The following is a 144,179-nucleotide window of genomic DNA, read 5'->3' on the forward strand; positions in this document are numbered from 1 at the left end:
GGTTGTGTGCATGTATGTGGATTGTTAGCGGTTTACGTTTGTGCGGATTGTATGTATGTTTGTTTGTGGGCTGTTTGTATTATTTGTATGAGGGGATGGTTATTGTGTATTTCTGTGTATATCTAGCAGTGTGGGTGGCTTCCCTGGGTTCCAGTGGGGACCAGGCTGGCCAGGTATAGGTCAAGGACAGGAGCTGCAACAGCAGCTGCAAGCTGCTCTACTACAGTGTTGATTCCCATTCATGAGTGCTGGGAGGAAGTGATCTGAGATCACCTACTCTATGTGCTGCAATGCATAAATTGAGGATTGTCCTTCACCACCTTTTCGTATTAGCAGATATCTGAAGTTTCACTGGGACTCCTGATAGGACAGAGCCTGTTTGGCTCTAGCAGCCTTGAGTGCCGTGCAAAGACACCTTGAGTGCCGTGCATGGCACTAGTGCCGTAGGTTGCCTACCCCTGCTCTAGTCAATGCAATTGCCAAATAATAATGGTAAATGTTAGGAAGCTTTAAACCTCCTCTATGTCTGGGGTACAAGATTGCATTGTAGCAAACGCAGGGTTTTTATTTTGCCCAGACAAATTTAATGAAAATAGACTTGAGTGACTATCAAAGTTTTAGGGATCTATATAGGGAGGATATAACTGGTATGTGAGCGCTCCAATTAATTATGCAGATCTACATAGCAATCAAGATGAAAATATCAATAAACTTAAAAATGACCAATCTCGCCGAGATCACCACAATGACCACCATAAACCACAATTGAATGTACTGGGTGAGTCTTATCTGAATCAGAATACTCTACACATATATATATAAGAGTATAACAAAATATCATTTATTGTATAATAAACCAATCATAAAAAATGAAACAACATCTCAAAACGTCCAGTATCAGATGTAATCGTGATGAATAGTAAGGGGCCCCTTATTCATATTCTTGTCGACAAAGGACTGATGTAAAAAATCCGAGATGTGCACATTAGCATAAAAACTATATGTGAACTCAAAAAAGTTCAAGCAGTAGGCTCCAGTCCAGTCCGTGAAAAAATATATAAGTGGATAAACGGATAGTGCCCAGACGACCAAGCCGTCTTACGGAGAGGGAGCTCAAACACCAGCCAAACACCCTGGTCAAGACTAAGAGGGAAGCGATAGGGATGGCCCCAAAGGTGAAAAATCACATCCAGATATGGAAAACTATGGGGATATCACTTCAGCAACTTACCCTATCCGTCCGACCATCGGGTGAGAAACTGGGAGCACATAAACTCCAAACCGTGAGGGCTGCAGGAAAAAGGCCGTTCTCGCCAGGTCGCTTGCCGAAAATCAATGGCGGGTCGTAAAGGACGAATCGGCTGGGAAGTTCAAATCCGTCGGCGGTGTGGTGAGGTAGCAGACAGCACGTCTACGCGTTTCGTCCTAGCTGGAGGACTTTTTCAAGACCTGTCAGTCCATATTACATTTACATTTTGTTCTATATAGGGAGGACTTGCAGGAGATGAAGTATACGTAAAAGCAGATTCATTTTTAATTTTTGAACCATACTAAGTTCAAATGTGGTAAATTCCAACATGTCAAGTCTTGTTTAATGGAGGATATAAGTAAGGGGACCTAAGATCAAAAAAGGCAGGAAGAGATAAGAGATAGGTATTCCCACATGTTTAATGGATTTTGTGGCTCATGCAAACAGGATAGAGGTTTTTAAGGTCTATACTTTCCCTTGAGGATGTTAATATAAAGGATCTTGCTCTTATCTAAGATAACCTTAAATCAAGATAGAGAACTATAGGCATGAATTTTCTGCAACAGAGTGGGAAGAAATGTAGATGGGTCACTAATGCCTCGTTTCCACTGAGCAGATCGGTTCAGGTCAGTTCGGTACAGTACGCTATTTTGAGTGTTTCCATTATGAAAGTGGCCCATACAACCGAACCGTACCGCACCATTCATGGTCCTTCTTCAGATGTAGGGCAATAGAAAATGGTACAGTACGGTCACACTATACAATCCATTGATTGGCGGACAGGAAAATATCAATGCTCACGACAAATGACACGCTATGCATTTTTTCTAAACCCCGCATGGCCCCTGGCGGTCCCACATGCAGTGGAAACGCTCACCTGAATAGGCTGGACCATTCTAAACCTTCCAAGCTGTACTGTCCCGAACCGTTCCGCTCAGTGGAAACGAGGCATTAGTGAAAACAGTAAATCGTCAGCAAATGCCGAAACCTTATATTCAGTATTCATAATATCAATACCAGAGTTGGCACAAAATGCATTAAATAAGGGTTCCATACTGAGAACAAATACAAGAGGAGAGAGTGGACATTAGGGAGAGCAATGACCATTGACTATTATTCTGGCTGATTAAAGTTTGCCAGGACCTTATGGCAGCCACATTTATAGATAGTGGAACAAGAGAGAAAATAAATGCAATGATGAAGCCCTATGATTGAAGCAGAATCATGGCCACATAGAGCGTGAAAACAGTAACACACCAACGCACCCCAGAGTGGGTTTGTTGCCATTTTAGAGTTAATATCATTACCCTGCTTGAGAGTAAAAATTAAATGGTATTCAGAACTGAACAGGATGCAAAAAAATGCTGAGATCATATATATACCGTGAGAACCTGCCACTTCAAGTGCTAAGAATGTCTCCGAGCAAGTATAATGAGGATTAGACACTTTATACATCATTGTTAGTTCTGCCTTGTCTGGTTTTACAGAGAGTTCCATTTGGGATTGTTACAATAGTCAGTCCGATAAATGTCAGATGTGTGCTAGGAATGACCATTGCTCTTACTTTCATTACATATATCAATTATTCTTTTATCATGTGTAATTCTCTGCCGATCTGCACGGTGTAGCTGGAGGTCTCAAAACGATGACTTAATGCTTTAAATGTAAACAAATTAGCGGATGTTTTACCCATTCTTAAGTAGTGGGGAGAGTAATGGAAACCATGTTAAAGGATAGGATTGTTGAACATCTAAAATCGCATGGATTTCATGATCAGAGACAACATGGGTTTACTTCAGGGAGATCGTGCCAAACTTCCTAAGAGAGGAGCTGGAAAGGAAGACAGTGTGCTGCTGGGCCCCCCTCTGCAATGTACCACGGCTGGCTCCCTCAACCACACAATCTCCCCCCTCCCTGGCACGGTAAGAACCAGGAAGGGGGGAATACAAATATACACAAATACATAAAATAAAAAAATACTCCCCTCCCCCCTATTTTACACACACACTGCATCCTTACAAGCACACACTCTGCACTATACACACACTACATTCACTAAACACAATCTGCACTACACACACACACTTCATTCACTAAATACACTCTACACTCACTACAAACACACTACATTTACTAAACACACTCTGCCCTACACACACCCACACACACTACATTCACTAAACACACTCTGCACTACACACACACACACTACATTTACTAAACACACTCTGCACTACACACACACACACTACATTCACTAAACACACTTTGCACTACACACACAATTATCTCACTATACACACATTGCACTCACTACAAACATACTACATTTACTAAACATACTTTGCACTCACTACAAACACTGCATTCACTATACACACACTCTGCATTCACCACAATCACACTACAATCACACTACATTCACTATACACACTTTGCAAACACTGCATTCACTACAAACACACTATATGCACTATACACACTACATCCACTTCAAAAGCACACACTCGGCATTCACTGAACACATACTACATCCACTACAAAAACACACACTCTCCATTCACTGTACACACACTACATCCACTACACAAGCACACACTCTGCATTTACTATACGCACCTACATTCACTACACACCCACTCTGCATCTAATGCATGCATACAAATATTACATACATTACACAAAACGTACAATCTGCATCCACTATACACACTGCATCCATGACACACATTCTACATCCACTATACACACACACACACACACACAAACACTTCATCCTTGTAGGCGGACTCAGGGCTAGCCCTGGGGACCCAGATCTTGAGCTGTGTTAGGGGCCCTAAAATGTCTGATGGCAGCCCTGGTGTACAGGCTGGTACGGGAGATCTTCAATCTCCCCACCGGCCACAGAGCTCCCTCTATGGGTCAGCGCTCATGCAGCACCTGCCCTAAAAGGGCTGGGCAGGGAGACTGTGGCCCATGCCCGATGGCCAATCCAGGCCTGTAGGAGACTATACCTAAATGTTTGATATGATCAATGGCAGTTTCATGGACTGAAAGATTGTTTTCATTCCTTCAGTTAGAATTATTATTTCCCTCTGGCAACATATTCGTTATCATTGCACACAGTAAGCAGAGTATTAAAGGCTTAATTTGAGAGACACCAGGATATGGTACTGCTTTGCTTACTGTAAATAATGATAAGAATGGTGTATTATGTTATATATCAACGTATTCTTGCTACCCAGGCTGTCCTTTTTTCCCTTTAGTCTTACTAAGAATGTTTGTCACAAAACATTCTTCTGAGATAGATAAATAAACAGTAACATACACGTGTTTGTCTTTCTAAGTGTCAGCACTTTGATAGAATGCGCAGTTTTGTTGAAAGATTCCCCAAAACAGGGAGGTTATAGCATTCCAGTTAACATTTTATCAACTAACAGCACTTTCACTGTTTGAGCACAACGATCTTTATCCGCTGCCAAGTCTTCTTCAACCCACCTCTTCCATACATGAATGAAAAACCTCTTCCAGTGTGTTCCTCTTAAGGAGAGTGATGGATACAGCACCAAGATTGTTATCTATACACAGGTCTGTCCAAAAATGAAAAATATAAAGTGTAAACTGTGTTTTTAATGTGTAAGATCGCCTATTTACTCAATCCAAGGAGAGAAAGTTAATAAAAAAGAAAAAATCCATTTTTTTTTCACGGTAATGCACCCAAGTGTGTGAAATCCTCTTTTGTCCATGAGAATATCTCAAATGTTTAATTTGGATCATTTCCATTTCAGTTATGTTTGGATTACGATTTAGTAATACGGTTGGATTTAGTTCTTGTATATTGTACCAGACTTGTTGCCAAACCGGTTCCATGGGCTCATATGTTAGAATTTGATTGATGGACTCTCTGTAAAGTGTATGTGTACAGGAGTTATAATGAAGATTATTTTTGTATGGTCAGCATTTGATCATACAAAGACTGGGAAAGACCATTATTTCAGTTGAAACGTGTCTCAGATTACAAGCCTTGTTTGGACAATCATAGTAACTTTATATGTATAATTCTTGAATTTATATACTTTTTTCTTTACATTTGTTTGTGCTTTTATTTGTAAAGTTAATAAATATTTCTTTATCTACTACCTGTTGTTAAAGAAGGGATGGTACCCCCTCTATAGGCACTCAAGTGAATACACTCAGAGCCAGATTTCAGTGGCTCTGGATAAGGTGAGCAAAATATTTGCATTTAAAGTCTACTTATATGTATAGACCATACTACACCAGAAAGTTTCTCCTTGCTTTTATTCCATCTCCTGAGGATACCATTTTAGAATGCGAAACGTTACAGTGTCACCATACGACACTACTGCTGATGTGATTTGAGCCTGTCCCCTAGACGCTCTTATACATGTGAGTTGACACGTGTGTTATACATCTGATATAGACTTTTTATATAAATTTACACTATATGGTTACTCTTCTTTCCTCTTTTATGTGCCTATTCATCGTTTGAGTCAAATATATATTTTAGGCTAAGTGTATACCTTTCATTTTATTTTTGTAGCGCTCCACTCCAACAGCTAGTATAGATTTAAGTGTTTATCTAAAATCTGGCTGGTTTGTAGTTGAGCATGGAAATGTATAGTGGGTGAAAGAGATACTCACTAGAGTGTGTAGCAGCTTTTTAAGTTTTATTTTCATTAATTACATTTTAAGCGCACTAAACACAGTAACCACTCTGATCCTAAGCACTTGATCATTGCCTAATTAACTTGAGCATTGTGAAGAAGTGGTGTGCAAGAACCTCATTACTTGTCAAAATGCCCCCACATAGTTTGTGCATTGCCTCACATTATTTATTGTCTCTGTCTATGATTCTGTCAAACAAACAATGACTTGTAGTGGATACAGCACTCCACGTTCCCCTTTAAGTAACCTCAGGGCTACTGGACTAGATGGAACATATTTTATTGCATGTGTAACCTTTTTATATACTGTGCTAAAAACCATGAGGCCATCAGATATGGTGAAGTATGTATAACACTAATAGGGGTGCTGGAGTGCTACCGATTTACAGGGTTCGTTACCAAAGTGACCATTTGTTGAGAATTGAGTGAATGTTTATGTTTGAATGTTTATGTGAATGTTTAATTTGGGGCCGAACTAGAAGAATAGCCGACTTGGAGCGATTAGCCCAGAATTTAAAATTAACTTTGAATTCCTGACAAATCTCATTTTGTTGAATAACTCTGTAATGTTTCATTCTTTGTTCATATCATTATAATGGTTGTCTTGATCATCAATGTTTATAACGCACAAATGTTGCTATAGACGGTATAGAGTGTAATTAATTTCTCTTTGGTAATGCACATTTTTAGATGTAGGTTAATATTACTGGATTTAATATAACAAATACAACATCCCGCTTTATGTCACGGTGCACCCTGAGCCCTGCAGACAGCAAGGTGTGGCCACCCCTTTCAGAGACCTGGCTGGATTTGAATTCAGAGCTCCAGCAGTCCAGTCAGGTTCTCTACCATGCTGTCCACCAGGGGGCTTCAGTAGCGCTCTGCATTATTCTGCTTCCTGACTCCTTGCCTTGTTGGAGCAGTGCTGATCCTCCTGCAGCCCCTTACCAATTCGGGTCAGCTGCATCTAATTAGCAGGCTGTAAAAGCTAGCTCTGCCTGATACCTAGTATCTGGTCATTTTGCTGGTTTGGTTTTTCCTGCTGGATCTTTGATACTCTGCTGACTGATTTCCTGGACTCTGACCTCTGCCTGCCTTACGGACTACAATACTCCACTGCCAGCCCTAACTTCTGCTTCTCGTCTGACCCTGCCTTTGGATTACCCCTTAATCTGCACTGTGTTTTGGTTTTTGCCTTCTGCACCTGGGCTCCAACTCCTGGTAAACTGTTACACTCTATTAGGAGAGGTGTAGTCCACAACAACCGCTTTTACAGCCATATTGCTGGCAAAGCATCAAGCGAAATGAAGGCCACATCTGGAGTGCCGAAGGTTGCCTACCTCGGTCTAAAATTTGATATTGGCATGGAATCTCTGACAATTCTCACTGACCTTGGTAAAAACCCTGTCTGCAGCCTAAATCAAGACTGACAGCTCTCCAAGTCATCAGATCAGAATGTCCGGAATGAGACGGTCTCCAAGCCTAGGGTTATCGAATATTAACTGCCAATACCAGTTGGGACATACAATCTTGCAGAATTTTAAACATGATACACCTTGGGCCATCAAATACTCCGATCTTATTTTACGATAGATAGACATGTACAGACTACAACATACAAACAAGTAGAGAAAAAAAAAGCTCATAGACAGCTATACAGACCAGACTGTGAATAATTACAATAAAAGCTACAATAGCCCAAAATACTAAAGAGGGCAAATGAATGTCCCAAAAGTGTCAAAATATCTGCTTAGGTTCTGGTTTTATGGAAATAACTATAGTATGTTATGAACTTTTTTGCAGATCATTTAATGTGTGGTCAAGTGGATCATCATTAGAATGACACTTTTTGGACTTTCATTGGACATTTTCAGTAGTTTTTGCCATTATAGATTGTATTATTATTATTCATAGCTCTGGTGTATACAGTTGCAGAAGAGCCTTTGTCTGATTAGTTCTATGGTGTAGTCTATACATTTATTTATTATATTATATATTTATTTATATAGCACCAGCATATTCCGTAACGCTTTACAATATTATCAAAGGGGGAGATTTAAAAATAAATGAGACAATTACAAAAACAATAGGTTGAAGAGGGCTCTGCTCAAACGAGCTTACAGTCTGAAGTGGGCACTCTGCAAACCATTGAGCCATTTTATTTTTAGTATGGTTTATATAGATATATTTATTTTTTCGTGTGCGTGTGTTTTATTTTTTTTTGTTAACTAAGCAGATATTTTGAAAGTATGCAGTAGAACAGGAATGTTTAACCTGCATCCTAAATATATACCCTGTAATTACATTTCTAGAATTCTATAACATAATTGCAATAATGATTGCAACAGCGAGAAGCTCAAGGTTGGATATCCCTCTAAAATGGGGTTTTTCAAACATTTTTGGAACCCAAATGATGCACATCGCATTAGAATTGTGATCCATTCTTTGTTAGAAAGTTCTGTGATCCATTGTCCCACTGTAATGGAATGTTTAAGAAACAAGAATGTACCTAGTCAATTGACTAGGTATAATGTGTGTCACAGGGTTATTCAGGGGTCAAGGGGCGGCGCGCGTCACTAGCAGTAACGGCTGCTGCGATGCCCTTGTGAACTTCCATGCCGGGGCGCTTGTCTGCGAGGGCGCTCTGGAGCAGGAAAAAACACTATATATAAGGCACCCTGAAGTGATATTTGACGCCAGAAAAAAAAGTTAAACTATAGAGCTGTTTTTCCCCGCCCTCCCTCCCTAAAATTCAAATGTTGTGGTCTTTTAATGGGGTTGAGGTCACCTGCCTAATTTAAAAGGGGGGGGGGGGGAGGGGGTGGACTAGCTGAGTTTCATTAATTTGTTTAAGTTCTGGCTTATAGGGTGGAACTCTGGTGAGTTATGTGTTAAATCCCTGGGGGGTTAAAGACCTTATATTTGGTTACAAATTACGTGTTTTTAAAGTAAATAAGTTAAGTTTGTATAATTTGTAAACTAAATAAAAGACCACTGCCTTTTCAGCACACATCAGAGTCTGTGTTTTTATTATGATATTCCTGTGCCTTACTATGTTATGTATTACTTTGCTATTATTATGTGTCGGTTGGAATTAAACCCTGCTAAGCACAAGACTTTTACAGAACACCTTCATTTAGACTCTTCCCGGTGTCAATGGGTCCTGTGTCAAGACAGGATTGCCAAATAAGAATGGTTACTGTGTGCCGTTGTCTGGGGCATGAGGAACATGATGTGCCTGTTCCAAGTAGTGGCGATGTGAGGTTTGTGAGTAAGGAATGAGAGAGAAGGCAGGTTCTATCCACCACCGCTAGCCCAAACCAGAAGATTCCATAGAATGTGTTTCCCGCAAATTCACTGTGTGTGGCTACCAAGTTTTGTTGGCCACAATCACATTCAGTGCAGGAACAGCCCTTTCCAATCTTAATAAGAAAAAGAGGACAAGCTCATTTTAAATGTTAAGCTACGATGAAGATGCCACTGCTGTAAAAAAAAAAAGTCCAAACATAAAGCACTAGTGTTTTTATTAGGAAAATTTTCAATAATCACTAAGCTGTAAATGATGATGTGAATTTATAATTAAAAAAAATAATCTGTTACTGATTCAAAAACAAACAGAAAAAGTAATGCCCATTTAAATTGTGAAACATCCCAGCCACGTTTAATGACAACATTCACCCACTATGTATATGAATATTAAATGTAGAATAAAAATCACTATAATCACCAGTTCCATTTTAGTAACTAACCGTAGTCTTTGCAGGAAAATAAAGAATGAAGTGTTTAACCTCTTGCATACCAGGCTGAGCTACTATAACCTGCTTACAGTACATTCAAACAGTTTACCACAGGGATAGCCAACGTTTGAGAATCTTGGGGGGAAAAAAGTCTAAACCAGCCAGCGTTGCAGACTGCCAATGGGCTGGCTTAGAGTTAGGGGAGACAGAAATAACAATGCCAAAGGTTTGCTATATGCCTGTTAGACTGTTGTAGGCTACAATCCCCAGAATTCTTAGAGCCATTAAAGGTTAGTACTTATCTGATTAACCCTTGAAACATGAGTTGGTAACACACTGCCAAACACTGCTGTGGCACTGAGAGATCATAATAAGATAAAAAAAATTTAAAGCAGCTAAACCATTTTTTGAAGAACTTTCTGGTTTCTAAGAGGTTAAACTGTAAACAGGAAACATATCTGCAGTCATAGTTGAATATGTGCAAATAATTCAGATTCATTATGGCAAGAAGAGAAATCACACAAAACATATCCAAACATTGGCAAACAATTCTGCCCTCTTTTGGAGCAGCGACTTCTGATCAAAATTCAACAGTACGACATTATTAAAGTTTACACAGATTCTGAGGGCATCGTCCAGTTTCTCGGGGTATATCTAGTAAGAAGAAGGGTACCCCTTTCCCCTTTAACTCCTTCAGGAGCTCAGACATGTCAGTTATAAAAAGATTTTCTTAACCGTGGTACTGAATGGGGTAAAATGATTTCTTAGCAGTACTAGTAATTCTCAATCTTGGAAAAAAAAACAACTTTAAGATTTAACAGAATCTTCGGGATAATGAGAAGCACAAAAAACTCATACAAGTTAAACAATACTTTGAATAGAACCATATGTACAGCAAGAGATCAAAATATTGCACTTTCAATACGATTTTGGAAATGTTCTTTGTTCCAGCAATATTGAGGTTTTAATTTAAATAATAAATGACCCTCCGTCGATGTGCAGGTTATTATACAGCAAGTCATTGGAGGATCTAACCAGTGTTATGAGAGAGCTTAAAGATCAGTGCGGGGGGTAGAGTTTAACTTAGGGACCCTGGCAAAGTTATTCACTAAGTAAGGTATCAGGAAAAAATAAAAAGTCAGCTAGGTTTTGAGTATGGCTTCTTTATCCTAACGTTTGAAATTCACTTTGAACTCCCATTAATTGACACTTCGTGAATAACCTAGTGCAGGGATAGGCAACCTTCGGCTCTCCAGATGTTGTGGACTACATCCCCCATAATGCTCTTACACACATAATGCTGGCAAAGCATCATGGGAGGTGTAGTCCAAAACATCTGCAGAGCCGAAGGTTGCCTATCCCTGACCTAGTGAAAGCCATTTCTGAGTATTATTATGAATCATTCGATCAGGCAGACAAATGTATACATACATTTACCTAAGGCTAAGAGGAGCGGCTGTATACCTAAGGCTCATTTTGTTTTGTTCTTTTGAGACAGTGTTTGAGTGTTTGTGCGTGGATCATTTTAGGCAACTTGTAAAAAGTTAGGTCCTCAAAAAAACTAACAAAATAACCACGTGCCTCCAAAATAAAGGAAAAGTACAATGTATTAAAAAAAGAAAAAAAATTGGAGCAATCACTAAACAAAAATATTTTTAAAAATTTACCCCCCCAAAAGATATCAAACCATATTGACATAGTTGCAGACAGAGAATGAAATGTTTTACCACTAGTAACTAATTTGATTTCTTCAAAACATTCACTTCAAGGCCACGTGAGTGTGGTGCATCATATTTGTGCAAGTGAGCTCAATTTGTGTTACACAAATATGCAAAACGAAAAGAGCCATTTACCCATTCTTCAGTAGGTCTGCTGACAACACACAAACTGTGATAATAGTGTTATGCGGTACAGCAACACTTTAATTATTACAAATGCTCCATAAAGGCTGTACATCCGAACATATTTAACCATAAGTGACTCTTTCACCATATTCAAGCGTTGTGTGTTCAGAAAGTAAAGCCATTAAGGGCAGAGAATGTTAGATCTATTTGACACCTAAAAGGAAAAAAAATAAAAAGGAATTTAGAATTCTAAGTCATCATATTCATACTGGAAAAAAAAAGTTCCAGACCAGTTTTATTTTCGCCTAAAATTTGCCATTTCTTTGGCAATTCACAGAATTCCCATTTAGGTGCGCAGACACCAACAGGTTTAAAAGGTTCTCTGCTGTTGGACCCCAGGTCTTTTCTATGCTATCTTACACAGCATGCTGAGGATGTACCTAGACATTATTGGTCACAGCATTTATTGCAATATCTACATCTAAGGCAATCTTGAGGATTTATTGTGCTTTTTAAATAAGCCATCAGTAGGTTCCAGACCCCTAAACCAGAAAAGGGATTCTAGATCGGTGTCCACTGTCCAGTTACTTTGGTCTCTATAGTAGATCAGCTTTGCCTTCATAAAACTACTCAAAATCAAACTTGTTTTGTGAATTGATAAAATGCTTATGGGTAATGTGAAGTTTGAAGCAATATTCCGGTCATTTCATCCTGTATATAAAAACCTTTGCAGAACTCCTTATATACCATCGGCCACTCTGCACAGCCCGGCTTACAAAACATCAGGTTGTTCAGTCCTTCACCAACATCCTTCAAGTACAGACTAGGATATAATTATCGTCTTGGAGCAGTTAATAGGAGAAGCCATATTTCTTTGGCACAGAAAATGTGTGTTTGTCTAAACCTGATAGAGATTTTTGGAATCTCACAAATCGTATTCTGACAAATCTTGCCACACATGATATTAAGGCCTACACTGTTTACAAAAAAAAAAAAAAAAAAACCAAATTTACTAAAAAATCTACCTGGTTTCAAAACGTATATAGAAAAATAATAAAAAGAGGAAATATAAATCAGAACACATTAATAAGAATATCATTTCCTGATTGACCATTTTGTGTAAAAAAAAAAAAAAAAGATCATATTTTCATTAAAATGGAAAACAAGAGATGCTACTTCGTTAATGCCACCTCGGACGTGCTATCTAAAGAAAATCAACAAAGTGTTGTCAGCAAAGACCAAAAATATTTGTTTTTCCTTTGACCCTTTTCATCATTTCTAATTAATGCTTAAGATTTCAATGTCACAGGAAACGAAGTTACAGTGCAGCGTTAAACAGATTAGCCTATGTTAAAAATAATGATCTTTTAACACAAATAGTTAAATGCACAAGGTGCGCCATCAATCGCATTTTGAATCCAGCATTCTCTTTTTTTCCTCCGGTCAGCAGAAATCTACATTCGTCAAATAAGGCTTTTTACCGGATTCTGTCACGTCTCCATTCTCTCCCAAAAATGGAATTTCAGGAAACCAGCCCCACCTTTGATAAGGCATGGGGGACATTTAATGAATATTACATTTTAGTATAAGAAATTCAGTCTATTTTTATCATTATTCAGTGTTTTCCATTCCATTTTAAAATCCATTCATTAAAACAATGAATATCTATTTAGATTAGAGTTTTTAACCCAGGTCTATAGTAACAAATGTCAATGTGTATTTGCAAGTAGCAGCACAATTATACATTTATCAAGATACATTGTCTTGATATCGCCTAAGCTGTTCATATGTAGGAAGGGAGTTATTCGAAAGGTGGCTTTCAGAGTTTATAGAGTTACTCCGATGAGGAGATCTACTTGTTTGGCCTCCATGTTGGTTAGAAACCAGATGATGAAGCATGTCGGTGATGAGATTAAGTTTATGGTCCATCTGGGTCACCTGCAAAGAAAAACAAACATTCCATTAATTACACCTTTAAACCGAATGACCTTACTCCTACTGCAGTGGCAGAGAGGAAGGAAGCTGGGTGGCAGCTCGGTCTGGCGCCGTGAGACCAAATTTGGGTTTAAAACCATTGGATAAATGTTTAACCAGTTAAGGTAAGATGGCACCCAGACAATCCTGCTCTCATAGCAACTTCAAGTAATAGTAATGGGAGTGTTCCTTTAAATTGCCCCTTTGGTCATTCCTAGATATTTAAAAAGGAAACAAAAAGCACGGGATTACGCCTTTGGTTTTCTTTCCCCATAGTAGCGTTCTGCAAATTCAAGCTATACAACAGTGGAAAGCAACCTTCAGCACTCCAGAATTGGGGACTACATCTTCCCTGTTGCTTTGCCAGCATTATGGCTGAATGGGCATTATGGGAGATGCAGTCAACAACATCTAGCGTGCCAGAGGTTGCCTTTTCGCCTAATATGTCCTGATAAGGGTAGTGGATGCATGGAATAGCCTTCCAGCTGAAGTGGTAGAGGTTAACACAGTAAAGGAGTTTAAGCATGTGTGGGATAGGCATAAGGCTATCCTAACTATAAGATAAGGCCAGAGACTAATGAAAGTATTTAGAAAATTGGGCAGACTAGGTGGGCCGAATGGTTCTTATCTGCCGTCACATTCTATGTTTCTAGGTTTCTATGCTCAGTTTCTAAGTTATTGATGCTTAAATGTGGGAATATTAAACACGTTCTGTCTTGGCAACACATCAGAACTGGACATTCCTGCTGATTAATTTGAATGAAGGTCGAGGCCAGTCTGATATCAGCCAATAGTCAAGTTACACATGGAGGATACTTTAAAGGGACACTATTGTCCCCAGAACAGCTTAAAGTAGTGGTATTGGTTCCTATAGCCCATTTTACTATAAACACTGTTTTTTTCAGAGAAAATGCAGTGTTTACATTACAGTCTAGGGACACCTCTTATTGCCGTCAATCAGACGACCACTAGAGGTGCTTCTTGGGTCAGTGCTGCACAATGCTAATACTCACACACACTACATCCCTTACAACCAAACATAAATTGATGTTAACTGTAATTATGGCACTGCTAGTTTTTATTTTTCTTCAAATGTTGTAGTTAAAATGTATGGGTGCACCTTATATTCAATGTGTCTGATATTCTGAAACATACGATTGTTCCTTTGTAAGCTCTGCCCAGATCTGTTTAAAGCTTTTCATTAACACCGGACCTATAAAATAATTTTACTGCTAACAAAAAGTTTCACCTTATCTTCCACGCGGTTCAGCCGTGAGCCAATGGTGTTGTTTCCTCGATCTTTCACTTTATCTGGACAAAAACAGAGACACTTCGGTAACTAAAACAAGTTAGCAGAAAACCTTTACCATGCATAGGAAACCATAGCAATTATAGCTTTATCCTTCATTTACTGTCTGTCTTGTTCATTAAAGAGCAAGATATACTAGAATAGGTCCCAGTTAAGAGTGCTTTTTCAAGCAGAACTCACGAGGTTCAGCTCCCATACCTCTTTAATTTATCTCAATACGCGTATACATTTAGAATTCATTCTAGAGGTTTTTACAGAAATTACATCAAAGGGACAAAGACTCAAGACATTAAGTTGTTATAGTCTGCTCCAATGATGGCTCATGTTGGCACTGCAAAAGCTTTATAAGAACACTTCCCATAGTGCATAGCCAGCCCAGAGTGGGTAGAAATATGCAGTTTCACTTACCAGATAGTAATATATATATTTTTTTTTTTTTTTTTTTTTTTTTTATTATTATTAACTTTTTTTAGGTCTTTTCAAATGAGACTGGTGTACAGCTAAGAATAGTTATGTATGTGGGATTTCTGAAAATTCTATATTCAATATAGCATTCCACACCTCTTTATCATGCACTTGGCTGCCCCCATGTCTTAGTTACCGGTCAGTCATTGTTATGAACTCTGTCATTTGCACCTTGCAGTCAGCATAAAGACCATACAGAGAAGAGGTGAAATTAAACAATGTTTCTCTTCTCCTCTTCAATGTTTGTTTTGGCATTACCTTGTATGCACTGGATTATGGTGCAATTTGCTAAATTATTAGCGTGATTTAAAGGGACACTATAGTCACCAGAAGAAGTACAGCTTATTGCATTTGTTCTGGTGAGTAGAATCATTACCTTCAGCCTTTTTGCAGTAAACACTGTCTTTTCAGAGAAATTGCAGTGTTTACATTACAGCCTAGGGATACCTTCCCTGGTCACTCTTTAGATGGTTACTAGAGGTGCTTCCTGGGACAGTGATGCAGAGTAAGCAGCACTGTTATTCAGTATCTCCACCCTCTGCATGGAGACACTGAACTTTACTCATAAAGATACATTGGATCAATGTATCTCTACAAGAAGATGCTGATTGGCCAAGGCTGTGTTTGACTTGTGCTGCTCTGCCCCTAATCTGCCTCCTTGAGAAGCTCAGCTAATCCCATGGGAAAGCATTGTGATTGGCTCAGAACACCACACCTGATGTCAGCCAAGCAGGCAGATCACGGGCAAAGCCAGCAGCAGTAGATTGGAATAAAAGTAGGATTTTACTATATTTAGGGGGGGCAAGGAGGCTCATTGGGGCTAGATGTTGGTTTAAACACTACAGGGTCAGGAATACATGTTTGTGTTCCTGACCCTATAGTGTTCCTTTAAAAGAAAATTGAGCACTGCGTGAAAATGTGGTTAACACAATTTACAGGTTATTTTATACAATAATGTACATTTCAGAGAAGTCACAGTTACCTTTAATGGGAACACGTCTTTGGAAAGTATGATATATACTATTAAAAATGTATTTTAAAGCTATGTTCCTGGGACGAGGTGCTAAATAAGTACAAATTACCATGGAAACCAATATCTAATTTCAGCATTTAGAAATATTTTTAAAATGTCCCAACTCCCAAAGTTCTAGTGAGATGGTCTAATACTTTGGGATCTTCCACAAGCCAAAATTTACATTTTGTTTTTGTATATACCGTATATACTCGAGTATAAGCCGAGTTTTTCAGCCCATTTTTTGGGCTGAAAAACCCCAACTCGGCTTATACTCGAGTCAGAGTCTGTATTATGGCAATTTGCATTGCCATAATACAGACTGGGGGGAGAGGGGGGCTGCAGAGAGTTTACTTACCTCTCCTGCAGCTCCTGTCAGCTCTCTCCTCCTCCGCGCCGTCCGTTCAGCACCTCGGTCAGCTCCCAGTGTAAGTCTCGCGAGAGCCGCGGCTCTCGCGAGACTTACACTGTGAGCTGACAGAGGGAGCTGCACGGACGGCGCGGAGGAGGAGAGAGCTGACAGGAGCTGCAGGAAAGGTAAGTAAACTCTCTGCAGCCCCCCTCTCCCCCCCACTGAACTGCCACTGGACCACCAGGGAAGGAGCCCCCCTCCCTGCTATGTATCAAGCAGGGAGGGGGGACGAAAAAAAAAAAAGAAATAATAATAAAAAATTAATAATAACAAAAAAAAAAGAGGTATAAGGACAACTATGGGAGGGAGGGGGGTATAAGGACCACTATGGGAGGGAGGGGGGTATAAGGACCACTATGGGAGGGAGGGGGGGGGGGATAAGGACCACTATGGGAGGGAGGGGGGGGATAAGGACCACTATGGGAGGGAGGGGGGGGATAAGGACCACTATGGGAGGGAGGGGGTGGGATAAGGACCACTATGGGAGGGAGGGGGGTATAAGGACCACTATGGGAGGGAGGGGGGGGATAAGGACCACTATGGGAGGGAGGGGGGGGATAAGGACCACTATGGGAGGGAGGGGGGTATAAGGACCACTATGGGAGGGAGGGGGGATAAGGACCACTATGGGAGGGAGGGGGGGTATAAGGACCACTATGGGAGGGAGAGGGGGGGATAAGGACCACTATGGGAGGGGGGGGTGTATATGGACCACTATGGGAGGGATGGGGGGGGATATGGACCACTATGGGAGGGATGGGGGGGGATAAGGACCACTATGAGAGGGAGGGGGTGGGATAAGGACCACTAGGGGAGGGGAGGGTAAGGACCACTAGGGGAGGGGTGAGTCAGGACCACTGGGGGGGGGGGGGTGAAGGAACACGGGGGTGGGGAGGTAAGGACCACTGAGGGAGGAGGAGGGGAAGTCAGGACATATGGGGGGGGAGGGGGCGGCAAAATGTTTTTTGCCTACGGCGGCAAATATCCTTGCACCGGCCCTGCACACACTGCACTCATACACACACACACTGCATTCATGCACACACACACTGCACTCATACACACACGCTGCACTCATACACACACGCTGCACTCATACACACACGCTGCACTCATACACACACACATACGCACACACTGCATTCATTATACACACACTGTAAATAAATATTCAATTAATATATTTTTTTTAGGATCTAATTTTATTTAGAAATTTACCAGTAGCTGCTGCATTTCCCACCCTAGTCTTATACTCGAGTCAATAAGTTTTCCCAGTTTTTTTGGGATAAAATTAGGGGCCTCGGCTTATATTCGGGTCGGCTTATACTCGAGTATATACGGTATATGGTTTTATAACAGAACACATGAAGGAGTCAATCATCACTAGAAACCAATATGTTACCAATATGTTGCCGACTCGCTTTTTATTTTCCGTTATAAATGGTTTGATAGACATACAGGGGAAATGGCTTCAAAACTTACCTGATCCAGAGAGAAAGAGCGAGGGCTTCCCCAACGATTGGTCTAATCTGCAAAGACACAAAAAAAAAAAAGAAAGGGAAAACGTTAGACATGATTTATATTTCATAAACGTTTGCTGCATAAGATGAAGTATCAGAGCTTTTAAATGTATTCAAAGGAGACGGTTTCTTAAAGAATGTTATGGAGAAATCTGATGTTTTGAAAGCCATTAGCTATTACCCAAACAGACAAACAGACAAGGGTGGTGGGGGGCTGGCAAGTATAAATGAATGGCCTTTATGTGCACAAATCACAGATCTCAGTGAGGATGGTCTTAGTCACACAGAGAATACAATATATGGATTTGATAAATGAAGCTTTCTGAAGTTGTGGTGCCCTATCTGTGCAACTTCCATCAGTATGACCTGATCGGCATAGCTGAGTATTCTCGGAAACCTCTGTAATTGTGATTGCAGGACACCAATCCATGGAGAGTACAGGGCTAGTACAGGTCCTGGGGCCTCAATCCTCAGTACTGTGCCAAGGGGCATCCCAGTGCCACTCCGCTATTAGAAGTCACAATGATGTGTGAGGCTGCAGCCCACGTTCTCCCTGCAAGCCTTCCTATGATAGTGACTCAGGAGGACAAGTGCGCCCCTCCCTCCCCACAAGCTTTCCTAGACAAACCGATGTAAAAGGAATGCAGAAACAAGGTGTTGTGAAGACAAGCCACACATCAAGTTTCCAGTGTTCTCATCTCAACATTTTCATGTATGGAAAGAGAAACCTCATTCTTAACACTTGCACCTTGCTCGACTGACTCCAAATCACTAGACAATGCCTTGGAGTTGGTCAAAATGTTTGCTTTCTTGGAACCTCAATACATTTTAGAGTGCCTTTTACACCAACTATGGAGTGCTGGACTGTCTTATTGTACTTTTTTGTTTAAATCTCTTTGCAAACAAGTCAAAAGAAATACATTTTACATTTGACAAGCGACAATAAATGCAGTTAGCCATGCAGGAAAAACCAAAATGCAACCCTAGGAAACTGCCTGGAGTTAAACAATATCCCTGGAACCATGAATTTGGTTGGCCCTATTAAACATACCTATATAAAGAATAAAATGGGTGGGACCCAAACCAGAAACCTGGCAGGCGGGCATTCCCTCCAATGGCCATTGGAGCAACTAAATGACCTCCATTTGTCTAAATATACATAGGGATTAAGGAGAGAGCGCAGGTAACATTTTATTTTCTTTGTTTTTTACTACATATTGGGGCTGATGTGTGTTGTAGTCATTGCTGCTGGCCCATTAGTAATTGGAGAAAGCGCAGGACTTCTCTTTTTGTATTTGTATTTACTTTGTATCACACAGCCTGGTTACAATGCTGCCGCCCATCCCATGTGTTCCCTATTAAGGGTTAATAAGTATAGGGGTGTATATAAAAAAAAACCCTTTCTGTCTCATTAGAGATATCTTTGCCAGAAGCTCAAGGAAGCAGGCTGAAGGGTCAGTGTTAGGACCCGCTTAGGGGGGTCTGCCTTGACGTTGGCAGGCGGGCATTCCCTCCAATGGCCATTGGAGCAACTAAATGACCTCCATTTGTCTAAATATACATAGGGATTAAGGAGAGAGCGCAGGTAACATTTTATTTTCTTTGTTTTCCAAACCAGAAACCTGCCCAGAGCCCCATGGGATCTTAATAATTATCGCACATTTATTTATATACAGTCAGGAAAATATTTATATAATTTGTCTTTCGTCTGAAATAGCTTATTAGTCCTCGTATTTCTAAATAATTGTTTTTAAGTGCTCATTCTTATTCAAATAGTGTGTTGTGTTACACAGCTCTCACTGATTATATATATATATATATATATATATTTTAATTTATTGACTATACCTATCCCAGGAACTAAACCTGGCTAGATGTACATTCAGAATGTTAAGCCAAACAACCTTCTCTGCAGCTCCTTGATTCGGACCATAAGATTAAGGTGTCCTTGAGAATATTGTTCAATAACATCACGCACATCATATGGTTTTCTTGCTTGCTGTTGGCAAATAAAAGAAAGATCAGAGCTACGATTAGTGGGAAACCTATGACATTGAGCTTCCGAGGTAAGTGTGAGTGTGCACAAACAAACACATAATATAATATATACTAGTATTCAGTAATTTATAAAATGTTGCAAGAAAGGGTTCTAGTGCAGAACTTAAGCACTCAATACATTGAATAGAATGCTCAAATTGCTCCTGGCCAAATATGACACACAATGCTTTCAAAAGAAATTGTGTGGAAGCCAAAAGGTGGAGAGAGGCATTGGCAAAATATACATAATGATGGTGAGAATCATTTCACACCTACACATCTGGCAGACCTAAGCACGAACAGTCAGCTTGAATATAATAAGAACCTGATTGGTGGATGAGGAGCAGTGCTTATAGAAATGTTACAGAATACATGACATAGTGTAAATGGGTGGAAAGTATAGCACGTATTAGAGAATGGGTCTTCTCAAGATAACAAGATACAGGGATAAAAAAAGTGTTGTATGTGTGAACATCCAGAATAAACGGTCAATTTATTTGCGCTTTTCCCTAAAAATAAATAAAAATAAAAATATCAGCCAAGCTCACCTGGAATTTTTTCTTTGCGACAAAGTATTGCATTCGGCGAATTACTTTTATTGCTGCTCGGTGATGTTCTCGAAGTCTTTAAAAATACACACGAAATAAGATTTAAAACGGATTCGTGTTACAGTCATTGTATTATGTTACATCAGCCACTTTCCTCACAAAGCACAGTAGGTAGTTGCCTATAGCATTCGTTTTCAACCCATTCTAGAAAGCACACCAATGGTCAAGGCTTTGTCTGAATCCCCATTAAAGCAGAGCTGGTAAATACCTAAATCACGGGCTGTTTCCTTCCTTTAGAACCATGGGCCTAGAGCATTATTTTATGTTCTTTGAGAACATACATGGGCAAAAACTACATTGTAGCCTCATCCAGTTTTGAACATGTTCTAGATCAGGGCTGTCCAACCTGCGGCCCCCCAGATGTTGCTGAACTACAACTCCCATGATTCTTTCAATTAAACAGATAGCCAGGGAATCATAGGAGTTGTAGTTCAGCAACATCTGGGGGGCCGCAGGTTGGACAGCCCTGTTCTAGATCATCCCCAGATGCTATGGGACTGCGAATCCTGTGATACTTTACATCCATCCAGAATGTTTTAAGAATGACAAAGCATCATGGGAGCTGTAGTTTTAAAACATCAGGGGTTCTACCTTTTGGGCACCCCTGTTCTAGATCGTACTATTCCCAGCACCTGATCCTCTAAAAGGAATTTGAAAGACATTTTACAAACCTGAATTTTTATTAAAGAATTGGGTAAACAAATATGTATTTATACCTAGGGCTGTCTTGAAGAACGTAAAAATAAAATAAAAAACATTTCAGTTCTAGAATAACATTCTAGTGTATAATAATATCAATATGGAAACTATTTCTGAATGCATTCTTCAATTTCCGGTTTATGGAATCCAGAAGTAGTGATAGAGCTATACTTACTCGGAGATGTGAGTTATTGGCGTAAGCAACGTATCTCCTTCCATATCCAAGTCATCTGTAAAGCTACTTGTTCGGATAAATGGGCCAGAATTTAGATCTAAAAGCCCAAAGGGTTTTCTTACTGTAGGAATGAGCATGAAAGAAAACAAACACATTATATTCAAGTTAAACATAGAATCAATACATAGACAAAGAAATTGATACAACTCAATTCAAGTAATGTTTTAAAGGGACGGTCACTTCTTTGGAAATTACATCATTGATTAAAACATTGAATTTCACCTGCTAACTTATTACTTTCTTTCTTTCTGATGTCATGCTCCCGTTTTTTTTTTGTTTGTTTTTTTAAAGTGTTTGTGAAAAATGTAGCAAATAAAGCACAGTCAGATTCAGTCCAGGCATAGTATCTGTATGCTTTCTCTATGACCATTTTTGCTTAAAACAAAAAATAAAAAGGAGCCAACATGTAGGTGCACAGTTGCAGGATAAGGAGGTTTTAATTTTTTACTTTTCAATTCTATTTTTCATACTTTACAAAGCGGAAACATACATAATATTAAACATTATGGGAAGTGACAAAAAACACAACACACAAACAAACCCATAGATACAATTTTACATAATAATATTAAAGGGACACCCCATTAGTGTTTTATCTCCATCTCATTCAACTTTTGGAGTGGGTTGGCATCTGTCAAACACGACTTGTTGAATTCTGAGGTCCAGGGTCAAACACACATGTTTTTTTTTTTGGTTTGTTTAATACCTGAACCAACATGCATTGACTTAGCGTGAGAACTGCTCGACTACCTGGAATAATGGCAGGGTTTTCACTTTAATTAAAATTCCTTCGTTCAATCAGGAATTGTGAAGCAATGGAAAATAAACAATCAGCATTCTATACAGGTCTTTATTATAGGAAGAAAAATTATTGAAAGAAATTAGAAATTGTTTTCTTCTAATAGAATTACCTGTGTTCTCGTATGCATCCACGGAGTAGCTGTCATTTTTACGATCATCAGCAACATGATCATATGTTATATGTGGAACATTCAACATCTTGTCTGTAGATCCTTCCTCTCGTTCTACACGAAATTTCTTCTTTTTAACCTATAACCACACAAATTATTTCAAACTACATATGAGATACCCAAAAAAAAACAGTTTATTATATTTAAACATTAAAAATAACGTGGTTACAAAATGTTACAAAACAGAAATTACTTCTAAGAATTCTACGAGGAATACATTTTAATTTCACAGATTTTGAATATTTGTAGGTTTTCCAATATTTATTTTCAGTGAGGTTTATTCACTAAACATCAGATTGCAAAGAAATTGAAAACCAAATTGCAACATTTCAATAAAAACTGCAAATGGAAAAAGCTCAACTATAGTCACAAGCAGAGACTGGAATTGGTCGTAAGGCGTTAAATTGTAGACACGGATTTATTAATGTAAATATCACCTGCTCTACTTGTCATCCATCGGTACCGTAGTATGATACGCATCCTGCTCTACTTGTCATTCATCGGTACCGTAGTATAATACGCATCCTGCTCTACTTGTCATCCATCGGTACCGTAGTATGATACGCATCCTGCTCTACTTGTCATCCATCGGTACTGCAGTATGATACGCATCCTGCTCTACTTGTCATCCATCGGTACTGCAGTATGATACGCATCCTGCTCTAGTTATCATCCATCGGTACCGTAGTATGATACGCATCCTGCTCTACTTATCATCCATCGGTACCGTAGTATGATACGCATCCTGCTCTACTTATCATCCATCGGTACCGCAGTATGATCCGCATCCTGCTCTACTTGTCATCCATCGGTACCATAGTATGATACGCATCCTGCTCTACTGGTCATCCATCGGTACCATGGTATGATACACATCCTGCTCTACTTGTCATCCATCGGTACCATAGTATGATACGCATCCTGCTCTACTTATCCATCGGTACCATAGTATGATACGCATCCTGCTCTACTTATCATCCATCGGTACCATAGTATGATACGCATCCTGCTCTACTTATCATCCATCGGTACCATAGTATGATACGCATCCTGCTCTACTTATCATCCATCGGTACCATAGTATGATACGCATCCTGCTCTACTTGTCATCCATCGGAAGCACACGTGACATTGGCAGCTCAGAGCTGTGTTCCAGACTGTCAATGTCAATTTTGGGCAGATGTTAAGTCTGTCATCAATGTGCACTGCCTGCAGGGCGAGTCTTGTGTGTCCCCTCCTTCAACTTCCACCTCCTTATCCCCACCATATAATTTTACCCTTGCCGGAATAGAGCGTGCCATGTGAGCTGGTTAAATAGTCCAAACTAAGGCTTCTCTATGTAGCCTTTTATAGCACCACTCTTGACTGCCATGACACCAGGAAGGGGCACAGAGTTCCATAAAAAAAACATTAAAAAAAAAAAAAACAACAAATTATGAGGGTTGGAGTGATCCTTTAAAGAGGAGGACATTGAATATTTTTTGTTGGTGAGAAATAATAATCATAAACTACTGGTAGACCAAAAAAAAAAAAAAACATTTACCACTAGATGGCAACAGCCAACATATTCTAAAGAGTTCACAGGAAGAATATTTTGAGATTCATCAACTAAACAATTAATGGTGTTTTATGAGTAATCGTACAAGCTGAATTAAACAGAGGCAAAATAGTATGATATTAAATGGACTTCAATAAGGTAGAACATCTTGAAATATATTGTATATTCTTAATACAGTATTTTTGATTTTGTTAATATTTGAGCAACAAAATGTTGTAATAACAGTTTTTTTGGGTAATTAAAGTCTAAACAATTCCAGAAAAATTACAAAAACCTTGTTATCCTTCCATACCTTGACCAGAATTTTTGTTTTTACTTTCTGGAACTATGATGTTGCAGACCTGTCATCTCTGGTAGGTCTAATATCTAATAATAGGGATATCTTAAAAACAACTCTTTTCATTTTCCCTCGCATAATCATTTATTTTGGATATCTTTAATTCAGGTTTAAATTTTAACCCCTTAAGGACAGACGACGGATATATTCCGTCATGATTCCCTTTTATTCCATAAGTTGTGTCATTAAGGGGTTAAATAGTAAATGTTTACAAAAAGGGAAAAGTAAAAACAAAACACAGTTGGCGATACCTTGTGTGTTTTAATGAAACCAACATCGGCTCTGCAGCAATGGGATTATTAAATGTTATTTGTTTAACTAAAATTAACTTTATGAGCAGGTGTGAGTGAGCTATGCAACTTATACTTACCTTCACAAAACACAAGGAGGACAAAGTCACCATCTGGTAAATGTATATTTAATTTGTACATTGTACTAGCGAAGTCTACATTTACCTGTTACACAGGAGAAAAACTTGCAGCCGCTCCCTTCCCAAATAATATGTCAAGTATTCAACAAAACCCAACATTCTGCTGCCAATTAAGTTGGGTTATTCAACAAACACCAAATTCTAAACAAAACATTCCGATTTTACAACATTCTCCAACTTTGCCGTTTGCCTATTTTAGCCACTCTTCTGCAATTCAGTTTTTGATTCTCTACAATTTGGTGAGAAATTGTGGTATTTCCACATGGTTTGGATAAAGGGCTTGTTTATATGGTGCCACATGTGGACACCATGTGTGTTATCTTTGGACATCAAGGTCAAGTAAAGTATAAAAAAACAAAAAGAAAAAAAAAACACATTTTAGAATCAAATTAAATACATAAATCTGCCAGAAATTTGACTAGCACAAACAACAAACACTCCGAGCACCATAACTACAGTCTGCTAATGTGGTTATGGAAGCAGGTGCTCACTGGCGCACTCCCAATGTAATCAGTCAAACTGTTCTTAAAATGGGATGACAGCATACCTGGGGTCCACCAGGCATGGGTTACCTCTTCCTCTACAGCTCATAAGCAGGTTTTAGCTTAGTGGCCGAGTGTGCGACCTGCGCACCCCAGGTACGTTGTCAAACTGATCTTAAAACTATTTATACTTGCACCATAACAACTATATGGGCTTGGTGGAATGTTTATTTAATTTTCAAATTAGTTTCACCATGTCATGTTTCTTTCCAGGACTGGCACATTTTATATGAGCATTGTTAAAAATGTACATATGTATATACACACACAATAAACAACCAGGTATCAAGCAAGCTATAAGTACCATCACAGACTTCTTGGGTTTTGGACTGGGTGACATTATGTTGTGATGTCGAGATTGTTTCCGGATATATATTTTCCACGTTGCAGAATCTGGATTTTCAGCCGCATAGCACCTCCATGCTGTCTGAAACGAAATACACAAACATTACGTACACCAATAATAAGTACACTACCTCTGTGTCGTCACGTCACTGGGACTGGCACTGCAATGTAGTGGTGGAACACAAATCTAGATAACAGTGGTACGTAAGGGAATCTCAGACGACGTGTTCTCTAATCTTCCCCATTTTTCTCAGAAAAACTTACTGCCAAGCTCAGACATATCTCAAGAATTTGGCAGGGTGTGTCCTTGTGCAATTCTCTGGGGAAATTGGTATCAAATGTAATTTAATATGAGATGCATTTAAGTGTAATAAGTTGGAGGACACCCCAGAAGCTAAAAACGTGTTGACTATTCTACAAGAATTTAATTTATTTCAGTCACGTCATGCATTCACTCCGTCATTACTGATCTAGACTCTTCTTTTTGCAGTACTAACCATGTCAACTAAGGGGTTTCCGAACTACAATATCCATGACACTTAGTCAGGTTTACGAAGGATGGAAAAGAAAAGCGAGAGAAGCTGCTGTTGACTTCTTAAGGAAAATTGCATCTCAGAGGATACGATAGCATTACATGAATGTGTACTGGGCAAGAATAGCTCTCTAGAAAGCTGTCCTGTAGCAGGAAAGGACAAAGGACAAGAGGTCATCCCCCGAGACATCAAGAAAAGCAATTTTACCTACAGCAGAGGAGAGGGTTCTTTACTCTAGGAACAATAATGATTTGGACTTCCCTGCCTAAAGAGGTCATATAATTAAATGTCGTAGAGTATTAAAAAAATGTAATTGGTGATTTGAGAAATAAAAAACAAGAATAAAAAAAAAAACATAATATTTAAAGATACAATCAATATTCGTAAAAGCTGCTTGTTAATCAAATTAAATGTCTTATTACGGAGTCCAGATTTTTTTTTCCCTTTTGTGGCACAAATGGTTACTAGCACATTATATAGCTTGCAAAATCATTTTTTAATATATGAATACATTGAGGGAATCCCAAGCACGCCCAATGAGGGCTCGGCAAAACCAAAATGTTGAACTGTTGGCATGTTATAAAAAAAAAAAATGCACATTATAAGGTGTTGACTAATTTACCACAATCCAAAACAAATTTTTTTGGACAAGGGATTGTGGACAAAATATAATTGAGAGATTAAATAAAAGGATGTTCAGCATCGTTTCACGGAGTCAAACTCTGTGAAACTCCGGGGAACACTTCTAGTGGCTGGCTGCTAGACAACCACTGCAGTGTCTCTAATTCCCCTATAGGAATTCACCGAGGCAATGCATGCACATGTTCCCCCTCGCTATGATGTATGAGGAAGCGGAGACAGAGCCTAGACTGGTTAACCCCTTAAGGACCAAACTTCTGGAATAAAATGGAATCATGACATGTCATGTGTCCTTAAGGTGTTTTTAACCCTTTCATTCCAACGAAAGGGAGAGGGCAGTGGCAGAGGGACACTGAATACAGCTTTGTATTCCTAACACTATAGTGTTCCTTTGAGATGACTTGGGAAACCAGACATTTTTTGTTGGATTAGGTTTCTTAAATGTGGGACCGGTACTATTTGTGCCTGAAGAGGGTGCCTATAGGCACAGGGAATGGCAACAGGAACCCTCTCCTGCTGTAAGAGATCTTAGAAACTGGCAAAGCATCATGGGAGTTATGCAGCTAGTATGGCAGGAGAGTTGCCATTCAGTTCTGGATACAATTTTTAACACATAAAAAGGGAAAACCGCAGAAATCACCTTAACCTAGATTATCTTTAATTGCAAACAAGGGAACCCAGAGGTAGCCAGACCACCATCCTGTACGGAGATTGACAGAAAAATAAATGGCTACCATTATGTCCAAACTTTATGTTTGCTGAACTTTACAAAAAAGAGAAAATTGCTTTTACCTGAATGAGAGAGGCGGCAGCCGGAATCTGTCTATTGAAGTGTTTTTGTCTCTGCTTTTGCTGCACTTTTAGGGCAAAACCGGAGCCCAAGATTCCCTGTGAACGAAAATATCACGTAACAACCATCTGATGTGTACAAGTCATTATCCAACACATGACTGCTTACTCCAATTTACCTTCTAATTTATATTTCTGCATGATGTATAATGAACCCCCACCCCAGAGTGATTTGTACCCAGGGTCGTCTTAACAGCATTATAGGCAAAGCCGTGCACTGGGGACCTGCGTACACAACTACTCGCAGGAACAAAAATTTTAATTATTGATAAAACCAAGTTTATATTTATTGCTAACTCCAACAAAGTCAGTGCTTAAACACTAAAACACAAATGTTTGGACAGCTGACATGGACAGTTAAAAATATTAGAAGAAATATATTATAGGTTTCACAGCTTCAAATGTATATGTGTGGATTTTGTCTTGGTAATGTTTTCGTCACAGTCAGGATATGTATCTGCAACAGCAAGTTCCCATGTACAGATAATAGCTGATACGGAGGGTCTCAGTCACCTAAACGGTTTGGAGGTGCTTAATAAACTCCTGGAATAATATTCGGAAAACTTGGCAAACCCATCATGGGACTCTTATGCTCATGGTGCCCCCAGGCAACTGCCCATGCGTTAAGACGGCTCTAACCATCTTTGTTTAAATTATTACGTAAGTGAAAGCACATGAACAGCAGTAGAGAAAAAAAAGGCACAACAGATGGAGACTTGATGTAACTTCCTTATTTTTGCAGATGTGATCGTTTTCGTTTTAAATTATCTATAAAAACGGGTACTGTAACATGCTAGGATTTGGATTATGTTTACTCATGCTCTATAGCTAACAAACAGGTATTTGTGGGTGAAACATAAAATTAAACGTAGAAATTCATAATTCTTTACCCTGCAACCGAGCACCCCTATCTCAGCTCTGTATCCATCAGGGCTATGTCACGGTCCTTTAAACCTTGCAGTAAGTATGCACACAGAGAGGAGGAAAATATGAAACAATGTTCTTATTTCTCCTCCTCGGTTTGATCTGGTTTTGCCTGGTCTGAACTGGATTGTGATGCAATTTGCTAAATTCTTAATAGAAAGTCAAAAGAAAAAAACCCTTTCCAATGGTCTGTTCAATGATGCAATATCCAGCTATGTTCGTCATAAAAAATGTTATTAAGTCACTTCTTAATTAAGGCTGTGTGTTTACTGGGAGACAAATCTGACATTTAAGGTACACTGTTCAACATTAAAATTAACAACAGCTGTGGGTGTTTCTTTCTCCTTATTTAAAGGGCAGTATTTGCAATTATAATTTCGTGAGGGAGAAACTATAAAAACCAATTTGAAATAATCATTAAAAATTGAATCTTACCGCCGGCAAAGCAAAAAATGATATAGCAAAGACTGAAAAGCAAGAGGCAATGGTTTTCCCAATCCAGGTCTGCGGAACCTTGTCTCCATAACCAATCGTTGTAACAGTGACCTAAACAAAGGGAAAAAGGCAACGTTAAAGTAACAGAAATCTGTTGACTTGGCTTTGACATTTGTTCATAAATCCTTAGGAGACATCTACTTTGGTGATTTCCTTGCATCCTTCTCCTTTACTTAGCCTGTTCCATCATGGTTTGTCATAAACAGTCTTGTAATTTGTGCCATGCTTTTCATTTTAGTCGGTTACACTTCCACGCTTCTGTCCTAATACTCCATAATCCAGCCATAGTTCTCAAACTAGCAACTCACAAGCCACCTATGACTGAAGTCAAACATGACGGAACAGAGAAGATCCAGCATGCTACAGTCAAATATCTGAACTTCAGAAGCCTCCACAGAGATCTTGACTACACTGGGAGGTGTGTGTAGGATTGTGTTGCTGTAGCTTAGTGTATATGAAAGTACATATGTTTATGTGCATGGGAGTACAGGTGTGTAAGTACATGCCCACACTTGGCAGTACATAGCTTTGGCCCCCATGTCAGACAATGACTTATAGTAAGTTGACTTTGAAACCCCTGTTTCAGAGTATGGGATCCTGGGGCTTACCAAAATCCACAATGCTGGACAAGCCCATAGGATATGAAGGGTTTTACCAACACTTGTAGACTTTCAGTTCAACTTTAGCATGGAACTGAATGGGAGAAAGGGTTGTCCTCTCCAATGAAAATAGTTAAACTGAATCGGAGAAAGATATGCCATCCAGGGGAGGGCTGGCAGCCTTAGGCCTGGGGGGCAAATCCAGTCAAGTGGCCCATTGCACCAAGCGGAGAGTAAAAACACCTTTCCCATGTGATTGAAAGTGTGTGTGTGTGGGGGGGAGGGGGGGGGGGGGAAGCAGTCACCTAAACAGACAATCAATGACAGGCACACACACTTGCTGATTTGGCACACACTAAAAAACACACACTCACTGACAGGCACACAGACACACACAGAAAGACACATTGTTGCATGCATACTGACTCAGACAGACAGACATACTTGCACACAGACATACTGACACACACATAGAGATACATACTGGTACTCACACAGACACACACAGAAAGACACACTGTTACAGGCATACTGACTCAGACAGACAGACATACTGACACAAACACACACACACACACAGGCATACTGGCTGACACACACACAGACAGACATACTGGCACGCGCACACAGACAGACATACTGGCGCGCGCACACAGACAGACATACTGGCGCGCGCACACAGACAGACATACTGGCGCGCGCACACACACAGCCATACTGGCGCGCGCACACACACAGCCATACTGGCGCGCGCACACACACAGCCATACTGATGCGCGCACACACACAGCCATACTGATGCGCGCACACACACAGCCATACTGATGCGCGCACACACACAGCCATACTGATGCGCGCATACACACAGCCATACTCATACACACAGCCATACTCATACACACAGCCATACTCATACACACAGCCATACTCATACACACAGCCATACTCATACACACAGCCATACTCATACACACAGCCATACTCATACACACAGCCATACTCATACACACAGCCATACTCATACACACAGCCATACTCATACACACAGCCATACTCATACACACAGCCATACTCATACACACAGCCATACTCATACACACAGCCATACTCATACACACAGCCATACTCATACACACAGCCATACTCATACACACAGCCATACTCATACACACAGCCATACTCATACACACAGCCATACTCATACACACAGCCATACTCATACACACAGCCATACTCATACACACAGCCATACTCATACACACAGCCATACTCATACACACAGCCATACTCATACACACAACCATACTCATACACACACACACAAACTTTACACTTTTAAAACCAGTGGACAGGGGCTGAGTAAGGGGACAGGGCTGTAGTGGGGGACAGGGCTGTAGTGGGGGACAGGGCTGTAGTGGGGGACAGGGGGTGGTAGTGGAGGGTATAAGCTGTAATTGGGGGTTTAGGAAATGTACGGGGGGATAGGGGCTGAAGCAAGTTGATGGCTACAATTTGGGGAAAGGGGCTGTGGTGTGGGTAATATAGGTTGCAATTGGGGGAGAGGGGCTGTGGTGGGGGGCATGGGGCTGAGGAAGGGGGCAGGAGCTGAGAGGGGGGAAAGGAGCAGGGAAAGGGTGGGGCAGGGGCTGACCAAGGGGATAGGGGCTGAGGTAGGAGCTGACTAAGGGGACAGGTGTGGACAGGGGCTGAGGTGTGGACAGGGGCTGAGGTGTGGACAGGGGCTGAGGAGAGGGGACAGGGGCTGAGGAGAGGGGACAGGGGCTGAGGAAAGGGGACAGGGGCTGAGGAGGGGGGACAGGGGCTGAGGAGGGGGGACAGGGGCTGACTAAGGGGACAGGGGCTGACTAAGGGGACATGGGCTGACTAAGGGGACATGGGCTGAGGATGGGACAGGGGCTGAGGATGGGACAGGGGCTGAGGATGGGACAGGGGCTGACTAAGGGGACATGGGCTGAGGAGAGGACAGGGGCTGAGGATGGGACAGGGGCTGAGGATGGGACAGGGGCTGAGGATGGGACAGGGGCTGAGGATGGGACAGGGGCTGACTAAGGGGACAGGGGCTGACTAAGGGGACAGGGGCTGAGGAGGGGAATAAAAAAAACACTAAAGTGTATTTCCCCTCCCTGAGTCTTACCTTAGGCCAGGGAGGGGTGGACAGCAGCCAACAGTAGCAGCAACCAGTGAAGTCGTCCTCTCCTGATGATGTCAGGAGGAGGGGCCGTGACTTCCTCTGCTCTTCTCCCAGACTCCCCAGCGGTCCTGTGAGAAGAGCAGTGGAAGTCACGCCCCCTCCTCCTGACATCATCAGGAGAGGCCAGCCGACTCCACTGACTGCAGACTGAAGGAAGAGTGAGGGAAGTTGAAAAATCTGACTCCTCAGCCAGAAGCAAGGGATTCAGATTTTTCATTTTTTTGCTGGATGTGTGCAGCCCTGGGTTTAGGGCGGCCTGGGGGGCAATTGCCTCGCTGCCCCACTTCCCAGCCCGCCCCTGATGCCATCGTTATCCATGTTATCCTTGCTAACTTTGCTGTTGAACGAATAGACATTATGTTATGGTGAGATACAAAAATAACCCCTTTCAGGTGCACTGAGAGACGATAACACCTAGAGCAGAAACCCAGAGGATCCATGCAAGATATCCAAACTCCTGGGGTAAGCGGGTCTTTTAGAAAATACCCTATGATGTTGAAATAATTTGAAGGGATTTGGACCTGTGCAGCACATAGTTTATGGATGGAACAAGATAATTTCATTGGTCAATGTTTGCAGAACACTTGAAAGAAATTGACAAAAATGGAGTCCAACTTTAAGCCCGATTTCCTACCTTTTGAATGATATGGACAGTTTCAACAGGAGTGTATTTTTTTTCCAATACATATTACCCTATACTCAGAAAAGGAACACTAAGGTATCTAGATAACCGTGCCATCTGAACGGACATAAATTAGAATTCTGTAGAGACCGGATGTCAGGCACAGGCAAACAGACCTAGAATATAAATGATAGACAAACCTCAACAGAGAGCGCTTACTCCAGGGAAAAGGAAACTTTCTAAAGGCTGGCAAAGCATTTTGGGAGATGCAGTTCTAAATATAAAGAGCGACATTTTGACCACCTCCGAGTCAGGGAAAACCCCACACAGAATTACATCCTGTTAAGAATACTTACTACTCCCCACCAGAGAGCATCTGCGTAACTGCCAAATTGGTACTGCCCCGAATCATCTACGGCTTCTTTTTCAGCCAGGTAGACAAAGTATGAAGAGAAAATCAGACCCAGGAATCCAATATACAGTGTTGTAATAAGTTCCTGTAAGAGAAAACATAACATCATGAAGCCTATGTTTAAAAATTAGTCAAAGATTCAGCATATTTTAAGGAGAATTATTCTCATATGTCAGAATAAGACTAAATTGGTCTTTACGTGCCAATACATGAATGTCAAAAAGCAAAACAGAATTTATCCTCAACTAGCTTTCCAAGAAAGGTCTAAATTTAATATTTTTTGATAAGCTTGTTAAAGGGACTCTCCAGTGCCAGGAAAACATATCAGTATCGGTTAAAACCCCTACAGTGACTTACCTGAATCCAGCGCCCGCTGGGTCAGGCTCCCCCCATGCTCCTCCCCCACCGACATCAGCCGGCGGGGGACACCTAATGCGCATGCACGGCAATGGCCGCGCGCACATTAGACCTCCCCATAGGAAAGCATTATTCAATGCTTTCCTATGGGGATTCTGGCGACACTGGAGGTCCTCACACAGCGTGAGGACGTAGAGCGTAGTTTTAAATGCTTTTCGTGTAATAAGAACTAGGAAGTCCCTCTAGTGGCTGTCGGATAGCCACTAAAGGAGGACTTAACCCTGCAAGTGTAATTATTGCAGTTTATAAAAACTGCAATAATTACACTTGCAGGGTTAAGGGTGGTGGGAGTTGGCACCCAGACCACTCCAAATTTTAGAAGAAATTCAATATATCAAAATATTATAATATTTTTCATAATATTAAATAATGTAAAATCGGATCCAATGAATATTAAATTGAGGTCAAATTTAGGAAGTAAGCACCAAATGCATGTACAAGCCATTTATATTGAAATATAAAACAAATATTTTATTTGTAGGTCAGACTGGGACAAAAGATCTACCACATGACCAAAAAAAAAAAAAAAGTAATGTGCACTTTTAACGATCTCGTTTTAAAATTCCAATATTTGCCAATTATATAAACAGTCTATAGATCACTAAGAATCTTTAAAGTACAACTGGGAAAACGTGTATACAGATTTATTTTGCTGTTGCGTATTGCTGTAACTGTTACAGGTTTAAGAGCAATTATATCGTTATCCATTATAGCTAAAGATATATATACATAAATCAGAGCAAAGAAAAATAACTCAATAGATTTGCCAAATTAAAAGATACTTCACATCTTAATCAGCCTTGGGATCTCATGGTCAGTACAGAAAGTTGCAGATAAATACGCCAAATAAAATTACATTAACCTCTGCAGAGATTGCATGTTAATACCTACCACAGGAGGAGGGTCAGCATAGCACGATGTGTACTATCCACTGATCGTCAGAACGTAGTAAAAATGAATATTCTGAATGGACAAATGTCTCTGTGAGGTTTTAAATGAACCAACATGAATTCTATTTAAGCCAACATAAACCACTAGATTCTGGCTGACCGAACCTGCCTTTATAGGTTCTAACCACATCTCAAATTAAAATGTGATGAACCAGATGTGTATGCCATTGCAATGTGCCAAGGGTTATCCTTGATAGCTCCTTTGTCTTTGAAGTTGATTGATACAAACGCCCAATACCAATGGTAAAGATTCTGATCAACCATTAGCTGTGAATTACAAGAAGGGCTATCAAATCACCACACAACTTGATAACGCATTTTTCAAGCAGGTCATCTTTGACATAACTGGATGTTGGATTAAAGAAGAGCTGTTTAAGGAAGTTTGTGACATAAACATACTTGTCTGTGAATAAACACCACTGATCCCAGCAATCGCCATGTTCCACCTTGACGGTCAACATGCAACATCCGCAGTATCTGCAGAAAGCGTATCCCCCTGGGGAAGAACAAGAGAACATCAAAAATACAAAATGGATGTCATTAACAGTCCAGACATGTTATTAGTATAAAAAAAAAAAATCAATAGTCAGTATTACCACAACAAGAACTATGTGCATGAAAGGGTCCAAACCAAAGGCCTATCGCAGGTAGGGGACCTGCAGAAGAGGAGCCGTGTTGGGCCAGTTCGTTCGAGAGATCAGGACCATAGACAGGCATCCCAGACTGCACAGCCTCTTACCATTCCGGGCGGCCGGGGACTGCTGCAGTAAGTGCTCTGTCAGGACAGGATCTGCCACCTCCACACACAGAGCAGCTCCTCAAGGGAACGCCAGCAATGTGTGCTGTGGGGAAGGAGGGCAGGAAGCAGCATCCCAGCCAATCACAGCACACGATAAAGGCAATGCATGGAAGACACGTTAAATGGGGAGGAAGACTGGGAAAAGGGGATTAGTAAAGGAATAACGACTGGAGGAGACACACATACAGGTTGATAAAAAGGAGAGAGAGGGGCAAGTGAGGCCTGCTAAAGAAACAGAGAAAAGTGGGGGGCACGAGAGAGCGAGAGAGTGCGAGTCAAGTGGAGGCTGGTAAAAAGAGAGAACTGTGGGTTACTAAAGAGAGACATAAGTGGGGGTTACTAAAGAGAGAGAAGCGAGGGCTGATGGGGGTTGCTAAAGAGAAAGAATGGAGGGTTGCTAGAGAGAGGAAAGTGGGTGGGTGGATAATTGCAATATGAAGTGCCAGAAAAGAAAGAACTCCTACAGCAATGTCCATTAAATGGATACTCTAAGCACAGCATTTTGTATGGAGTATCTCTTTAAAAATCTCTCCCTGAATTCACACTTATTGTTTTACCTTACAAACACACCACGGCATCAAGAGACACATGCTACACACAAATATTGTATTATTATTATTATTATTATCGCCATTTATATAGCGCCAACAGATTCCGTAGCGCTTTACAATATTATGAGAGGGGGGGATGTAACAATAAATAGGACAATTACAAGAAAACTTACAGGAACAATAGGTTGAAGAGGACCCTGCTCAAATGAGCTTACAGTCTATAGGAGGTGGGGTATTAGAAACGTTAGGATAGGAAATATCAAGTATCAAGTATCCACACCAGATGACGCTTCTTACAAAACACACCTCTCCTTCACCCCTCATGTCCAATCAATCGTCAAATCCTGACGCTTCCATCTCAAAAACATAGCGCGCATCTGCCCCTATTTAACCCCGGATGCGGCTAAGGTGCTGGTCCAAGTTCTTGTTCTCTCTCACCTGGACTACTGCAATACTCTTCTAAGTGGTCTTACGTTTTCCCAGATTGCACCGCTGCAATCTATAATGAACGCAGCAGCAAGGCTCATTTTCCTGTCCGCCTGTTCCTGTCTCTCATGCCTCCCCGCTCTGTCAGTCCCTACATTGGCTTCCAGTTAGATATAGGGCTCAATTTAAAATGCTGGTGCTTGCTTACAAGCCCCTACATAATGCTGCTCCAACCTACCTATCCTCCCTAATACACAAGTATGTCCCGTCAAGGCCCCTACGCTCTGCCGAAGACCTACTTATATCCTCTGCCCATACTCCCACCTCTAGCACTTGCCTCCAAGATATTTCCAGGGCTGCACCTCTTCTGTGGAACTCCCTTCTCTTCTCCATTTGACTTTCACCCAGTCTCCACTCATTTAAAATATCATTGAAAACCGTTATTTTGGCCATACATTTAAAATTTGCTTTGAATTCTTCACAGGTCACAATTTAGTGGATTAACCAATGCACTCAAACATGCATTGGTAGACATGCCTTCACACTAAACGCACACACACACACACACACACACACACACACACACACACACACACTACTCAAACATGCGTTCATAGACATGCCTTCACTAAACACACACGAATACACACAAACTTTATTCACTGAACCGGGCAAATGATACATTTATTTTGAAGTTTAAAATTGCCAGTTAGGAAATATTCTCCATTTTTTAGGTTCATCTTTTGCTGCCTACAATTCCAATTTCTTGTAATTTCTCCACTATTTATTGCTAAACAACCATAGGATACATTCACTAAACAGCATGTTTAGCGACTTGAAGATAAAATCCCCATATCCAGTCTAAAATAGGCTGATGTGAATATAGCAGTGTTGTAAAATGTACCCAAACCACCTATACTGCCCTAAACTTTGCAATTCAACACAATTAATTTTTCAGTGAATAAAATCTCATGCAGTTGTGTGTGGTTGTGTGTGGATGTGCGTGTTTTGAATGTGACAGGGGCCCAGAACAATAATATGCCCAGGGGCTCAGTCTTCTGTCCGCCTATCCCTGTCTGCGTCAAAAAACAGGAATGACTTTATTTTTAGCATAACATTCGTCATTCAAATCTGTTTGCATTTTGTGTCGCTTTACAGTTACTCGTATGTACATGTACAGGGTCGGAGGCCTTATCTGGAGGAGACTTGGAATTTCAGAAAAGGAAAGAAACTACCGTATATGTTCAATAAAGACGTTTTACAAAGAGAGATGTGACTTCCCACAGCAAAACAATCCAGAGATTTTTTCATACAATTTTCTTTTTCAAAAATGCAGGAAAGTTTATCATTTTCAACGGCCACAGGAATTTTTATGGAACACAAAGGGAGGGGAACTTTATAATTAAGGACAGGGGTGTTAAAGTTTTAGAAATACAGGTTTGTGTTCAGAACGCTTTAGTGTTCCTTTAACTGGTGCATTTGTATATGTATTAAGAGACTGTGCGCATGTACATACATCTGATTAAAAAAAAAAAGTCTATTATAATTAATTCACAAAAGAAAATATTACCGTATTGCGGATGTGGCAAAAACCTGTCCATTAGATCCGACACAGAGTACGATCACGGAGGCAACAACTACAATTAAATCTGTAATAAGAGAAAATAAAGTGAGGTATTAAATTCAACATAGTCAGAATGTGCAACTCCCATAGAGCTCGAGGGGTGGGAGGGATTGGACAGACAACAATTTTCCCGAATAAGAAAAAATAATAATAATCTGTCTTATAGCTGGCACTTTGTGCACGAATGAAACAATAACGAGAGTTTTGCTTGTATCATTTAACAATAGGATTATTAAAGTGAACTGGACAGCCACATATCCATGACTGATTCACATTCAGGAAGGTATGGATATAATCTATACACTGTGCAGGCAACAACCTCCAGCAAGATCCACATACGTTGGAATCTTGGGAGACTTCGTCCACACACAGCAAGGCATTATGGACTGGATGGATTGGCTGCGCCCGCATCTCTGTACTGGTTTATTGACTGGAGGTAAATATTACAAAAAGTTTACACAGGTACTTCTGTGCTAGTTTAAGGAGAAAGGATACATTGAGATTTCTACTGCTTTCAAGTATTCTACAACATAGCTGTAACAATTACCCAACTTACTGATATTTATTTTAGAAACCTTTGCAGGAGCTAACTCAACCAGCTCTCAAAGTTTCATACAAAATATTAAGTCTGATTAATCACAGTTGTGAATTATTAAAAGAGCAGGTGAATCAGCACAAGCTACAGTTTTGTACATTGTACAGACATTACTATTACCTAATTCACCTGTATTCATTTTAGCAGCCTTGCAAGAATGCAAGTGTGACATTGTGGGATGCACAGGGTCCCTAATGATCTGATAGTACAAAGGCCTAAAATCAATCAATCAATCTTACCAATCACTGAAATTGGTTTCCGAGCGAAGCGTAGTCTTCCCCATACTCCAACGTATTTGCTGCGACATCCTGCAGACCACAATCGAACCACATATTCTGCTCCAAAGAAAACCACAAGAACAATTTCCTGTAGAGGATATAATAAACCAACATGTTATAACAAGTTATAACTCTCAAACAGATTAGGATATGCATATTATTTAGGTTGCCTATTTTAATAATGTGCATATAAAAAAAAAAAAAAGAAAACGTTAAAAAGTGGAAGAAAAAAAGAATGATTAACTTTAGCTAAAAAATAAATTGTGTTTAAATGTGCTGTGTGGTGTTTGTTTTATCCTATAATTTATAAAAATGTATCGAATCGCCAGGATCACAATTTGTTTGTTTTTTATAAATGTGTTCCATTTTAAAGTTATAATTATGAACATGCTGCGATTGCTTTACTTTCACTGGTTTTATGGTATTTTCTCCTTGGGTGCACAATCATAAAATTAATTGGCTTTCAATGGTTTGCAACTTGATTGATAACTGAATTAAGCGAGCAATCAAGTTTCACATGGTGGGTAGAAGAACAAGCTTAAATGAACGTATTAAAGTATTCTGGCTGGCCCAGGTTTGCCTTTCAGATAAAAAAGGACCACCTAATAAAAAAAAAAAAAAGGTTTACTATGTTCTAATCAAAAATGACCTTTGAAAGAACAAACAGCTCACTGATAATGGTGCAAGGTCTGCCATCTTTATTTCATTGCCCATAGTGGCTTTGTAACTGTAGCTATAAGCCCATAGTGGCTTTGTGACGGCAGCTATAAGTCCATAGTGGCTTTGTGACGGCAGCTATAAGTCCATAGTGGCTTTGTAACTGCAGCTATAAGTGCACAGTGGCTTGTAACTGCAGCTATCAGTCCATAGTGGCTTTGTGACGGCAGCTATAAGTCCATAGTGGCTTTGTGACGGCAGCTATAGGCCAATAGTGGCTTTGTAACTGCAGCTATAGGTCCATAGTGTCATGGTACCTGCCACTCACACCTCCTTCTCCAGCAATTTTGGCACTTTGGACGCCGGCCGCGATAGCCCCGCCCCATTTTATGACGCGGCGCAACTCCGCCGACGTCATGACCCGCGGGAAATCTCAAACCAGGACGTTCTGGGGGCATGGATATCAATTAAAGAGATAGGGTATAAAAGGTACTCACTTACTGTGAGTCATTGCCCTGTCGTGGTTTCAGCTTGCCTGTCCCTTCAGTGTGTTTATATTCTCCTAGTGTTCTACGGTTTTGACTTGGCTTGTTTCTTGACTTTGCTTACCTCTCCTTTCCTTATACTCTGCCCGGCTTACGCTTACCTGTCTTCTCGTTCCCTCGACCTCGGCTTGTCCCTGACCATTCCTTGTTTGCTTGACGTTAGTCCGGCCACTCTAAGGTCCGGTATACGTCTTTATAGTTTTAGTACACTGCGTGTTGGATCCCTGTCTTGATCCAGACATTACGACAGGGCCATGGATCCTGCAGGTACTAATTCCCAGGGCTCCTCCCAGGACTCTAGATTTGAAGCCATGGACCATAGAATGGACCAAATGGCTATGGCTTTACAGTCACTATTATCTCGGCCAAATCTGCAGCCTGAGGAGACTCGTACTTCTTTTATTGCTCCGGTTAACACAGGCCTAGAGGTAGCTACGGTAGGGGCTTCCTCCCGGGTTACTTCACAACTACGTTATGGAGGTTCACCAGAGACTTGTCGGGTTTTTTTGAACCAGATTAGCATTCATTTCGAATTACAACCACGGGCCTATCCTACTGACAGAGCTAAGGTTGGATTTATCATAACCTTACTGATAGATAGGGCACTCAGATGGGCTAATCCGTTATGGGAAAATGATAACCCACTAGTGTATAACTGTAATGCTTTCGTGGAAGCATTTAGGAGAACTTTCGATCCTCCAGGAAGAAGGGCTAACGTCGCTAAAGCGTTGCTACGTCTCAGGCAAGGAACCAATACTCTAGTGAATTACGCATTAGAATTCAGATCTTTGGCCTCTGAGGTAAAATGGAACGAACAAGCCTTTATGGATGTTTTTCTAAACGGCTTATCTGATGAAATTTTAGATGAGGTGGCCACTAGAGAACTTCGAGGATCTGATTTCGTTTATTTCTCATATAGACGAACGTATGAGACAAAGACAGAACACCAGAGAGAGAATCCGTAGACCATCCATTAGATTAGCTCCCTCATTCCAGAATTCCGATTCTATGGCGCTACCACTACCTGAGCCAATGCAGTTAGGGGTTACTCGCTTAACTGAATAGGAGAGACAATACAGGAGAAGGGAGGGTCTTTGTTTATATTGTGGACAGAAGGGTCATCTACGCCTTACATGCCCCACTAGGCCGGGAAACGCTCGCACCCAAGTACCTCCAGAGGACAGGCCTTGGGTGATGCGATCTCGTCCTCTAGAAATAAACAGAAAGACCATAGGCTTCTAGTCCCTATCTCGTTGATCTGGGAGAAGAGTTCAGTTAAAACTTTTGCCCTGATAGATTCTGGAGCAGCAGAAAGCTTCATGGATCTCACCTTTGCCAAGAGACAACTCCTACCTTTTCATTTAAGAGAGACACCCTTGGCCATAGATGGTAGACCACTATCAGAGCCTGTGATTTCTCATGAGACCATACCAATCAATGCTACGATTGGCGCATTACACGAAGAAATTATATCCTTACTGTTAATTTCTTCACCTTCATTCCCTGTAGTTTTGGGGTACCCATGGTTAAGAAAACACAATCCCGTCATTGACTGGGAACTAGGAGAGATAATGTCATGGGGTTTAGGTTGTAAGGGCAGATGCTTGCAACGGATCACTCCAGCTCCCAGAGCAGACATACCTACAAACTCTTCCCAGGTCTCTGATTTACAGATACCTCTCCAATACCAGGATCTTAAAACAGTCTTTGATAAGGGGAGAGCTGACACCTTACCTCCCCATAGGTCATTTGACTGCACTATTAACCCCTTAAGGACCAAACTTCTGGAATAAAAGGGAATCATGACATGTCACACATGTCATGTGTCCTTAAGGGGTTAAACTTCTACCTAGCACGATGCCTCCCAAAGGTACTCTGTATCCATTATCCACTAAGGAGAAGCTAGTACTATAGGCATATATCAAGGAAAATTTGGACAAGGGCTTTATCAGAAGGTCTACATCACCAGCAGGGGCTGGATTTTTCTTTGTCACTAAGAAAGACGGCACTCTGAGGCCATGCATAGACTACTGGGGTTTGAATAAAATAATGATTAAACATGCTTATCCTATTCCTCTGATTACCGAGTTATTCGATAGACTCAAGGGTTCCAAAGTCTTTACCAAGTTGGACTTACGAGGAGCGTATAACTTGGTTAGAATCCGGCAGGGTGATGAATGGAAAACTGCATTCAATACCCATTACGGTCACTATTTATACACAGTTATGCCATTCGGGCTATGTAATGCCCCAGCTGTCTTTCAGGAGCTAATCAATGAGGTGTTGAGAGAATTCCAAGAGGACTGTATAGTATACTTGGACGATATACTAATACATTCCAGAGACAAGGAGATTCACCACAGACAAGTTAGAAAAGTGTTTTACAACACGGGTTGTACTGCAAATTGGAGAAGTGTAGTTTTGATCAATCCCAGATAGATTTTCTGGGTTATGTCATTTCCGATGGTTTCAAGATGGACCCTGGTAAACTTCAGTCTATTTTAAACTGGCCTTTATGTCTTTTATATTGCCACCTTTCTGGAATATTGGAGTCATTCGCTTCCACATAGATCCTTAGACGGGGATTGTTCTGCCCATACGAATTACGGTAGAGTTCCTGGTTAGCTCTATCAAATGTGAGTGTATATTACTCTAATTCACTCTACAACTTCACCCATTTACCATATCATATTGCACTATTGTGTTTCTTCTCTGTTTTTATCTTTGAGGTTATATGTGAACCATTTGAAAAAATTCTTTGTGTACGTATATTATTTTACATATTACTATCTGGGGCTTTTTTGACTGAATTCTTTTTTCACAAGGTTGGGAATCCTTGTACTGGTTAGCGCTGCCTACAAATTATTTTATATTTAATATTGGAGTGAGCACCTATCACATTCTTTTCTACAGAAGTAGAATAAACAGTTAAGCAAAATGTTAATACAATGCCTTGATAATGTGTTCTGCTTATCGCAAAATAGTTATTACTATAATACAGTGTTTGCATTGCTCCCTAGGGACACCTCCAGTGGCAGTCACTCAGACTGCCACTAGAGGTGCTTTCTGGGTCAGTGATACACAACGTGCAGCACAGACATTCAGCATCGCCACGCTCTGCACGGAGGCATTACACTTTCCCCGTAGAGATGTATTGATTCAATGAGGAGATGTTGATTGGCCAGCATGGCATCCCTGCCCTGCCTGCTTGGCTAAGATGATCAGAATTGACAATCCTAGCCAATCAGATGCATTCCCATAGGAAAAATATAGAATTAGAATATAAAATAAAAATAAGAGATTTACTTCCCTTCCGCCAGTGCTAAGGTCCATCGCTTATCTCTCGTCCTTCCACAACATTACGGAGGAGGCATAGCGTCCTCCGTGATGGTCCAATCCAATGCTCCTTACAGAGAAGCTTTAGGTACCTAATGCGCACATGTGACAACCGCAGCACACACATTTAAGCTTTTCCCATAGGAAAGCTTCAAATCAATGCTTTCCTATAGGGCTTTAATATGAAGAGTAATAGGTTTCAATGCAGTTACACCCACATCGGACCTGCCTGCATTGAACATAGATGGTGTTAGACGTTCTCATGCTTTGCATGCCCAACATCAGATTGCAGAGTTTAACCCCACTAAATCCCAGGAATCACCATATCGTGGTGGTCTAAGAGACAGTCACACAGGTGGGATGACCCAAGAAAAAAAAAAAAAAACCTTTGCGGTTTCTATGAAACTGCAATGTTTCTCTTTACTTAAATGACTTAAATGACCGGGGCAAGGCAACCGGGGCAAGGCAACCAGACCACTTCAATATAGTGCGATATTGAACCAATGTCTCATTCAAACGTGTGTCTGATATACAAATGCGTAGAAGGAAGTTATTTTTTTGTGACAAATAGGGATGTCGCGAACATAAAATTTTCCGTTCGCGAACGGCGAACGCAAACTTCCGCAAATGTTCGCAAACGGGCGAACCGCCATAGACTTCAATGGGCAGGCGAATTTTAAAACCCACAGGGACTCTTTCTGGCCACAATAGTGATGGAAAAGTTGTTTCAAGGGGACTAACACCTGGACTGTGGCATGCCGGAGTGGGATACATGGCAAAACTCCCATGGAAAATGACATAGTTGATGCAGAGTCTGGTTTTAATCCATAAAGGGCATAAATCACCTAACATTCCTAAATTGTTTGGAATAACGTGCTTTAAAACATCAGGTATGATGTTGTATCAGTCAGGTAGTGTAAGGGTTACGCCCGCTTCACAGTGACAGACCAAACTCCCTGTTTAACGCACCGCAAACAATCGCAAACTCCCCATTTGCACAACCGCAAACTCCCCATTTGCACAAGGTTGAATACCGATCGATGGTTTGATATTCTGAGCCCTCTCTGATTTACTGTACACAACTATTCGATATTCCCACAAATTTTATATAGCATTTTATGTTTGTTTGAGATCACCTTAAAAATATTGGATATCGCTAAAAATCATGATCACTATATACTTTCTCTACAAACCTCTAAAACGAACCAAACTACTCATCCATCCGCTATACCACTTTATCCCACCTAGAACTAGTGCCCAGTTAAAATACTTGACTCTTACTTACCCACACTCAGTCATGCCACACACATTTCACCACTACTCTCACTGAATCCCTCTGACTACGCTAAATTCATCTTCTACATCAGAACACTACTCCTAAGATTGGGTTGTATCCATGTCTCGGGTCTTTCATTTAGAATAGGGGCAACTTCGGTGCATATTTAGAATAGGGGACACTCCAGTGCATATTATTAAAAGATTGGGCAGATGGAAATCCTCAGTCTACAACCGATATATTCCTCATCCCGAGAAAGAAATGAGGAAAGCTTTTAAAAGCTTTTAAAAGTTTGGCTTTTTAAATTTGATGCAATAAGTGTGTTTTTCTTTAATACCTTTTCACCCTCTTTGCATGAACCCGATTTACATATATTACTAATATGTTTCTGAACATATATATTATATTATTCACTCACTCACTCTCTGGGCCGGCCTAAGACATCATGCTGCCTAGGTCCCACGATAAATGACTATGGGGGATAATGTATAATAAACACAGGTTACTGGCTATGGGGGGGGGGGATAATGTATAATAAACAGGTTACTGGCTATGGGAGGGATAATGTAGAATAAACACAGGTTACTGGCTATGGGAGGATAATGTATAATAAACACAGGTTACTGGCTATGGGAGGATAATGTATAATAAGCACAGGTTACTGGCTATGGGAGGGATAATGTATAATAAACACAGGTTACTGGCTATGGGGAGGATAATGTATAATAAACACAGGTTACTGGCTATGGGAGGGATAATGTATAATAAACACAGGTTACTGGCTATGGGAGGATAATGTATAATAAACACAGGTTACTGGCTATGGGGAATAATGTATAATAAGCACAGGTTACTGGCTATGGGAGGGATAATGTATAATAAACAGGTTACTGGCTATGGAGGATAATGTATAATAAACACAGGTTACTGGCTATGGGAGGATAATGTATAATAAACACAGGTTACTGGCTATGGGGGATAATGTATAATAAACAGGTTACTGGCTATGGAGGATAATGTATAATAAACACAGGTTACTGGCTATGGGGGGATAATGTATAATAAACACAGGTTACTGGCTATAGGGGGGATAATGTATAATAAGCACAGGTTACTGGCTATGGGGGGGATAATGTATAATAAGCACAGGTTACTGGCTATGGGGGGGATAATGTATAATAAACAGAAAAAAAAATACAAGAAAAAAAAAATAAGAATGCAACTTCAGAATTAATCTAAATTGTATGCTGTCTAGGAGGGAGGGTCTGCTGCTGATTGGCTGGAATGTGTCTGCTGACTGTGAGGTACAGGGTCAAAGTTTACTCAATGATGATGAATAGGGGGCGGACCGAACATCGCACATGTTCGCGGTCCGTGGCGAATGCAAACATGCGATGTTTGCCAGGAACTATTCGCCAGCAAACCGTTCGGGACATCACTAGTGACAAATGCTATATCTTAGTGGTTGAATAATATGAAACCTATATAAAACAGAATTATAAAGCATTGCTTTGAAGGAACAGCTGTATCAACAGAATTATATTTTGCTCAGTATGTCGTGTATGATTACAACTGACCAGCTTTTTAAAACGTTGTCTTGAATTTTATATACTGTAAAGAAAGGAAAAAAATGCAGACTTTCAAACAATTTACACTACTCTGATCCAAGACATAACCATGTGTAGACATTTTAAATTTGTAACTAATCGCAATATGTATGTTATGTTTCATGGGGCGGGGGGGGGGGGGGGCAAGATAGACCGGACAGAGATACACGGTGTACTTTTTAGTAACATTGTTGCAAGTTGACAGGTTCCTCCAGTAAAACTTGCTTTTTCTCTCAAAGGTTCACTTAGAAGAACAAATCATTCCAGTGTTCAAAAGCAAAATGTGGGTTTCACCAACAGGTTATTCACTGGGAATCTTTTGAGAAATTTAACAAAATAGCAAAGAAAGAAAACTGAAGATGCAGCACCACCACATGAGTGTACAAATCAAGAAAGATTTGTGATAAAGAGGCAATTGAATACAATTGAACAAGCTGCTACCACACTGGTGTAAGCACTTCCCAACTTAAAGTGGCACTGTCATTGTCCGGGGACGTTGCAGAATTTGCAAACCACCTGCCCCTGCACACAGGCATTTGTTGAACGCAAATCTTGTTTTTAAAAACATTGGGAAGCCCAACACTCTACAGTTTCAATTCTTAAACTGGTAATTGTGAAGAATTGAAATGTTGGGTCATATTTTTGGAAGATGTATCCAGATTAAATTGCCAATTTATTATGTGTATAATGTATGTTTTTATGAAATATTGACAGAATTATGACTGCTTGTCTTGTTTCTAATGAGCTGTTAATACACCACTAGATACAATGATGGCTACACATGGATTAAATAAACACAAACTGCTGCTAAAATCATTTCAATTAATTAATATTTCCATAATACTTCAGACAATGGGAAGCTAAAAGTAAAAGCATTTTCAGAAGGAGGTCCACTTCGTGCAACAAACAACAACTCACTAGATGCCATCCAAACCAGGAAACAATATCTTCTCAATTATCTTTCAACAGCACGGCAGAGCGTTTTCTTATATGGGCACAGCAAGGTTTTACGGGAGTTGTAGTTCACTTGTCAGGTTTCTGCTATAGGATCCAGGCAGCTGAACTACAATTCCCAGAAACCTGAATTATGACATATACTGCTGCATATTTTGGAAATGTAATCAGGGAAGCAGGAAAGAAAGATGAAAAAAGAAAAAGAAAATAGAAAAGCCTACCCATCACAAAGTATGTGTAACCTAAAGCTTGTGTTGGATTTCACTAATCATCCCAAACTGGCTTTGAAGTGTTATGTAAATAGCATCAATATTAACAGTTCATGTGTTGGTAAGAGAGAATACCAATATCACTGGACTGCATGGGATATGAGGCATGACATGTTGTCAAAAGGCCAAACATCCCCGTTTATAGTCACTGAAATAGAGAAGCTTGAAAGATGTTCCTGACATTTATGAATATGCTAGTTTGTAAAGTTTACAACAGCCACGGTCACTGTATATAAAATACTAGGGTTTTTAGAATAGTTATTCTGTTATGAAGGCTGCTCCTATAATAATAGTTAACAAATATGCTGATCTTGCAAACAATTTTGCTACAATTTTGCTTTTTCATAAAAGCGTATCAATTAAACTGTTAATAGCTCCCAACTGATTCCTCTTCTGCAACTGTCACTAGTCTAATACTATCCTTACATTTTTGTGTCATTTTACCCCACTCCCTCTAGCATGTAAGCTCATTGAGCCGGGCCCTCAACCCCTCTGTTCCTGTGTGTCCAACTTGTCTGGTTACAACTACATGTCTGTTCGTCCACCCATTGTAAAGCGCTGCGGAATTTGACGGCGCTCTATAAATATCATAATAATAATAATAATAATACAAACGTATATACACACACACATCACCCATGATAGAAGCCAGTGGCAGATCTGGGGGTGAGCCTCAGTGTAACTGCTCCCCCCTGAGATATCAGAGGCATTTATGACTGAGCAGCAGCCAGAGCTGAGTGCATGACCAACCCCACCAAACCCCTGTAGGCTTGTTGAATATTTGAATCTGTATCTATCTCTATGTGATTTTATACTGTGTATCGGTATGTAGATCTCTTTATTTGGGTAAACATATGAATTTGGATAGGTTTAGATGCAGGTATTTTTTCACTGTATCCATCTTTGTAGGGGTGTATACATATCTGTGTTTGTGCCAGATTTTATCTTTAGAAAACTAAAACATGCATTTGCACAAACAGTATTATTCACCAAGGTGTGCAATCAAGCTGAATTCAAAGTGAATTTCAAATATAGGGTCAACGAACTTGAATTGAAAGAACAGCCAACTTACAGAAAGTCCAGCAGTGCCTCCCTCCTCTGGCTTTGTATTTTTGGAAATGGAATCAGTGAAGGAGTATCATTGGTAACCAGACAAGGGGAAATCAACCAAGGAGACACCCTTGGCTTATGGAACTATCCACAGTATCATTGTATGAGCACTAGCACCCGATTATCGGCTCCTATTCCCACAGTGGAATGAACTAGAACATTGTCCAATTACAGGACAACTGTGATACCAAGAAGTACATGCTGGAGGTACCAGTGAACTAGAGAAAACAGCCTAGTGCAAATTAACAAGCAGGTAGATCAGGGATCTGATTCTAAAGGAAACCCTGACCGTACATACAGCTGGACAAACTGCAGGATATCAAGCTGAAGTAGGCACTCTGGAAAAATTCAGAAGACAAGAAGGTCCAGAATTTGAGGTCTGTCTTTGAAAAACAACACAACTGAGCCAAACCATTAGACCTAGCTTGGGAGAAGGTCCTTTAACAGCAATCTTGTTCCTTAATGTCATGGCTGTTTGTGGATTGTGAAAAATCACTGTGAAGCAGGTCTGATAAAAGCAGTCCAAAAACAGAGCCACCAAAACTATGCTTAGACTGCTGGAAAAGTAAAGACTACAACCATGAGCCAAGTGTTGCAAGAGAATTGACGCCAGAGATCCCAATAACTCAGGAGTATTCCCCAGTATCTCCAGAATAAGAAAGTGCCAAGGGCCTGACAGATTGACATTGGGATCCAGAAAGTAAAGCAAAAGGTCAAAAGTAAACCAAAAGGTCAAAGCCCACACAGGTAGAAGGTTAGGGCAACAGATACAGCAACCAGACTCCACAGGTACAGAGCTCTCTCCGCCTTCAAAATGGGCAAACGAACCCTGATAAATACCCAATTGTAGAGTGGACAGGACTAGATGGCATGCATGTAAAAAAAATCCCTCCATGAGTAGGTTGGCTGTGGATCCTAGAGTAGAGGTCCAGAGGAGCAAGATCGAAATCTCAGCTTTTCAAATTTTGGTCGGTTTAGAAACTAAAGGTATTTCATGCTAGCATGGAATGTCCTGCTATAAACGGTTACTTCTACCTCCATGCCCACCGCTTTCAGAAATAGTTATGGAACATGGAATCTGTATGTGCAGTTTTTCAGCTTGAAACACTGTACCTACAGAAATATCTGCAACTTTGTGCCTGGGGCTAGTTCCAACCCAACACACGGGACTTCGACAGCCCAGAACAGAGACTAATGTTAATTCTTTGCAAAAAATTACATAGGTCGTCAGCATGCACTGCCTGCAAGGAGATTATTATTATTATTATTTTATTATTTATATAGCGCCAACAAATTCCGTAGCGCTGTACAATGGGTGGACTAACAGACACATAATTGAGATCACTGGACGTACTGGAACAGAGGGGGTTGAGGGCCCTGCTCAATGAGCTTACATGCTAGAGTGAGTGGGGTATAGTGACACAAACGGGTTAAAGTAGGGGAATTAAATAGTTTGTTAGAGAAGGGTTTATTGAGTGCTTGGTAGGTCATTTTTGACAGTTGCAGGAAAGGAGTCATGGGGTGGGGGATGAGAAGCCTGCTGACAGTTTAATTGATACGCTTTAACGAAGAAGTGAGTTTTCAAAGATTTTTTGAAGGAGTGGAGGCTGGGTGAAAGTCTGATTGAGGAGGGAAGTGAGTTCCACAGAATAGGTGCAGCCCTAGAGAAGTCTTGAAGGCGAGCGTCAGAGGTGGGGATCCGGGCAGAGGATAGGCGTAGGTCTTGGGATGAGCGCAGGGGTCTCGACGGGACATACTTGTGTATGAGGGAGGATAGGTATGTTGGAGCAGCATTATGTAGGGATTTGTAAGCAAGTGACAGAATTTTGAATTGGGCCCTATATCTAACTGGAAGCCAATGCAGGGACTGACAGAGCGTGGAGGCGTGGGAGGTGCGACCGGACAGGAAAATAAGCCTCGCAGCCGCGTTCATTACAGATTGCAGCGGTGCAAGCTGGGAACATGTAAGACCGGTCAGAAGGGGATTGCAGTAGTCGAGGCGAGAGAGAACAACAGCATGAACCAATATCTTAGCCGCGTCCGGCGTTAGATATGGGCGAATGCGCGCTATGTTCTTGAGTTGGAAGCGACAGGATTTAACTATCGATTGGACATGGGGAGTAAAAGAGAGGTCAGAATCGAAAAGAACCCCTAGGCAGCGAGCCTGCGAGGTAGAGGTGATAGTAGCGCCGTTGACTTGGATGGAGACAACAGGAGTAGCAGCACTTGAGGGAGGAAAAACTAGAAGTTCTGTTTTGGACAGGTTGAGTTTAAGGAAGTGAGCAGCCATCCAGTTGGAAATAGCAGAGAGGCAATCAGAAACAAGAGTCAAGGTGGGCGGAGAGAGATCAGGGGAGGACAGGTAGATTTGCGTGTCATCTGCATATAAATGATATGAGATGCCTATACTTTTTGATTCAGCGTCTTTAAATACGAGATGCTTAGTACAGAATCATCCCACCGTTGGCCTTTCAGGTGGTTAACTGCATGCTAAGACTATGCTATCCTTATAGCAGCAACATGCTTTTTATGGCTCTGAAAATAGGATATGAAACCTGGGCTAGATATTTCTCTTGTGACCAGAACTCATAAAACATAGATGTTAAGTTGCAAGAATAGTTTAAAGGGATAGTCTGCACAAGCACTTGACTTGAGTGGAAAGATAAGTGCGTACTTAGACATAGGAGAACACAGCATCATAAAATACGGTCTTTTTGTGGTCTCTGGTGACTTTGTTGGAGATGTTCCCAGCACTAGTGGCATTTGATTTATGGGAGAATAGTTTTGAAAGCAGAATGTATTGTTATGGTGTGATAACTCTGGTACACAGTAGCCTATGTTATTAATTTATCTTCAGGTTTCTCTCCAGAGATTACATTAAGGGAACCGACTGTAGTTTGTTTAAAACAAGATATATCATATTCAAAGATGGTGAGTAGTCCTTGACAGTGACTCATTTAGCTTTGTACAGAACAAAACATTTTTTATAGGGATGCTAAAACTTTTTTTATTGTATTACTATTAAGTTCTTAATAATGTTTTATTAAAAAAAGATGTAATCGTTTAGACAGATGTAATGTTAACCAGGATAACATTTTTAAATAAAGAAAAGAAAATTCCATAATTAAATGTGGTATGTCTGTGCAGTCGACCAGTCATTCCGTGCGCCTCCTCGGGTTGTAGTTACAATTCTAAGAACCAAACAGTTTTGCATACTGTGCAAAATAAAAGTTTTTTCAAAAATAAAAAAAATTGCATATATATTAAACAGAAAAAAAACTGAAATATCATATTGAGTATTCATTCCCTTAACTCAGTACTTGGTTGAATAACCTTTGGCAGCGATTACAGCCTCAAGTCTTTTTGTGTATGATGCGACAAGCTTTGCACATCTACATTTGGGTAGTTTCAGCATTCATCTCAAGCTCTGCCACTTTTGATGGGGACAGGAAGTGGGCAGTCATTTTCAGGTCTCGCCGATATGTTTAATTCGGTTTAAGCCTAAACCCATTCCCATTTGTCCCTAGGCCACTCTTGCTTTGTCTGGGCTGTGTGCTTGGGGTAATTGTCCTGTTGGAAGGAGAACCAGCGGCCCATTCTCAGGTGCAAAAACTCTGGACCAACTTATTATTAAGTGTATATCAGTGTTTTGCAGTGTCAGCTTTCAATAACCAGTCTATGCCACTAAAAACACCCACAAAGCATGATGCGGTTACCTCAATGCTTCACCATTTGGATGATATTGCTCAGAAGCAAGTTATGCTTGGAGCACTCCAGATTTGGCACTATGAATTTAGGTGAAATTGTTCAGTCTAAGTCCAGCGAATCTGGTTTCTTATAGTCTGAGAGTCCGTTAGGTATTTTTTTTTTTTGCAAATTCCAAGTGTGCTTTCATGTTTCATAAAGAGGAGAGGCTTCCATATGGCCAGGCTGACAAAGTCAAGATCGGTGGAGTGTTGCACTCCCACAAGCTTTTTCAATCTCTGCACATCATCTCTGGAGTTTACCCTTTCCAAGGTTTGGGTCTCTCCACAAACCTGTCACTGAGCTCTGCCGGAAGTTCCTTTGATCTCCCAGCTTGGTTTTCGTTCTGATATGCATTTACAGTTAAGAGACCTACTATGGTATGTGTCTTTCTAAATCATGGCGGGTCATTAAAGTCTGCCACGTGTGGACTCCAATCATAATGCATACTCCTGTTTAGGAAGCAGGGTCCCCCTGACAGCAGACATGCAAAGCACAGCCTTATCTCTGTGCTGATCAGCTTATACTGAACTGACTCAAAGAAAGGGGGAAGGGCTGTTTTTTGGGTTTTTTTTAAGATCAGATTTTAGAGAAATATAGAAACTTGCGAGCAATTCTGCTAGCACAATGTACAGATGAAATTTGATTTGGTATCATTTAAGCTTAATTTGCATTTGTCACGATAGGTACCATTAAACTTGCAGCATTCAGTTCTGCACCTACATATATCCTTAAATTGTGAAAAACCCTGACGTTGTGCTTAACAAACTGTTTTTAAACTGATATAGTTTTTCAATTACAATGATATTTGGTGCTCCAGTCCCACAAGCCCTGTTAAAAGCTTTGAAAAGCTTACGTGACACCAAGCACCAGATGAAGCTCCCAGTGCTGATCTCCACTCCTGACGTCTACTCTGCCCTCTTGAGGTCCAAGCACAGGCTTCTTATAGAGAAACCTTTGATTGGACAGATTCGCCAACTCAGAGCGCATGTGAGCACTCAAAGCCGGCAAGGGGAGGAATGCAAAATTAACAAATATAAAATATACACTGAACAATATGATAAACGCAACACTTTTGTTTTTGCTCCCATTTTTCATGAGCTGAACGCAAAGATCTAAGACTTTTTCTATGTACAAAAAAGGCCTATTTCTCTCAAATGTTCACAATTCTGTCTAAATCTGTGTTAGTGAGCATTTCTTTGCCGAGATAATCCATCTGAACCGGACCACGGGAAACCCGACTGGTTACCTCCACTAATTCCTTCGTTCAGCCGCTCAGGAACCACTCTAGAATATAAAGAGACCCATTTTCTCCCAGTAACTGGACGACACACAGTTCTGGAGGTACAACACTGACTATGCTTTATTGGTACAGGCTTAATTTGTACACAGACCTCCGCAGGGGGTCTCCATACTATCCAGTACAAATTCCTCAGTCCCATGCTGGAGGAGGATGGTTTACAGATAAACATCTCCCGCTCTGGGAGATAGCAACAGCACAACATTTATAGACAATAGGACACATTAAATATATGGGGAAACTTAGGGGGCTCTGCGCCCAAGGAAGGAAAAAGGGCACACATCCCTGGATAGCTCCTGGTCCCAGCTAGGATCCTTGCAAATAGCAGGGCTATTGGATGCACAGAGCTCGAGAAATCATCATATAAAGTCTGGGCTCAAGGCTCTGTGCATCCCCGCAATTAGTTCCACAGAGTTGCTTAATTTAGTCCGGTGAATTGAAACTTTGCGCCTAAACCAAGCAACAGCCAATCCAGAGGAAGGGCATGAATCGATTTGCATCAATTGGTGCTCAGGGTTTGGAGGCGTTCCGCCAGCCAATCGGGAGAAAGTGCACAAACCAATTTGAATGGTAGCCCTTCTCCTATTGACCGGCACAGACTTCCAGACGGCCAGCGGGGACTCTGTGGCTGTGAGGCAGACGCACAGTTCCAGGGATTCTCTGCTGGACTCGCGTCTCTCTCTCTCCAGTGGTTATCTCAACGCAGGTAGCACCGGAGAGATCGCTCTTTGGGAAGCCACTAACCCGGATAGTGAAAGGCGATTTTACGATGAGTTAGGGCAATCCGAACTGCCAGTACCCCACAAGTGTCCCCACTAACCTAACATTAGGGACCCATTCATGGAGTCCTAGTGCGAAAACCCTGCAAGGGAAGCGTCTTTCGGGATCCGAATGCTCCCCGTGGGTGTTGTTCGTCTATACAAAATGGCAGTCACCCAGGGGAGCACTGAATCACTTCCCTTGCAGTTTTGCACGTATGTTGCAGGTGTGAACGTTCTGATTGATTGGTGTGAACATTCTAATGGTGTACAAGGGTGGTTCTTGTTCAGGAGATGGCCCCCGAACGGTAAACAGGGCATATTACATGAAATACACAGGGAGACCAAAAAGGGGAAAACACACGAATAGACAGTGGGCAGATGGGGATATGGCACTCAGTGACAGCGTGTTGCATTTATAATTTTGTTCAGTGTATACAAAAAAAAAACCCTAGCTAGTAATGGAGGAAGTGCACAGTGGGAGGGAGCAAGCTCACAGACAACAGACTTAAAATATGAACAGAATTGACATTAGGCAGTCCAGAAAAAAATTCTGGTCTGCCCTAGTCACTTCTCCTGGTGGTGCAACTAGACACTGGCACACAGAGTGTCCATTTAAAGTGGATTGTAACAGAGCGCCTTTACCCAGAGTATTACCTCTGTCATAGCTCTCTCCCAGATCCCACAAGGCAGCAGTGTGTTATACCTCTTGCATACACAAACATCAGTCGAGACTTGTAGGGTAAAACAACTGGTTTTATTGAGGACAAGTACACAGATTTATACCCAGACCTGCCCAGGCGTCTGTGTCCGGGAGATCAATTAATTAGCCCTCGGTTAAACTAATCATCTCCTGGATACAGAGGTCACAACACAAAATACCCCTAAAACATACATTAAATCACAACATACCCCCACATGTTCTATATCCCTCAAAAGGTCTGATCAGAGTGCCCATTCTGTAAAAATAGCGATCGGATCTATGGGGTATTGTCTAGATTCCACTGTATTAAAGTTTTGACCAACCAGGTAACAGATCTTACCGGTAAGAGTTTCATTTGGTTGAGGTTATTCATCTGTGATTTACCGAGAGCTAGCAAGGGAGCTTCATGATGGATATAGGAAGCGATTGTCCATCATGAGAGGTAGCACCTTCCCTCCAAAGAGTGCCATACTTGGCCGTTGGGTATTGGGCACACACAAGGGGCAAAAGGGCCAGGGCCATATGCGGCATTAAGCCGACCCAGAGTTCCAGAGTGAACTCCCACTGATAGAGACTGGCATTCCGACTTCCTGTAAATGTTTCTGGGTAGTGGAATAGGGGCGCTGGTGACACCCACACACAAGGAAGTGGGGAAAGCAAAAGGAAGCTTTGTAGTAGCTTTACAGGGGATTAAGGGTTAAGAATGAAAGCAAAATTTATCAAGCTTTTCAGGACCTGATGCAGTGCTTCAGACCAGGGCCGGCCCCCTCAGTAATGCCTCTAGACATTGCAGACTCCTATTGTATTTTACCAAAAACCATGTATTGTAATTTTTATGATCAGATACTTGCCTTCTCCCCCTACTGACCTCTGGAAAGCAGCACTTACATTTGAGCAAAAATAGTTGCTGTAGAGTTCAGAAAACACATTTCATTTACAGTTCCTCTGCACAGATGTAGAGGGACAAAATTAATCTGACAGAAACATTAGCTTTTTGGCAAGGTGAACATTCAAAATTGGAGAAAGAGAAAGGTAAGTGTGGCTTTGTAGACAGTCTGCCATTTACAGGAAATAATTCTCAATTCAATTAATATAAGAGAAGTTCATTAATCTTTTGGAACGAAAAAAAAAAAATCTATTAGTGATGTTCAGAAGTAACTAAATCCATTTTGTAATGATTCTATTACCTCTGTTGCAGTATTGACATATAGAGCCTTGTAGCCTTGGTAGAATTTATAACAATGAATGGATTACAGTAAAACCTATCTGAAAGGAGGAAGGGAAAGTAAAAGCAAATATCGTGGGTAAATAACATTTTAATCCAGGCTAACCTTAATAAAATATCCGTACAAACAAGTCCAGATATGTGAATAAAACCCTGCAGTTTAAAACTTTGATTGAAATTCTGCGTTTCAGTGTCAGATTTACGTACCATCCAAAATAGCGTTTCTGTGGCCAAACCCGAATATTGCTGGATTGTTGAAAGGACACTGAATATGAGACATATCAGCACAATAAGGAACCTGCAAAAGATAAAATAAATGTCGTTTTATGGAACTGATGTCATAGCATTACAGCATGCAGACTTTCCCATAAACGGGAATTTAAAAAAATAGATATATTTCTAAAGTGGGATAATTAGTGTGAGCTCCACAGCAATAATACTCTCAGTAATGTGTCTGAGTGTATAACAGAAACCCACAGCAATAATACTCCCAGTAATGTGTCTAAATGTATAACAGAGCTCCACAACCATAATACCCCCAGTAATGTGTCTGAGTGTATAACAGAGCTCCACAGCAATAATAGTCCCAGTAATGTGTCTGAATGTATAACAGAGCTCCACAGCAATAATACTCCCAGTAATATGTCTGAATGTATAACAGAGCCCCACAGCAATAATACTCCCAGTAATGTGTCTTTAAACTACAATAAATGTGTATAGAAATTAGTCTGTATGAATAAGATACATTGTTTTATTCTAAATTATTTTTTAGTTCTATAAATTGTTATTACTAAGTTATCTGAAATTTCACATAGCCCCGACCCTGACCACACCCCCACTCACACCCCTAAAATTAAAGTCTCACTCTTTGGCCAGAAGCCTTTATTCTTAGCCATGCCCCCTCATGCCAGAAAGACTTTTGTGTGTATTCACCTTTAAAAGTCACAAGTGAGCTGCGTTTACCTCACAGCTGGGCAGACAAATCAGAAAACTTTAGGCATGTAGGGATATCCTTACTATAGGTCTATTAACAGAGCAGGAGGTAAGAAGAATTTACAAAAAAGGAAATATAAAAAACAGATATCTCTTAACAGGAAGTGTTTAGTAATGCTGTGTAAGTCACATGCAGGGAGGTGTGTCTGCATACAGGACATCACAATGATGGCGCCTTAACCCCTTAAGGACCAAACTTCTGGAATAAAATGGAATCATGACGTGTCACACACGTCATGTGTCCTTAAGGGGTTAAAAAATAAATTTCATCAGACATTGACAATTCACTGCATAAGTAAGTTTTCTTCAAAAGCCTAGAACATTGAACATGCTGCATTCTAGAATCCAAGCTGCCGCGAGAAGGTCCATGTTACACTATATTACTCGAGTAAAGTATCCTCATCGAACAAGTCAACCTCCTTTCAGTTACAGTGGAAAAGTCCATTCATGGTGCTAACTAACCGAGCTCATGGAAGGCTGTGCTTTTCTAAATATCTGAGGTGACCCTTTAGTTGTTTTCCAATGTGAATGAACACATCAGTGTTACTGAGTGATGAGACAATAAAACAGGGATGAGCCGAATACTGGACTGGTGGGGTTAGGAGGACCGTGTCTCGGAGCTGGTGTTGAAGCAACACCTCATCTATTTCTGTGAACATAATGGGCACTGCGCGTTATGAATGAGCATTGCATGCTTCAACACGGATCAAATCATTTGACAGCAATAAAGAACATCTTATCTGGTCGCGGTTTATCAAACTGTCCCTTCTGTGACTTTAAAAACAATATCAGATTTAGCAGGGAACATACTCACGAAACCTCCAATTGTTTATTGCACGCAAGATAAATACAACAACGAGAATTGTGCTCCGCTCATTGAATTCACCAAAGGATTGAAATCCCAGTAAATCACAGAGACAGACGATTGAGCGATTGGATTACTGAATACAAATAACCGCTAACTACATGTATGATTGCCCAAAGTGAGAAACGCGTCATGATCTTTATTTGTCCTTCCTCCGAGTTTAGAGTCCAATATATTCCACGAGACTCTATATCAAGTGGATCATAAAGCGGCATCTTTATAATTATTAATTTAAACACATACTATTAGAAATAGGGCCCTGTGAATACACAATTATTAGAAAGAGACAACTTCCTGGTGGGCAAAGCCACTGCCTCAATGCTACAATAAAGGAACATTTTATGGATTTATTTTTACATTTTTATGATGTTTTTTTCCCACAGTAAGGAACACTCTAATCATTAACATGAAACCCCTTCAATAACCACAGAGTATAATCTTTATTATCTTCATCATGTATTTTGCGGTATGAAATCTAGTCCATACAGCTTCACTCACCCTCGTTTATTCTCTAGTTTGGATTACCAGCATGTAGAGCAGGGTTCTCAAAACCCTAGCCCTTCAGATGTTGCTGAACCACAACTCTCATGATTCTCTGGCTATTTCATTCAAAGAATCATGGGAGTTGTAGTTCAGCAACATCTGGAGTGTCAGAGTTTGGAGAACTCTGCTGTAGAGGAACACGCCGCTTTACCAGAAGCCACAAGTCACTGATATATTAACCTTCATTCAAAAAGTCACTTAGCATTACATTAGCAGCCCACAGACTGATCGAGATATAAGACTTCAATAGCAGTTAAATAAAAATCTTTAAAAAAAAAAAAATTAATGGAGAAAAAAAATGAATATATATTTTTTTTAAATGTAGAGAACTTAACATTTTTTAAACTTGTCTGCAAAGCAATCTATACACAAACATGCTGTGTTATAATGTTCACATGCTAGCTCTGCATGTTGTATTAACCTCTTCACTACCAAATCACAAAGAAAAAACGATTAGAATAACAAAACTGAAGCATGGGTTTTGTTGGTTTTCAATATTAGCTTGAAAGCAGTTAAATAAAAAAATAAAAAAAAAACGACTACAACAGCCTTTCTGAAGACTTTCTGATCGAAAAAACTACAAATAGAAAAGTACAATTAACCCCTTCTGAATTATACTGCGGACTTCATAAAAGATGCTTGGAGCATTATAGTTAAGATAAGATTATACATAGTGTATATGATGTATATACTCGGTCAGCGTGACCGCTCCATTTATAAGATTATACATAGTGTATACGATGTATATACTCGGTGAGCATGACTGCTCCATTTATAAGATTATACATAGTGTATACGATGTATATACTCGGTGAGCGTGACCGATCCATTTATAAGATTATACATAGTGTATACGATGTATACACTCGGTCAGCGTGACTGCTCCATTTATAAGATTATACATAGTGTATACGATGTATATACTCGGTCAGCGTGACCGCTCCATTTATAAGATTATACATAGTGTATACGATATATATATACTCGGTCAGCGTGACTGCTCCATTTATAAGATTATACATAGTGTATACGATGTATATACTCGGTCAGCGTGACTGCTCCATTTATAAGATTATACATAGTGTATACGATGTATATACTCGGTCAGCGTGACCGCTCCATTTATAAGATTATACATAGTGTATACGATATATATACTCGGTTAGCGTGACTGCTCCATTTATAAGATTATACATAGTGTATACGATATATATATACTCGGTGAGCGTGACCGATCCATTTATAAGATTATACATAGTGTATACGATGTATATACTCGGTGAGCGTGACTGCTCCATTTACAAGATTATACATAGTGTATACGATATATATATACTCGGTGAGCGTGACCGATCCATTTATAAGATTATACATAGTGTATACGATGTATATACTCGGTGAGCGTGACTGCTCCATTTATAAGATTATACATAGTGTATACGATGTATATACTCTGTGAGCGTGACTGCTCCATTTATAAGATTATACATAGTGTATACGATGTATATACTCGGTCAGCGTGACCGCTCCATTTATAAGATTATACATAGTGTATACGATGTATATACTCGGTCAGCGTGACTGCTCCATTTATAAGATTATACATAGTGTATACGATGTATATACTCGGTCAGCGTGACCGCTCCATTTATAAGATTATACATAGTGTATACGATATATATACTCGGTTAGCGTGACTGCTCCATTTATAAGATTATACATAGTGTATACGATGTATATACTCGGTCAGCGTGACCGCTCCATTTATAAGATTATACATAGTGTATACGATGTATATACTCGGTGAGCGTGACCGATCCATTTATAAGATTATACATAGTGTATACGATGTATATACTCGGTGAGCGTGACTGCTCCATTTATAAGATTATACATAGTGTATACGATTTATATACTCGCTCAGCGTGACAGCTCCATTTATAAGATTATACATAGAGTATACAATGCATACACTCGCTCAGCGTAACCGCTCCATTTATAAGATTATACATAGTGTATACAATGCATACACTCGCTCAGCGTGTGTCAGGATCGGGACAGGGATCCAACACGCAGAGTACAAAGAGTGGAAAGGTACGTATACCGGGCCTTAGAATGGCCGGACTAACGTACCGAGAGTAATAGAGAATAGTCAGAGACAAGCCGAGGTCGAGGGAACGAGAAGACAGATAAGCGAGAGACAAGCCGGGTCAAGGGATAACAGAGAAGCAGGGTAGTACAACAAGCCGAGTCAAAACCAAATAGAGCAAACTAGAATACCAAAGCACTGAGTGACTAGACAAGCTAGAACCACGACAGGGCAATGAGCTGAAGAGAGAAGTAAGCTTAAATACCCTGGCTCCGGATGGTAAGCACGCCTCTGACAAGTACCGATTGGATATCGGACACTTGAGTGACAGGTCGCTCGTGATAGCGTCATGACGTCACGTATTGAGCGTCCTGCTAAAAAAGGACGTGGATTCCTCGCGGCCGGTGTTTAAGTGACTGGATGAACCGCGAGGAACGAAGGAAACAGCTCGCCTGGACGGGCAAACCACCAAGTCTCTACCTCCCTTAGAGGTAGAGGCCTCAGGTACCCTGACAGTACCCCCCCTCTCAGATACGCCCACCGGGCGGAAGGAACCGGGGCGAGATGGGAAGCGGAGGTGAAATGCTCTGCGAAGGCGAGAAGCATGAACGTCCTCCTGAGGTACCCAACTCCTCTCCTCAGGACCATATCCCCTCCAGTTGACCAGATATTGCAATTTTCCCCTTGAAATTCTGGAATCAATGATGGAGCTGACCTCGTACTCCTCCCGACCCTCCACCTGAACAGGACGAGGCGAGGAGACCTTAGAGGAGAATTTGTTGCAAATAAGGGGTTTCAACAAGGAGACATGAAAAGAATTAGGAATGCGTAAGGCAGGTGGCAGAGCAAGGCGATACGCAACCGGATTGATACGAGTGAGAACCCTGTAAGGACCTATGTAGCGAGGAGCAAATTTCATAGATGGAACTTTTAGGCGAATATTCTTAGTACTCAACCATACCCTATCCCCAGGAACAAAAACAGGAGCCGCTCTTCTATGCTTGTCAGCGTGTTTCTTGAACAACGAGGAACTATGTAACAGAATTTGCCGAGTCTGATCCCATAATTTCTTCAGGTTGGCGACATGATCATCAACCGACGGTATCCCCTGAGAAGAGGAAACCGAAGGAAAAATCGAAGGATGAAAGCCATAGTTCATGAAGAAAGGGCTAGAGCGAGTTGAATCACAAACAAGGTTATTGTGTGCGAACTCCGCCCAAGGAATCAGACCGACCCAATCGTCCTGGTGTTCGGAAACAAAGCAACGCAGATACTGTTCGATCTTTTGATTGGTACGTTCAGCAGCTCCGTTAGACTGAGGGTGATAGGCAGAGGAGAAGTTCAATTTGATACCCATTTGAGAACAAAAGGATCTCCAGAAACGTGAGACAAATTGAGAACCTCTATCAGAAACAATCTCCGAAGGAATCCCATGTAGGCGAAAAACCTCTCGCGCGAAAATCTCCGCCAATTCAGGAGAAGTCGGAAGTTTAGGTAATGGCACGAAATGAGCCATCTTAGTAAATCTATCCACCACCGTGAGAATAACAGTCTGTCTCTTGGAAGTGGGTAAATCAACGATAAAGTCTATGGACAAACAGGACCAAGGTTTCTCAGGAATGTCCAAGGGGTGTAACAGGCCACATGGAGATGCATGAGGTAGTTTAGTCTTGGCACAAGTCTCACAAGCTGCGACGAACTCCTCAATATCTTTTCGAAGTGAAGGCCACCAGAAATCCTTGGATATCAGAGAGTATGTCTTGCGAATACCAGGATGACCAGCTATTTTACTTTCGTGAAAACATTGTAAGAGCTCCAGTTGAAGTTCAGGAGGAACAAAGTTTCTTCCCTCAGGAGTGTTTCCGGGAGCTAGATGTTGTGACTTCAAGATCTGGTCAAGTAGCGGAGAATTAATTTTAAGACTGGTATTAGCAATAATATTGCATTTGGGTACAATGGAGGACAAAAGTGGTTCAACTGAAGCAGAAGGCTCAAATTGGCGAGATAGCGCATCGGCTTTAGAATTCTTTGAGCCAGGTCTGTAAGTCAGAACGTAATTGAAATGGGTAAGAAACAACGACCAACGAGCCTGCCTGGAGGACAAACGCTTGGCCTCTCCGATATAAGACAAATTTTTGTGGTCTGTTAGAATGGTAACAGGATGTAAAGTACCTTCCAATAAATGTCTCCACTCTTTCAAAGCCTTGATAACCGCTAGTAATTCTCTGTCACCAATGTCATATCTGCTCTCAGTACCGGACAATTTTTTAGAGAAAAATCCACATGGATGTAATGGTTTATCAACACCCAACCTTTGAGACAGGACAGCACCTAAACCAGTCTCTGATGCGTCTACCTCAAGTAGAAAAGGCAGGGAAGTGTCGGGGTGAACTAAAATTGGAGCGGAAGCGAAAAGCTCCTTGAGAGTTTTGAACGCAAGAAGAGCTTCAGTAGTCCAATTCTTAGTATCAGCCCCCTGTTTGGTCATATTAGTGATAGGTGCGATAATTGAAGAATAGCCCTTAATAAAGCGCCTATAATAATTAGAAAAACCAATAAATCTCTGTACGGCTTTAAGACCTTTGGGTAAAGGCCACTCTAGAATGGACTGGAGTTTATCCGGATCCATCTTAAATCCCTCCCCAGAGATCACATAGCCGAGAAAGGTTACCTGGGTTTGATCAAAGCTACATTTCTCCAACTTGCAGTACAAGCCATGCTGGAGAAGCTTGTGCAAAACCCTCCTGACTTGCTTGTGATGAGTCTCAATCTCACTAGAATGTATAAGTATATCATCTAGGTATACAATGACGCAATCTTGCTGAAATTCCCTAAGAACCTCATTTATCAGATCTTGGAATACAGCTGGTGCATTGCATAACCCAAAAGGCATAACCGTATATTCATAGTGGCCATAGCGAGTATTGAATGCCGTCATCCACTCATGTCCCTGCTGGATTCTCACCAAGTTATATGCCCCTCTGAGGTCTAACTTGGTGAAAATTGTAGAGCCCTTCAAACGATCGAAGAGTTCGGTGATCAAGGGAATCGGGTAGGCATTTTTAATGGTTATCTTATTTAGGCCTCGATAATCAATACAAGGTCTCAAAGAACCATCCTTCTTTTTAACAAAAAAAAATCCAGCCCCGGCAGGGGAGGAGGACCTCCTAATGAATCCCTTGTCTAAATTTTCGTGAATATACTCCTCTAGAACTGAGTTCTCTTTCGTAGATAATGGGTATACATGACCTCTGGGGGGCATGGTACCAGGGAGTAGGTTAATTTTGCAATCAAAGGACCTGTGTGGGGGTAAGGTCTCGGCTTTCTTTTTGTCAAATACTGCCTTTAAATCTAGATACTGAGACGGAATTTGTGTCTCTGTAGGATTGTCAGAGTTAGCCGATGTGTTGGTTAATCCGAGGGGTGAGACCTTCCGCAAGCATTTTTCTTGACAATTCTGTCCCCACGAAACTATCTCCCCTGACTCCCAATTAATAATAGGGTTATGTCTCCTCAACCAGGAGTACCCCAGGACTATGGGAATAGAAGGAGAAGAAATGAGCAGTAAGGATATGTCCTCTCTATGTAGGATGCCAACAGTTAAGTTAATCGGTATGGTCTCATGGAAAATAACAGGCTCAAGTAACGGTCTACCATCGATGGCCTCAACAGCCAGTGGTGTCTCTTTTAACTGGGATGGAATAGCATGCTTGGCAGCAAAACCCTGATCTATAAAGCTCTCAGCAGCTCCAGAATCGATTAGTGCCATAGTCTTAACTACTCCCTTTTCCCACTTTAAAGAAACGGGTAACAGAAGCCTGAGCTCTTTGTAGTTGTGAATAGAGGACAAAGTAGAAACACCCAAGGCCTGTCCTCTAGAGAAACTTAGGTGCGAGCGTTTCCCGAACGATTGGGACAATTTAGGCGTAAATGACCTCTGACTCCACAATACATACATAAACCCTCCCTTCTCCTGTACTGTCTCTCCCTCTCTGTGAGATGAGTACTGCCTATCTGCATAGGTTCAGGAATACGTAAGTCCTCGAACTCAGAATTTTGAAAGGTAGGCGCTAGTTTAAAGGAGGGTCTACGGGTCCTATCTCGAGTGTTCTGCCTCTCTCTTAAGCGTTCATCAATACGAGATATAAAAGAAATTAAATCCTCCAAATTCTCAGGGAGTTCTCTAGTAGCGACCTCGTCAAGGATTACATCTGATAACCCATTCAGAAACACATCTATATAAGCCTGTTCGTTCCATTTAACTTCTGCCGCCAAGGACCTGAACTCTAGTGCATAATCCACCAGTGTTCGATTGTCCTGTCTAAGGCGCAACATTAATCTAGCTGCATTGACCTTTCTACCAGGAGGGTCAAAAGTTCTTCTAAACGCAGCTACAAAGGCATTATAATTATAGACTAGTGGATTATCATTCTCCCATAAAGGATTGGCCCATCTCAGAGCTTTCTCAATGAGTAAAGTAATAACAAATCCAACCTTCGCTCTATCTGTAGGATAAGAGCGGGGTTGTAATTCGAAATGGATGCTAATCTGGTTCAGAAAGCCACGACACTTCTCCGGTGACCCGCCATAACGTACTGGTGGGGTAATACGGGAAGAAGCACCTACAGTGGCTACCTCTAGACCTGAGACTGCAGGAGAAATAGAAGGAGTACGTGTCTCCTCAGGTGGATTACTAGCACGAGACAAAAGTGCCTGTAGTGCCAAAGCCATCTGATCCATCCTATGCTCCATGGCGTCAAACCTGGAATCCGAAGAACCAAGCTGACTGTTTGTACCTGCAGGATCCATTGGCCCTGTCGTAATGTCAGGATCGGGACAGGGATCCAACACGCAGAGTACAAAGAGTGGAAAGGTACGTATACCGGGCCTTAGAATGGCCGGACTAACGTACCGAGAGTAATAGAGAATAGTCAGAGACAAGCCGAGGTCGAGGGAACGAGAAGACAGATAAGCGAGAGACAAGCCGGGTCAAGGGATAACAGAGAAGCAGGGTAGTACAACAAGCCGAGTCAAAACCAAATAGAGCAAACTAGAATACCAAAGCACTGAGTGACTAGACAAGCTAGAACCACGACAGGGCAATGAGCTGAAGAGAGAAGTAAGCTTAAATACCCTGGCTCCGGATGGTAAGCACGCCTCTGACAAGTACCGATTGGATATCGGACACTTGAGTGACAGGTCGCTCGTGATAGCGTCATGACGTCACGTATTGAGCGTCCTGCTAGAAAAGGACGTGGATTCCTCGCGGCCGGTGTTTAAGTGACTGGATGAACCGCGAGGAACGAAGGAAACAGCTCGCCTGGACGGGCAAACCACCAAGTCTCTACCTCCCTTAGAGGTAGAGGCCTCAGGTACCCTGACAGCGTGACCGCTCCATTTATAAGATTATACATAGTGTAGTGACCGCTCCATTTATAAGATTATACATAGTGTATATGATGTATATATTCGCTCAGCATGACTGCTCCATTTATAAACTCGCAGTTGAAACCCTTCCTGGAGTAGGCAACCTTAGGCACTCCAGATGTTTTGGACTATATCTCCCACAATGCTCTTACAGCCCTGATGCATCATGGGAGATGGAGTCCACAACAGCTGGAGTGTCCAATGTTGCCTATCTCTGCGGGCCAAGATTGAGTAGATTTGTCCATTTTAATTTGTCTCTCGTGAAATTCTCTCTAAACACATGGCCCACGTCCAAAGTTCTTTTAAAATTCTACTTATTCAAACGGTTTCAGAATATTTAAATGAAAACTTTTTGTCTTTCTGTAAATTGAAGCTACCTCGAATCCAAAAGCCGCTGGATGTCATACACAAAAAAATTATATCAACAATGTTACTATTCATCTCTTCACAAACAATTCAAAAAAGGCAATTACCAGACTCTAAACAAGGTTCTTTTTGTGAATAGTGTTTTTTCGTTCCGATCACCTGACAGATGTATGTCAGCAGTGACTGATCAAAAAACGTCGAAGGGACATTTAAACGATATCCAGGGGACATTGTTAAAAAGAACACAAAATCACCACTTAAAAGCACCCTTCCTAAATAGATTCGTGCTGACGGCTTTGACATGAATGTCACCCATTATTCTTCAAAAGGTGATTTTCCATCTGGGAAAAAAAACAAAACTCTACAGTAGGTTTCGCAAAGAAAATTAAACAAACTGCTTTTATATCAATAATAACATAAAACCAACATATAGAACCAGGTTCAAAGAAGAGTTTGTCTGTAGCTAAAAAGTAATTGTAGTTCTATACTTCGATAAAAACAGTATAGTATTTTTGGCTGTGCAGTTACACAGAGAATAAGGATTAGACATGCCCATGTGTTTTACAAGACAATGTCTATTCATTACGGACGTGTGATCCTATAGGTGTAGTAACTGCGCATTTTTGAAATGTATAAAGCAGGTTTCCTGGCCATACGCCGTACTCTTCCTATCGACATTGACATGCCTAGTAAATACACACACAATGTGGCCAAAATACAGGACAAGAAAGTGCTGGATAATTAAAAGGGACATTACAATACACACAAGAAAACAATGTCACCCACAAGAATGCAAATTACATTCAAAACACTGAAAATAAAGGATTAAATGATACATAGCAAGATTTTTAAAAAGGGTGTGTTTCAGAACTTCATTATATGGTTACTACATTTTTATGTTTTATGTTTAAAAATGTTCAATGCAGCAATACCAATACTAAAAATGTATTCTGGATTTGTTTTTGTTTTTTTAACAAATCACTTTTTAGTTTAAAGCGTTCGTCACGCATGTTTTTGCATTTATTATTATTATTTATTACATTTTAAGATTAGTCATCATTTTAGTTATTGTATCTACGGATGACTCCAGGCCTATTTTAGAACCTTATTTTAGTGATTAAGCTATTTTCTCTTCTGGTTGGGTGTCAACAAATCATCTTATTACATGCTTCGCCACAGTCAAACATTACACATCTTTTCAGTCTTCCTCTGACTTTTTATGTTTCCTATAAAACGGTATGTTTCATCGTTTGCTTTTGCAATTCCTGCTACTTCTCTAGGGAATCGTTCTGGTTTTTTTTTCTCTCTCACTAATGTGACAAAGGTAAAAGCATTTTGCATTTATAATAGGAAAGATTTAGTGGTTTGTTGGGGGTTTTTGTTGTTGTTTTTTCATATATTTTTTTCCTTCGGTACTTTTGCACAACCCGACTTGAAACTGAAAAAATTGCAAAGTCAAACATATTCCGTGTTCTGACTCTCTCAACACATTCTTATCCCAATTAAACTGTATATCAGTTGACCTTTGACAATTTCATTGATATGTGGAATCTACTGGACCAATGCTGGAAGGACTATGTAGGTCATTTAGATCAACAGGTACTGCTTCCAAGCTGTAACAAACAATGTTTTCAGACCAGCCAAGTTCAAACTTCATACCAACACCATAAACGCTCAGGTTGGCACAATTTTCACATTAAAAATGAAACCAATTAAATACTGTAATTCATCTTCCATACTTATTACAATATCATTTAAAAAAAAAAAACCTGTTAAAAACAGTTATTTTTGAATGGCTTACGGTGAAGGGTCTGTAGTGGTCTCTTCACATATCACAACCATTTGGAAAATTAATTTTAATAATAATAATATTAGAGGCCAGACGCCTCACGTACATGTTACATTTGAAATTAAGAAACAAAATTAAGAAACAAAAAAACAAAACCTATGATATTTGTATGTATTGTTTCTGCATGTGTAATGTTCATTTATTACCAAATCAAAATGGCGCCATTACTGAAATCTTCCTTCCAACATGCGGTAGCAGCCCTGCTCTAATTTTATGTACTGTTACTACGAAACATACATCCAGGGGCAACAGGTCAGCCAAGAAGTAGTAGGGCACACTAACTCATTAATCAATTAACTTACTAAAGGTCTAGGTTAAGCATCATTGCAATTAACTATGTTAATATTACGAGATATTCAACACCATCAGAAATCTACAGAATTGTAGCAAACACGTAGCACTTTTATGAACAGAGAGCCCGTGGGAGCACATAAACACAGACATTAAATATTTACCTAAAACTAGAATTTGAATTTATACATAGGTTGAAAAGTTCAGAACATAAATCCGTATTTTTAAAAAAAGAAAAAAAACGTTTAAATGGTATATTTTTAAAGCGGACTAGTCATTGGCAAATTTGTGGATGAAAATCAACTTTAATGTTATACTCCAAATAAATGCTTTATCTCAGAATGCAAAGTATCTAAATCCTGGAATGCGTGTAAACGAGTAAAAGTAGACCATAAACAGATTCATGGTTCCTTACATTCTTCAACATCACAACACAAGGCCCACCCCCACGATCACTTTCAAAACATTTTCTTTTTTATTCCGAAGAGAGTGTTCAGCTGTTCTTCAAATCTGTATGTACCTGGATGTTCAGTGAAGAAATAAATGGACGAAATGCACAAATGACTTTCCAGGCGACTCACACTAATACAGGAAAGACATGGTCAGTGTGGGTGCATGTGCCATGTTACTGTATTTTGTGTTTCACCCATCGTTTTTGGTAGAAGACCAAAGAATCCCCAATGACATCTCAGTCACTTAAAGTGTAACTACCAATTAAGGAGGTCGTGAAATGGACAGGTCCGTTGTGGGTCCAGTGGTCATGGGGTGTAGGGGAGGAGAGTTACACTTGCTTCCAGGTGTCACTCATGGCTGCTGCCATGTTAATGTAAGATGTAAGCACTCTTTTTTCAATACTATGTGCATTATATATTTGCAGAAATGCATAAAATCTGCACTATATTAACAGATTTTTTTTGTTTACAAAAGGTTTGATGCCCTTCAATATTATCGCAATATATACGTTGCATCAACCAACATCAAAATCATGATTGTGCAAAACAGCCAACACGATACTGCAAGGACATACAAGTCATGAGCAGAAAAGATAACTACCAATTCAATGCTCAAAACAAAATGTTAGCGAATTTTAACTCCTTTAGGATTATGGCAAATTTGAAGTTTACCCACAGTTTTAAACGTACGGGCACCTAAAATTATTCAGTATTGCAAAAACATTAAAACAAACAGAATTTTCTTTAGAATATGTGTGGGAACAAATTTTACGAACACAACTAGCAAATTATCAGTTTGTTACCTTCATCTACATTCTTTAGATAACTATACAATATTTTCAATTTATCTAACTTGGCGCAGGAAAACTGCATGCCACAAAATAGAGATAACATGTCAGGAATTAGAAAATGCTCACTCTTCAAGAACAGTTCAAATCCCTTGAGATTAAGAAGCCACTTGATCAAACATATTTAGAAGGTGTTTGTAACATCTATTAAATGGTCACTGGAAAGACGTGGCTAGTCTGATGAGTGTCCCAGGAGGAGAAATTGCACGTGGTCAATAAAGGAAATGAACTCAAAGTTAATTGGGCTAACGACGACCTCTTAAAAGTTTGAAAACACACATCAAAATAAAGGCAATAACTTCCAGAATTAGATCTTCTAGAGATTGGACACGTGGTGGTGATGGTTGTGGTTATTTCTTCTTTTTTTTTTTTTTTAAAAAGGTATTTGTGATGGAACACCATCACTGAGTACCATGCCCACATGTGCCCAGTCTCTTGCCTGCTTATTGTTTTCAGGTCAGGGCTATTTAACAATGTATTGTTTGTGGGGTCCCCTTGTTCGCAACTCACGTTTAGGTTGATTGGAAGATTGTGCTTGTCCCATTCTGGTTATGATAAAGATGAGGCTTGAGTATTAATCTGGGTCAGGCAAGGGCCAGGAACACAATAGGCTTTCCTATGGGGATTTTACCGACACTGGATGTCCTCATGCAGAGCGTGAGGACATCCAGTGTCATTTAAGGGACCAAAAGTCTGTTAGCAACCAGGAAGTATCTCTAGTGTCTTTCTGATTGATGGGTGGTGTCCACCAGGACATATTCAGATAAGTATAACTCAACTTGCCCTGCACCCCATGGCCACTAAACACCCATCGGAGATGGCACCACCGAGGGCCTTTGCAAATTATGCAAAGCTCAGATGGTGACAGAGCCTGTCCAAAGTCATCGAACAGAAAGCATAGCAGGATAATTTGACAAATTTCATTACTTTGGCCTTATAATTTTAAATTCACTTTAAATTTATTTAGCAAATAACCCTGCCTGACTTCCTCATAATTCATAGTTTGACGTAGAGCCATTAAAAAAAAAAAATGATTACTAGTGCATGGGATTTATTATACAATTTATCGGACACTGCAGAATTAAATAAATAAATCAGGACAAATATAAATGAAACTAATTAGCAAGTTTTCTACACACAAACCTAAAAATCTTTCTGATGGTGTTCACACGGGGGAGGTGGGTTCGGACGGGTTTTCATTACATTAAAGCTCTTATCTAATCTAACAGCTGCTCTACAGTTGAAAAAGACATAAGCCACAACTTTGACAACATGTATCTTCTGCATACATTAGGGTTACAACAATGGCTACATGGCCAAGAGGACATTCAGAATATCCACAAAGGCTTACAAATCTTCAACAATATGCACTGAAAAAACAAAAACAAAAAAATAAAATACACAGCTGTTTGCACGGTTATTGTAAATAATTTAATATTTAGATGGACTATTTAAAAACAAAAACCGCCAACACCAATGATTTTTAAAAAGAATATCTAATTAGTTTGTAGTGCCCTCGGGTGATACGTACACCAACTGTATGGCATTTTGGAAATAAAAGTGTAAATAAACATTATGTGTTATGACTATTTTAGTCAAGGATTGCGAACTTTAAATGCGGATATAAGTATATACACACACACATAAATATAATTATAATCCTAATTAAAGGAGAATGGTCATTTTGCAGGATTTCGGACATTAAGTTCACATTTCCTTATATTTAACAAATGTGTAGCTATGCAGTATGAAAAACAACATTTATAATCTGCTCCTCTTTTTCCTGAAAGCGGGCGCCACCAGCTCCCTGTCAGTCATTGTTATAAGCTCCGCCCTTTACACCTGGCAGTCAGTATAGAGAGAGCCACCTCCATCTTAGCTCCCTGTCAGTCATTGTTATAAGCTCCGCCCTTTACACCTGGCAGTCAGTATAGAGAGAGCCACCTCCATCTTAGCTCCCTGTCAGTCATTGTTATAAGCTCCGCCCTTTACACCTGGCAGTCAGTATAGAGAGAGCCACCTCCATCTTAGCTCCCTGTCAATCATTGTTATAAGCTCCGCCCTTTACACCTGGCAGTCAGTATAGAGAGAGCAACCTCCATCTTAGCTCCCTGTCAATCATTGTTATAAGCTCCGCCCATTACACCTGGCAGTCAGTATAGAGAGAGCCACCTCCATCTTAGCTCCCTGTCAATCATTGTTATAAGCTCCGCCCTTTACACCTGGCAGTCAGTATAGAGAGAGCCGCCTCCATCTTAGCTCCCTGTCAATCATTGTTATAAGCTCCGCCCTTTACACCTGGCAGTCAGTATAGAGAGAGCCGCCTCCATCTTAGCTCCCTGTCAATCATCGTTATAAGCTCCACCCATTACACCTGGCAGTCAGTATAGTGGTGGACAGTGTCATTGGACGCATACATGAGCAGTCTACAGATGTTAAAAATGTTAAGAAAGGTCAGCCATGGAAACCTGCCTGTGGTTTTTATAATGTAATCACCTTAATAGCACCAATTTACCGACAACCATCCATGGAAATTTACCGACAACCATCCAAGCTCATTAGTTCACCCCCCCACCCCCCACCTTGCTGTAGCATGGCCGAGCAGGCAGAATGCAGGTAGAGGAGCTTCTGTTCCTCTACCCGGCCTGACAGGAAGCAGGCATGTGCTCTCTGTGAGCACTTCCTGTCAGATCGGGTAGGAGAACAGAAGTTCCTCTACCTGCGGTCAGCCTGCTCGGCCACGCTACATTCTGTGACCGGCAGGAGGGTAGCACATCCCTGCTGCCAGTTACTGTGTAATTGCGCCGTGTGGCCCGTGGGTCGGTGCGCACTAGGTGGCCGTGCACCAGCCAAATACTGTGCCGGCCCACTGGGAAATTTCCCTGTATCCCGGTGGGCCAGTCTGGCTTTGCTGGGTAGCATGCTCCTGACATTTTAAATGCCTTTAATGGCGGATACTCTGACAGCCACTAGAGGCGCTTTCACCGAAATAGCCAAGTGAAATGAGATGGTCTCAGATTGATTGGAGACGGGGGGAGTTTTTCCTTATAGGAGCATAAGCCTCCTCATGCTTTTCTATGGCAAAGCAAAACTTTGGATTGGCCAAGATTATCAATCTTGATGATCTCAGCCAATGAGGGGAGTGTCAGCAAGACAGAGCAGCGCAGCAATCAGCATTATGGTTATGGCACTTGGATCAACTTACGAAGACGACAAGATACGGTACTTAGAGAATGCCATCACAAGCAATTTTATTTTTGGCAAACTCTTGGTTAAATCCTATGTCCTTGTACGACCTTGTATGAGTCATTGTGTGTCCTCATTTCTGAAGCACGAAAAAAACAACAACAAAAAAAAAAAACACATTATATATATATATATATAATAAATATATAATAAAAGCTTTTATTTTGCCTGGGGTTATTTTCTGTGTGTATTGTTTAATGATTGCTTAAAATAAAGTTCCATGTTTTTCCATCAACCTAGATGTTAAGTACTCAAGTGCACTTCATCAATGTTCTGTAATGCTCATAAAACAGATAGGCTTTGCTTTCTTCTGAAGGCCTGTGCCAAGCTGCACACAGGGATTCAATTGTTTTCATCTGGGGATGAGTTTAGTTGCTGAATGGAAGTATAGTGTGCAGTATTCACAATTTCTACTGCTCACGTGATAATGGAGGCAAATGCCAGACATTTTGGTAATGGCAAAATGTTGTACCGGAGTAACGCAGATTATATTTGTGTTCGGTGCTACATGGAATATGATATGACCTAAGATTGTATTCAGCAAACCTGAGATAGGAAAAAAGTCGGTTGAGGTGTGCCAAAACCGACGTATGCTGTAGGCCGGTAAATAAAGTGGGCCTACATTAGAAGAGTATGGTGAATAGAGGGAGTGGAGGGTGGGGTAGCAGCTCGGCAGACCAATCATGGTAAGGTAGGGAAGGGGGGAGTCCCGTTTAAAAGTCCATACGCCCCCCCCCCCCCCCACAACGTCAGGCCAAGCCTTCCAATATGCAAGTTTTTTTTTTATATGAAGTTCAAGGACAAATAGCATGAAACAAATTGATACTATACGATCCAGATCACAATGTAAAATTCAGAGGAAGAGAAAAGAAGATAGGGGGGGAGGGGGAGGAGGAATGCCACTACAAAGGAGAAAGTAAGAGGAATCTTTTAAAATGGCAATTTATAAATAATGTTCTGATACCACGCACAACTTTATGAACCTCTCAATAAAGTGAGCTATAATGGATGGAAGAAGGGAGGGATAATAAAACGACTTCTCTGGTGGGTCAAGGTCATTTTTTAGTTCATTATTTATCTGCGAATGATCTCCCGAACGTTCTCTCCCACTGACCCAGAAATCTGGTCACCGGACCTTAGACTTGGGTAAAGATGTGATATAACCGGCCTTAATTGCTTGTATTGTAAATGTGTAGCGAATGTTACATAGCAAACGTGTTTCCAGAAGGTATTCAGCATCAAAATCCTAAATTCTGAAATAAAAAAATCTGACAAACCAATGTACGGAAACTTTACTGTACACAGGTTTATATGTGGTATGCATGTTTTCTCCATTAGAAAATTACAAAACTAAAAAAAAAAAATAATTAGAGGCAACAAAACACTATTTGAAAAACAAGAACAATAACGTTTGAGAGACTGATGAAAAAGACATGGAAGGTGTTGAAAGTAAAGATACAGATGAGGCATGACATGGAATGTCCAGTGAAAATATTCTCTTAACTATTTTTATGCTGAACGTTCAAGCTAGCAGACGCATTAAAAGGAGCAGTTTGGCCATCACAACAAATTCATGGAAATTGAGTTATGGTGCCAGGGTGTCCCTGGTACTGGCTTACATTTAGGTAATCTCAGTCTTAAAAGTCTGTACTCCTATCCTGAATCTCCCTGCCGCCGTGTCCTTCCATTTTCTCAAAATCTTTAAACCGGAAGACTTTTGCTGAATCGAGCAGTGACACCCTCAGCCAAACAGTGACTGCATAAAACTGTCTTGACAAAATGTTTTTTTTACCTTTTTTTCCCAAGATGGTTTTATTAAAGCTTAGTCACAGATAGGCTCTCCGGCAATTACGTGAACCGTTGCCTGATTCAGCAAAAGCCGCCTAGTTTTAAACATTTTGAAAAGTTGGAAGCACAGAGAGGCCGGGAGATTCAGCACGGGAACATATACCGGTACTTTGGGGTTTAACCATTCAAGAACGGTTGGCCATGACACTTTTACATGTGGGAGTATTAGTAGGTCCGTTTCTTCTACCAACATATACATTTTAAAAACATTAATCCAAACAAAATGGGTCAGCAATTGAGTTCTAAAAAAAAACTGGACTGATTGATCCAGAAATAATCAATATTGGACAGTGGGTATAGCATTTATATTTTAATAAAAAAAATAAAAAGACTATATATATTTAGGTATACCATGACCATCACAATTACAAGTTATCCATCTACACCAAGACCCGTTAAATACAGTGAACATTTATTTACTTGGATAGACTAAAGAAATCTAGCGAGTTAAAATAGTGAAAAAGGTGACCTCTTTAGAAAAGGGATGCGCTTGTTAGACATTGTTTTAGGTCTGTCGGAGCAATAGCTTTTTGTAAGAAGAACATTTTAGATAAACGGAGAATATTAAAATAAAGCCCTTGTTTTTTACAAATTATTTTCCTCAACACCCAGTCCCCAGAGCGTATCACTCACTGTCTGTCCACCAGTCCCACCCCTTGGCTTCCAAAGTCCTCCAGTTGCTCATCATCTATGTATTAATCCCAGACAGTCGAACTCTGTAACCTGCTTGGCACACTATGCACTGTAATCAATGAGAGGCAGGAAGCTATTCTGGGTAGACCAGCTCTCTACAGTTTCTATCCTAAATGTCACACGTGTCCAGATGCAGAATGACTAACACATTCCCGACTCTACTTGGCACACAAGAAGAAAACACTGCGCTGTTCAACACCGATATAGTTTTGTATACTAGCAATATTTATTTATGATGCTGCACCATGTCCCATAGCCCCCAGTGCTATAGATAGCAATCTTTACTACCCGTAAGATGAACCGGTCACTTTTATGTCAACTATCTGGTGGCGTGACAACTCGCTTAGACAATTTTGACAGCAGTTTCTCACAAACAGACATGTGGAGAGGATATGCTTGCTAAGAAGTTGCCTCTGTGAGTTCCCGAGAAATAGGGTGACGTTTTATGTAAATTTGAATACAGCGTTGTAACTTCAACCTAGACACACACAGAAGGGGATCACCAAAAATAAATAAAGGACCTTGTTCCTGGTTCTTACAGGGGTACATTGAAAATCCCCCAGAATTTGTGTTATTCTTTTCATGTGATGCTATATTGGTAATATATATTTTTTCAAACAATAGACACCAGAGTCCATTTAACTCCTAATTTGATCTTGCAATGCCCAGAGTCTGATAGACCATTATAGGTCAAGATAAGTCCTTTTCGAGAAAGAAGAAAACACAGATTCCCAAAATAGAAAAATAATATAGGCCGGAAGGTAAAAAGATATTAAATAAAATGACAACCATAAGGCAACGTATGCATATAAGAGACTGAGTGAGGATTCAATTTATAGTGCTGATCTAAAGAGGGGGCATGGAATTACAAGATCTGATGAATTTTTGTAAATTAATTCCAAGTGGCAATAAGTTGTCCAACATGACTGACCTGTGACTAAATCATGCCTTCAAACTCTCTTTCTTTTGGTGGAACAGGCCCAATTAGGGCTGCTGTCCCTTCATCCCACTTTAGTTCCCTGGTGTCTCACATCTGGGGACACGAAGGAACTGTCCCCAGGCAGCACGAGCGCATTGTTAGACACACTCATGCTGTGAAAATGGCACTAAGACCATGCAGAGAACGCTTCAGCCGTGCTCCCTGCATGGTACTGAAAGCTGGGGGCTGGCCAGGCAGATTGTTAGCAGACGAGCCTGCCCCTTTTCTGAGGCAGATCTGCCCATTGTGGGCATTGCTAGTGATGTGGTTCATGTCACTGGAGACGCTCCCTTATGGGCCCCCCATGTTTTGCGTTCCTGAGGACCCAAGTTGGGAAGTATGCTAAATCTGAGGGTTTACCCCCGCCCTACTAAAATCAGCTACTTAAAGGGATGCTAGACCATTTCAGTTCATTGACGTTGTCTGGGTGCATGGTTCCAGTCCCCTTAACCCTGCAATTGTAATAATTGATAAACTGCAATAATTATCTTTGAGGGTTAACTCCCCCTCTAGTGGCTGTCCACCAGACAGCCACTAGAAGCACTTCCAGGTGATTAGACGACTTTTGGTGGACATACTGACACAGAGACGTTCTCATGCTCTGCATGAAGACATCCAGCATAATCTAAAACCCCATAGGAAAGCCCTGAGCAAAGCTTTCCTTTAAGGTAGTCCTAATCCGAGCACGGCATTCAGGGCTCGAGTCCTGCAGGAACGCGTGGGAACGGCGTTCCTGCACTTTTTTCACAGGAGGAACACCGTTCCCCCTGCAGGCACTCAGGGGGCAGCAAAAAATGCCGCCCCCAAATGCCCTGTGTTCCACCTGATTGTGCTCCCCCCCGGCGGGCGGCTCTCTCTCCCTGTCACACGCGGCGAGGGAGCTGTGTCCTCTCTGCTCCCTCTCGCCGCGCGCCGTTTTCTGATGCAGGGAGCCGGAATATGACGTCATATTCCGGCTCCCTGCATCAGCAGACAACCCACGCTGCGAGAGGGAGCAGAGAGGACACAGCTCCCTCGCCGCGTGTGACAGGGAGAGAGAGCCGCCCGCTTCACTGCAGCCCCACTGGACCCCAGGGACCCATCCATGCCAGCTTTCCTAAAAGGTAGGGAGGCTGGGTGGGTGGGCAATGTTAATTTGAATAATTTGTATATGTATGTCTGTTAGTCTATGTATGTGTGTGTATGTCTGTTAGTATATGTCTGTTAGTCTATGTATGTGTGTGTATGTCTGTTAGTGTATGTGTGTGTGTCTGTTAGTGTATGTGTATGTATGTCTGCTAGTGTGTGTGTATGTCTGTTAGTGTATGTGTGTGTATGTGTGTGTATGTGTGTGTATGTGTGTGTATGTGTGTGTATGTGTGTGTATGTGTGTGTATGTGTGTGTATGTGTGTGTATGTGTGTGTATGTGTGTGTATGTGTGTGTATGTGTGTGTATGTGTGTGTATGTGTGTGTATGTGTGTGTATGTGTGTGTATGTGTGTGTATGTGTGTCTGTTAGTCTATTTATGTGTGTATATCTGTTAGTTTGTCTGTTAGTGTGTGTGTCTGTTAGTGTATGTATGTGTGTGTGTGTATGTCTGTTAGTCTATGTATGTGTGTGTATGTTAGTTTATGTCTGTTAGTGTATGTGTGTGTCTTTGTGTCAGTGTGTGTGTGTGTATGAGTGTATTTACGTCTGTTAGCGTATGTACGTGTGTGAGTGTATGAGTGTATGTGCTTCTGTTAGTGTATGCATGTTTGCGTGTATGTGCTTCTGTTAGTGTATGCACGTGTGTGTGCGTATGAGTGTATGTGCTTCTGTTAGTGTATGCACATGTTTGCGTGTATGTGCTTCTGTTAGTGTATGTTTGTAAGTGTCTGTCAAATCAGTGAGAGTCTGTCATTTAGTGTGTGTGTGACTATTAGTGTGTGTCTGTCAGTGTGTTTGTGTGTGTCTGTCAATGAATGAGTGTGTGTCAGTGAATGTGTGTGTGTGTCAAATCAGTGACGTCTGTGTGTTTGTCACTGAGTGTGTGTGTTACTGTCAGTGTGTATCTGCCAGAGAGTGTGCTTAGAGGGACACTATAGGCACCCAGACAACTTCAGCTCATTGAAGTGGTCTGGGTGCAGTGTCCCAGTCCCCTTAAACCTGCAAGTGTAATTATTGCGGTTTCTCAGAAACTGCAATAATTACCTTGAGGGGTAACTCCACCTCTAGTGGCTGTCTATCAGACACTAGAGGGACTTTCGGGACTTTCCCCACCCTGTGCATGAGGACATCCAGCATCTGCTAAATACCCATAGGATTTTAACCCCATCAGTGTCGAGTGGGGGAGGGGAGGACATGAGGGAGGGGGGCACTATAGGGAATTATAGTGCCAGGAAAACAGCTTTGTTTTCCTGGCACTATAGTATTTCTTTAAAAGGAGCAGGAAAAGGTGGAGTCTAAAGAGGATGGGGTGGGTTCTTAATCAGGAAGCGGTGCGCCCTTGACAGGAAGGGGTGGTAAATTTAGATTAGGGGGTGCTCAGGTATAGTCATGCCTAGGGCAGCACAAAATTAAAATACGTGTGAGTGTCTGAGTATGTGTGTCTGTGAGTGTGTGAGTGCATGTGTGTGTCTGTGAGTGTATGTGTGTGCACGCGTTTATATATGCATACGAGTGGGTTTTGTTTTTTTGGGGGGGGGGAGTGGGGGGAGTTCCCACACTTTTTCCCCAGGACTTGACCCCTGACGGCATTCACAGCGCATGCACATTAGGTCACTGTCAGCAGCGGAGGAGGAACCTGACCAAGCACAGAGGGACATCGGCCACTGAATCAAGTTCACTTATTTTTTTTAAACCCTTCCAGCACCACGGGTGGTCATTGTAGGTCACTATAATGTTAGTAAAGCACTTTGAAAGCTTTGACTTCCTAGTACTATAGTTTCCTTTTGAGTCTCAGGTTTTGCATTCAGATTAAAATCACTAAAATGTGGTGTTTAATGAAGAACACTGAGCTCTGTGTATGTAATATGGCTGAAGAAATACTAACATGTGGAGAATGTATGGGATAAGCGATGGGTAGTAATTGTTTATTTCTGTGAAAGCTTATCAGGCTGTCTTGCAATATAAATTATCAGTTCAGAGGAGATGCAATAATCTTTGAGCTACTACCCAACATTTACAATACACAAAGAACATTTCAAGATATTTAAGAATGAGCAAGTAGCTCAGTGAGCATCGGGAGACAGATCCTCATCAGACGACTCTGAAAAGGGAACAGTCAGCCTCTAGTTATCGCACAATTATTGTGTATCAGCTGTGGAGTGGACATGGGGCTTTAAACCGTATCAGTACGGGAGTTTGAGGTGATAAGGATAGTGAATGCCTCTAGAATGCTAGACAACTGTAACAGCCAATCACAGATCCGTTTAATGACATTGTTTCCCATGCACGCAGTCCGACGTAAGCTGATAAGTACTTCTGTATTCTAGTTTGCCATTTGTCCAGCGCCGAGACTGTTGACAGGGAAGTCATTTGGGAAAGACACCAAAAGAAAAAACCCAAGGGCAATGTTTGCCAGAGACATTCCAACACTTTGACTTGCAATCGGTCTACATTGGAGCTTGAAACACTGACATATACAACTTGTTACACTGTATAAATTGTTAGTGCCAACAGGAGCCACGAAAGAGCTTCCAACTCAAATGGGTCTGAAACGTGTAAGCAAGTTACTGCATTCCAAGGTTCATTTGTGTATCGAAGGGAATGAAAAAAAAAAAAAAGTACTATTTGATGTAAGAAACGAGGGAAAGAGTCAAGTGTTTAAAAAGTATATCCTATGAAATTATCCAGTACACATTTAGCTTGAGTTCCCATACGAGAGGAATGAAAACAGGACAGAAACGTAATGCATGCGACTAGAAAAGGACAGGCATCCCTAAACCATATTCTGATCAGCGTTTATCTAGTACCAACATGTTCTGCAGTGCTTTAAAATTGTAGAAAGGGGATATTCCCTGCTCACAGGAGCTTATAATCTAAGATGATTTGAGTAGGTGGATATACATTGTTAGGTGCCTTGTCCTGGGACACTTATTGGGATTTGGAATTTTAAGGCAGTGACGTTACCACTGCTCTAATCGTTCATAGTGGTTATAGTGCTTAGTAAAGCACTTTGTTTCTCCAGCGCGCTTTGCTTGAACTATAAAATGTACATTGCTAGATGACAAAACAAGGACTGAAGTGGACCGTGACGTTAATTGTTTTGTTAGAATTGAAAATGTATGTTGCAAATTTAGCAACACATGAAAAAGTAACACCGGTTACCATATAGGTGGTATAACCGGGGATTCGACCCGAATGTTACCACTACTCTAACCAGCTAATATACATCGTGTATACCAAGATCACGTAAATGGTCAGTGAGCAAGCCCTGTATATGTGCAGAGCCAGGCAGGAGTGCTCTCACATGTGACATCCTGCACAAAGTCACGATGAGAAAATGACGAACTCATAGTACTTTAATTGGGATAGGGGTCTTCCAGATCTGTGTGCACCCATTGTACATCCCTGTGAAATATGTTGACTAATCAGAAAATAAAATATATATGGGGAAAGCAAGAGACTAATAAATAGGTTCCCTAGTCGGACATTTGCAATACAGTGCTTCAATGCTTAGAAATAAAGTTTGGAGGTAGAGAAATATTATACCGGAGGACACAAAGTGCTACATTTACAGGTTTATTCCTCGCTTCTCGCTCGGATCAAGAAAGGCTTAGGGCTTTCATCCAAATTTAAAAACGTATAACCTTGTTTTACACATTTACGCATTATCTTAAATACATCATATATTACCATTCTAACATTCTTGCATGGGATTCAAATCGGGGATATTGGATCCAAAAGCAAACATTTTATGGTTAAATCACTATTAAATGATGCATACGTGAATGTACAGCAACAATGAGGAAAAGGACTGGAATTGAAAATTCAGGATACTTGGCAGCTATGCAAGAATAGAACAGAATAAAACGCCTGTACTTGTGATTGCAGAGTTCTCTGCTGAATGACTGAGGAATTATTTTAGACCGTGGACTTCCTTAATCTAAAGCACATAACACAGAGGCTGTGTTTAGACACATCAGGAAGTGAAGAGAGCTAACAGAAAAGATACTTCCTCGGTCTTACTGAAACAGGAGAATGTTCCAGGATGCTACAGCCAATTTTAATTTGGTCAAACTAAGACCCTTAAAGGGACATTATAGACACCAGAGGGACTAGAGCTTAAATGGCTACGATATGCTAGAATACAAAGCTGTATTCCTTGCATTATACTTACCTACCCTCCCCCCAGCACTGTAAGAGTTAATAAACCATTACTGTTCTCGCCTGATTCCAGCACCGATATCCCTCGGTGGTAGATCTGCACTCTGCCTCTTCCGACCCAATGGGGGCGCTAGTGCTTTCCTATGGGGATTTTACCAACGCTGGATGTCCTTTGCACTGGCATTCAGCATCTCAACACCCCATATGGAGACGATCAACGTTTCCCATAAAGATGTATTGGCGCATGCACAATAGCCTCCCAACGCTTTATTGGAAAGCAGTGAAGTGACTGAGATTGTCAAGTGTGGCAAACCTAGCCACTTCTAGGATACTGAACTTTATATAGCCAAAAGGTTGTCTGTAATTACTGATATGCTGTATGTGTATAGGGCTGCCCATAGGATTCGTATGCTAGCAGCCGTAAGCCACTAGCATTCATGTAGTTCGTTTCACGAATAGTGGCTGTACGGGCTGTTCGTGAAACGAATGCGGCCCCCCTGTTAGACCACCCATTGAGGGACGTGTGGTGCTCGTTAACCGATTGCAACATTGTACTTAAAGGCTCTCCTGGGTGGCCGTCATTCGACTACAGACCACGCGGCGGTCGGCCATCTGGGATCCTTTGTCTCACCAGCGGTGTTTGGTCGTCGAGCGCCTGGAAGTGAAAACGGCTACTCACCGGCACGAACACCGCTGGACTTCCTGCTAAGGAACTTGCCATCCAAAGCAGACTTGGCCAATATGATCGGCAGATTAGAAGCAGCTCTGCAGTCTAAAATCGATGCAATGGGCGCAGACATACAGCAAGTAAGTCTTAAAGTTACAGACTTAGAGGAAGAAAAGGATGTAATGCAGGCCCAGATTGTAAATAATTCCTCCACATTAGACACACAGGCACTGACCCTGTCCTCTATGCAGAGGCAAATAGATGACTTAGACAATAGGAGCAGGAGAAATAACCTGAGAATAAGGAGCCTTCCTGAAATGCAAGGGGAAGATTTGATCTCTACATTGAGGGAATTGTTTAATCTTATTTTGGGGGACCCTGTATTAATGGACAGAAACCCTATATTAATGGACAGAGCCCACAGATCACTACTCCCTAGAGGAGCGGCAGCAGAAGCCTCACGGGATGTAATCTGCAGGCTCCATTATTTCTCAGTGAAGGACAATATCCTCAAAGCTCTCAGAGAAACATCTCAACCCCTTTTGTACCACGAAAATCACATACAGATTTTCCCAGATTTATCGTGGTTCACACAACAAGCAAGACGTGCACTAAAACCAATCACAGAGCTTTTGCGCAACCGCAACATGAAATATAGACGGGGGTACCCATTCGCACTGATCGTCCATCACAAGGGAGTGATGCATTCAATAGCTTCACATCTGGATGTAAAACCCTTCCTGCGAGCATTGGAATTGCCGAACACTAACATCACGGACTGGTATGCACCCTAACCAAACCAAGATTCTTCTATTCTACCCCAAAGACAAAGATGGACTACTCCAGCCAAGAAAAGAAGGGCTGACCAACAACTTTTCTCCCCTAGGGGCAGATCGTTGGTGAACCAAAGGGATGATACCCACTAGGCCATGGTTCTTGCTCCCTGGGCTACACCGTCTGCGACAACATGACAGATTTGTTGAGGGCAAGAGCCGGCACACATAATTGGAAATAGCCACCACGAACATACATAGTTGAAACAACCACTGTGAAGCAACATTGGACTTTAAGGATATAACTCCAAACAAGATTCTCAAGATTTTCAAATCATTGGAGACTCCAACCAGCACAACTAACAGACTTTTATGTCTGACGATTGAAGACATGGGACCTCCAAGCCACTCAAGTCTTATCCATGAACAAGGTCTGGTGAAAAAGATTTGGCACAACAAAGAGTACAACACCACCAAGGGTCAATATGGACTACGCCTCCTGGGCAACACATTTCTTATACCCAAGCCCAGGAAAACAGAGCTCGGGAAGGACTGGTTCAGTTACGCTGGGTGACAACCGATTATATTGCGCAAAAAAAATAATAAATAAATAAATAGTCCACTGTTGGCCTTTAAATTAATGTTAATAATATAGCTCACTTTTGACCCACGACACCACAGAGAGAAATACCAGTACTTATACACATGGTTGTCTAGCAGGAGACGGATAGCTTAGGAGATAGAAAAAAGTAACAGAATGTCTTATACTTATCCCCTGTGCTTCCATCCCTTTTTCCCATCACTCCCCCGTGGGAGTGGGCAACAAAATCAATAAAATATCTAGGAATACACCTGCCACACCAACTAAGACAACTTTATGACTTAAACTACACCCCGCTTTAGGAAGCCGTCTCTAAAGATTTGAAGGCCTGGATAGACCATGCTACTGTAACGAATATATACCCCAACTCACAGGATTCAACTAGACAAAAGACAACACAGAGGATAGATACGTCTACCGGACCTTAGAATGGCCGGACTCTACATATATGAGAGGAGACAGAGTCAGGAACGATCCGAGGTCAAGGGCACAGAGAGACAGCATAAACTAGGACTAGCCGGGGTCTGGTACACAGTAAACAGTAAGCCGGCAAACAGAACAGATAAGGATAAAGAGGTAACGTAGTCAGAAACAAAGCCAAGGTCAATACGAAGGAACACGACTGAACACAACAAGCGCTAAAAGGAACTGAAACAGAAACCACGACAGGGCAGGGAGTAAAGGGAGAGGTAAGTTTAAATAGCTACTAAACTAGTGTGATTGGCTCCTGTGTGATTGGCTCCTGTCATATCCACCCCCAAAAGGTAAGTGTATGGGGAGTGTGGCATGACAGGGGCCAATGGGAGCCTTTTGGCAATTTAGGCTCCCACTGTCTCTTTAAGAGCGCGCCCCAGACACGCGGCGTGCTCTTAGATTCAGGCGGTGACACGTGACCACTTCTCGCGGTCACTGCCCGCCTTCCTATTGAAGCGGACGGAAGAGCCGCGCGTGGCTCGTGCAGCAGCAGGACCGCGAGCGGCTCGAAGAGAGGACCGCGACCGGCCCCTGGATAAGGTAAGTAACGCTACAGCTACGGATGGTTTTGTAGAATAAGCATCATAAAAATGGTGATATTACCACGCATCCTATATACTTTACAAACAGTCCCAATTAAGTTGCCAGTTAGTTTCTTCTCCAACATCAACGGGACATTGACATCCTTTATCTGGTCACAATCCAAACCTAGATTACCACTAAAACTCTTAATTCAACCAAGGGAGAAAGGGGGAATAGGCATCCCAGACATAGAAAAATACTATAAAGCAGTTCACTTGTCTCGGATTTATGAGTGGACGAAGGAACAACCCTCCCAGCAGTGGGTGCTCATAGAGAGGGAACAATGCCTAGCGCCTCTTGATTCACTCCCGTGGCACAAACTGAACACCGCGCTTCTCAAACATAAACAACACCCGCTCATCTTAACTACACTGCAGCCATGGTCAAAGATAACTAATACCACAAATATAGCCCCATATCCATCGCCACGATACCATATTACACATAACCCACTACTGCCATCAGGTATCACAGGTAGAACTTACGAGCTACATCGGGGGGCCATAAACATTACACTCCAGGACATTACCAAGGATAATGCATTAATAACATTGCAAGATCTCACGCTCGGCCAACTTCCCATGAGTATGCAACAATTACATTATTCACAAATGAAACATTTCATGGGGAGCCAGAAGCTGCTGCCAGGGGGAAACAGGGAACTCAACCTTTGAACAGCTGTGTAAAACGCATCCTTTAAAACAGAAATTGTTATCTACAATGTACAAATTACTGTTACATTCAGACACAACTGACATTCCGGGATTCGCCTCCAAGTGGACTAGAGAAATGAATATAGACATTTCAGGAGAGCAATGGAAGCACATTTTTACCAGAACCCACAAAATGTCCATTGCAACTTCCAACCAGGAAAGTAACTAAACGCCTAACCCGCTGGCACTACATGCCCTCCAAACTAAGCAAAATGTTCCCAGGAACACAAAATATTTGCTGGAGATGCGGGCAGGGGGGAGGCAAATCCGACACACATCTGGTGGCAATGCCCTAAAATTAAAAAATGTTGGACTTGCATACACAAACTCACACAGATCATTATGCACAAACAGATACCCTTCACACCAGAACATTTAATATATATGATGCCTCTCCAAAATCTCAATAAAAAGGAAAACTACTGGACATCCCAATTGCTCATGGCAGCAAACCACCTTATTCCAGTATACTGGAAACAGGAAAAGATTCCTTCTATTAGGGAATGGACCAACCGGGTAGAAAGTATTAAACAGATGGAAAGTATAACATACGCCTTATCAAAAAACGACATAACTTTCACGCAAAAATGGAAACCTTGGTCAATATACCTAGGGGGGGCAGGGGGGAGCGGAATGAGAAGCAAGATTTGGGCAAAAGCCCCAATAACAGTACTAGACACTGTGGAATACTCAAATTGTCACAAGTACAACTCTTAAAGAGCACGGATATGTAACACCACTCACAGTTTGTATTTAGTAGTATAAAAAAACATTCTGGGAGAAACACATCCTATCCAATACTCATCATTAATTGTATAATGCTTGTCCAAAACTCAATACATGTCATCATCTGTATAATGATTATCAATATCTCTTGTCAATGTTATGTAACCTTATTTGTTGAAGCCACACGGTTAGGGTTTCAGATGTAATTATTGTATACATAATTATTGTTATGAAACTTGAAAATTAATAAAAATTAATATTAAAAAAAAATACAAAATTCACACTAAAATGAATTATAGTATTATTAACGTGAATTGGAAAACTTTGAAACATGTAAGAGATGAATATAATGATGGATAGAATCAAAAATCTTGTTAAACTAAAACAGATTTTGATTAATTTAGGAATTTTGATGTTCTAAAGACTAACAGACCTTTTTAGAAAAAGATGACCAACACTGGTTCATTTCACAAAATTGTCTGGTGAAACCCACGTCATTAAAATATTGTGACCAATCTTCTGATAGTACTTCAATACGTACCTTGCTGTGCCCGGCAATATCATCCATAAAAGCAATCTAATATTCTATATGACCACAACCAGCCTAATAGTCATGTTTCTAAACTAAATCAGAGATTCGTTGTTCAGGTTTTATTATATACCCTACTTGAACATAATAAATACAAAATGTCCTAAAAGCAGCTGAACCATAATGTTTCTCTTTTCAATTTAAAATGTATTGATTTTTCAAGAGAAATACAATGCAGAGGCAGTCGTATAATAATGAAAAAATAAAGCAATCAATAAGAGGATATATGCTGGAGAGCAATGGTTCACGGACCTGGAGCCACCAAAGACCATTCAAACATTATATTAAACTGAAAAGTTTTTAATTGTTTAAAGTAAAGTAGAGTTTATACAGTGATAAGCCAACTTTAAAAACTTGGTGTGGATGGAGTCACCTGCACATTAGATACATTTTTTGTCACTTTTACTTTTTAATAAAGTAAAATGTAGTAAAATTTTAGTAATAGTAAAATGTAGCATAATTAATGCAGCACAACCTCTGAGTCTCCTTTCTATGAGAAGCTCTCTATTGGCCTCGATGGGAGATGATCTATAGTGGGCAAAGCAGCAGTGAAGGGTCTTCTCAACGTTGGATTTGAGATTCAATCATTTATTTTTAGGTACTGTAATGTGGGGATCCAGACAACACCGCAACACTTGCACAGGAGGAGGCCACTTTCAGCACTCAACATGCTGTGGACTACATCTCCCTTAATGCTTGGCCATCAATATGGCTGCAAGTGCATTATGGGAGATGAAGCCCACAACATCTGAAGTGCCAACGGTTGGCTATCCTTTCTTTAGAGTTATAAATCAATGCATTCATTTATAATGCTACAGTGTGAATTGAATTGAAATTAGAAAAATCACTCAAGCTTCTAAATTGGAGTTATTTTTCACTCCAGAACATGACAGCGCAGCAGGGCAAATGATTTGTAGGTCAGAAGAAAATGATAAATCTGTGCGGGTGTAAAAATTAATCAGATACTGTAATGGCACCCCGAGTAGGAGAAGGGGTTAACGCCGCCAAGGTTGTTCTTTACACCGAATACAAAGTCAGCTACCGAACACTCCTAAGCGCCGAACAGGAACTATACGAAATATCCCCCCAAGCGCGAGACGAGGCTCTGTGTTGAGAGCCAAGCATGATCTGTTTAATGGTGGCCACATTTTAAGCATAGGGACCTTGTGGAAGACAGACATTTTTACAGTATCCAATCACATACAGTCACAATATGAAAACACTCCCACACAAACAGTGCAACTCCTCCTCTCTATCCTGGAGATAATTGGGTTAAGTGCCTGAAGTAACTCAATTACCTCCAGGGATATAGAATATTCCCATTTTACAACAGTAAAAACACGTAAAAATACATAATTCCTATTTCACCGAACGGAACCCCTACGTTCAACATATCCCCAGATAGCTTGGATTTGAGCGCTCAATATATCCGAATAGCGCTCAGATCCTATGTATACAGTCAAATCGCCATGGAGCTAAAGTGTGTTCACTGTGCGTTCGGCAGAAAGAATGAGCTCCATGGGTTTAGCTATCTGGGACAGTTTCGTTCGTGGATTGTCAATATACCGAACGTCACGGCGTTCGTATGAACTGGAACAACGAGATGGATGGTTTCTGATCTCAGCGGTGTTCATTGGAAACAGTGTTTCTGAAATTAGTTCCATGTGGTTGACGACCAACACCACTGGGCATTCGACTGTTTAAGATGGCCGCCGCCACGTGTTCGTTCATACGAACGATGACCACCCAGCCGACCGTTCAGGAGTTGGAAGTGGCTGCGGTTAACCACAATGTTAATAAGGTCAGAAAGGTTAACGAGCAGCATATTTCCCTGCTGGGTGGCCCGCCATTCGGTAGTTAGTTCGTCTTTTAGGGAATGCAACCAGGAAACACACAAACAACCGGGGATTGGCGAACAAACAGACAAAATAGTCTCAAATAATAGTCCAGAGGCAGGGAGGTCTGCCACAGATACTATTAGAACTAAACCACTACCAATTAGGCTTGCTTCCTGCATAAAAACATGTATTACAAATGTGAGGTTGCCATTATACCTTGCATAACAGTCCCCTTTACTTTGTTGATGTGTGACTCATACGTTGGAGTTTCTGCTTAGACTTAAATCAGTTAAAATGCGTATATAATACCTTTATTGCAGGGCAATCTCAATGAGGTAGTTTTGAGAGATGTAGTAGCTCGGTGAAGTCTTAACTTAGGGTCACTATAGACACCCAAACCACTTCATCTCATTGATCTGGTCTGGGTGCGGTGTCCCTGTTCTCTTTTTGAGAAACTGCAATGATTACATTAAAGAAACACTATAGAGTTAGGAATACAAATATGCATATTGAATGCTATAGAGTCACCGTTTCGGTTAATTAACTATTTATTTGCTTACCTTAATCCAGCGCTGGTGACCTCTCCTCCATCGATGTCAGCTTCCGAGTGGAGCCAAATGGGCGGCCAGAAGCGCGCGTGCGCATTCAAACCCGACAATTACGCAATGCTTTCCTATGGGAATCTTATTTGACGCTGGACGCCGTGAGGACGTATAAGATAATCAGATAATTGTGATTTACTCTGTGTAAATCGCGGAAGCGGCCTCTAGTAGCCGTCAGGGAGACAGCCACTAGAGGCTGGATTAACCCTGCATTTACTCAATTACTCTACTGAAACTATGTTTTCAGTTTTCAGCTGCAGGGTTAAAACTAGGGGGACCTGGCACCCAGACCACTACATTGAGCTGAAGTGGTCCTTTAAAAGGTCTACCAGACAGCCACTAGAGGTGCTTCCTGATGATTCACAAATTTTGACTCTGTGAAATGACGCTGGACATCCTCACGCTTTGAATGAGTACATCCAGCGTTTTCAAAACCTACATAGGAAAGCATTGAAGCAATGCTTCCTTATGGTGAAGACCTAATGAGCTTGTGGAGCTCGCCGTACATGCACATTAGATCCGCCCAATCGGCGGATGTTGGCAGAGGCAAAACGCGATCCATTGCGGAGAGAAATTGGCGCTGGAATGCAGTGTAAAAAGGGTTTTGCTACTGGGGGTTCCATAAGGGAAGGGGTGGCAGAAAGCACTATATAGTGTTTGAAACACAGTTTTGTGTTTCTAACAGTTTTCCTTTAGAATGTTACATAATTTTCAAACTGTTTAAAGGAACACTCTAAATACCACGACCACTACAGCATGACATGGGATCAACAAGCTAGCACTCCCTGCCTCCACTATGAATGATGGAGAGCTGGACACTCTTAGCCAATGAGCTAGCCCTGCATTGCAGACCTTAACTCGAGAGAGCTAGCAGAAGCTCATACTTAGAACCTTCCAACTCACCATTGTCAGTAGTGGTGAGAGAGAGTCGAACCCTGAAGTAAGAAGACACGCCATTTTAAAACTGTTTGTTTCCTCACAATGGATGGTGATAGCGCACTCCTAGGACCATAACCACTACAGTGATCTGTTGTGGTTATGGTGCTTTGAGTGTTCCTTTGATCTTAAGAACTAATCCTGAACAACTCTCCTCCAGAATTACTCGTCAGAACATATGTACTTTTCAAACTTCTACCACCATGTGGAAAAGATGTCTGACGTGCTTTCTGGCAGGAAAAGGGTTAAATCAAATCTCCTTGACACTTTTTCTAGGTTACAAGGACTAGTTTAATTACAGGCTTTATTTACATTTGTGATGACCTTGATAAGAACCTGCATATCTGGCCACAGCTCAGAAACCGTGCTGGGAAACGCTACACAAAATGTTAACAGAGAGAATACGCCGTCCCTTTTTATAAAGCCATTATCTACGTAGAGTAATGGATTCTTCTAAAGCTGAACAACAAGTGGCAACATAGCAGGACAGCATCACAAAACGTTCACAATTAATAATGAAATCTCATATAATCAAACCGCATCACACAATGACGTAGGAGATGTATTCTAATCTAGAGTTTTAGAGGGACACTCCAAGCACCACAACCACTACACTTTGTTTTAGTAGTCAACGTGCTTGGAAGCTGTTCCTGCAGATTAAGCTTTAATTTCCATTTAATTGTCTTTATTTTCTTTAAAATTTGCAATGTTTACCCACTGACAATCCACCCCAACCTTGTATTTTTTGTTTGTTTTTTTTCGCTCTGCACAAGCTCTTCCTATTTTGCATCATTATTCCACTCACATAAGATTTAGTTTAAAAATGAATAAAGGTACAGAGTCGTGAGGTTAAAACCAGGAGAATTCCAGAAGCTCTAAATCTGTTAAATACTAAATGCAGCTACAACAACAGCAGTTTTCAACCTCTTATAGAAAAAAAAAAAGACACAAAAAACTGAATGGCAAAAGGTGAAGCTTAAACCGAAATATTTTAAAGGTTAATCCAACGTCCATGGCCACGTCTGCTTTTAGCTAAAGGGGAGGCTTTAGTGTCCCTTCCCTCGTTCTTGTGCTTCCTTTTCACGATTAGCCTCCCCCTCTTCTCCTTTAAATATTTAAAGCCCTCCCTTTGTCCATCCCACACTTCTTGCCTCTATTCCCCTGCTCAGAGAACATGCACGTGCTTGGAGAATGGTCCAATCAAATGCTTCTCTATGAGTGACACTGCGTGATGATAGGCGGAGAACCTTGCCCGGCACGGAATTCAAGGCAAGTTTTAGTTATTTAAAAGTTTTTATTGTAAAAAGGGAGTAGATAAGGGTAATCATTCCCAATAGGCATTATAAAAAATAAAAAAAAATGTAAAAAACAAAAAACATAACTAGATATTGAAAAAGGATTATAGTAACCCTTTAACCCTTCCACATAAACCAGATTCTACTGTAAGACACACACACACTTGGTTCAGGTGGAAAGTATTTAAAAAAAATTGGAGGAGTTTTTAAACCTCCTTTAATTCCTGCACACTGTACTTAACATAAAATCAAACGAGAAGCAAACTCTCTCATAGCGTAGAATTAGGTTTAAATCCAGGGGGGAACCCACATATACCACATTCACATGTTCTGATTCTGATCAATTCTCTGATAACGCAGACCGTTAACAAGACCGTGTTAAAGAAGTTTGATCTTCCAAATAAAACGGTAAATGGAATATGGCAGCACCATGGATCAATAACCTCCGATAGCCCAGCAGTCTGAGCCGCTCACTTTACTGAATAATTAGACACGTCAAGGTGCTAGGGGACCTTTCAATGCCACAGAAGCTCACAGTGTTAATCTGGAACCAACAAAAAAGGGTCTGTGTCAATCTGGCAACACCAAAGACGCTTGTTTAGGCTTTATATAGCCAAAACTGTGCTACACCCCATGTGTTCTGACGCAGTGCTCACATCATACAGGAACGAGGAAGCCTGATATTCCCTGGATAAAGTTGCAAGGTAAAAAGTTTGGCTTGGGATTCCAGAGGAATTTATCAAACAGATTAAAAATGAGAATGACACAAAGTTTCCTTGAACAATAAACAGTTTAACAAACTGTAATAGTTATGGTGACTCAAGTGTCCCTTTAAATTGGAAAAACGTGTTGATACGGTCAGCTTCTTGCTGGCACAGAATTATGGGAGCATTGGTCCGACAACCAAGACTGTGCATGTCGGAGCTAAATTTAAACAAATATAACAAATTGTGTTTTCATATTCTATAAAGTGCCACTAGGTCATGGCAGCTTCACAGAATCAACTCAACAAAAGTAAACTGGAGGTTAAAATGTCAAATATAGCAAATCATGTAATGTCCGCTAGAGTTCCTCGTTAAATACATAACAGAACCGATTGAAACGTAAATGTCACAGAGCCCGCATTGTGTAATTGCGTCTGCATTGCGTTCGTAACCAGTCTGCATACGAGACGTTTTAAACTTCCAGAATGGAAGACAAAAACCCAAATAAAAATAAAATCAATTTGTTTAAATTAACCGAGCACTAAAAATACGTCTGTTACGGTGAGCATCAAAGGCAGCATGGGAAAGTAATGTTGCAATCTGCATCAGATAAGCATCAAATCAGAGAATTCACTGACAACAAATATGGCCTGTGCTTTGCTGCAGAATTAGCAAAGGAAATCCTGCAATTATTACAGAGGTGTTGATGATCACCGCTTGCCGTGCCTTCACAACAAGCAGGAAAAGTTTATATAAACAACCGCTTTCATGTTTTGAAGGACTTCAAGGGATGCTCAAAACACTGTAATCACTACAATTCATTGTAGTGGCTCTGGTAGCAGGAATCAACCCCCCTGTTTGCAACCCCCAAAGTTGGACAGATACTGCGGAAGTACAACTTCTTCAATAGAAGTGTTGCATAAAAGGGGTCAGGCTTTGGGCTCCAGGAAGCCCACACTTTTTGATGAACCATTTCAAAATGGTTAATCGGGGCAGCAGAAGCTCCTAAAGACTCCTTGCACCACAACCATACAATAATCTGTTCTTTTCAGTTGAGATGTATCCATAAGATGCTCCTATGGTTTTCATGAACTTATTAACATTTTATGGCATCCCCCATATAATTCTTTGCATGGGCATCATTGAAGATGATCTTTAGTTCCATACCAGTTCCCTTTGTATTACCCAGTCTTTCCCCGAAAAGAAGACAGGTCTTATATTAGTTTTTCTATGTTCCCTGAACATAGACCAGTTCTCTAGGGCATGGAATCTCGCAAATCTTTGTGGAAAATTCCATGAACATAGATTAGCAAGCAAGCGACTAGGGCCTATTTTCGGAGTAAGGCTTATATTACGAGCATCCCCCGAACATAAGCTAGGTCTTATTTTTGGGGAAACATGGTATTCTTAAATAATAACCAGATCTATTTTCTTATACAGACCATACAACCAGTGCAGATGACCTGCTATATAAGGAAGACCATTTGACTTCCACCATCCTTGCTTATGTCTAGCATAGTCAAGAGCATCCCTTCTTCATCAAAGACTAAAGTCTGGGGAATCAAGGAATTGCCAAGTTAAGACTCGTGGACTGCAAGATAATTCAGGTTTTAATAAAACAAAACAAAAAAAACAAATTTATAAAAAGATCACTTAATTTATCTGGACACCAGGCATATCACCCATCAACGTTTCAAATTATGTAGCAAATATATGAATTGTAATAAAAAATGAATTAATAAAAAGGGTTATATTTGGGAAAACACAAAACTTATTCATTTATTCTTTTGATTTTGTCATGTTTGTGGAAGGAGTGAATTTTTCTGTATGAAACGATGACCAGTGTGTTACTATAATAAGGAAGAAGGAAAAAAAAATCTATTGTATACACCCTGGAAGTAGGGAGAGTAGGATGTGTGAGAGACTTTTAAAAACATCAAGGAGTGAATTCCGTAAAGGATGAAAAGATTTTCCGGATAAGGTTCCAAAACAAATTTTGTGACGCTATAAAATGTCGGGGTTGTAGCCTAGGAGGAAGCGTGATATAAAGTGCGTCTTCTCTTTTATACTTGCACTGAATAGTACAGAGAAATTGAAGAAGCAGAACTGAAAAAAAATAAAAAAGGGAATCAAAACCTAAAAATAGACGTGAAGATGAAAGGCTAGATAGAAGAAGTTGCCTCATCTATTATGTAGCAATTAGCTTCCATAAAGAAAGGAACAGCGATTTTCCTAAAATAACGCTACAGGAGACAGTTTTTGCAGCAAGTTAAAGAGATGGAAAAAATAAATAAATAAATTGGGATTTACTAAAAGGTTGTCCGGAAATAGAATATAAAAAGAGAAGATGTTTTTACCAACTCAGCTTTGTAAATCTAAATGTAGAAATGTGAGTTTGCATTTACCAGCATTCTTCGTTAGAATAACTAAATTCCAATTTCCAGGTGCATGCTTTGTTCTGATAATTTGATAAGGAGGGACGAATTAATTCAAGTTTCTTCAAAAGGGGAAAGAACCTAACAAACTGTACAGATGTAGATTGTCTGATTTGCCATCACTTCCAAATGTTTAAATAGAATTTCAGCAACACAAAGAGAACCGAGGCATGTGCGGTCATTCCTAAATACTTCTACGAAAAGCACTGGATCGGCGTGAGAAGTGACTGTCGCAGTGAGAACACAACTGCACTGAAGGTTTGGTGACCAGGTTTAGTATATTTTCTATACAGCGAGAATTCAATCTCGCATATTCCTCATGTCTTTCTGGAAGATATGCAACTTAAGCCAATTTTGTCAGTTGTAGCCAAGATTACGATCTCGTTATATTTACAACACACAGAACACAATTCTTGTTTAATTTATCCACAATACAGCTCTGTTTGGTTTTCTCTAGCAGAAAACATTGTAACAGATCAACCTTAGCCTATCGGGAATGACTAATGAAGTATAAATAGTAGAGACTAGAGGGTGTAGCCACAATATACATCTATAGTTTATGGCCAAAAAGTTCAGCTGTTTCAGCCTCACCCGTTGCCAACAGGGGCATAAACTCCCCATAGACAGACATTGGCCGTATATTGGGCTCTCCATAGAGCTCAGCCATAGGATGTCACTGTGACAAATCCATCTGTATAGACTTATATTGCTGGTTCGTCTGTTTGCCTTGATTTCGTTGGATTTCCTGTCCGTATGCCCCTGTTCGTGTGTTTCCCCCAATACCGATTGAAACTACCGAACGGCCACCCAGGAGAGGAGTGTGCTGCTCGTTAACTTATTGACCTCAATTAGAACGTTGCGGTTAACCGCAGACATCTCTTCATTCCATTCATACGGGTGGTCGTCGTTCGTATGCCGACCACGAGGCGGCGGCCATTTTGGGACACGAGGAGAATCAGCGGGGTTCAGTGCAAATCCTATGGAACTAAAAACGGATACTTTATCTGCCGAACATCGCTGGAAGCTGCCGCCCGCCTTCTATTTCGTTGAGGCGTACGAACACCGGTCAGTTCGGGAGTTTCTATCCTTCGTATGGACTTTACCCAGGTAGCCGTCCCATGGAGTCATTCGTATACCGAAGGACTTATGAAAGACTTTGACTCCATGGCGATTGAACTATGTACATCGGATCTGAGCGCTATTCGGTAGGAATATGCACTCAGATCCACGCTATCTGGGGATACGTTACACGAACCATATGCAAATCGGTATTTCTGATTTTATGTATTTTATTGTATTTTTCTTATTATGTTTTAAAATGGTGGTTGTCTCTATCCTGGGAGATAATTAGGTTTCTTCCCAATTATCTCCAGGATAGAGAAGGAAGATTTATGGGGAGGGCTTATATTGAAGCCACTGCGATTGGCTACTGTCCAATATGTTTTACAGTCTTCCACAAGGTCCCCTAGGGGAGTGTCCACCTTGTGGAGACCCGCATAAATACCGGGCAGGTAGCCCCCATTAAAACACATTCCTGTTTGACCTTCAAGACGGAGCTTGGTCTCGTTTGTGGAGGGATTATTGGGACAGTACTTTTCGTATTTCTAGCTGTGGAAGGATTTCGGATGGATTGCTGATCGGGAGTTGCCGTGTTCGTATGCTCCGTTCGGGAGTTTGACTATCGGCTGGATTAAAACTGCATTTCTGGAGAAAGGGAATTATCTACTAAGCGGCGGCTTCATTCCCCTGGCGGTGAGTGTCGTAACAGCCACCTTTGAAATAAGTATATTTGTTTAATATCTGTCATACTAGGTCTTTCCTGGTCAACTGTAAATTTGATTATTGTGAAGGGAAAGTATCTAGGAGTAAAAGACTGTTTTACTTCTACTGGCTTTGCTGGGTACACCAGGAAAAGAGAGTGTTAAGGAGTCCCTTCAATGCCCTCCACATGATGGATCTACATGTGTGACACTGCTGGAGAAACACCAGGCTAGCATGCACTTGCATGGAATTTCTCTGTAGAAGGTGGAGCACGCATGAGCACATCTAAAAGGCATCATGATGACTTCGTTGTCCACAACATGGAAAATGTACAAAGGTAAAGAAACAAGGAAATGGGACAATTAGTAAGGTGGACTTAGAGTTACAGTTTTTACTCTTCCCTCTTTTTTTGTGAGGGGTGTGGGACCAGTATAGGAAGGGTTACTCTATCCAAAAGCGGCGTATTCTTGAAACACTTTGATTGGAGTAACTTTATTACACGTTGTTGTAGTGTGTCTGCACAGCCAATTAGCACCAAATGTACAGATTAGAAAATACTAAAAATGAGAACCCTGAGGCAGATGGTGTAAAGTACTTATTTCAAATAAAAGGGAGAAGGCAATAAAGAATTTTAAGGACTAACAGTATCTTTGCACAAAAAAAATAAAAAAAAATCATTGTCATTTGAGAACTAGACAAGGAGATAAACGATCCATCTTCGTGAAATCATTCAATGACAATGATCCTCTTAGCAGACAGTGCTGCTATCGCATTGCTTAATCATTGCGCAGCATAGCAGGAGACTGGACAGGAAGTTTATGGAGCAGCATTAAGATGTATTATCGCACATATACACACACACACCTCATATATACGTCATTAGCACATCAGCACTTTCGCTTATCAAAACTTAGGATTCCTTTATTCCATCTCAAAAACAGCATGTCAATTTTCATTTTCAATTAGAAACTTTCTTCATAAACACTTACACACACAGTGAGGGCAAAAAGTTTTTGATCCCCTGCTGATTGTGAATGTTTGCCCACTGACAAAGAAATGATCAGTCTATAATTTTAACAGTGAGAGACAGAATAACAAAAAACAAAAAACAAAAAAATCCATAAAAACTCATTTAAAAAAAGTTATAAATTGATTTGAATGTCAATGAGTGAAATAAGTATTTGACCCCTTCGACTTCGTACTTGGGGGCAAAACCCTTGTTGGCAATCACAGAGGCCAGACGTTTCTTGTAGTTGGCAACCGGGCACATGGCAGCACTTTACATACACACACATTTGCATGTTCTGCACCTTCCATATTGTATTTGCGAGACGTCTTTTAGCTCAGCAGATTCTTTGCAGCTTACAGTGTTTGTCTACTTCTATACTCTGAGTGTGTATTGTTGATCTTATCCCATTTACAGAACTTTAAAGGATCTAGATGAAGCTGTAACTGTGCGCCTAGCTTTTGTACTGTAGAAAGTCAACAGTTTAACTACAAATCCTAGTTATGACATCATATACAACAAGATGGGGAGTAGGGAGGGTGGGGGGTAAAAATGGAAACACTGCAGGATAAGCCGAAAGTGCAGATGGGGTGAAAAACACACACACACACACACTATTATTATTATTATATATTTGTATAATTTAAAGGGACTCTCAAAAGTACCAAAAACACAAATCAACTTTTGTATAGACCATGCCCATGCAGTCTCCCTTCTCAATTCACTGCCATTGAAGAGTTAAATCACTTTGGTTTATTTATATTAAGGTTTTAATATTCTGCTCTGTTAACTGCCTGCAGCAGTCTCCCTTATGTGATTAATTTTCAATTAATAGAGCATTAGAAATTAACAAATACAAAAAAACAAAAACAAAACTTCTTTAGTAAACACACTGTGCTGTAAGAGCTGAAAAATTAAAGCTTTGTCGTGCTGACTGTGTGGATCCCAGGAAGGAGGGGTGTGGCTACGGCTGCATTAACTGAAACTAAATTTAACTCCTAAATGACAGAATTAAGCAGTGAGATTGCACCAAAACGGCTTCATTAAGCTAAAGTGGATTGGTCAATAGTAGCCTGATTTACAAAATGCACCTATCTATGGAGGCCTGAATTGCTCTTTAACGTGGCCCGTGGTCTCAGAGGACAGTCTCAATTACATAAGAGGGTACCGGATACAACACCAGTATGAAAGTAGCTCCTACCGGTGTGTCTGCAGGATGTACTAAGAACATTTAAAAGGACAAGGTGTCACAGCACAGTTAACTAAATTAAGGAGTTGATGTACTTTACTGTCAGCAGTTGTGAAATGTTCAAGCCTTTAGTTGTGGTTTTGTCTAGGTAGGGGCACACCTTTAACGCATCACTGAGCAATGTGCCAAGGCTTACCTTGAAATCCATACGTATCCGAGATCCTCAAAGACTACAGTTTTTGCAGGTAATTATACTTGGTATTTGCATTACATTGGGAGTAATTGAATCACCATTACCCTATTGTCTTGCTTACACATGAGAAGGTGTAAACGGTAACTTTGTTTTGTTTGTGAGCTGCATTTTTCGCAATACTCAACCAGCCAGTAGCCATTGTTTGAGGCATACACTTCCATGAGGCCCAGCCAGCCTATTTAATAAGCCTCTAAATATCACACATATAGAGATAAATCCATTCCTTCTTTATTCCACTCACACCATCCACGTCCTTTCATTGTTTCTACATTCAAAATCCCCATCCATTCCCAACTTAATTAGCCATCACATCTTCCCCATCCACTCCTTCGCTTTCCTATCCCACCACCTACATTAATTACACATCCACAGTTTAACTGGTGGTCTAGTGGTGTGAAGAGTGAGTTAAGGCACCTGGGCAATCGCCTTAAAGAGTTACTCCAACCACCAAGACCCCACCTGCTTTTAGAAAGGCTGCAGATAACTGCAATTGTGTGTTGGGGGGGGCTAGTTACACCTGCTCTCCCTCCACAAACTCTGTTAGGTATTATCAAATGTCAATTCTGTGAATTTTACTTCTGTTGTCAGCACGGACAGTGTAATGGAAGTTTCCTCCTGGTATTTATTTATTTATTTTTGCCACTTGCCCTCTCTCCTTCTCTCTCTTCCCACACATTCTCCCTCTAATGATGTTAAAGGGGCCGCCAATTACAGTGGAGAGCAGAGTCTGTGGGAGACTTTTAAACAGGGTTAATTTTTGTTATTTTGTGGGTGGGGGAGAGGGGGTTCTAAGTTTCCCAAAAAGAGGTTTTGACCAGTTGACAAAGTAAGGCCATCGTGGCAGCCAACAGCCTGTCCCTCCTCCTGACACTGGGCTAGTGTAAGAGTGGACTTCCACATTAGCCAATCCATATTTGGACAGCTATTATAGCAGGTTACTACAACCGTCTCAGCCTGATAGGCTGATGAAAAATGTTATGGATATGTAACTATATGATGAATAGACTCCAAAAAGATGGTAGAATATCCTTCCAAAGTTAGATCTTGAGGTAGGGTATGACAACCATAACCATTGTATCACTAGTAAAGATAATAACCACCAAAGGTTAAAAATAAAAATATAAGATGCTTACTGAAATAAATCAATAATGAATACAGGACTCCGTGGAAATGGGAATATTTCATTATTCATTATTGATTTATTTCAATAAGCATCTTATATTTGATGAAAATTTTAGCAAGGCAAGAGTTGACGAATGTTTGATTTGTGTTTATTTTTACATAAACAAAAACAAAGTGGGAACGGTAACTGAATATGTGTAATGATTGTTTATAGTTGCAGTTATCATTCTGTATTCGTGATATGTGAAAACAAAAATTTTATGAAAAATTGACACTCCTTTATCCTACAGCTAGCTCCTCAATTTTAGCTCCCCATCAATCATTGTTACCAAGAACTGTCCAGGCAGAGAGAGAAAAGAAGAAACTAAACAAGGTGTCTATTTCTCCTCTTCATCTGTAATGTCTGTCCAGTATTTGCTTTGTCTGAACTTTATTATGTCATCATTTGTATTTTAATCAGTTTAAAACAAAGCATCCCATAAAAAGGTTAATATGTTGAAGGTGATTCCAAAGTTTTAAGTTATGGAGTATTTGTCGAAGTGACCGTTCGTCTTTAACCTCTACATTTATTTATTTTTTGAAGTGCGGATTTCAGCTTGAACATTCAGACTAGGGATGAGTTTGTAACATTTCATTCATAGCAACATTTCAAAGTACAGTTATTCACTTAAAAAGACTAGAGTGGTCCACACCGGAGTCTCGATGTGGGAGAAGAGATAAACAGTAAAGGAAATAATGCAAGTAAAAAAAAAAAAAAACACACTTTAAAACCTCTAAGCCTACTGGAGGACTAGAGGAGTGATATCCTTGGTGGAGATCATACCACCTACGCCTACATATATTGAGCAATATCCCATTTGCTCTCCACTTGTGTACCTCCTCCATCTTTTATCATTTTATTTTGTATCATCCAGAGAGCACTTTTTTTTTTTTATATATATTACCAACTATTCGAATACCGGCCCACTGCCATTGGAAAGGAGATATACCCTACTACCTCTGGAGACCCGCTTTTGAGGACATCCAAGGACCATCTACATATCCATAGACTGGGATTATACCGTCCAGGCGCACATATCTGGAGCTGAGTATAAGCTCCAGAAATTTGTAATCACTTAAGTGATTAAGTGATCACTTAGTGATTTACTATCACTTAAGATCCTAACATACTACACTATAGGCATGTCTTTTTCCTTCCCTCCTCCATATTGCTCTGAGCGTGGGAATTCCATCAGAGGCGCGGCTTTCTGATCCTACTACTAGCAGCATCAGAAAGCACCCCTGCAATCAAACATTACATACAAACACACAATAACTATATACAAGCACCCCTCTAACCCCTTAAGAACCAAACTTCTGGAATAAAAGGGAATCATGACATGTCACACATGTCATGTGTCCTTAAGGGGTTAAACACCAACACTGTTTAAAAAAAATTTGCCAGAAATCTGCAATTCCATTGTCATAAAAAAATGCACAGATTAGTAAATAAATCCGGCCTTTAAAATATTAAACAAGTTATTGAATCCATTAAGAACCTGCTTGCTGTTACTATAACATCCTGATTATGAATGGGTTAAATGGACACTATAAGCACTGCATCTCATTCCCGGATTAACCCTGAGGTGTAACCCTGTTCTGCAGGAACGGCAATATTTACGTTGCAGGGTTAAAATGCTTCTAGTAGCTTTCATATTGACAGCCACTAGACATGCCTCAGTCGGTCGCAGAGAGACCAGCTGATTGTTCCAGCGCAGCATTTTGCAATGCATGTGTGCTAGCGTCCAATACTTTCCTATGGACAAGCATTGGATTTACGAAAGATCAACAATCTTGATGACCTCAGCCATGGAGGTGGGATGGCAGGACGGCGAGAGCTGAAATTAAGTAAATCTCATCTTTCGAGCCTTCACATGACAAGGAGGACATTACTATATCTAAAAACTACAGTTTTTACATTTTTGGAGTCTTCACAAGTAAAATGTTATTAAGAGAGACACCCCTTTAAAGCCTTTACTTGGTGGTTCAACTTTGTTTTAGCTTCTAGTGGAAGCATGCATGAACAACTCTCCTGGGTCTAGGAGGACTGTCCCAAATAAAGACCGCATCCCACTATAGCGGTGTCAGTCCCATTGATGTCGCCAGAAAAGTCCCCAATCAGTATAGCGAGAGCACAGCAATACAGTGAGCTACTGCACCGAGAAGGTGGGAGAACCCACAGAAAAAAACCCAAATCAATGTGTGATAAGACTATTGCTCCCGAGTAAAGCAATACCCAGGTACAACGATTTTTGGTCACAGTGACATTTCTTGAGATGTCCATAATTTCACTTTATAAACTGTGAATTTTGATAAGGACGTTACAAATTCTGGAAAATCTTTCAGTCCACCAATTACCAGATTCATACATTTTTTACATGTATTTATTTTGACACTTCAAATGTTAGGCGCAGTTTGTGGGATATTTTGTGCACGAACAAACTGTACAATGCAACTGCGGAGATCATCTGCATAATTTACTAAGCTCCTATCTTGTTTGGGAAGGAAATGCAGCCCGATGTTTGACATCACCATAACAAAAGCATATCTTTCAGAAAAGAACACACCCCTAGGGTACTTCACATCGGCTCAGCAGTCTCTACTTTAAATAACAAATCACCACAATAAATAATAGAACATGGGTTTATTTCCAGTTACCTGCCACTTCCTATTTCTGTACCTTATCCCACAAACACATACCCAACGTCCTTACATTTACCTTGTTACATTGTAATGTCCCCAACTACTGATTTTTGTTAGAATTCCGTTGTCTGATACAAGGTAATACCTAATAAGATTCCATGTATCAGACAAAGGGCACTTACTGTGTTAGGGGGTGTGGTATTTAAGACTATTTTATGTTTTTTAACTTTATATTCTATATTTAACATTAGAAATGTTATTTACAACAAGCCTAAAGTATTGTAAACAATTTCATATAAAGTAACAAAAATTTATATATTTACATAGATAAAACTGTACTGAAATTTTAGTTTAGTTACTAATAACAATTTATTCAATTAAGATGTCATTTTGAAAAAGAACAATGTATCTTATTTCCACAGACTGAGTTCTAAACACATTTATTGCAGTTTAACCCCTTAAGGACACGTCATGATTCCCTTTTATTCCAGAAGTTTGGTCCTTAAGGGGTCCATTACTGGGAGTATTATTGCTGTGGAGCTCTGTTATACAATGAGACACATTACTGGGAGTATTATTGCTGTGGAGCTCTGTTATACAATGAGACACATTACTGGGAGTATTATTGCTGTGGAGCTCTGTTATACACTCAGATACATTACTGGGAGTGTTATTGCTGTGGAGCTCTGTGATACACTCAGGCACATTACTGGGAGTATTATTGCTGTGGGGCTCTGTTATACACTCACACACATTACTGGGAGTATTATTACTGTCGAGCTCTGTTATACACTCAGACACATTATTGGGAGTATTGTTGCTGTGGAGCTCTGTTATACACTCAGACACATTACTGGGAGTATTATTGCTGTGGGCTCTGTTATACGCTCAGACACATTACTGGGAGTATTATTGCTGTGGAGCTCTGTTATACACTCAGACACATTACTGGGAGTATTATTGCTGTGGGGCTCTGTTATACACTCACACACATTACTGGGAGTGTTATTACTGTGGAGCTCTGTTATACACCCAGACACATTACTGGGAGTATTATTGCTGTGGAGCTCTGTTATACACTCACACACATTACTGGGAGTGTTATTACTGTGGAGCTCTGTTATACACCCAGACACATTACTGGGAGTATTATTGCTGTGGAGCTCTGTTATACACTCAGACACACCAACAATATGGATCTCTTGGCAAAGAGCTATAATAGGGACACTTGGGAGGTATGAAGCAGTATACAGAGGGATTAGGGAGCCATGCTAGGAGACACTGAGGGGGCATAGAGTAGAGTGCATTCTCACCTGATCGCAATTATTTTTTTTTCCTTTTTAAATCATTTCCCCCCACAGGAACTTCAATGAAAAGTGTTTACATGATCGCTGCATTAGTTAAAATACAGACCGGAATTCAAGCGGAACATTTGAAGCCCAAGACGAATGCTGTCGGACTGCAGATTCTCACATGTGATATGCTCTTGGAAACGTTTGGCAGGGGGTTGCATACTAATAATAGCAGTTAGATACAATAATAATAATTAAGGGACTCTATAGGTATCTCTATGATATGGTGTGGGTGCCATGCCACTGTGTTTTTAACCCTTTGGCAATAATGTTAATGTTTTCATTGCAGGACTAACATGCCACTAGTGGCTATCATACAGGCTGCCACTGAAGCCACTTCCACAGCTATAACCGAGTTAGAAATTCTGTTGCAGCTCCCAGAGAGCATTTGAATGGTGCAGCGCAATGTTTTACCGCACATGTGCACCAGCCTACGGGAGGAGTCGCGGAGAAGCAACACAAAAATCAGCGCACCACTGGATGGAAGGGATTTAAATATTCCCTTTTAAACCTTTGCAAGGGGGGTGGACACCTACATGGGGTATAGCGTTCGCAAGTGTTCATGACTTTTATGGCTCTATACAAGTCATTCTTTACTCAATGGCAAGCAGGGCCTCTGCTCCAGACAAATGATCCATTCTTTTAGCATGCAACACTACAGTGCTATGATCATAGGGGATACATGGGAGAGATGTGCCTTTCCCCATACCTCCCAAGTGTCCTTATTTAGGAGGAGCAGTCTCTATTTGGGCCAAAATTCCTCTGTTCTCTTTTCTATCCTAATGTTCCTCTTTTCTAGGGGCTCCACGTCGTTGGGGTGTCTGAGTGTATAACAGAGCCCCACAGCAATCATACTCCCAGTAATGTGTCTTTAAACTATAAACACAATAACGTGTTTAGAATTCAGTCTGTGTAAATAAGATACATTGCTTTTTTTTTTAAATTACATTTTAGTTCTATCAATTGTTATTAGAAAAAGTCACCTAATATTAAAAAAAAAAAAAAAAAGCCCCTGGCCCCTGACCACAATGCCAGTCACACCCCTAACGTTAAAGTGTCCCTCTTTATCCATTTAAAATCCCTACATACAGATCTTATTTACTGCTCCTGTGTTAACATGAGACATAATTGTGTGACTGAGTTACTTTAGATTAAGGACGGTCTATCTAATATAAAATAACAGGGAGCATCAATGTCCAGTATTAATCAGTTCTCCTATCAAAGCACACACATTGACACAGAAAGTGTTAATTTCACATATTGGACCAGAGTGATGGCTACCTATACCTTAAACAAGGTCAAAAAGCAGCCATCCTCTCTGTACAGGCGTACGTAAAGCATTCCTCCAACACTCTGTGCATTGTTTCAAAGACCTAGTAGGCGCTTCTGACGTCACAGGCTCAGAGAATGAACCCAGTCATTAAGAATACCAAGAATTGAATGAAGCAGGCACCTAGCATGCCAACAGGAGAGTCACCTTGTGAGGCACAATGCGAGAATCCTGATGTCTTTATTTTTCACACTAACCCTGCAAATAATCCTGAAAGTAATTATCGCTGTATTTATAGGAAGGATAGACAGACAGACAGACCGACCGACCAAGAAACATGACCAGTTAGGTTTCACCATTTCCATAACATTATCATGGAATGCATTTGTCCAAACTTGCTGCAGAACCTTTATAATATCTTGCCATCACAGGTTTGTCTGTTCATTCGACATATTAAAATAATAATAATATATCTCTCTCTAAAGGTTAGAAATATAGTGATCATTCGACAATGGTAAAAAGATACATGGGATTAAATCACTAAAGTGAGAATTCTAAGTGAATTTCAAATTTAAGGTCAAAATAACCAAAACATAAAAATTTGCCAACCCAGCTGTGATTCTTTGGTCTTAAATTTCAAATTCACTTTGAATTCTCAGTTTAGGGGATAACCTGAAAATGTCGACTTCTACAGCTGTTTGTATGCAACATGTGCTGGAAACATTTTGAACAGATTTTAGGAAACACTTTGTAGTGACGTCAAAAACATGAAAGCCGACACGTACTTGTGTTAGAACATAACATTGTGTATATAGAAAACTACCTTGTTTACACTTCACATGAGGCTCGTTACCCATATTTATGTAGAAATAATAAGCCAGTCAAGCAATATGATCCGATACAAAGACATTAAAGATTAGTACAGCCCTGCAGGACCTCAAAACGTGCATAGAAGTAACATTTAAAGTGACACTATAGACATCCAGACCATTTCATCTCATTGAAGTGGTGTGGGTGCAATGTCACTGTCCCCTTATCCCTGCAATATTACCTATTGCAGTTTCTGAAAAACTGTAATCAATACATGGCAGGGTTAAGACTGCCTCTAGGTGAGGTCAATTAGACAGCCACTAGAGGCACTTCCTGCTTGCCAGGTCACCTAACTGATGCTGTATATCCTCACATTCTGCATGAGGACACCCAGCGTCAGTAAAATACCCATAGGAAAGCATTGCAGCAATGCATTCCTATTGAGAGGGCCTCGTGCACGTAGCGCTCAGTGCACATACGCATTATGCCCCAGCATCAGGCGACGGAGGAAGCGGGCGCCAACCTAGCACCATGGAAGAATGGCACCGGAATTGGGCGATACAGTAAGGGTTTATTAACCCTTACAGTGCGGGGGGGGGGGGGGAGGCCAAAGATAACTATATTGCAAGGAATACAACTTCCTGCATTCATAGCAAAATAGTATCCCTTTAAAGAACATGTTATGGTCAGCTTATTTTACAATCCCTAGGGGGAGGTTTGTAGAGTGCCAACCTTCCAAAATGGCTTAGAACGAACACACACTATAGATTTTATTTTTAAACATACCAAACCATGCGTAAACAGTCAATTCTGGAGTGAAAGTGGTGCTTAAAATGGGACAATCACCATGGCAACTAAATGCCACAGAAATTTGTCATATAAATGTCGGCATTATACAGACTTCAACCGTATACCCCACCAAATTAAATAGTACAGTTTACAACAGGCTTCATAGACTGACACAGCAGACTGCAACCACTGGCATTACACCAATCAGAAATTTTACTCCAGAGAACATTTAAAGGGACACTATAGTAATCAGAAACACTACAGCTTAATGCAGTGCCTCAAAGAAAATGCAGTGTTTACATTGCTGGCTAGTTACTAGTCTAGTGGCGGTCACTCAGACGGCCACTAGAGGGGCTTCCTGTGGTAGTGCACAGCACTGGCATTCAGAGTCTCCACGCTCTGCAATAGAGACAGTGAACGTTCCCTATAGAGATGCATTAATTCGTTAAATCTCTATGATGAGATGCTGATTGGCACAGCATGGCATTTTGCTGTGCATGCGCAAAAGCCTTCTAATGCTTTCCTACAGAAAAGCATTAGGTGGACTAAGATCAACAAAACTGAGGTGGAACCAGGTAAGTTAGCCGTGGCAAGGCCAGCTCTGCATGGAAGAAAAAGGGGAGTAAAGTCCCCTTTAATATCCGGAGAGATGGGTGCCAGGGACCCATCAGCGAGGTTTGTGTTCCTGACACAATAGTGGTCCTTTAAAGATCAACATGCAGTTTAAAGCAACCGTTAGACAAAACTAAAACAAACTAAAAAGTTCTGCCCTCTTTGGTGTATACATTAAAACATTTCTGTTCCCACTTTAGATTACCATGGTGTATAAACAGCACTTACTGTCAGCATTTCAACAAGTGCTCTACAAAACACAGAACAGAAAAATAAATAAATGTCTACTTACACTGTAAAGTGATAGACAAAGCACTTCCATCCCGTAGGTCTCTCTAAAAAGTTATAAACTCTGCCTTGTATGTTTGATCTTGAAAGTAAGGGTCGTCTGACACTATAAATGGACATTCGTGGATCCAGATTCACGGCCGGCCGGAGAGTTTCAGTCTTAATAAGAACGTCCCGTTTAAGTTCGAATGTGGTGGCATTTCGTTCCTGAGGCCGTTGTCCATTGCTGTTCAATGTCTGTGGCAAATTCACAGGCTCGTAATGTGTGTTCGTTGTATTTTCATTCATTTCCAGAGGTATCTCCTTATCGTGAAGGTCCTTTTTTGAGGAGAAAAGACCAATTGTCCAGTTCGGTGGTTTTAATTTTGGAGAACTTGACATTTGGTACAGAAAAGAAGAAGAATTCTCTCCTTGCTCAGCAACCTTTAAAAAAAATACTTCTAAAACACATACATGTAGATATTTATGGTGTCCTTGGTTCTTCTCTTGTCAGCTTCTTAATTCTAGTTAGGGAACAATTTGAAAAAAAAAAATCTGGTTAGTAACAAACACGAGTTCTAACCCAGCCCCCATTAACTCCCTTTCGATGACTCTATGAAGAGGGAGTGTTTTACTGCACAAGGTTAACCACACAATCTCTTTCTTATACCTCCTGAAATACAGCACTTCCATGAGAACTGCAAGGTTGTTGAACTAAGAGGTGGGGTTACTTCTCAAATCTCCTGATTGAGAATAGAATCTTTCTCCAGTCACTTTCACTGTGTGTGTGTGTGTGTGTGTGTGTGTCTGTGTCTGTGTGTCTGTCTGTGTGTGTTTGATTTTTTTTCTCTTACTTTCTCAAAAGGCATCTGCCTGCAATGACAGCAATTTCCTGAAAGGAAAAGAAAAGTCTCCAAGTAAACTGCAGCATTTCTAAACATAATGAAGTTATTTGGAAGACGTCTAACCATTTAATTACCAGTAATAGTTTGCAAATGTATTTTTGCCCTTTGCTCTGTGCATTGCATAAAAGGAGCACATTTATTTACATACCACAAGAAGAGTCCTGCACACTCACCCCTCGGGGCAGTTTACATCCCATTAGCCAATAAAAGCCTTGCGTTGCCCAGGGGTATGAAACTCACAGAGAAGTCTGTGTTAAGTCACTCTAATCCTTTTTCTGTCCTCAGTTCTACCAATTCCTGATAGGGAGGAGATGTTAAAGCGACACTGCAGACACCCAGAGATTCCAAATGAACCCAAGAGGTTATCAGGCAAAATTAAAGATTTTTATTATTTTTTTGCACCAAAAACCACATTCGTAAATAAATGAACAAGTATGCAGATCGAGGACTCCTATAACGATGAAATCTGGTCACCCACCATCCTTCACTTACAATCCTATTAAAGGACTGTACACATTGAAATTCTCTTTTTCATCCCATTTCTCCCTGTGATATTAGCTTTTAGTTCCTTGTCCTTTTTACATTCAATTAACGTTCCAATACATTAAACTGAGTGGCAGCAGGTTTTGTTAAAAATATACTTTTTTTTTTCTGTTTTTCTTACCTTTCACCCAACGAACACCTACTTTCAGTAATGTAAAGTATGTGGTCACTCTTAATAAAATGTAACGACCTATGTAACAAATTTTCCCTTCGAGGCTGGAAAACTGGTTCCAGAACACTGATATGGAACCTATTGAAACACACGATGGTTCTAACAAGCCTCAAATAAGAAAGCCTGGCTCCCACTGGGCCCTAGGAACTTTAAAAGCCATCAGAAAGGGATGGGTAATGGGGCCAAGCAGGTTCATTTAGTTAATCCTGCTTTGCATTAAGACATGTTTGAATTACTAGCAGCCAAATTGCAAAACTACCTCATGGTAACTACCACACTGTGCCGCCCCCTCTCCAATGCCCAGACGGAATGGGGGGCACTCCCAGAGCATGCATTTCTAATCAGAGACCAGTATACAATACACAGATTAAGGAACAGCAATGGTTGGTTAAAGTAATCTTGTAACTTTTAAAACTATCTTGGCAAGTTGTTAAGTTAAGCACCCCACCAATGCACTCTAGGTGCCCCTGTGGAGGTACCATCATGTGCCATCTCTTTGCACAACAACTCTAACTTTACCATTTATGTGTTACTTAACTGCCTTACTTCCTCACAACAGGACAACATGCTCTCTCCTCTCTGATCCAGTTACCCAGTTCTAATAAATCTAAACACCATTTAGAATTAGACTTGCTAAAAGCAGTAACTGGCGGAGGCTTCTCAGACAGTCATGGCTATAAAGGAAGAATAATGTCTTGCACATTTATAATAGTCATGACTTGTTTGTAAATAAGGGTCTCTTAAACGAGTGGGTCGCTGCACTGCACGTGCTGGGGGTCCGTGTTCAATAAAAAGGGGGGATTCTGGCATGTATGGTCAGCTGTACAGGCTTAACACGACGGGAAATGGGAATGCAATGAAACAATGGATTTAAATTTTGATATATATATAGATATATATATAGATATATATATAGATATATATATAGATATATATATATATATATATAGTGAAATCCTGTAATTTCTTTAGGGGAAGTTAAAATTCTTACCACCTCCTAATATCGCATTATTCACTAAAGCGTGAATTGTTCGGAATTCAAAGTGAATCCAGATTTAATGCAAAACTAATCAAACTGGTAGCACAGCGGACTTGGAGAATTTGTCCAGCTCTGCTGTTTTGGTCTGAAATTCTAAATTCACTTGGAATTCCCAACATTTCTCCATTTAGAATAGAAGCCTGTAAACGTTGGAGACTCGGACTCCGAAGATGGTCAGCGATCCTACTGTGTGCCCAAAACTACTCACCCCTCAGAGACAGCCAATCAGGATCCAGAGTTGGACATACAACAGAGGTCAGTACTCAGAGACTCTAATTAGCCCAAGCTCTAGCGGCTTTGAGTGTCCCTTTAAAACAACTTATGTGAAATTATCCTGTGATATTTAGGAATATTATTAGCAGAAACTTTAAATGTCACCCAGATCAATAATAACAGCTTTTAACCAGAATTCAGCATGCTAGGAGTCACCACACAGAGCAGCCTGAAAAGGTAAAAGCTGCATGTTTCTGATATAGATAATTGTATTTTGCCACCTTGTGGTTAGAAGTATAACTGCATGTGTGCTGCAGAGCAAAAAAATTACTGGTTCTCTAAATAAGTGAATTAAAAAAAAACGGAGTCATATATGCAGACATCGGCAGTTTTGACAGGGTTGCGAATGTGCTGAACTGAGGTGTGTCCCAATCTGCTGATCATGAATGCTTGCCGTAAGAAGAATTTAGATGGACTTTGACGTCAAAATGAGAGGGAACAGAGATTGTTTTACATATTGATCCATTTATAAGCAAATTATGTGTGTGTGTGTGTGTGTGTGTCTGAGTGTATGTGCGTGTGTGTGTCTCTGAGTGTATGTATTATTATTAGGACAGACCAGCACAGAGCACTGCCCTGATTGAGGACAATTCCCTCTTGTACCCTCGATGCCGGACACCAGAGAACAAACCCAGGACCACAGTCAGGACCCCAAATCTGGGATGGTCCACTAAACCCAGGACAGTTGGGAGATAAGAATCCTCTGGCTTGGACATTTGTGGTTTCACCTTATTTAGTATTAAATCATTCAATGGCTCTTAAGTGCCAGGATGAAAAGGGAAAATGCAAATGGAGTACTTTAAACAATGGTTCAACTCCAAATGGCCACAAAGAAACCAAAAGACAATGGCTGATCCATCGAATGGTTTTGCTTTGTACTGAGATTGCAGGACTGCTATGAACAGAATGTTTCAGCCGTGTTGGGGGCTTGGCATATGGAAACCACACAATGGGGGGGGGGGATTTACAAAGTGTCACTTAATAATCGGAGCCTTTTCTGGGAGGAATTTATTTCTGTAGTTCGCTTACTTTGATCTCGGCACAGAAAGCAAAGTAAAATATATACAATATTTCTGCACGGTATTCTTATGTAGTGGGACAAAAAGTGCAAAAATGCTTCCGAGTTTACAAATAAGAAAGGCGACACTTGTTTTCAGGCTACTTTTAAAACGATTTAATAAGTTGAACCATATTTCCAAACTCCATCCATACCCAGGTTTAAGAATGCACTATACACCCTACATTCTCAAAGTACTTGGAAAGATTCCCCCAACCCTCCCCTGTCCCCCCCAAACATAAAGAAATTATATTTTAAATAAATCAAACTAAAACGAATTTTCCAACTCTCCTATTCCGGTCTAAATGCTGCAGGCTAGGCGTCAACAAGTCATGCTTTACAGATCGCTTAGAATCCAGTAGCATAGATAAAAGCAAGTCTGATCTTTCATGTGCCACTTAGGAGACCCATCAATGTGCAGGAAGTTGATGAATTCCAACAAGGAGTTCGACAAAACATACACACGCATGATTAAACATGGGACCATGGATTCCTGGGAACGGACCAGTGAACCTTCTAACAATTATTTACATGTAACTGTATGGACCCACCTCAGACAATAACCCTGATGGATATGATTATTATTGATGGGTTTTTACTAAATACTGGTCAATTCATTCAGGCATTTATTTTTTAAATCCAATATCAAGGTGGATTGCATCACCCGCCAACCTTTACCATGTAGAATATGAAGACTCATTAAGTATCTGCAAGACATTCCCATTAGAAATTCTGCTGGGAAGTTAAAAGAATAACGTACACAATAGTCTTTGGATCTGGTTACAGTGACCACTAATTTGAGTGAGGGGAACCTGATCTGATCACTGGTAACACCCAATATACAAACTCCTCTATTCTCATTTTAGTATACAATGAAGAATTAATACCAGGCATTTGTTTAATGGTTAACACTGCCAGTGAGTTCTACCCCTTGAAGGTGACTGGACAGAGCAGTAGAAACCACAGATACATTTCGAGGAACAAACTAGAAAACAATCCTTCATTCGGCAAAACTGGATTTGACGTATCAAATTACCTGTTTCCCACACAGTCTATAGGGCTAATCTGAATAGAAAACACTGAGGAGTGTGGGTAAATGCTAATTAGTGTCTAGTATCATTAGTTGGTGGCAGGCAATCCTAGTAAGAAAAAATAAAATAAAAAATGAAAAATTACCAGACAAAAAAGGACCTTTCGAGTCATAATCTCCTACAGGTTATTGTATGGGCTTAGTGAAGTCTATCCAATTTTATGTAACTTTTTTTTGTATAAATTTGGACAAAAATTGACGACATCCCATACTCACCAACTAAACCTTGAACGTCATACGATGAAGTTTCACTCTTCTCATTATGTGTCCAAAATATCTGTACAGGTGAGTGGGATTGGACCATGGTGAATCACTTAACTCTCAGCAGAACCAAATAGACGCGCGCACGTTTGTTTAGAGGAGCAGAAAGAGTTAAATGCGATTTGGGATGGTTGAACAATGCAAATATTTTGGACACATAGTAAAGAATCACGAGATGTGTGAGGTGGGCCTCTGAGTGCCAAGAAATTCAGCTTTTTTTTGTTTTGTTTTATTTAATTTGGTTGGTTGTTTGGTTTTAAGGGTCCAACTCCTACAAGATGGATCGGTTAAGCGGGAGTGGTCACACCCATAGTGCTCTATTGGCTTTGGTGTGTGGACTGGAGTGCTCCTTTATGTCTGAATGTATTGGATCACTAAAGCAAGAATTGTTGAAAGTTCTAAGTAAATGTCAAATTCAAATGTAAAATAACTGAACTGAATAAAATGTCCAGCTCAGCAACGTTGGCCAAAAAAATAAAAAGCCAAGCACCACAGCTCTTCATAGTGCTTGTAGAACTCCCTTTTCATTTTTAAATGTCAAAACATTTGAGAACGGTTTGACTTATCACCGGAGCTTTGCTGGGTTCACTTTCTGCCTCCACTATTGAGGACAAGGAGCTGTAAGCTTTGAAGCAGGAACTGTAAGTGAAGGGCTTAACGTGGACCTTCCAGCCCTCCACCTTCAGTAGTAGTGGCAGAGAGTGGCACATTTGGATCCCCTGATAACAAGGTCATCTGTTCTAAAACAATTTGACATTTTACAATGGAAGGGGGGGGGTGCACCATGATCACTACCAGAAGCAGTAGTAGTTACGAAGATTGGAACATCTTTTAAATTCACTTTGAATTCCAGGCTCTTCTCACTTTAGTGAATAAACCGATTTGACAGAATTTGTGTTGTATTGAAGTTAATCACAGTGTTTCACAGGAAAGTATCCTGTTTGACCTATGATCTATTGAAAAAGCATAAAAGAAAATGTAAACATTGTGCGGTCAAAAAAATATATATATATTAGCAAGTATACAGATAATGACAAATGTATTTTTAAAAGAATAGCCCATTTCTACATAATCAATTGTCAGCATAGACCCTTGTGCTAGAGGTGTAAAGTCTACACCAAGCATGTCAAACTCAAAGGCTAACACGGGCCAAATAAACAAAGTTTAAAGTTTATGTGAGACACAAAAAAACCCCATAAAAAGTTGCCTGACACTGGACGTCCTTACGATTGTAAGGCCTCAAAGTAAACAAAAGAGCAATTTGATTGTAAGAAGACGTGCATTTGCCTATAACCAATGTTTCAGGCAAACTATTTTGACATACTAAGAATAGTTTGGTAATGAGACTAAGAATAGTTTGGTAATGAGACTAAGAATAGTTTGGTAATGATACTGAAATGGTGAATGAATGCTGTTGCACAGCTGTAAAAAACAAATGACGTGTTCTTGTTGATTTTGAAGTCCTATGAGTGTGTTCTTCACTTTGACTGAGATCATCAAACTTGATGATCTCAGCCAATCCAATGCTTTCCCATAGGAAAGCATTGGGAGGCTATTGTGCATGTGTGGAAAAACGCTACGCTGCCAATCAGCATCTCCATGGGGAGCGTTCAGCGCCTCCATGAAGACCCAATTTAGTACACGGCCCCCTCCCCCATTCTAATACACTGTCCCCCAAATCCAATACACTGCCCCCTTCCACACTGGCATGTCACCCCATTATTACACTGCCCTCTCATCTAATAAATTGCACCCCCAAATAGACAGCCTCCCACGGCCCCACCCCCAACTCTAACAACGCCCCCCCCCTCCCAATCTAATACAATGCACCCCCCACCATGCTAATACGCTGCCCCCTCCCTTCCTCAACTTAATACACTGCCCCCCTGTTCAATTTAACACACTACGCAGAAAGCCCCTTTTCTCTTACCTTAAGATGAGCTGCCAGTCCTCTAGTTCCAGCCTGCTCTTCTCAAGCAGGCCAGACGCTCCTCTGGCACTGCGAGCAGGAGGGAAGGGGGAGCGACTGGCCTGCTGTGCAGACAGAAAGCCACTCTGCACATTGTAGCGCCACCACACAGCCACCGGATAGAACTCCACACGCTGTATGCCCATATCCGGCGGCTGTTGTGGACTAATGCTTAGCACTCTACTCTTGTGCCTGCCGGAACACGTGATCGTCCGTGGCAGGGCAGAAAGGAAACAGACCGTTAAGATCTTTCAGGTCTTGCGGCTGGTTGCAGCCATAGCACAAAGTAGCCCCAGGGAAGGCAGGCCCACAGGCCATATGCGGCCTGTGGGCCACAAGTTTGACATGCTTGGTCTACACCCAGGATTGAGTGACAGGTCAAAGCAGAAGGTTGTTTTGTCCTCAGTGTTCGCCCCAGTAAGTGTGTCTTACTGGAGGCATACAGAAACAGAGTGATGGAGTCATTCCATTCTCACGCTCTGCGTTGGCAGTAAAACCAGCTTGTCTGAATCATGGGAGTGGACCGCCTCACTTGGGGAAATGTCCCAGAGTCATTAAAACATCTGTACAGAGGGGCAGCTATAAGGTGAATTCAGACCAGAGGGTTATTACTAAAAGGGGGATTGCTACGCTGGACAGGAGGTAAGTATACAACAGCTCTGAAAAAGGAACACACCTTAGATTTCTGTTAAATGCTGCAGTTAGAGATTGGAGCCGTTATAGCTCAATGTTTTGTAAGATATTTCAGAAAATAGTTTGCACGTTTACAAATGACTTTTCTAAAGTCTTAAAGCGAACCTGCCACCACTTACCTCAGCCTCCACTCCCCCGCTGCGATCTCATTACGGAGGTGGAGGATACAATCTGGTGATACCCTCCCCCGCTGCGATCTCATTACGGAGGTGGATGATACAATCTGGTGATACCCTCCCCCGCTGCGATCTCATTACGGAGGTGGATGATACAATCTGGTGATACCCTCCCCCGCTGCGATCTCATTACGGAGGTGGAGGATACAATCTGGTGATACCCTCCCCCGCTGCGATCTCATTACGGAGGTGGAGGATACAATCTGGTGATACCCTCCTCCGCTGCGATCTCATTACGGAGGTGGATGATACAATCTGGTGATACCCACCCCCGCTGCGATCTCATTACGGAGGTGGAGGATACAATCTGGTGATACCCTCCCCCACTCCCCCACTGCGATCTCATTACGGAGGTGGAGGATACAATCTGGTGATACCCTCCCCCGCTGCGATCTCATTACGGAGGTGGATGATACAATCTGGTGATACCCTCCCCCGCTGCGATCTCATTACGGAGGTGGATGATACAATCTGGTGATACCCTCCCCCGCTGCGATCTCATTACGGAGGTGGAGGATACAATCTGGTGATACCCTCCCCCGCTGCGATCTCATTACGGAGGTGGAGGATACAATCTGGTGATACCCTCCCCCGCTGCGATCTCATTACGGAGGTGGATGATACAATCTGGTGATACCCTCCCCCGCTGCGATCTCATTACGGAGGTGGATGATACAATCTGGTGATACCCTCCCCCGCTGCGATCTCATTACGGAGGTGGAGGATACAATCTGGTGATACCCTCCCCCGCTGCGATCTCATTACGGAGGTGGAGGATACAATCTGGTGATACCCTCCCCCGCTGCGATCTCATTACGGAGGTGGAGGATACAATCTGGTGATACCCTCCCCCGCTGCGATCTCATTACGGAGGTGGATGATACAATCTGGTGATACCCTCCCCCACTGCGATCTCATTACGGAGGTGGATGATACAATCTGGTGATACCCTCCTCCACTCCCCCACTGATCTCATTACGGAGGTGGAGGATACAATCTGGTGATACCCTCCCCCACTGTGATCTCATTACGGAGGTGGATGATACAATCTGGTGATACCCTCCCCCACTGCGATCTCATTACGGAGGTGGATGATACAATCTGGTGATACCCTCCCCCACTGTGATCTCATTACGGAGGTGGATGATACAATCTGGTGATACCCTCCCCCACTGTGATCTCATTACGGAGGTGGATGATACAATCTGGTGATACCCTCCCCCACTGTGATCTCATTACGGAGGTGGATGATACAATCTGGTGATACCCTCCCCCACTGTGATCTCATTACGGAGGTGGATGATACAATCTGGTGATACCCTCCCCCACTCCCCCGCTGCGATCTCATTACGGAGGTGGATGATACAATCTGGTGATACCCTCCTCCACTCCCCCGCTGCGATCTCATTACGGAGGTGGAGGATACACTTCGGTCCTCCCTCACTCCTCTGCTTGATAACACTTCCCCGAGCGGGGCAAACCTCCTCCATGAGGACGACAAACAAGTGTGTAAAACCTCACTCTGTTCCTATACTCCTTATCCCGCGCAAGCAGCACGGACTAGGGAGTTACCATAGCAACAACAGTGCATGTTCTGTGGTTACTACAGGTGGAGAGGTCTCTTCTGCTCTTGGTTATAAATCAGCTCCTCAGGATAGAGTTAATACCAAAGAATTGATTGACAGGTGGGAGAAAAACTCATTTTAAATTGGCTTTTCTAACAATCTATACAAAACTGCTAGGACAATGTATAGATTACATGTTATGCTCTTCAAAAATAGCAGAAGTAGTTTTGGGGATTGCTTTAGGGCGTCCATCTGCTCATCAGGGTCTCTAGGACAGAGTGGGCATCCACACCTGGTTACCTGAACAGACATATCAGATTATATGGATCTCCACTGCTAGCTGAGAGACTACACTTCTATAGTTAAGACTCTGATGCAGATAAATTATACCCCTTGCTGGCAGGCTCTCCAAAAACAAACCTCTTCCAAAAAGGATCACCAATCTAAAAGGCATAACCCCCGAACAATAAACTTCAGCACAGAGTCCCTCAATAGACACAGCAGGCCTAATATGGGAGGGTTAAATAACCTAATTAAAAACTAGTTAACGATGCAAGTGCATTCCTGCCTGGAGCACAGATCTCATCGCTTGGGCATTTAATCACCAAACATGTAAAAACAACTAACTTGCAAAATGTGTCCACAAACAGAATTGTAAAAAGTTACATGTTTTTTCTACACGACTTTTTTTTAACTGGATTTTGTTTCCCATTTCCTCGGATACATTGCTCCTCACAGACAAAAAATAAAAATAAATAAAAAGTTAAATAGTCCATAGCTTTCCATCAATTCCTCAAAAAAGTATATGTATAGACACACATGCACCGTCCAAAATAATTTCCATAAGAGAAGAGCTATTAATCTGGTTCAACTTTTGTCGTCTAGCAAATCCCCAACGCATTCCGTTAAACAATGATGAATCCCCGGAATCTCTTACACAGTAGCAGGCTCATCTATTCTATAGACCAGAATACAATAGTGTCAGTTTAATAAAAGTACAGAATGTGCCACAAGCCAATTGAGTTAAGAAAAAAGTTACCAAAAAGTGACAGCCAGCAGAATCCTTCTAGTGGTGTCCATGGTGATTGCTCCTAAATTAGATCCTTGTCCCATAAATGTTTCTCTCTATAGATAGCTCAATACGTTTCTCCCAGATATAAAGTTACTATACCACTGTGAAAAACCAATGTCCATTTAAATGATCATTGTTAAAACGTTGACTCTTTGGAAAGGTTCTGCGGTGTAGAGAACCCTAGCTCCGATCTCTGTTGTGCGGACAGTGGCTTAGAATTGCAGTGAAGAAAAAAAATAAAATAAAAAAATCCCTGCAACATTAAAGCTTACACTTCAAAGATGGAATATTTACTTCCTTCTTTGCGGTGTGAGACTTCATCTTGTACGTTCCGTGTGAGCATCCACCACATACAACTAGGATGGAAGCCTCGTTCCTCCCCTGTACACAGCCTGGTCAACAAAACTGTGACCCGGGCTATTTACTAAAGTAACACTCTAAACACCATTTTGCACTTTAGTGGTTATGGTGCCAGGCAAAATGTAAGTAGCCAAACTGTTTTATTTCTTATCTGGGTACCCCGGGAGCTGCTTATCACTTCCCTTCAGCAGTCAGGAGAGCTGGAAGGTCCTGCTTAGGAGTTTGTGTTGTCTCTCCTGACCTAGGCCCTACGATGGAAAGCTACCTCATTGGCTTATATTGTAAGGGGCCAGGTCACTCCTGGCACCATAACTACTACAGCATGTTTTATTGAGTGATTCTACACAATGAGTGTTTGGGGGAATGAGTACCTGCGGGACAGATGTTTATTAGGCAAGATCAGACCCCAAAGACCAAAATGAGAGGCATCTTCCTGGTCAGGTCAAATCTCTCCACTGTTTGTTTCTACTTGTGTAAGTGCAGCGAGGGCCGATCCTCAACTAAACCTACGTTCACCTATAAGAGATGTCCCTCACTTAGAGACAACCTTGTGAAAACTGTTTCTTACACAGATGTTGTAGCCCCGGTAAAGAAAGGAAACTTCCCCTGTTTCAAATGTGTTTCGTGCCATTTGATGGTCAAAGGTGTTGTTTTTACCACCCACACAGTGGAAGAATAATATCAGATCAAACTATTTCTTACGTGGAAAGTCGAACTTTGTGGTATACATTTTGAATTACCTTGTGGTTTGTTGTATGTGGGTCAGACAGCTCAAAAAGTAAAAGATAGGTTTTCTTAACAGAAGTTCATCATTCTGCCTGCCCACTTCTAAAAAGAATGTCCTTTAGGAGGGGGGGGGGGACAGAAACAAAAACAAAAAAACAAAAACGAGAAAGAACTACCACATGACGCATATAGGATCAGAGAACTGGATACGCTGCACCCCCAAAGGTCTCAATCACAGATATGAATATTAATCCGAGTAGCCTTGTAATCCACTAATGGTTTTTAATATATTTTTAGGTCTATTAAGATCTGTACTAGAATTCTGTCTTGTTATTAATGTTCTGTGTCTTATTTTTATTTTCACAGGTCTCTCTGGTGAATTACTGGTGGTGTTTTCTCAATACACTCTAATTTAATCCACTTAAGGGACAGTTTAGGCACCATAACAACCGTTTTCAGATGGGCATCCGATTGCTGAATTTCACTTTCAGGAAACGCGAAGTGCCATCGGACAAGGGCGCCACTGATTAGGACTGTTCTCAGCTAGACAGCGGCGCACCTTCACGGCGACACTCCACGCTTTCTGAAAGTAAAAATTAATTTAGATGAAGTTGTTTTGGTGCCTAGAGTGGTCCTTTAACCAAAATAGTTTTTATATGGATTTAATCTTGATTTGGACACATATGATAATGTTACACTGTTACATATTTTTCACGTTTTATTCATGTGTAAAAATATCTTTAATTTCTATTATTGCTGTGTGAGTGTGATATTAACACTTTAGAGTATATATATATATATATATATATATATATATATATATATATATATATATATATATATTGTGTTCTGCACTTTATATATTTCCTCCTTACTAATATTTTGACACTCTAGCATGTGTAGTTATGCACAAACAATTGTGGCATCTTGGTCAGCCAGAGTTTTTGTTCCGATTTATTGTTATGTCATGTATTTTATTTATTTGTTTTATTTCTGCGCTCTGGTGAGGTCTCCATTCTACGTTCGGAGCTTTGCACATGCGATGAAGTATGTGTTGGTGCTTTGTGCCTTACGTGTGCGTTCCACTGTACGTCATGAACTGACTTGGTGGCGGTGCTTCTCTGGCTCCCACCAGGGGATGGAGCCTCGTGCTTGCACGGTCTGTACGTTTGATGAGCATGCTTTCCTTGTATAAATTTTTTTGCATTCCACCTTGATAGCATCGATCTTTTGTGTTCCACCTATCACTGAGAAACCCACACTGACAGTCATACACACTCACTGATTAGACACACACCGCCTCACAAATTAACTTTATTTATTGTGGTTTTATTTTATTTTGGAGAGCTGGTGTTGGTTCTCTCCTAGGGATCAAGTGGGGATCTTCTCCCATGGCTTCCTCGTGCGCGGTTGAGTGATGCCGGGACCCGGAATATGAAGTCAATCCGCCATCACTCAACAGCGCAGTGAGAAACTAGAAGAACGAGAACATCAGCTCTCCCTCACCACCGCCTGCCTCCTTTCTACCCAACCGGTATATTTCGGCAGAGTAGGAACCTGCCGTCCAGGTAAGCTGGGATCTACTCTGCCACAGTGAATAAGCGCCCACCACAGGGGAACTTAGGGTGGCCAGCAGGTCACCTCCTGAGCCCCTCTGTGACAGACTGAACACAGGGGCCTGAGCGCACTGGTGACCGTGTAGTTCTGCCATTGGCTCGCTCCTTTTGGCACCGCCCCCTTCAGCCTCATCTCCCAGTCACTGTGCACCTGTCCAGGATCGGCCCAGAGTGCAGCAGCTTATAAAAACGCTCACGCCAAGCCTGCTCTTTCTTTTAGACTAATTTTTTTGCATGACTGTTTTAATGCATTATCCATAGAATACATTAAAATATAGGGGTCAGTTCTCGCCAATAGTGTCTCACACCATACAGAGAGGTTTAATTTAACTCATTGCTGCCCTCCTCGGTGGAGATTTTATACGTTTTCCTAGTTAGAACGCCATCCTGGCCACCCTTTAGAGCTGCCTAAATTTGTATCAAAGTTATTTTTATATAAACTTTGTCTCCTACGCAAACTGGAATAATAATGGTTTTGTAAAACAAGAAGAATGCAGTGTGACAGGCCTACAGATAACGAGTCACAAATGAGAGTAATTAGTGTTTAGTACTCCAACTCTTCCAGGGTTAGTTACAAAAGTAAATATTCAACGTGAAAGCGAAGTGAATTTTAAAATTTAAGACCAAATTACTCGAGCTGGGAGGATGACATTTTTCAGTTTGTCTATTTTCACCGCCCCAACAAACGAGCCAGAAATCATATTTCCATCAGTGAAGAGGATAACCTCAACTGCTGCCCATTTACACCTTTGTGTTCGATGAATGCAATTCATACAATAAGAGCTACTTAAATTATATTTTACCAGGATTAGGCACTAAGCACAACTTAATGTGATGGTAGGGGGAGAAGACGAATAGGAATAATATTCTCCAACGTAACTCGCCTATTTTAGCCTAAAATGTGCAGTTTAGGGTTTTTTCACCCCCATTTTACTACAATTCCTGCTTTAGTGAATACAACCCTAGAATTCTCAGAGAATATACGAATTTTTTAGTCCAGAATAATCAAACTGAACACTTAACAGAATGATTCCAACTCAATGTCAACTAAAAGTTTTAAATCACTTAATTCCAGACCATTCACACGTTCGTGATTAACCCGAATAAGATAAAATACATGAAAAACAAGCAGAACCTCAATAACCGATTTTAATATTTAATAATAATAATAATAATAATAAGTTCCCTATTGTCTTCTATAATAACATGTAGCATGAACAGCATTATAAATAAGACCATAATAAACCTATATAGTCCAATAAAATAAAAAAGGACAAGACGTGACAATTACTCATTCTGCATATAGAGATTAAGGGATTTCGTAGTTATAATAAAACACACGTCAGTGCATGGACTGGATTCCATCACCTGGGATCAGTTTTAGCCCTGGTATTTGTCCCAAATTGTCTCCTCTCCATGTGAGATTTGTATTGAGAGATAGATAGAGATATATACATTTGGTGCTAGAATCCAGATTAAATACTGAATGTGAAAAAGCTGGAGACTTCAAGCAAAGAGTCACATAGACCCATTTAGGGGGTGTATTCACAAACCATGAATTCTGATTAAATTAAATGGGAATTTTAAATTATAGGCCAAAGAACAAACACCTGGGATTTGTATTTCACAAGTTGGCTGTTTTGGCTTGAAATGTACAATTCCCTGACAATTTAGTAAAGTCAAAGTTAATTTAATAACAAAAAAGCTAAGGATCTACTTAAATTGCACAAAACACAATAACCCTGGGGTAAACAGAAAATAGTGATTTATAACACAACACACACACTATACCCAGCAATTACAAATGGACACAGATTCAGGATCATTTTATAAATGAATAGGAATAATTGCATCTGCCATACAAACAAAACAAGTTCATAATTCTTAACATTCTAAAAAAAAAAATAAAAAAATTATATATTTTACATTTTAACTTTTTAAAAAAGACACACATTAGATACAGCAAAGTGATGGGACACATGCCACACATGATTCTTTCTGGCCAACGTGTCAGAGTTACAAAGTTACAAAGTTGCCATTCACTTAAATCTGGGTTTGCATTTGACTGTTTAGGGCATCGGGGGTTAAATGTCAACAAACAAACAAACAAGAAAATGTAAACCATCTCCCCTACTCTGAGTGTTAGAAACAGAAAGAGGCTGATTGTTAATCTGGGCAGCATTTAAATCGCAGTTTGTAACATGCAAAGTGAATGGCTTTCCTTTCTTCTAGAACCACATTAGAAAAGGGAGAATTTACCGGTTTCACGGCTATTTACTAACATGTGCATCGCCAGGAATCCGAAACAAACTTGGAGAGGTTCCAGGTCAGAGCAGACCGATGGGAGAATGTGCCTAAAGCCTGGACTGATCTCTGAATTGCTGCCCAGTGATTAAATTGGGAGATTTCAGCTCTTACCTCTCTCTCTCCCCCCAATGTTCCCATATCCAGAGATCCCCAAACTGCAGGAAGAGCTAACGTTTCCTCCTGGATAGCAGCCTGCCTGTAAACTTTATCAAACTGCAACTTCCTATTTCAACTCACTGAAGCCCAGATCTTCCTCCACTGAGGCTAAACTTGGATGGCAGGAGAGCTGCTTCTGGTAGTGTTCTTGTCTTGTGATACAGGAAACTTGTCTGTTAACAGGAGAGGCAGCCAGTAAATGCCTTGTAACCTGAGACCTTCCTGTGTTCCTCTGATCTCCTTAATTAACCACTCAGTGCCCACTTGGCAGAGCTTCTCCCATGGGGGAGTGAAGGGGGGATAAAGAGACATTTATTGCAGAGATCTTAGCAGGAATGTCTTAAGTATTCACAAGGAACATTACCAATTATACAAACAGGTGGGAAATATTCAGACACATTGATACAAAAGGAGGATTTAAAACCAATCTAGAGAGAGTTTCCACAGAGAGATAAAAGGTTATGGGGAGAAAATACAAAGAATTCCAGGACTGCGATATAAGGACGCACACAGTGGTTATGGTGAGGATAGAAACCTGCAGTCACTATTCGCTGAATGAGGAAGATAAAGAAGACAATGAGAACGTAAGTAATAGAATACAGACAGAAAGTTAGGTTCATAAGATGTTGGGGGGACCCCCTGCTCGAATGGGCCAGCAGACGAAGCAAGTTCTTATTTTTTAAAGGATCCCTTTATCTCAATGGGTCGGTCTGGGTGCAGTGGATGGGGCGGTCTGGATGCAGTGGATGCAGCGGTCTGGTTGCAGTGAATGAGGCGGTCTGGTTGCAGTGAATGAGGCGGTTTGGGTGCAGTGAATGAGGCAGTCTGGGTGCAGTGGATGGGGCGGTCTGGGTGCAGTGAATGAGGCGGTCTGGGTGCAGTGAATGAGGCGGTCTGGGTGCAGTGGATGGGGCGGTCTGGTTGCAGTGAATGAGGCGGTTTGGGTGCAGTGAATGGGGCGGTCTGGGTGCAGTGAATGAGGCGGTCTGGGTGCAGTGAATGAGGCGGTCTGGATGCAGTGAATGGGGCGGTCTGGGTGCAGTGAATGAGGCGGCTTGGGTGCAGTGAATGAGGCGGCTTGGGTGCAGTGAATGAGGCGGTCTGGGTGCAGTGAATGAGGCGGTCTGGGTGCAGTGAATGAGGCGGTTTGGGTGCAGTGGATGGGGCGGTCTGGTTGCAGTGAATGAGGCGGTTTGGGTGCAGTGAATGGGGCGGTCTGGGTGCAGTGAATGGGGCGGTCTGGGTGCAGTGAATGGGGCGGTCTGGGTGCAGTGAATGGGGCGGTCTGGATGCAGTGAATGGGGCGGTCTGGATGCAGTGAATGGGGCGGTCTGGGTGCAGTGAATGGGGCGGTCTGGGTGCAGTGAATGAGGCGGTCTGGGTGCAGTGAATGAGGCGGTCTGGGTGCAGTGGATGGGACGGTCTGGTTGCAGTGAATGAGGCGCTCTGGGTGCAGTGGATGGGGCGGTCTGGTTGCAGTGAATGAGGTTGTGGGTGCAGTGAATGAGGCGGTCTGGGTGCAGTGAATGAGGCGGTTTTGGTGCAGTGGATGGGGCGGTCTGGGTGCAGTGAATGGGGCGGTCTGGGTGCAGTGAATGAGGCAGTCTGGGTGCAGTGAATGAGGCGGTCTGGGTGCAGTGAATGAGGCGGTCTGGGTGCAGTGAATGAGGTGGTTTGGGTGCAGTGAATGAGGAGGTTTGGGTGCAGTGAATGGGGCGATCTGGGTGCAGTGAATGAGGCGGTCTGGATGCAGTGAATGGGGCGGTCTGGGTGCAGTGAATGAGGCGGTCTGGTTGCAGTGAATGAGGCGGTCTGGTTGCAGTGAATGAGGCGGTCTGGTTGCAGTGAATGAGGCGGTCTGGGTGCAGTGAATGGGGCGGTCTGGGTGCAGTGAATGGGGCGGTCTGGGTGCAGTGAATGGGGCGGTCTGGGTGCAGTGAATGAGGCGGTCTGGGTGCAGTGAATGAGGCGGTCTGGGTGCAGTGAATGAGGCGGTCTGGGTGCAGTGAATGGGGCGGTCTGGATGCAGTGAATGAGGCGGTTTGGGTGCAGTGAATGAGGCGGTCTGGGTGCAGTGAATGAGGCGGTCTGGGTACAGTGGATGGGACGGTCTGGTTGCAGTGAATGAGGCGCTCTGGGTGCAGTGGATGGGGCGGTCTGGTTGCAGTGAATGAGGTTGTGGGTGCAGTGAATGAAGCGGTCTGGGTGCAGTGAATGAGGTTGTGGGTGCAGTGAATGAGGAGGTTTGGGTGCAGTGAGTGGGGCGGTCTGGGTGCAGTAAAAGGAGCGGTCTGGGTGCAGTGGATGGGGCGGTCTGGGTGCAGTGGTTCTGTTGTTTTAACCCTTAAATGTAAAACTTTGCTGTTTTTTAACCCTGCACTACACTATCATTAACATTAACCACTACACTACACTGACACTATCCGCTACTCTATCATAAACACTAATCACTACACTAACACTTAACATTAACCTTTACACTGCATTTGTACTATCACTAAACATTAACCACTACACTAGTACTATACTAAGCATTACCCCCTACACTACACTAAAATTATCACTAAACATTAACCCCCACACAACACTAGCACTATACTAAACCTTAACCACTACATTACACTAGCACTATATTAACATTAACCCCTACACTACACTAGCACTATACTAAACATTAACCCCTACACTACACTAGCACTATACTAAACATTAACCCCTACACTACACTAGCACTATACTAAACATTAACCCCTACACTACACTAGCACTATACTAAACATTAACCCCTACTCTACACTAGCACTATACTAAACCTTAACCACTACACTAACACTATACGAAACATTAACCCCTATGCTACAATAACACCATCACTAAACACTTACCCACACACAACACTAACACTATTACTAATTATTAACCACTAAACTACCCTATACTAAACATTAACCCATAAACTAAACCACGGGTAGTCAACCTGGCAGTTTGGGATTTCAGGTGGGCGGTGGTGGGTTCTGCAGAAAACGTCCTGTGGGCTTTAATGGCCCTGGACCAAGGCCGGCAGGGGAGAACATGTCATCTCTCCTGCTGGCCCATGCATAGTCAGCCTTGTTGTAAGTCCACAAAGCTCTTCTCACCCGCCCGCTGGCACTTATGTTATAGCAGAGGGAGGGAAGGGCCTGAGACTGTGTTGTTACCGCGAGCAGGCAGGTCGCAGCGTTGTCGCGTGTTACCAATGCTCCGATACAGTGCTGTTTCGCGCAAGAGAACAGGAGAGTCAGCCTGCAGCCAGAGGAACTGTGAACATGCCACTACTGGACAACCAAGGCTCGCAACATTATGTCCCCCTTCCCTGGTAAAGGGTAAGAAGAAGGGAGGGGGAGACATTAAGATAGATTTTCACATCTCACCCACCTACACACAGTATAGACAATATGCACCCTTCCTTCACACACACACTACACCCCTCAGTTACACACACACATTGCCCTCTCACACACTCACACACACAGACGTTTGAGGATTTGCAGATCATTTATACATAATGTAAATAGTAGGGGGCCGAGAATGGAACCTTGGGGAACACCACATGTGACTGGGAGAGGGAGGGAGTCACTGTCAGAAATGGACACATATTGCGAGCGATCCGATACATACGATCGAAACCAGTTTAGCGAATGATCACCAATACCTGAGTTTTTGAGTTTGTGCAGTAGAATGTCGTGGTCTACTGTGTCAAAGGCCTTTGCAAAATCAAGGAAAATAGCTCCAGTTAGGTCTTCTTGTTCCATGCCAGTTTGGATGTCATTGCAAATTTTTAAGAGGGCAGTTGTAGCGAAAGCCCGATTGATCAGGGGTCAGATAGTTTGATTGTTGGTAGTACTCACATAATTGCGTATGGACACATTTTTCTAAGATTTTTGACAATACCGGGAGCAATGATATAGGGCGATAGTTAGAAACCAAAGTAGTGTCACCACTTTTATGGATAGGCACTACTCTTGCAGTCTTCCAAAGTTTGGCTATGTATCCAGACACCAAGGATTTATTAATTAGAGTTGCAACGGGTTTAGCAATTGCCGGCGCACTGAGCTTCAACAGCATTGCTGGGATTTGGTCAGGTCCGGACTGGTTTTTCATTTTTAGATTATTAAGATGTTTTTCAATGACACTAACAGGTACAGGTCTAAAAATGAACTTGTCTATATTGGGATTTTGCAAATTTAGTGGGACCTGATCCACATTTGTAGTTTCAGGATGCGTGCCATTTATTAGCTTGGCAATCAGGGCAGTAGAGCATCCGACAAAATAATTGTTAAAGGCATTTGCTACATCTAAGGGAAGTTGCAGGGTTTGGTTATCCACTTTGACAGTGGGGGGTTGGGATTGGATTGGGGGAGTTTGTAGTTTATGACTTTCCAAAAGTTTCTAGGGTTTGAGATGTTATTGTTCAGATTGTCATAGAAATATTGGGCCTTGGCCAATTTTGTCTGTTTTGTGCATATATTTCGCCATTGTCTATACGCACAGTGATCATTCATAGAGTCAGTACGCTTAAACTTTGACCACAAAGAATCCCGAAACTGGTACATTTGGATGAGGTCAGCTGTGATCCAGTTCATATGTGCCCCTTTTACCCTCACCTTACGCAGCGGGGCATGCAGATTCCAAATTTGTAGGAGTTCAGACTGAAAGAATTCAACAGCACAGTCTAGATCTGGGATAATGTTTAATCTGTGCCATGGGAGGTTCTTGATGTCCTTTAGAAAGGATTCAAGATTACATTTTTTGAAGGACCTAGTTATTTTAACCTTGGGAGAGGATTTAATTGCCTTTATTTTGCGCACACAGTTCACTAAACAGTGATCACTGAAAGTGTTTGGGAGAACATCTGCCTCCTGGATTCTATCAGGAGAAGTGGAGAGAATCCAATCGAGCAGGGCATGGTTAAGGCTTTTAATGTTAATGCGAGTTGGGGAGGAGATTAATTGCGTTAGCTGCAAAGTCTTAAACAGCGAGCAAGAACTATTATTTTTAGGATTCAGCCAATCAATATTAAAATCTCCAAAGACCAACAGTTCACTTTTAGGGTTTTGAGCTATGGTTTCACTAAGGAGACGGGCTATGTCAGAAAGGGAATGCACAGGGGAGCTAGGTGGGCGGTAGATTCCTGCAACAATGATTGAATTACTGCACGGGATCTCAATTGTGCCAGAAAGGAAATCAAAGGTGGCAGGAGGACTAAGGTTTTGTAAAGGGGTAAACTTTATGGAATTGTCAAAGTTTATGTATGTATGTATGTATTAAGACTTTTACCTGTAATTGTGGGAGGGGCATTATTTCCCTACTTAAAGGGACCCCTTACCTTGCTCCACACCGTTCTTGTTCTAGCGATTTGCATGTGACTACTTCCAGGTCACATGCAGGTCGCCATCTTGCAACTTACCTGTTTCACTACGTGGTTTAACTGTTCCTGCTGTCTTCCACTGGTCCGCGGCACTTGGCTTACAAACATCCCCTTTTCAGCCCTCCAGGCCGGTAGCTCTGAGGACAGATCCAGTAACGCGCCAAAACCGTAAGATACTGACCTTACTGTCACACCGTGGTCACAGTCCCACGGCGTCATAACGGATCAGGTCTATCTCAATTACTTATACAGTACGCATATTTGTGTCGTGAATTTTTCATGTTTCTATCATTTCGTGTTTAACTACCGAACAATTTCGTTTCAGTCTGTTTCACAAGGTTACTATTCTATGTTCATGGTCAGTTCGGTTTCAAACTCCCGAAAGGTTGATTTAATCTGTTCGTCCGTTTTTTCAATTCAATGCCTGTTACAGCCATTCATACAAATGACCTGTTCGCATGAGTTCGCAATAATTGATATCTTTCAACGTATGATCCCCCTTTCGTTAGTCAGCACGAAAAGCCTTATGGCCTGATAGAGCTTTTCGTGCATAGATTCGTATGGCCGGAGCATTTTGTGTGAAAATTCGTATAATTTAACCGCACATTTTTTTGCAATTCACCCGAAACTAGTCTGGAAACGGAATCCTGACCTCTAGCGGTCATGTAGAATATATGGTTAATTACTGCATGAATTACAATATGTAATTTTACTAAATAAATAGGTGGTAATCATAATACTACGGATAGGTAACCCAACTATGTGTATGTTTATATATCTGGTGATACTCTATGTTTGGTTTAATAAACTATGGTAATTCTGCATACAGTTACTATCATACGCCTCTAAACACACTTTTGGTGTAGGCCCCTGGTTTAAGCTTAGCTTAAGCTTATACTCACTCTATTCGTCCCCGTAATTTGTTTAGAGCATAAATTTCACTATCAACTTACAGGACTCATCAGTCTCCTGATATGGTTCACTTAAATTAATGTGATTTCTGCAGGAAGGTTTTCACTTATTTACGCCTCTAATACTCGCCTAGTACATTCCTATACACATACTACTAAGTCTTGGTACTTTAACCTAAATCACCTGCAGGTCAATTTCTCTTACCGCTTCTCTGGGATCAACACCGGATATTCTATGCTATGTTACTGCTATTTCACTTCTAAGGTTAAGATACTTAACTAGGGATGAGACACTATCACTATTTCAGTATAGTACATTACCTAATTTCTTACTTGGTGTATAATCAAATTATTTACTAAAGTTAGGCTCCTTTATCCTAAATCACCTGCTGGTGGCCTCCCTAACTGCTTACTCCAATGCTTCTTAAGTGTATAGTATACTCTTTTGCCTGTATTGCCACGTTTTATGTTCCTTAAACAGGACTACTGTTTTATCTTAAATCTGGTTTCTTCCCTCAAGAAGGACTCCGATCATTTGGCCACATAGGGGATCAGACGAAATTAGAATTTTTTATGATATGTTACGGGGACCACGTACATACGCCTCGCATATTTCATCATACCATTAGTTGCATCATTTAGGACTACTGCTTTCACTTCTGTTATAAATAGCCGTTTCTCCTTCAAAAGGTTATAGTACTTGTTTCAAGGGCATTACTCATACTATGTTTATTTACAGGTTACACGGTGCTCGGGTTTTAGGGCAACCCCTACACTAGTTAGGTAGGTATGTTGCAGACTATTTAAACTGAGTCCACGAGCCGGGCCTTACAATTCACACATGTACGTTACATCATCGCATCTTTAGGTGCTAAGTATCTACTAATTACTGCATCCCCCTACTTATGGTTGCTACTTATCCTATTGGTATACAGGATGTCTATAATTTTACATCACAGACCACATTTCATACTACTATCTTGTTAACCCCTATAGCTCTGCTTCTATCCATTTCTTATGTTAAACTGTGTGACTAGCTTACTTTTCTCAGGTTCGTCAATACGCACCATACCCTTCTCCCCTTAGTTAGCTTTGTTACTGGCTAACAGGGCACTGGGAGTCCAATAGCGGATAATTTCACAGGCCTCTATGCCTTAGGCCAGTGTTTCCCAACCCAGTCCTCAAGGCACACCTACCAGTCCAGGATTTAAGGATTACCCAGTTTTGTCTAAGGTGTTTTTAGAAAAAAAAGAAAAAACACCTTAGACAAAACTGGGTAATCCTTAAATCCTGGACTGGTAGGTGTGCCTTGAGGACTGGGTTGGGAAACACTGCCTTAGGTTAGTGGTCCAGAGAGGCCAACATCCATCCTCATACTCAGAGGTACTACACCCAACTCATGGTTAGTCGCCTGGCATGGTGGCATAGAGAGGGCCTCACCTGTCACTCCCATACTATCTTATGCTTTAAAAGTAACCAGCGCCCTCAACCCCGCCTCCTGACATCCCTCCCCCTGCAGTAATGCAAAATCGCATAATCAAAGCATATACTTCCCAAGGGTCCCTTTTTTAGGAGGGACAGTCCCTATTTTGGGTCTAAATCCCTCTGTCCTGTTTTTATCCTAATGCTCCTCTTTTTTTAGGAGCTCCATATTGTTGCTTTGTCTGAGTGTATAACAGAGCTCCACAGCAATAATACTCCCAGTAATGTGACTGAGTGTATAACAGAGCCCCACAGCAATAATACTCCCAGTAATGTGTCTGAGTGTATAACAGAGCTCCACAGCAATAATACTCCCAGTAATGTGTCTGAGTGTATAACAGAGCTCCACAGCAATAATACTCCCAGTAATGTGTCTGAGTGTATAACAGAGCTCCACAGCAATAATACTCCCAGTAATGTGTCTGAGCGTATAACAGAGCCCACAGCAATAATACTCCCAGTAATGTGACTGAGTGTATAACAGAGCTCCGCAGCAATAATACTCCCAGTAATGTGTCTGAGTGTATAACAGAGCTCTATAGTAATAATACTCCCAGTAATGTGTCTGAGTGTATAACAGAGCTCCACAGCAATAATACTCCCAGTAATGAGTCTGAGTGTATAACAGAGCTCCACAGCAATAATACTCCCAGTAATGTGTCTGAGTGTATAACAGAGCTCCACAGCAATAATACTCCCAGTAATGTGTCTGAGTGTATAACAGAGCTCCACAGTAATAATACTCCCAGTAATGTGTCTGAGTGTATAACAGAGCTCCACAGCAATAATACTCCCAGTAATGTGTCTGAGTGTATAACAGAGCTCCACAGCAATAATACTCCCAGTAATGTGTCTGAGTGTATAACAGAGCTCCACAGCAATAATACTCCCAGTAATGTGTCTGAGCGTATAACAGAGCCCACAGCAATAATACTCCCAGTAATGTGACTGAGTGTATAACAGAGCTCCGCAGCAATAATACTCCCAGTAATGTGTCTGAGTGTATAACAGAGCTCTATAGTAATAATACTCCCAGTAATGTGTCTGAGTGTATAACAGAGCTCCACAGCAATAATACTCCCAGTAATGAGTCTGAGTGTATAACAGAGCTCCACAGCAATAATACTCCCAGTAATGTGTCTGAGTGTATAACAGAGCTCCACAGCAATAATACTCCCAGTAATGTGTCTGAGTGTATAACAGAGCTCCACAGTAATAATACTCCCAGTAATGTGTCTGAGTGTATAACAGAGCCCACAGCTATAATACTCCCAGTAATGTGTCTGAGTGTATAACAGAGCTCCACAGCAATAATACTCCCAGTAATGTGTCTGAGTGTATAACAGAGCTCTATAGTAATAATACTCCCAGTAATGTGTCTTTAAACTACAATAAATGTGTTTAGAAATTAATTTGTAAATAAGATACTTTGTTCTAAATTACATTTTAGTTGGATAAATTGTTATTAGTAAGTCACTTGATTTTTTTTCAGAACAGCCCTCCCCTGGCCACAAACCCCCTCTCACGCCTGTAAAATTAAGATGGGCTTGCGGGTACATTTATGTTTGTTTGTTTTATGTTTGTTTTTTACAGGGCAAATCATACCAGCAAAGGTTACTACAACGAGAAATGAATTCACTGTGAAGTAACCCTTTAACCCCTTAAGGACACATGACACGTGTGACATGTCATGATTCCCTTTTATTCCAGAAGTTTGGTCCTTAAGGGGTTAATAGTATAATTCAATATTATCTCCCAGATGATTTGCCAGTTTAAGGATATTGTTTAGTTTTCTGTGATAATTGTTTTAGGTAAAAGGAAAATATTTACATGATGCTCTCAATTGGTCACATAATCTCCTGTGTGATAACATTGTTGGACGCTGTAGTTATATATTGTCTGTGTTTCTATTGGAACCTGTTTGCCGCTCGTGTACAATGTTATCCTAAGTGTGATAGATTGGAACTAAGTGCACCCAACGCTCTGCTGGCTCCAAACATAATACATTTCAAGATATTCTTTCTTCCTGAACCCCAAATCCCCTGAAAACCTGCTAAATCCCCCAAAAGCTGCTCTCATCTTGACAAGCAATGGCATTACAAAGCACTATAACATAGGAACTGCTGGAAAAAATATTCATGGTTTCCTCTTCCTGTTTTGAGAAGCTTAATAAATAAATAAATAAAAATAAGGCAGGAGATTGAGGAAAAAATAAACCAAAAATATTATTATGTTCAAATGTAACCATGTTAGAGAGGAGTATTAAAGAGACAGTGTAACCATGTGAGAGAGGAGTATTAAAGAGACAGTGTAACCCTGTCAGAGAGGAGTATTAAAGAGACAGTGTAACCCTGTCAGAGAGGACTATTAAAGAGACAGTGTAACCATGTCAGAGAGGAGTATTAAAGAGACAGTGTAACCCTGTCAGAGAGGAGTAGTAAAGAGACAGTGTAACCCTGTCAGAGAGGAGTATTAAAGAGACAGTGTAACCATGTCAGAGAGGAGTATTAAAGAGACAGTGTAACCATGTTAGAGAGGACTATTAAAGAGATAGTGTAACCATGTCAGAGAGGAGTATTAAAGAGACAGTGTAACCCTGTCAGAGAGGAGTATTAAAGAGACAGTGTAACCCTGTCAGAGAGGAGTATTAAAGAGACAGTGTAACCATGTTAGAGAGGAGTATTAAAGAGACAGTGTAACCATGTTAGAGAGGAGTATTAAAGAGACAGTGTAACCATGTCAGAGAGGAGTATTAAAGAGACAGTGTATCCATGTTAGAGAGGAGTATTAAAGAGACGGTGTAACCATGTCAGAGAGGAGTATTAAAGAGACAGTGTAACCATGTCAGAGAGGAGTATTAAAGAGACAGTGTAACCATGTCAGAGAGGAGTATTAAAGAGACAGTGTAACCATGTTAGAGAGGAGTATTAAAGAGACAGTGTAACCATGTCAGAGAGGAGTATTAAAGAGACAGTGTAACCATGTCAGAGAGGAGTATTAAAGAGACAGTGTAACCATGTCAGAGAGGAGTATTAAAGAGACAGTGTAACCATGTCAGAGAGGAGTATTAAAGAGACAGTGTAACCATGTTAGAGAGGAGTATTAAAGAGACAGTGTAACCATGTCAGAGAGGAGTATTAAAGAGACAGTGTAACCATGTCAGAGAGGAGTATTAAAGAGACAGTGTAACCATGTCAGAGAGGAGTATTAAAGAGACAGTGTAACCATGTCAGAGAGGAGTATTAAAGAGACAGTGTAACCATGTCAGAGAGGAGTATTAAAGAGACAGTGTAACCATGTCAGAGAGGAGTATTAAAGAGACAGTGTTACCATGTCAGAGAGGAGTATTAAAGAGACAGTGTATCCATGTTAGAGAGGAGTATTAAAGAGACAGTGTAACCATGTTAGAGAGGAGTATTGACAGTGTGACCATGTCAGAGAGGAGTATTAAAGAGACAGTGTTTGTGCACTGTGTGAGTCTTACGTACGTGTTCGTGCGTTGTGCGAGTCTTACATACATGTGCATGCATAGTGTGTGAGTCTCACATATGTGTTCGTGCATAGTGTGCGAGTTGTTGGTTCATATAGAAATTCGGAGGAATTCGGACGACGCTCTGATTCTTATAGACTACAATGCGAGTGAAAACAGTTGCACTAGTTAACCTGTACCATCCTGATGATCTGACATTGTATCAGCACTGAATTATACGTATATATTTTTCTATTCTAATCACGCACTCACATGTTTATTATACATTTGTCTTTGATCTCACTAGAACGTGGACAACACAAATCAAACCCAGGGCAGCAAAACAGGAGACCGAAATCAGGGCTTTTACTGTCAGATCCAGGAACTGCTGGGAGGTAAATCTCTGAACTGAATTAAACAAAGAACAGACCCATAATTTGTCTAAATAAAAAAGCAAGTTGTGGCGACTTGACAGGTGACCTAAAACAACCTACGCTGACTACAAAGAATTTGATCTAAATAACCGATCTTGATTAAGTAATGTCCACATTCCAAAAAAAAAACCATTATAAATAGAATAATTAAATAACAAAATACTCAATGACTTTGTTTTTCCTTTTTTTGACATTTTTAAGTTATCTCAGCAGCAAAGTAAATCCTGCTTTACCCCATCTTTGCTGCTTTACCCCATCTTTGCTGCTTTACCCCATCTTGTGTGCTTTACTCCATCTTGTGTGCTTTTGTAGATTAGGTGTGACTGCACATGCACAAAACGTTGACAATGATTCAAACAAAGGGAAAGGAGGCTTTCGGGCTGTAGAAAGTATGGAATGACAAGATAGCAACTGACGAGATGCTTTACTAATACATAAACAAGACCCTCTAACTGCATGCCAGTGATTCCATAAAGTTTGGGCTCCTAAGAAATGCTAACTCTCCGGATTCCGCTATCGTCCATGACATGTGACACAAGGCAGACAATATTCAGATCTCCAACTTTCGATGACTTTGATCCCATATTGCCTTCAATGCCTTGGCAGACCGCCGATACGTTGTAATTCATAGCAATAAAACCTCTTGGGAGGGGGGCGGAGCCTGCGCCTTCAGCAAGTCGCATCAGCTCCGACATAAATCAGCGAAAAACCCTAAAAATCACCCCAAATCACCCACACACATGGGTGCCCTACCTGTCAGCAACAAGGGCGAGACCCGGTCACACCACATGCTGATTTTCCAGGCGGCCAAGACGCCAAAAAAGAAATGGAAAACCGGGGCCTACCCCACCACCCAAAGCCTGGACCTGGCGGCTCTATTTGGCGCTTTCACACCGCCGGGTGGGTCTGGAGAGCGGCCGGCACAGCAGAACGCAATTGCCGCCAAGATGGGACGCAGATCCCACAAATCACCTGCACATACACCTACAGAGGCGCAGAACATCGAACACATGCTCCAAAGGCAGCCTCCGCCTAAAATAGCGCCGTATGGGAACAGCAAGGCCGCAGAACCTCCAGAGAGCCCTTCACAGCCCGTCCAGCCTCACGCTGGGCATACCACACAGGCTGCAGGAGATAGATCAGCCCCAGTCACCCAGCAGGACTTCCAAAACCTGGTGGGGGAAATCAAAAACTTGCTGGCGGCTAACGTGACAGCTATGAAGGCAGATATACAGAAAGTTAATGATAGAGTGAAAACAGCAAAGGGAGACATTGCTGACCTAAAACAAGGTATGAAAACCGTACACGAAGCCATCCAACACCTAGAAACCTCGCAACACTCGCTCTCCATACACCTAGCCACACTGGACGACAGGTCAAGGAGAAACCATCTAAAGATAAGGGGCATACCGGACACGGTGACCCCAGAAGAACTCCCTCACTATGTGAGACGCCTGGTGGCCACCATTCTGCCGGCTGCACAGGCCAAAAAAGTCACCCTGGATGGGACCTACCATCTGCCTAAATCCAGCAGAACCCCAGCGACGGCAGTACAGGACACCATAGTGCGATGCTCACACTACCACGACAAAATCTCCATCTGGTCAGCACTGCAAGGCAAGACACCGCTCATCTTTGAAGGCGCCAGCCTCACCTTCTATCTGGACCTCATGAGTTCCACCTTACAATGGCAGAGATCTCTGCAGCACCTCACAAGCCAGCTAAGATCAGTTGGCATCAAATACAGGTGGATGTCCCCCAGGCTACTAGTGGTGAACCACAAAGGGACAATACCTAAACTCACATCGATGACAGAGGCCCCGACCCTCCTCACGGAGCTGGGCCTACCACCCCTCGATACACATGAAGACAGACGGGCGAACACCCAGAGTTGGAACCCCTCCCGAGCTGCCCCATTTGTTTCTGCCGCCAAACCGGCTACTGACCCGGGAACTTGAAACCCTAAGAGTCTGTAGTCCAGGCCGCTAAGAGTTATACCAGAACTGTTTATAAACCGTTCATAATTAGTTATCAACAGAATGTTAACGCACCACACACACGACAACTTCCCACGGAGAACCTACCACCCCTTAACTCACAACACCTAGGAACCGGGCGCCACAGGGCAGGTGTATGGCTCCACACCGGCAGGCTCTACCCCCCACCCCCCGTCCGCTGCCCCCACGGTAAGGGGTACCACCTATGGCGGGCTAGTTAACCCTCCTACATATGACAATAGGATGGCACCACACTGAACAGCCTGACCTGACATCCCTAATACCAATCTAAATTAAAGAACAAGCATGCACAAACTACACGCACACAAGTACTTCTACAACCCCTCTCTGAGACACTAACTCACACACACTTAAACAATTAAAAGGTGCAAGACAATCATTGCTATGTATGTTTCAACCATGCAAATGTTTTATGTTGATCAAACTTCGCTGCAGATGTTGGGGCGCAGCAGAGAATTATGCTGGATGTTACTAAAATATGCACAACAAAAATAAAGAATTAAAAAAAAATAAAAAACCTCTTGGGTAGTAAGACCCCATTTACAATTACATTTATCAGTTATTTAAGTGACACCAACAGGGTAATTTTATAAAAATGTGAATTGTCCGTAATTGAAAGTGAATTTTATTTTACAGGCGAAATAGCTGACTTGGTGAAAATGTTCCTAAAAACAATATTTGATACACCTAGAACTTGAATGAAGCCCATTGGGATTAATTTGTTAAACCGCAAATTGTAGTGGATTGAAAACCGAGTCGCAAAATCCACTTTAAAACATCCGAGATGCCACTATAGATAAGTTGGTCATTTCACTTACAAATCAGTTATTTACAACTACATTTTTAATATGTTTTTTTATTCAGCAATTTGTTTATTCAACAATTCCCTTGTTACTAACGATAAACCCCACAGAAATCTGAATACATTGTTGTTGTGGCTGTAATAATCTCATTCTCCGGGTTGATTTGTCAAATCTCACCCAGTATCACTCCACTCCCTCAGAGTAAGTCGTTTTCTATCTTCGTTTTAATGTTCTCTGATACAATAGCCGGTTTCCATAGCAATAAATCAACTTCTTACGTTTCTCAGTGTCTCTGACAATCTATTCACCTGTAGAGGATTGATTCGGTGGAACTATTGTTTTTAAACAAAGGTGTTTGTTTTATTGTGTTTATCAACCCACCTAATCTAACCTGGCACCCAGTTAGTACGCAGTCTGCATAGTTCTGTACAGTTTTTGATTTCTATTTTTATAAATTTTAAGAATATTACATTACAATAAAAACGACACTGCGGGTTCTTTAAAACAGCCGTGTCATCTCTCAAAACGTTTTGAGCATATCAGAAAGAAACAATCTCTGTGAAATGCTCATAAATGCTGCTTCGTAATTTCACTGCAATCAGAACACATTATATGGTACAATCCTACTCTGACAAAACGTGACAGTAGGGGGAGCCATTGTTGTCAAGTTTAATCCCTTTCCATTGGGGCTAGAGGGCTTTGTATAGTGATTACGCGATTACAGTGACCATGAATGTGGCGCAGTTACACAAAGGGCAATCCTTGTCAATTTTGACAATAGAATGGTGCAGATGGCAGGACAATTGGCAATCGGCCTCCATTTTGATGGTAGACTGACACATGTATGGGAAAATGCTGCTACATATCATAAGTAACTAAAATAAGCCGTCGTCTAACGATGATATCCATGAAGGCTTGCATGGCCTCGCATGGTCCTCTACTGTAGACACAGTGTTGTGCTCTCGTTTATATTGTGCCAGATACAGCACTGATGTGGGCTCCTGATGGATGAAGAGGCAGGAGCTGAAGATCAAAGATGGTGATATAGCAATGATGACACAACTAGTGTTTATAAGAAGATTCAGAAATGCAGAGACCTGGGAGCCAATAGAAAACTGACCTAATTATCGTTTAGTTATTTTGTCTCAGATCGTGTGTGATTTTATATCTTTTTATTGTCCCTCATCCTTTATTTTGCATAATTTGCACTGGAAGAAAAGTCACCCATTTTCCGGGGTCTGCTCTGATCTGCATGGAGAACAGACGCTCGTGATGAGACACAACTAAGCTGCAGAAACAGTTGTGTAGATCATAATGCCTAAAATCGAATTGTTCTTTTACCTCCCCTACTCGAATGTCCTCCTCTGAGCAAACTCTGAAAAACCAGATGTCTAAGACCCAGAGACTGGCGCAAGGAGAGGGAGACGGCGGATACTGCTAAGCACCATCGCCTTCTTCAGACATGGCATCTGAGCCCGAGATCATGGCACAACTTTTGGGGACCTTTCGGGCCTCAAGGAGGCTTGGATGTTTAACTTAATACTACCTTAACCACCACTATACTTCACCCCACTAACAACCCTGCAACTTATCACACTGAATTTTAGGTTTGAAAGCATGGCCAAATTTAAATTTCACATCCATGCAGAGTTTGCTTCACAGCAACAGCATTCTCCCCTCCCAAGACCTAAACTCCCACTCTACGCTACCTCATAAAGACATTTTACAAGTTACAGCTCACTGACAATTCTAGAATCTTTCCACTACACAAGCTATGCCTTGGCAATATTAAAAACCTAAAACCTTTATCTACCTATTACCAGCATTGCTGTCCTGGAATCTCAGTAAGGAACCCAGCTTCATACATAAATGGGAAGAGGAACACCAACAATCATTCCCACTACCAGCCTGGGAGAAGGCACTGTCGGCAATGAAAGGAGTATCTAAATGCATATCTCACTGCAAAACCAGCCAGAAAGTGGGGTTCAGATGGTATCTGACCCATCAGCAACTCAAAGACATTTATCCAACCACATCAGACACCCACTGGCATTGCCAATTGGAAACAGGCTCTATGATTCATATATTTTGGAAGTTTTAAAAGCTTTACGGCTTCTGGTCAGGAAGCCAGTTTCTAATCCACAAAGCAATGTGTGGCTTCCTGCCTCCTGAGCCTCAGGTCTGCCTTCAAGACATGCTCCCCTAGACAGTATCTATGCTACGTAGATCCTTAATCTTGCACATCCTAACGGCAGCTAAAAATATAATTGCCTTGTTTGCCTCGTGTTCTGGAGCTGTCCAACTTACTGTGAGTAAGTAAGTCAGTGAGTGTAGCTGTCAGTGTGTGTCTGTGGGTGAGTGAAAGTGTGTGTGTCTTTCAGTGAGAATGCGTGTGCCTGTGAGTGTGTGTCAGTGTGTGTATGTAATTTTATGTGTATCTGACAGTATGTGCCTGTCAGTGAGTGGGTTTGTCAGTGTGTGTTTGTCAGTGAAAGTGTGTGTTGGTTAAACAGTGTGTGCCAATGACTGTGTATATGTCAGTGAGTGTATATAAGTGCATGTATCAATGAGGGCATGTGTCTGTTACTCAAAAAAGTGGCCTTGACATGAATTGGGGGGGGGGGGGGCAAATTTACATTTTGGGGGTGCTTGAATTTAGTCGTGCCTAGGGCAGCACAAATCCAAATTACACCACTGGTAGGAGTCACTGGTAGTGGTAGAAGATTGCAGCATGTGGGAGGCTTATAAATGGACTTGGACAACCTGTAGGACGAGCAGTATTATTATTTAGCAATCTTTAGGCAGTCAGTACTAGTGTATAGAGAGTTTATGGTCAGTGACAGCAAGCCATATTCAGGCAGTGTTAGCAATCACACGGATGTTGTTTGTTTCCAATGTTTACATAGACGTGTCCTTACATATTCTATTGACATATTTGCTACGAGATAAGGGTTCATTCTGGATTGTTATAGCGAGGGCTCTATGATATATTATTGGACATTCACTAGCAGGGTGTGTATCGAGCCACTTTGTTTCACGCGGGCTGATTATAATTTAAATGTTGTATCTGTCTAAAAAACGAACAGCCTGTTTTTTTTTCCAGGAATGATTTAAGCCGTTCTGATTCACTTAAAGCATGGGTCCTCAAACCACGGCCCCCCAGATGTTGCTAAACTACAACTCCCATGATTTTATGGCTATCTATGTAATTCAAAGAATCATGGGAGTTGTAGTTCAACAACATCTGGGGGGCCGGAGTTTGAGGACCCATGACTTAAAGGAACCATAGAGTCTTTCCTCCAGTTTTTGCTCATTGTATAGCTACATTGATTCACTTAAGTGATCTCCTACTTACCCTCCCTCATTACCTTATCAGCTTTTTTTATTGGTTCTTTCTATTTTCTTTTGCATAGTCCCTGTATTTATAATTGTATTCAATAAACTGATTTTTTTTTTTATAATTTATTTTGATTATTTAAAGCAGTCTTCCCCAAACTCCGGCCCTCCAGATGTTGCTGAACTACAACTCCCATGATTCTATGAATGAAAGGCTGAGAATCATGGGAGTTGTAGTTCAGCAACATCTGGGGGGCTAGAGTTTGGGGAAACCTGATTTAAAGGGACCTCATTGTGCCTTTTGGGTCTTTCACAGCCCAATAGACACTTCAGTTTTTTCATTAATGCCTTATAGGGTTAACCTCTCTAGGTTCCTTTAACACACCACCAAGTCCCTTAAAGGGGCTTCTTTTTATTATAGAACTTGTCTATGACCCTTTTTTGTGTTTATCTATTGTACAGCGCTGAGGAATATGGTGGCACTATATAAATAATTGTAAATGTCTTAGGAGACGAGAGAATGTTATACTAGGGTTGGAGAAAGGTGAGAGAAGCTTTATTGGGCCTGGGAAGAGGAAAGAGGATTGGTACTGAGTTGGGGAGAGGAGAACAGCTATTGGGAGACAAGCAGGGCAATTACACTTGGTATGGGAAGAGGCCAGAGGGACTTGCATTTAGAAGAACAAAATAATACAAAATAGGGGTCTGGGTCTGAAAATAATGGTTGCAATGACAGTAAAGCAGGCACATTATTGCATCTTCTCCCCACAGCCCAGACATTTCCAATTATCTCCTGGCAATTACTGGCAATGAGCAATACATTATATTATTAGCTCAGTATCACCATAAAACACTAACTTATGTATCCTCATTCCTCGTTGTCACTGAAGGTAGATCAGGTTGGCTAGAATTCCCACCCTGGAATACTACAAAGTAATTCTAAAAAATGTCCACTAGATGGCAATATTAGTCTATGTAAGGAACACTGCCTCCTATAAATGTGTTATAAGAGGTAGATCTTATCTGTGGATCTATTTAACCATCAATTAGACACTGAGATAAGTCCATTGCATCCATCCCTTGTAATCTCTTGGTATAAATTTTGATGGTGTTTAGATTGTCTAAAAGGCTATTGCGCCAGGCAAATTTGTGCAAATCAACAGCTTATGCCAATGATGTTACTGAGCTTTTGGACAGAAAAGAGAAGGATGCCACCGAGTGATCAATGTCAATAAACCATGTTTTGAGTCGATCAGCGGAGGTCGGTCCATAGGGGCATGTGGGGCAGCGGCTTCCAGCCCCAGTTTTTGTTGGGAAAAAAAAATCATAAATTTGTTGGCATTGTATTGATAACTGGTTATTGTTTGTTATTAAAATAATGTATCTATCATGATTATATCTGCATTAACACAGACAGCTTGATAACTAGCGACACTGTGTTTTAATGGGAGCAAGGAAGCAGACAATGTGAGAAAATCCCTGTGATATCTCAAGTAAGTCACCCGGGACCAATCAGCGACGCTGCCCTCATTTAAGTACCTACCTGCTCTTGTGTGCCAGTTTGAAATATTTCAATATCATCAAAGATGAAGATTATTTAATTTTGTAAGCTATGTGTATCACTAGATCAAAAAAAAAAAAACATTTCAATGTTAAAGTGTTAATATATAAAAATAGTTTTGTTACGTTCCAGTGGTTGCATATTATCCATTTACTAACAAAAATATGGTTATTTACTAAGGTGAGAATTCAAAATAAATCCACAGTGAATTTCGAGTTTAAGGACAAAATAGTCGACCTATCGGCTATCACTTGAGGAGGGAATTTTAAAGAACATACCCCCCATTTCCATCCAGGGGAGGCACCTATAATACGCTTTATTATTCTGGAATATGTGAGTGCATTCTGATCACTGGCTATTTTCATTATAGTTTATTAGCAATATTTGCACTATGTTTTGTCCTCTATTATAGGTACACTAGCAATATCCCAAAATATCCCATCAACTATACAGTCTTGTAACCTGGTTATCAGCTGGGAGATAACCTTGGGAGGCCGTGTACCTATCAGTTAAGTTAAAGGTTTTTGTGTTTTATCACTTTTTCACTGGTGTCCGTGTTGTTTGTTTATTCG

At 41.2% G+C, this 144,179-nt stretch overlaps 1 protein-coding gene and 1 long non-coding RNA gene across 2 annotated transcripts; both read right to left on the reverse strand.

Annotated features, from left to right (window-relative positions):
* Nucleotides 1–9,441: 9,441 nt before the first annotated feature.
* On the reverse strand, nucleotides 9,442–11,327 carry LOC134579436 (uncharacterized). The gene is made up of 2 exons (XR_010086211.1): nucleotides 11,038–11,327; nucleotides 9,442–10,893 (listed from the first exon to the last, which is right to left on the reverse strand). It is a non-coding gene; the product is annotated as an uncharacterized LOC134579436 (long non-coding RNA).
* Nucleotides 11,328–12,694: 1,367 nt separating this feature from the next.
* On the reverse strand, nucleotides 12,695–108,728 carry KCNQ1 (potassium voltage-gated channel subfamily Q member 1). The gene is made up of 16 exons (XM_063438728.1): nucleotides 108,232–108,728; nucleotides 56,586–56,676; nucleotides 38,856–38,982; nucleotides 37,968–38,046; nucleotides 35,021–35,117; nucleotides 33,199–33,339; nucleotides 29,350–29,460; nucleotides 27,934–28,029; nucleotides 25,929–26,051; nucleotides 22,698–22,836; nucleotides 21,727–21,847; nucleotides 20,793–20,868; nucleotides 20,112–20,206; nucleotides 18,170–18,216; nucleotides 14,739–14,800; nucleotides 12,695–13,453 (listed from the first exon to the last, which is right to left on the reverse strand). The coding sequence occupies exons 1-16, from the start codon at nucleotides 108,606–108,608 to the stop codon at nucleotides 13,265–13,267; spliced, it is 1,971 nt and encodes a 656-aa protein (XP_063294798.1). The 5' UTR covers nucleotides 108,609–108,728; the 3' UTR covers nucleotides 12,695–13,264.
* Between the last annotated feature and the right edge of the window lie 35,451 nt (nucleotides 108,729–144,179).

Source organism: Pelobates fuscus, chromosome 12 (assembly GCF_036172605.1).
Source record: "Pelobates fuscus isolate aPelFus1 chromosome 12, aPelFus1.pri, whole genome shotgun sequence".
NCBI classification, from domain to species: Eukaryota; Metazoa; Chordata; class Amphibia; order Anura; family Pelobatidae; genus Pelobates; species Pelobates fuscus.

Excerpts from the sequence above, each read along its gene's own strand:
- KCNQ1 (XM_063438728.1), bottom strand. The coding sequence starts at position 108,608 with ATGTCAAGTTCTCCAAAATTAAAACCACCGAACTGGACAATTGGTCTT. Across the intron at positions 20,207-20,792 it reads TCGCAAAGAAAAAATTCCAG|CAAGCAAGAAAACCATATGA; the intron begins GTGAGCTTGGCT and ends ATTTGCCAACAG. Across the intron at positions 18,217-20,111 it reads ATCAAGGAGCTGCAGAGAAG|ATTAGACCAATCGTTGGGGA; the intron begins GTTGTTTGGCTT and ends GTGTCTTTGCAG.